This window comes from Vipera berus, assembly GCF_964194415.1.
Source record: "Vipera berus genome assembly, chromosome: 1".
Taxonomy (NCBI): Eukaryota; Metazoa; Chordata; class Lepidosauria; order Squamata; family Viperidae; genus Vipera; species Vipera berus.
The window spans coordinates 117,577,771-117,721,949 of NC_138202.1; the positions used below are offsets into that span (position 1 = coordinate 117,577,771).

Here is a 144,179-nt window from a genome sequence, read left to right on the forward strand (position 1 = left end):
CTATGGACAACATTCCTGCAGGCCTTCCTGTCCTCTACCATCTTCTGGAGTCCATTTAAGCTCACGCCTACTGCTTCAGTGACTCCATCCAGCCACCTCATTCTCTGTCGTCCCCTTCTTCTATTGCCCTCGATCTTTCCCAGCATTAGGCTCTTCTCCAGTGAGTCCTTCCTTCTCATTAGGTGGCCAAAGTATTTGAGTTTTAGCTTCAGGATCTGGCCTTCTAAAGAGCAGTCAGGATTGATCTCCTCTAGGACTGACCGGTTTGATCGCCTTGCAGTCCAAGGGACTCGCAGGAGTCTTCTCCAGCACCATAGTTCAAAGGCCTCAATTTTTTGGCGCTCGGCCTTTCTTATGGTCCAACTTTCACTGCCATACATTGCAACTGGGAAGACCATAGCCTTGACTATACGCACTTTTGTTGACAGGGTGATGTCTCTGCTTTTTAGTGTGCTGTCTAGATTTGCCATGGCTTTCCTCCCCAGGAGCAAGCGTCTTTTAATTTCTTGGCTACAGTCCCCATCTGCAGTGATCTTGGAGCCCAGGAAAATAAAATCTGTCACTACTTCCATTTCTTCCCCATCTATTTGCCAGGAATTGAGAGGGCCAGATGCCATGATCTTGGTTTTCTTAATGTTAAGTTTCAACCCAAGTTTTGCACTCTCCTTCTTCACCCGCAACAAGAGGCTCTTTAGTTCTTCTTCACTTTCTGCCATTAGAGTGGTATCATCTGCGTATCTTAGGTTGTTGATATTTCTTCCGGCAATCTTAATTCCAACTTTTGATTCATCTAGCCCTGCCTTTCTCATGATGTGCTCTGCATATAAGTTAAATAGGCAGGGCGACAGTATACAGCCTTGCTGGACTCCTTTCCCAATTTTGAACCAATCAGTGGTTCCATGTCCAGTTCGCACTGTTGCTTCTTGACCCGCATATAGGTTTCTCAAGAGACGAATAAGATGGTCTGGTACTCCCATCTCTTTAAGAACTTGCCACAGTTTGTTATGATCCACACAATCAAAGGCTTTAGCATAGTCAATGAAGCAGAAGTAGATGTTTTTCTGGAACTCCCTAGCTTTCTCCATGATCCAGCGTATGTTGGCAATTTGATCTCTAGTTCCTCTGCCTCTTCGAAATCCTCCCTGTACTTCTGGTAGTTCTCGATCCACATACTGCTGAAGTCTAGCTTGTAGGATTTTAAGCATGACTTTACTAGCATGAGAAATGAGTGCAATGGTGCGATAGTTTGAACATTCTTTGGCACTGCCTTTCTTTGGAATTGGAATGTAAACTGATCTTTTCCAATCCTGTGGCCACTGTTGAGTTTTCCAAATTTGCTGGCAAATTGAGTGTAGCACTTTTACTGCACTGTCTTTTAAGATTTTGAATAGCTCAGCTGGAATACTGTCACCTCCACTAGCTTTGTTGTTGCTCAGCTTTTCTAAGGCCCACTTCACTTCACATTCTAGGATGTCTGGCTCGAGGTCAGTGACCACCTCATTGTGATTATCAGGGACGTTAAGCTCATTCTTGTATAGTTCTTCTATGTAATTTTGCCACCTCTTAATCTCTTCTGCCTCTGTTAGGTCCCTGCCATTTTGGTCCTTTATCATGCCCATTTTTGCATTAAACGTTCCCTTCATCTCTCCAATTTTCTTGAAAAGATCTCTGGTCCTCCCTATTCTATTGTTTTCTTCTATTTCTTTGCACTGTTCATTTAAGAAGGCATTCTTATCTCTTCTAGCTATTCTCTGGAATTCTGCATTCAATTGGGCGTATCTATGTTTTTCTCCCTTGCCTTTCGCTTCCCTCCTTTCCTCAGCTATTTGCAAAGCTTCCTCAGACAGCCATTTTGCTTTCTTGCATTTCTTTTTCTTTGGGATGGTTTTGGTTGCTACCTCTTGTACAATGTCACGAACCTCTGTCCATAGTTCTTCAGGCACTCTGTCTATCAGATCTAATTCCTTAAATCTATTTGTCACCTCTACTGTATATTCAACAGGGATATGATTTAATTCATACCTGAGTGGCCTAGTGCTTTTCCCTACTTTCTTCAGTTTAAGCCTAAACTTTGCAAGGAGAAGCTCATGGTCTGAGCCACAGTCAGCTCCTGGTCTTGTTTTTACTGACTGTATAGAGCTTCTCCATCTTTGGCTGCAGAGCATATAGTCAATCTGATTTCTGTGTTGACCGTCTGGTGATGTCCATGTGTAGAGCCGTCTCTTGGGTTGTTGGAAAAGAGTGTTTGCTATGACCATCGTATTCTCTTGACAAAATTCTATCAGCCTGTGCCCTGCTTCATTTTGTACTCCAAGGCCAAACTTGCCTGTTATTCCAGTTATCTTTTGGCTTCCTACTTTAGCATTCCAATCCCCCATGATGATAAGGACATCGTTTTTTGGTGTTAGTTCTATAAGGTGCTGTAGGGCTTCGTAGAACCGGTCAATTTCATCCTCTTCAGCACTGGTGGTTGGGGCATAGACTTGGACTACTGTGATATTGAATGGTTTGCCTTGGATTCGAACTGAGATCATTCTGTCATTTTGAGGATTGTATCCCAGTATTGCTTTTCCTACTCTTTTATTGACTATGAAGGCTACTCCATTTCTTCTGAGGGATTCTTGTCCGCAGTAGTACACCTGATGGTCATCTGAATTAAATTCACCCATTCCTGTCCATTTTAGTTCGCTGATACCTAAGATGTCGATGTTCAGTCTTGTCATCTCTTGTTTGACCACGTCCAGCTTTCCTTGATTCATGGATCTTACATTCCAGGTTCCTATGGAGAAAAAATCTTTACAGCATCGGACTTTCCTTTCACCACCAGACACATCCACAGCTGAGCGTCCTTTCGGCTTTGGCCCAGTCGCTTCATTCTTTCTGGCGCTACTAGTACTAGCCCTCTGCTCTTCCCCAGTAGCATATTGGACGCCTTCCGACCTGAGGGGCTCATCTTCCAGCGTCATATCGTTTTGCCTTTTGGTACTGTCCATAGGGTTTTCATGGCAAAGATACTGGAGTGGGTTGCCATTTCCTTCTCCAGTGGATCACGTTTTGTCAGAACTCTCGGCTATGACCTGTCCGTCTTGGGTGGCCCTGCACGGCATAGCTCATAGCTTCATTGAATTGCGCAAGCCCCTTCGCCACGACAAGGCAGTAATCCATGAAGAGCAAGATGAGTGTGGTTTTAAACTGGAGGAAGAAACATCAATAACCTGCACTCTGCTGGTGAAACAACTTTGATAGTTGAAAATGCAAATGATCTGCTAGCTCTAGTAATAAAAGTCAAGGAATACAGTAAAACAATAGGACTAAGAGTAAATATGTACAGGTAGTCCTCAACCTACAACCACAATTGAGCCCAAAATTTCTGTTGCTAAATTGAGACATTTGTTAAGTAAATTTAGCCCCATTTTACAACATTTCTTGCCAAAGTTGTTAAGTGAATCACTGCAGTTATGTTAGTGACACAGTTGTTAAGTGAATCTGGCTTCCCCATTGGCTTTGCTTGTCAGAAGGTTGCAAAAGTTGATCCCATGATCCTGGGACACTGCAGCAATCATAAAGTTGCTAAGTGTCTGAATTTTGATCACGTGGCCATGGGGATGCTGCAACAGTGTGAAAAACGGTCCTAAGTCACTTTGTTCAATGACGTAACTTTGAACGGTCCCTAAACGAACTGTTGTAAGTTGAGGACTACCTCTAGTAGAGCAAGCTAATGGTAACAAGTGCAAGCAGCCAGAGACTCAGACTTCCTAAGAAATGAGAGATTTTACCTGAGGCGCAAATGACCAGGCTGAAACTATCATGCTATGTCAGGGGTGTCAAACTCAATTTCATTGAGGGCCGCATCAGCATTGCGGTTGCCCTCAGGGGGCCGGGCGGGTGTGGCCAGGGTGGGTGTGGCCTACTGGGTGGGCGTGGCTAGAGTGCGTAAGGCCTACTGGGTGGGCGTGGCCAGCTCTTCATCATTCGCATCAAGGGTGCCTATGGGGTCCTGGGCAGGAGTGGGACAGATCTGAGGGTCTCTGGCGGAAGGAGGGTCTCTGGGCCAGGGCCAAGGCAGTGGGGGCCGTTCCCTCACTGTTTCCAGGATGGCTTCGTGGGCTGCATGAAACCACTTCGCGGGCCGGATCCGGCCCCCAGGCCTTGTGTTTGACATGTCTGTGCTATGTTATGTAAAGGCCTAGTTCAGGGGTAGGCAACCTTGGCTCTTTTTATGACTTGTGGACTTGAATTCTGAAGTCCACGAGTCATAAAAGAGCCAAGGTTGCCTATCCCTGGCCTAGTTCTCTAGAGGAAGGTGAAAAGAAAGAGAAGGGAAAGTTGACTCAGTTAAATGGACTCAATAGCAATAGCAACAGGTTCACTGTTGGAAGAATGGAAGGACCAGGTTGGAAACTGGTCATCCTGGAGAAAATCTATGTGCCAACTTGATGGCACATAATCAGTGGAAGTCAAACTCCCTCTGTGTACCAAAGGAGCAATAATTAGTATCATCCAATTGCTACAAGGGCCCTTTTCAGAGTAGAGTCCATAAGAGCATCTATGTACATATGGACAAAATGGGAAATTCATCACCAATTAAAAGTGTATGTATAAATACATATTTAGAGATTAATATTATTGATATGTAAGTTTGCCACAGTTCTTTGCAAACAAGATTGTGAGATGTGTTGTATATAATTCAACTGGCTAGTCTGAATGCTTGGGCTATTTCAAGATCCCTGAGCACTGCTCCTTCTTTCTTTCCTTTCACTTTCAAATCAAAATTGGACTCTCAGAATCCTTCAGTAAAGCACCAGTTGGCAGCTCCTACCTACATCCCAAATTGCATCTAACCTCAGCCCCCATGCTACTGAGATTTAGGAACAAAATACCCATTTTTAGTAGCATGGTTTTAAGTCTTCTTTTTAAAAAATAGATTTGAAAATACCTATTAAGTCCCATACTTTGAAGCAGCGGTCCTCAAATGTGACCACTTTAAGACTTGTGGACTTCAACTCCCAGATCCTGGGAGTTGAAGTCCACAAGTCTTAAAGTGGCCAAGTTTGAGGATCCCTGCTTTAAAGTTAACTTGTGTTTTTTTAAAAAAACATCTCCCAAAATGGAGCCCAAAGTTCATCTGTTCCCACTCATGAGTTGTTGCCATGTTCAGTGGCCATCCTTGCTGTGACTTATGGAAACAGAAAAAAAGAGACTCTACCTACCCAAAAATTGTCCATTCCTGTACAAAGGATGACTTTAAACACAAGGCTCTTAAGAGAACTTACGAAGTTGGTTCCATGACTGCTCCAATTTCCCTGGTTCGAGAGATCATGCAGCTCTGCACATTGCACATTGATCAGCCCACAATGTTTTGATAGAGGCTTTGACTGCAGAACAGCAGCCTCACACCCTGCAGGCATATATCATTAATCCAAAACATCATTTAGGGGTGATTTTCCTGTTGTGTATTTTATATGAAGGCTATGGCCATATATTTTGAAGTGTCTGGGCTTAAAATGCTTATCCTTGATTCATTACCACTACCAAACATGGGTTCTCATCATCAGATATTCCTCCAAGCCACATGTAAAAAAACTAGGACATAAAAATAGGGCTGCAGGCTGGGGAGTTTGACTTCATTAAACAACTACGTTTATGTATCCAGATGATAAAAATCTCAGACGCACAATTCAGTGAGTCTCTTGCATCACTCATCTAGCATTAGATGCATTTGGAGTACAAATGATACTGTTGGAGGATCTGTTTTGCCTGTGCCCTCACTGCTCTTCGTTTTTTTTTCCTGGAAATACTTAACCTAATTGGAAAGGGTTGGTCAGCATTATTTTCTGTTCTGTTTTGCTTAAAGCATGGAAGGAATATTGTTTTTTGATTGTAATATGCAGTTTTTATAAAGAGCAGGTTTGGGGAGAAATCTCCATCCTGGGATTTTATTGTCACAATGGGGAAGACATTCAGAAGCCTTCCTGGGGGTCTCTCAGGAGCTAGCTTAGTTGAAAATGTACTTTTCAAAATCAGTACATTGCCCCTGGGTGGATAAATGTACCCAGTGAAGCATGACTTACTATTGTTTTTTTTTATTGAAAAGTTTTAGAGTACATTTTATCTTTAACAATCCCCCCTCCCCCCACCCCTACCTAACCCTCCCTATCCCTCCCCCCCATTCCCCCTCCCCTCCCACTTCCCAGAGCTAAGTACAAGGTATAAAAACAAAAAACAATCATAAACATCCATATGCTAAAAACAATAAACTATTAATTCTATCGCCCTCTAGCTCATATAAAATGACTACAAGCAATACTAACGTTACATAAAAAAAAGGAAAAAAGAAAAGAAAACTTATTCAAATGCTAAGTGAAACTTTTTAGTCCCATATTTGTTCTGAATATAATCAATCCACTTTTTCCACTCCATAATATAACGTTCTTGCGAATGATCTTTCAAGTAAGCCGAGATCTTTGCCATTTCCGCCAGGTCAGAAACCATGACTTACTATTGTTAAATGTATGGATGCTTTTGTGATATAATATGCTATTGTATCTTGATTTATTATATGAGTTAGAATAGGGATTGAGAATCTTTAGTCTCAGGGTCACATACATCCTTCACCTCCCTTTCTATAGCCCCCAGATTCTTACTGAAAATTGGGAGCATTATTTTTACTTTTAATTTTAATTTCTGGGTTTTTTTACTCTACCTTATTATTTTTATAAATAACTCAAGGTGAGTTACACTTAATACTTTTTAATACAGATAGTCCTTGATTTACAGCTCCTCATTAAAATTACAACAGCACTGAAAAAGAATGACTTCCAATCATTCCTTGAATTAATGACCGTTGCAGCACTTTCACAGTCAAGTGATGAAAATTCAGTCATTTTGCAAATGGCATGTACTTGGGACAATTGCAGCATCCTGGGACAACCACCATTTGCATTCCCTCCCAACCAGCTTCCAGTAAGCAATGTCAATGGGCGAAGCCAGATTTGCTTAATGACAATTTAATAATCATGGCCAAAAATGCTGTAAAACTGAGCACGACTCATTTAGCAACCACCTTGCTTAGCAACAGAAAATCTAGTCCCAATTGTGGTTGTAATCTGTGGACCACATGACCCCTTCCTCCCCCTATTTTCTCCACTAACCTCAGCCTGTGAGGTGAGTTGGCCTGAGAGAATGACTGGCCCAAAGTCATCCATCTGGCTTTCATGACTAAGGCCAAACTAGAACTCACAGTCCACATGGTTTTGTGCAGACCTCGGTGTGCACGTGTATCACTTCTCCTGCAGGAGCTGCATTGGTTGCTGATTTGCTTCCAGGTGCAATTCAAGGTGCTGGTTGTCATCTTTAAAGCCCTTCATGGCTTGGGACCATGTGATATCAGGGACCTTCTCTTGCCAGTCATATCCATCTGACCCACTAGAGCGGGAAGGCAAGGAATGTTGCTATCTATAACATACATTATCTATAACATACACAATATAATCACACAGTTGACATCAATGGCAATGACTCCCAGGTTTCCAAGAAATGAGAGTGAAGCCTCCCAGCCCCTAGAAACGTACCCCCTTCCTTGGCCTGGGCTAATCTTCCTCCACTTGGAATTATGAAAGTTATAGTTCTAGCACATCTGGAAGCACCACTTTGGACGAGATAGGCCTACAGCAGGGGTCTTCAAACTTGGCCCTTTTATGACTCATGGACTTCAACTCCCAGAATTCCTCAGCCAGCATGCCTGGCTAAGGAATTCTGGAAGTTGAAGTCCATTAGTCATAAAAGAGCCAAATTTGAGGACCCCTGCCATATTAGATGTGAAGCAGTGAGCCCAGTGGGTTTGCTGGAATAGAAAGTTTTGCTGAGCATGTTTACTTCCGTTTATGTGATTCTTGTCAACTTTTTTTTCAGATGATAAGAAACATTGGTTTGGAGATAGACTGTGCGCACCAGGCTCTAAACAGTAATGTAATGTGTTAGACTAGAGGAAGTGCACTCTAAAAAGAAAAAAAAATCTAAGAAGGAGGAGGATTAAGCACTTCTGTGCTTCTGGAAAAATATAATCTATGCAAGCCCTGAAATACAGTTTACTGTATAGAGTTTAATGGCTGGGCATGAGGTAGAATCAGAAGCCTTTTGGGGCTATAAAACCAATGTTACTAAAGATGCGGTACTTACTGATGTTTGCTTATCTCAACACAAGACGATGGCATTTTGTCTCCCCTCCCCCTAAACTGCGGGCCAGATGCCTCATAGTGAAACTGTGCCCACCCCATTGCCAGCAATGGCAAAAAAGTTATGATACGTCACAACACGTCATATGACATTGCGAGTTTGACACCCCTGCCCTAAACACAAAATGAGAATTCAAGCACAGGGGTTCCCAATTTTGGCAGTTTTAAGACATGTGGATTTCAACTTCCAAAATTCCCCAGCCAGCATGGGTGGGGGAGTTGAAGTCCACACATTTTAAAGTTGCCAAGATTGGGAACCCCTGTTCTCGCATCAGCGACGTGGTTTTCTAATTCAGCTTCCAGTCAACAGAGAAATCAAGGGACGTAGAAGCATGGATAAGGGTGAAGGGAGCAGGGTTCTTTGTTCCCCGAGGCAAAGTTTTCAAAAACCCCCATTCCCCCCCAGGGTAAAAAAAATGGTTAGCACCAACCTTTCTCAGGCTGCAACAGTTGGGGGTGTCACAAATCCTCTTCTTCCCTTCCACCATTAGCTAGGGAAGGGCTTCTCCCCCCATTTAGATAGAATATAGCCACATGGGCATGTTTGGATTTACATACCCCTCAGAAGACCCCCAGCCACAGTGGCTGCCTGAAAGTTTTATCTTTTCAGACCTATTAGATCTGGACTGCAAAAACCATGAGATGGCAGCAAGAAGGGACAAAAGAGCAGGCCAAGAGATTGAGTGGCCTGATCTAGCAGATTTATTCTCTCTCAAGGCAAAGAAAGAAAAGAGGAAGGAAGCAGCCAGCAGCCAACAATCAACAGAGAAGCCACCAGGGACCACTTCAGGACCTGCTGGGGGCCTCTCCTTTCATCTGTGCTTCTCTTTCACCGTGGTTCCTGTTCTCAAACACGACAGCAGAGATACAGAAACTGGTTGTTGTTGTCTAGAGGTCACCAAGATTTTTCCAGTCCAGACCATGTAGCCCAAGCCATTGTGTTTGCTCAAGGCCTGGGCAACAAAGGGGAACTTGGTTGAGGCCCCCAGTGGTTGCAGATCTTAAGGCAAATGCCTCCCCAGCCTTTACAGTAACTAATACTTCCCCGTTTATTAGCAATGTATTACAGATCTCATTTTCAGGTGAGACTGCGAGCTATTGCAATCTACTTCCCAGCCATTTTGAAGCTGAAGCTGCTTTAGGTAAGGTAAAGGTTCACCCGCATATGCATGCTAGTCGTTTCCAACTCTAGGGGCCGGTGCTCATCTCCGTTTCAAAGCCGAAGAGCCAGCGCTTGTCTGAGGACGTCTCCGTGGTCATGTGGCCGGCATGACTAGAAGCCAAAGGTGCACGGAACACTGTTACCTTCCCACCGTAGTGGTCCCTATTTTTCTACTTGCATTTTTACATGCTTTCGAACTGCTAGGTTGGCACAAGCTGGGACGAGTAACACGCTCACTCTGTTATGCGGCGTTCGGGATTCGACCCGCCAAACTGCCGACCTTCTGATTGACAAGCTCAGCGTCCTAACCCACTGAGCCACCGCATCCTTGAAGCTGCTTTACAGGTAGTCATTCTGATAAATGGTTTAGCGAGGAGGAATGCTCCTGCATCAATTCCCCAGCTCTCTCAGTACCATTTGTGATGAAATTCTGCTTCTTGCCAGATTGGGTGGAGGGAGGCTTATTGGGATGATTCACTGGTTCCTGGCTGGCAGATCCCACAAAGGGATCTGCAGCAACTTTCCTCATTTTTAAGGCATGCATTCCATGGGGTTCTGCAGATTTACTTTGTGTTTTCATTGCTACTAAAAGTGCTGTGGTTAAGAGCTAATTAGTTTGTTAGCTAATCAACTTATTCTTTTCAGGCTAACTTGAGGTATTTATTCACCCATGAACGATATTCAGATAGAAATCTATTTCCATCCTTTATACACCTCTTAAAACATTGAAGATTTTATTTTTTTTCTTTTCACAACAAAAATATTAATATTAGTGTGACAGTATAAACATATTCAGAAGTTCTCCATCTGTGCAAATCAACAGATCCATTTCCAATGGGCATTTTGTGGGTCCAAGAGGGCTTGATGCAACTTCAGCTGAAGATTCTAGTTTAGGATGAAAGTGATTCATCTTGATTTTTATCAAGAATGAAGTGATTTAAGAATGAAGACTCATATTGAAAGAACCATCTGCAGACTTTAACAGATACACTTCTCAGTGGCAATAATTTGGAAAAAATCACAGGAAAGTGAGGTTTTTTTTTTACCTTTTGGCTTTCTATGGTAATAGGATTACCCAGTGCTTTTTTTGTAAAAAAAAAGTGCCAGAACTCACACGTGTCATACAACCCGCCTTGCCTACCCTACAAGGTTCCATCCAAAAAAGGTGCCGGAACTCCGTTCTGGGTGTTCTATGACCAAAAAAAAGCCCTGGGATTACCACATACCAGGCACAATCACCAGTTTGACTTTCTTGAACTCTAGACCTTTATGGAACCCCCCCTGTAGATTTGGATGAAGATAACAGGGATGGTAGACCTTTTAAGGCAGAGGTCCCCAACCCCCTGCCCACTACTGGCCTGCTCTACAGGGGTGTGAATGCTTTGTTGCTCCTTGCCTATTGCTTATTAATGATTATGTAGCTATGTTTTCCAAAAGTGTACAAAAACTATGCTAATTTGGATATTGGAGCCTTTTGATTTGGAATGTAGTTCCAAGAGCCCACCTGTTTGCACTGTACACTTGGCCACTTCGCACCAGGGGAAAAATATGTCCGGCATTTGATTGGGGTGGTTCACAGTTTGGCCATCAAGCAGGAGTGCTTTCTTGCACCTGCCTGCACTGCTATTTGCCTGTGGAGCCTTCAGGGCAAAGAGATGCTTCCTCTCACCTGCAGCTTCTTGGATACTAGTGATACAGGAGGATCATTTCCCACTTGCTGCAAGTGATCCTGTTGGTGCTGCCACTTCACTCGGTTAAGGGTATAATCCTGCCTCCTTCCCCATATCCTTTGTGCCCCTGCAAAATACAGGCTATTTTGAAGGGAAAATCTGCTGCCTGCAGGCGGAGGAGAGCTCAGTCAGGAAGGGTCCGACCTCCCCGGGGTTTTTTGGTCAAAAGTCCTCTCCAGCAGTTCTTCGGCCTCCTCCTCCGACCGAAAGCTCTCCCACCTCCCTCGGGGCTACGGCACAGGCAGCACCTATTAACGCAGCTGGGTCTGCTCTGCTGCTGCCCTGGGTCCCTCCTGGGACTTGCTGAGGGAGACGGCAGGTGTCTCCCCATTTTCTCTCTGCCTTCACCTCGGTTAGAGGTCATTAAAATACGAACTCTCCCAAATCCAGTTCAACACACATCTTTGAAGGGTGCGCACGCGATCACTCCCGGATATCAAGAACCCTCGGATTAAAAAAAAAATTAAAAAGGCGTGGATTTTATGCCGAATCATCTAACCAACAAAAGAGCTCCAAATCCAGTTGCTCAGGCTGGAGAAGGAGAGAAACGGCAGGCTTTCCCTGCTCTCCCGGGGGTTGGGGTAATGAAAAGGGAGTCAACAAGGGCGAGGCAGGCAGGATCAGGCGAGAGGATGAAGTCAGAATTGTAATTATATGCAGCTTTGTGGGCTTGGGAAAGGTAGGATCGCGCACCAAAGCGAGCAAAAGCAAGAAATTAGAATTAGCGCGGTAGAGGAAACGCAACGAATGCAGCTTCACCTAGAGCAGGGGTAGGCAACCTTGGCTCTTTTATGACTCATGGACTTCAAATCCCAGAATTCCTGAGCCAGCCAAGCTGGCTCAGGAATTCTGGGAGTTGAAGTCCATGAGTCATAAAAGAGCCGAGGTTGCCTACCCCTGACCTAGAGAGAGCCGAAAAAACAGCGCAACAAAAAAAAAAAAGCCGACCAGGGCCAGCCCCACAGAATTTTGATAGGTCGATTTTATTAAGATGGTAAAGCCGATTGGCCAGCCGCTAGCATCACTTTTAGGGAGCCTATCACGCTGCTCAGTTACCACGCTCCCCCCTCCGAACCTGAAGTTGTAACATGGTCTGATAGAATCAGAGGGGTGCGTTTACATCAGAGACGTAACATTCTGGACATCTCTGGACCGCTGCCGGGAGTTGGTTTTCTCTTTCTTTCCTTGCACCTGATGTTCTTCCTCGGTAGTGCAACTCACAACTCTGTGGTGTTTTGTTTTTTTGCAATGTTCTTATGTTTTTTTTATGAAATTTGCAAGATTGGGATGTCTTCATCCATCAAAATATCTCTGAACAATTATTTTTAGCATTTTATTTAAATGTCCTTAAAGGGTGAAGAAAGGTTTTCAGCTGGGAACAAGAATCCTCTGAATTTTTTTCCAACACATACAAAATACAGAGGGAAGGAGAAAACTCTTCACTAATTAGACGGCTATACATACATTCATCAAGGATATTCTTCCAACTCTAGCTGTCCATATAAAGTGGCTTATGCAAGGCTACTGTGCAGTATCTGAGGAAAAATTGAGAACACTACAGTAGGTGTCAATAGATCTAGAAGATTGACCTCCCGTTATGTCTCGCTCCAAACACCCACAGCCATTCAGTTTGGGCAAGACTGAGTTGGAAATAAAATCTGGAGTTTGACTTGGCAGGCCTTTGATCAAAAGATGAATTTGGCATCATCAGCATAGTATTGTTACTGAACCCAGTTGGCAGATGACCTCACCCAGTGGAGTTTCATATAGATCAGAGGTGTTGAAACTTGGCCCTTTTATGACCTGTGGACTTCAACTCCCAGAATTCCTCAGCCAGGCATTTAAGTCCTTAAGTCATAAAAGGGTCAAGTTTGAAGACCCCCTGATATAGATGTTAAAAAAGCAGGAGAGATAGTAGGGCAACATAGCAACACTCCCAGAGAGGAGAGGCCTGGAGGCAGATCTCTCCCCAAAACCAACACCAACAGGAACCAGCCTGGAGAAGAGAACTAACATAAAACCATGCCCCCAATCCCCAACTGCCTGGAAGTGGTATCAAAAGCTGCTGAGACGCAAGGAGCACAAGGATGAAGGACCACCTCCGACTCAATTCCGCCACTCCATCAACAGACAATTGATAATCTATGACAATGTCCTCCTGAGGGTGGGAGCTTTGCCAGGAATTCACATGTACCTATCAAGGACAGGACATTCTTGAGACAGATTTAGTCATTTGGGAATTTTCACTTCAAGCACCAATTCTTGAAAGCTTTTTGCATCATCAATTCAAGTTTTATATTACTTGCTGTTTTAATTTTATATACAAATAATTTTATCTAATAGTATTAATTTGTCTTGTCTCTGATTTTTCTAAACCCATGTTTGCCCAAACTATACTTTGATAGATCTTGTTGCCACCAGCTGGTTTTTGCAGCAAATTAAAATTTATACAATATTTTCTCTTTGGTTTCCTAGTTTAAAGTTTGTTATGAATATTAAGTTGCAAGAAACAAATGCGAACAATGTAATAGCTCAAAGAATTCAATTTATTCACTCCATGTCATGATAGAATAAGGCAATAAGTCATAAATATTAAGTATAAGACCAAAGTTAGGAAATTACCATTAGATAAGTAGCATGGGCCTAAGCTATTTGGAAACTATTAAGAAAACCCAAGGGTCACCAACATCCCCCCTCCCCCCAGATCCCTCTGGATGCTTCTGACTGAAGATCTCACTAATCAAAGTGATGCCAGCACTGCTGGGAACTGCAATTCAACATCTAGACCAATGTGCTCCCTGAAGCACTATTGTATTTAAACTATACGAGAGTAAAGTTGTGACTTAAGTCATCTAAATCCCTCTTCATTTAGCCTTCTGGCTAATCAAATTTATCAGTCACTATGAAATAAGGAAGCAAATACTTCGGTGTATAGAATAAGCAGTTTGTCAACTAAGGGTGGCATATGGTTCCATGTTTGAGATATCTGTAGTCACTCAAGATTGGGCTGATGAAATTTTGAAGCAAAACTCCACTTCCTTGGGAGCAAAGTGAAAAACAATGATAAGCCCAATAAATTAAAACACCAATGCCTCCTATTTTTAAAAACCCATCAAACCCTATCCTGCAATAAAACTCTTGTTGCCCTTATAGGTGAAATTTATCCAAATTGAAAAGTTGCCAATCACTGGTGTAGACTGGTATTTAGATAATGCTTTGACCAGAATAACCTGTAAAAGTCCTTCTACAATCCCCATGTCAGGAACACAATTTACACTGACTTATTTTCCAGATTCCAGACTGTCAGAGCTTGTTTCTGGTTTTTCCTGTGGATGCATTTCAGAGTGAGGCATCCTTACTGGTAACTTTGGGTCTTCAGAACAAAACAGCAGAGTTGGGAAGGACCTTTGAGGTCATCTAGTCCAATCCCCTGCTCGGGCAGGAAATCCTACACCATTTCAGACAAATGGCTGTCCAATCTTTTGAATGTTCCACCAAATTTTAATCCAAAAAGCTTTTATATTTCTACAAGTCCACCAGATATGAAAATAAGTAGCATCCAAACTGCCACATTTCCAACATTTGGGCTGTAAATTAGGATACATACAAGACAACTTTTTAGGATCCAAATGCCATCTATAAAACATTTTATAAAAAATTTCTCTTAAATTTTGGGCCTGGGTAAATTTTACATTTCTAACCCAAATTACCTCCCGTATATCCAATGGGATCGGTTCTTGAATATTTTGAGCCCACTTTACCATACAATCTTTAACTAATTCCATTTCCAAATCCCAATTCTATTAAAGCGTTGTAAATTCTCTTTATATGCGCTCGATTTTGATCTTTGATCTGCTTTGGAGAATATCTTGACTCCCTCTTTGTGGCAGCCCCTGAGATATTCATGCACCTAATTATGGCATCAACATGTCCTGGCATTTTCTTTTTTTTCTTGGTCCATAGCCTTCATCTTAGCCCCAGCCCACAAGTAGGACAGGTTGAAGTTGCCATTAGCTGTATTTCCTCACTTAAATAAGTGCCATCAAAGTGGAGCTTCAACATTGTGAATCTAAGACTGTTACCTTGAAGAGAAGGCAAGCAACTGACTGTGATGCAAGAGCGGCAAGAGATGGCAATTCTATTTTCTGCCAATTCAAGGATAGATGGATAATGCCCTGATTCAGCAGTGAGGAAAATACCTTTCTAATATCTTCTATAACCACCAAACCATTGTTATGTCAAAATAACAGTAAAAAAGGACAGCCCTTATATCACCACAGTAATGACTGGATGATACTAGAAAATATACTGGAAAAGTCTGTAACTGGGATCTCGTTTTAGTTCCACTCTTCTTCTCTCCCAAATAAAATAAATCAACGCTTGCATAAAAGAAGAAGAAGTAGAAATAGCTAGGAAATAAGAGACACAACTACAAAAGAATTTATGCTATTGGGAGCTCTCAAATGCAATGGACAATGCTAAACCTTGAGGCATTTCTTGGAGAATTTAATGTAGAGTGGCAGCTATGTTCAGCCTGCATATTTGAAAATAAATGTATCTGTCACAAACTCTTATAAATCCAAAGAAAGCCGAACCCTGGCAGATAATTTTCCCGCAAGCAATTTCATTTTTTTTTGAGAAGTGGATTGAACTTTAACAGCATAATATTAATTAGTATCCATTTCCTCCTCTAGCTCATTCTGAAATGCATCCACACGTGAACTATCCTGACTTGTATGAGGAGGAAATGTAGAATCAAACCAAGGTTTAAATTTGGACTGCATTTTAAAAATGATTGAGCAAATTAAATAGCCCCATTCAATTATGCTACACTCTTTGTTGCCCATTTTATAAGCAAATCCAGAAGCGTGCATAGCAACAAGTCGCCCATTTTTGTCAAACACCGGTGAACCTGATGAGCCATCCAAAAAACAAGTATTGTAAGTGACAAGATTCGGATTGTTTTTTTCTTTCTCAAAATCTTTTGGATTATACGCATGGATGCATCTTTTATCCGAGTTGTAACCACACACGTAGTTACTGCATTGAATTTTCTGCCCTTTCTGCCATTGTTCGCTATATTGATTGCCACGCTCAAATACGCTGACAACAAGACAAACATCCATAGACTTGATTCCTCCCTTTGGGTGACCCGTGATAAAAATGGGACCGTTTGGTGGTGGTGGGTAATGAAATTGCAACAGTCCTGGTGGAGGATGATTTTCACTTTCACTTTCTTCCAATTTCAGGACAGCAAAATCAAGATCCTCATCCGATATTTGAAACCAGTTTTCCAATGAGAACCACTTTTCTGTAGGATAGTCTTCTTTATAAGAGAAAGTTACACGGGCTAACTGCTTAATTCTATCTCCCCAGTCCTTTGCTTCAGTTCCTTCTCCAACTATCTTCTTTACTACATGGTGACATGTTAATATATATCTACCGTGGAGAACAAAGCAAGTTGCAGCCCCTTCAAGGCATCCTAAGATATTCTTCCATTCTATATATCCAACTGAATTCATACGGGTAGCAAGTGTCTCCACCAACTTAGCTGAGAGAGAGTCATTTACCTCCTTTCCAAAGCTTTTTTTATAAACTTCAAAGTCCTTGTTTTTATGACTCAAAAATTTGTAAATGTTTTGTCCTTCTTCCTGCAGCTTAGGATACACATGCAGGAGCTGGCATTCAAAGTACTGCTGCTGTAGTAGTTTAGAAGTACCGAGCTGTCCCTGCTCACAGTCTGGCTGTGGCTGTTGTGTTTTAGAAGCACTGAGTTGTCCCTGCTCACAGTCCGGCTGTGGCTGTGGCATTTCAGGGGTACTCAGCTGCCCCCCAGCCAAGTCCAAATCATTCTGTTTCTTGTTTAGATCACTACTGTATCTGGCACCTTTTTTAGGCTGCACGTTAATTTCATAAACTTCATCTGGTTGATTTGATAAGGTTTCAACTAAGTCACAGTTTCCTCTGATTGTTCCTTTTTGTTCCAGTGTCCAATTCTCTTCTTTCAGAAATGGCAGAAAGCGGCCATCATTGCACAGGGCATCTTTTATCGATTCTCCTTTAGGGGCAAAGATACAAAATGTGCAATATTTGTTAATTAGCCTGCCATTTTTTATTATCGTACGGCTTTGTTTTCCACGGTTTCTACAACCTGTTCCACGGACATAGAACAATATACATTCTCTCCTATTGTCATATTGGCGATACCATACTTCATCAGTTTGCTTGTAGGACTTCATTTCAAATTCTGAGTCATCAGATAGGTACTTTAGAGGCATTCCCAGATTGATGAAGGAATCCCAAGTCTTTTTCTTCTCTATTAAGTGGAATTCTTTTTTCTTGTTTCTGTCCATCCAGGTACGAACATGTTGATTAGACCTGAGGGCACTAAGCAGACGGTCGGTAAGCCTGCCTCTCACTATATACTTCCCTCCATCTTCACCGAATGTCACCTTGAATTCTCGTTCTTCTTCACTTGCAGACTTGCGACTTGTTGCAACTTTTTCAGGACAATTATATTCATTGCTACTTAGTGGCTCTTGTTTGATCTAATAAAAGGCAACAAGTAAATATGCATTTGCATTGTTATTTTGTTTTTCGTTAAAACACCAATAACCTATGTAAAGTAGATGTGAAACAATATTTGGTATGGAATATTTTCATAGGTGCTTTTAACCCAATTCAGGCATTTTCTGAACTGAATGTAATTAAGCTACCTAAGAAAGAAAGAAAATAACTAAGGCCGTGAGCACAAATCTTGGCTCAACATGTCAACAGTAGCAGATACTTTTTCCTCTTGAACACAATAACCTGAAGGTCAATTGTCTACATATTCAAACTGAAGGGGCTTATAATCTTCCCTTAACCAGGCACACTGCAGACCTGGGATTCTCAATCATGGATTAATTTAAAACATGTTCTGCTCTCCAGGTGCATGTGATTCCATAATGTACTAAGGAGAGGCATGGAGACTGTGGGGAAATTCCACCATGATATCCCAAAAGGAAAAGAATTAAAGGAAAGTTAGCTTGATTCATCAGTCCCAGTAATAGCAGAGTCAACTAACACTTTCAAAAGCCAAGCACTGAGGATCCAATCAGGAGAATTGGCCTCTCTTATGTGGCATTTAAAAACAGGAAAAGGACAGACTCCATGTTTGTCTTTCAGGGTTTCTGTTTCTTCCTCTGGAGCAGGTGAAAGCCAAGTTAGCAGAGAGCCCTTAGCCATCAGCAGTGCAATTGCACATTCCGTTCTGGATTTGAATTTGGATAGAATGCTAGGATCAGTGGTTTCTTGTGGGATGGACCAAGATTTTCAAACTCTATTTTACAGAGAACTTAAGGGCCAAAATCAATAGAATCAAACTCAACCAATTTTCTATTACTAGAGTATGATTTGACCCAAGGTCTAGAGCAGGGGTAAGCAACCTCGGCTCTGTTGACTCAGGAATTCTGGGAGTTGAAGTCCATGAGTCATAAAAGAGCTGAGGTTGCCTTCCCCTGCTCTAGAGCCTGCTCAGCTAGAGACAAGACTTAAGAGGCTGTGTCTGTTTAGCCCCTCCCCAGGTTGGGGAAGTTTTCACTGTCCGGCTGGGATAGGGTACTACTTCCCTATTTGAGTCTGGGGTACAACTTGGGGAGCCTCCTGGACTGGCAGCGAGTGCTGAAAGAGCAGGTAGCAGCTGCGGCAGGAGTGCCCTTGCACAGCCTCATCTTGCAGACCAATCACGTTCATTCCTTGCTCAACCGGAGGCCTTGCAATGGTTACTCATGCCCTCGTAATTGGACTTTGCAATGTATTCTACCTGGGGCTGCCCTTGAGCACAATGTGGAAGCTACAGCTGATTCCAACTGCAGCAGTGCAAGCAATAATGTATGCTTTTCACTATGCCCGTGTGTCACCACTGCTAGGTGAGCTGCGTTGGCTGCCAGTTGTGCATTTCAAGTGCCGATTGTCCTCAGGGCCTTGTCGCCTAAGGAAATGCCTCTCTCCGTTCTTTTCTGCCCACCCCGTAGTTAAGCAAAATAACTAGGTCCTCTCTCTTAAGTACAGTCATGGCCGAAATTGTTGGCACCCCAGAAATTTTTCCAGAAAATCAAGTATTTGTCACAGAAAAGTATTGCAGGAAAACATGTTTTGCTATACACAGGTTTATTCCCTTTGTGTGTATTGGAACACAACAAAAAAGGGAGGAAAAAAAGCAAATTGGAGATAATGTCAAACAAAACTCCAAAAATGGGCTGGACAAAATTATTGGCACCCTTTCAAAATTGTGGATAAACAAGATTGTTTCAAGCATGTGATGCTCCTTTAAACTCACCTGGGGCAAGTAACAGGTGTGGGCAATATAAAAATCACACCTGAAAGCAGATAAAAAGGAGAGAAGTTCACTTAGTCTTTGCATTGTGTGTCTGTGTGTGCCACACTAAGCATGGACAACAGAAAGAGGAGAAGAGAACTGTCTGAGGACTTGAGAACCAAAATTGTGGACAAATATCAACAATCTCAAGGTTACAAGTCCATCTCCAGAGATCTAGATTTGCCTTTGTCCACAGTGCGCAACATTATCAAGAAGTTTGCAACCCATGGCACTGTAGCTAATCTCCCTGGTCGTGGACGGAAGAGAAAAATTGATGAAAGGTTTGCAACGCAGGATAGTCCGGATGGTGGATAAGCAGCCCCAAACAAGTTCCAAAGGAATGCAAGCTGTCCTGCAGGCTCAGGGAGCATCAGTGTCAGCGCAAACTATCCGTCGACATTTAAATGAAATGAAACGCTATGGCAGGAGACCCAGGAGGACCCCACTGCTGACACAGAGACATAAAAAAGCAAGATTACAGTTTGCAAAAATGTACTTGAGTAAGCCAAAATCCTTCTGGGAAAACGTCTTGTGGATAGATGAGACCAAGACAGAGCTTTTTGGTAAAGCACATCATTCTACTGTTTACCGAAAATGAAATGAGGCCTACAAAGAAAAGAACACAGTACCTACAGTGAAATATGGTGGAGGTTCAATGATGTTTTGGGGTTGTTTTGCTGCCTCTGGCACTGGGTGCCTTGAATGTGTGCAAGGCATCATGAAATCTGAGGATTACCAAAGGATTTTGGGTCGCACTGTAGAGCCCAGTGTCAGAAAGCTGGGTTTGCATCCGAGATCTTGGGTCTTCCAGCAGGACAATGACCCCAAACATATGTCAAAAAGCACCCAGAAATGGATGGCAAGAAAGCGCTGGAGTTCTGAAGTGGCCAGCAATGAGTCCAGATCTGAATCCCATTGAACACCTGTGGAGAGATCTTAAAATTGCTTTTGGGAAAAGGCACCCTTCCAATAAGAGAGACCTGGAGCAGTTTGCAAAGGAAGAGTGGTCCAAAATTCCGGGTGAGAGGTGTAAGAAGCTTATTGATGGTTATAGAAAGCAACTGATTTCAGTTATTTTTTCCAAAGGGTGTGCAACCAAATATTAAGTTAAGGGTGCCAATAATTTTCTCCAGCCCATTTTTGGAGTTTTGTTTGACATTATGTCCAATTATGTCCTACAGCACCTTATAGAACTAACACCAAAAAATGATGTTCTTATCATCATGGGGGATTGGAATGCTAAAGTAGGAAGCCAAAAGATAACCGGAATAACAGGCAAGTTTGGCCTTGGAGTACAAAATGGAGCAGGGCACAGGATGATAGAATTTTGTCAAGAGAATACGATGGTCATAGCAAACACTCTTTTCCAACAACCCAAGAGACGGCTCTACACATGGACATCACCAGACGGTCAACACAGAAATCAGATTGACTATATGCTCTGCAGCCAAAGATGGAGAAGCTCTATACAGTCGGTAAAAACAAGACCAGGAGCTGACTGTGGCTCAGACCATGAGCTTCTCATTGCAAAGTTTAGGCTTAAACTGAAGAAAGTAGGAAAAAGCACTAGGCCACTCAGGTATGAATTAAATCATAACCCTGTTGAATATACAGTAGAGGTGACAAATAGATTTAAGGAATTAGATCTGATAGACAGAGTGCCTGAAGAACTATGGACAGAGGTTCGCAACATTATAGAACAGGTAGCAACCAAAGCCATCCCAAAGAAAAAGAAATGCAAGAAAGCAAAATGGCTGTCTGAGGAAGCTTTGCAAATAGCTGAGGAAAGGAGGGAAGCGAAAGGCAATGGAGAAAAAGAAAGATACGCCCAATTGAATGCAGAATTCCAGAGAATAGCTAGAAGAGATAAGAATGCCTTCTTAAATGAACAGTGCAAAGAAATAGAAGAAAACAATAGAATAGGGAGGATCAGAGATCTTTTCAAGAAATTTGGAGAGATGAAGGGAACATTTAATGCAAAAATGGGCATGACAAAGGACCAAAATGGCAGGGACCTAACAGAGGCAGAAGAGATTAAGAAGAGGTGGCAAAATTACACAGAAGAACTATACAGGAATGAGCTTAATGTCCCTGATAATCACAATGAGGTGGTCACTGACCTCGAGTCAGACATCCTAGAATGTGAAGTGAAGCAGGCCTTAGAAAAGCTGAGCAACAACAAAGCTAGTGGAGGTGACAGTATTCCAGCTGAGCTATTCAAAATCTTAAAAGACAATGCAGTAAAAGTGCTACACTCAATTTGCCAGCAAATTTGGAAAACTCAACAGTGGCCACAGGATTGGAAAAGATCAGTTTACATTCCAATTCCAAAGAAAGGCAGTGCCAAAGAATGTTCAAACTATCGCACCATTGCACTCATTTCTCATGCTAGTAAAGTCATGCTTAAAATCCTACAAGCTAGACTTCAGCAGTATGTGGATCGAGAACTACCAGAAGTACAGGCAGGATTTCGAAGAGGCAGAGGAACTAGAGATCAAATTGCCAACATACGCTGGATCATGGAGAAGCTAGGGAGTTCCAGAAAAACATGTACTTCTGCTTCATTGACTATGCTAAAGCCTTTGATTGTGTGGATCATAACAAACTGTGGCAAGTTCTTAAAGAGATGGGTGTACCAGACCATCTTATTTGTCTCTTGATAAACCTATATGTGGGCCAAGAAGCAACAGTGAGAACTGGACACGGAACCACTGATTGGTTCAAAATTGGGAAAGGAGTCCGGCAAGGCTGTATACTGTCGCCCTGCCTATTTAACTTATATGCAGAGCACATCATGAGAAAGGCAGGGCTAGATGAATCAAAAGTTGGAATTAAGATTGCCGGGAGAAATATCAACAACCTAAGATATGCAGATGATACCACTCTAATGGCAGAAAGTGAAGAAAAGCTAAAGAGCCTCTTGTTGCGGGTGAAGGTGAGTGCAAAACTTGGGTTGAAACTTAACATTAAGAAAACCAAGATCATGGCATCCGGCCCTCTCAATTCCTGGCAAATAGATGGGGAAGAAATGGAGGTAGTGACAGATTTTATTTTCCTGGGCTCCAAGATCACTGCAGATGGGGACTGTAGCCAAGAAATTAAAAGACGCTTGCTCCTCGGGAGGAAAGCCATCGCAAATCTAGACAGCACACTAAAAGCAGAAACATTAGCCTGTCAACAAAAGTGCGTATAGTCAAGGCTATGGTCTTCCCAGTTGCAATGTATGGCAGTGAAAGTTGGACCATAAGAAAGGCTGAGCGCCAAAGAATTGAGGCCTTTGAACTATGGTGCTGGAGAAGACTCCTGCGAGTCCCTTGGACTGCAAGGCGATCAAACCGGTCAGTCCTAGAGGAGATCAACCCTGACTGCTCTTTAGAAGGCCAGATCCTGAAGCTGAAACTCAAATACTTTGGCCACCTAATGAGAAGGAAAGACTCACTGGAGAAGAGCCTAATGCTGGGAAAGATTGAGGGCAATAGAAGAAGGGGACGACAGAGAATGAGGTGGCTGGATGGAGTCACTGAAGCAGTAGGCGTGAGCTTAAATGGACTCCAGAAGATGGTAGAGGACAGGAAGGCCTGGAGGAACGTTGTCCATAGGGTCGTGATGGGTTGGACACGACTTCGCAGCTAACAACAACAAAATGTCCAATTTGCTTTTTTTCCTCCCTTTTTTTGTTGTGTTCCAATACACACAAAGGGAATAAACCTGTGTATAGCAAAACATGTGTTCCTCCAATACTTTTCTGTGAGAAATACTTGATTTTCTGGAAAAATTTCTGGGGTGCCAACAATTTCGGCCATGACTATATTATCATCTTGTAAAACCAAGGAAGTGGGCCTCCTGAAACAGTCCCCACTGTCTGAAATAGCATCCCATCAGCAATAAGGGCAGCATCTACTATGCTGGGATTCAGGAAAGGCCTTAATGTGTCTCTGAGGTCCCTGTTGTGATCTCCTGTTTTAGTCTGGCTGAATCATTTTAAGTTTTTTGCTGTTCTTGGATTGAGTGGCTAATAATAATAGAGGCAGTCCTCAACTTACAACCATTTGTTTACAATAGAACTGAAAAAAGCGGCTTATGAGCATTCTTCAATTACACGAGTTGCACCATCCCCACAGTCACATGATCAAAATTCAGGCACTGGACAACTGGCATGTATTTATGATGGCCGCACTGTCCCAGGATCATGTGATCATGTCCCAGGATCATTTGTACCCATTGACAAGCAAAGATAATTGGGGAAGTCAAATTCACTTAACAGTTACACAATTCACTCCACGACTGTGGCAAAAAAAGATCATAAAATGAGGCGTAACTCACTTTAACTGCCTCACTTAGCAATGGAAATTTTGAGCTCAGTTGTGATTGTGGTTCAAGAACTGCCTGTAATGGCTGCCATACTAAAAATACCTTTGACTGCACTTAAGAGAATTCACACATTGACAAAACCTCTGCCACTTACCAAAGGCAAGGCTGCTTGGATCCACACATTCAGTGTGTGCCCATACTTTACAACATCCTTGGTTCTCTCAGAAATTGATGTGTATGAAGGCCAACCCTAGTTAAAAGAACTGGCGGCTGTGATCTCACAGTTGTCTAAATAATAGGAATGATAAACGTTAACAGGTCCCACAGCCTGAAAATGTTTAAGCCACAGGCTTGGAGGCAAGGAGAGTGTAAGGAAATGCATGTCATGACATGCCCATGGAAAGCATGACTCACCACACACAGACCATGAGAACAGGAACCAACTCAGAACAAGCAAGAACTCTACCTTTGGATTTTCATCACTGCTTACAACAGCGGAACCATCTTTCGGCAATTCCATCCTTACTGCTGGTAAAATGAGGGGGAGAAAAAAAAGAGATGATGACCTAAACAAGAGGATTATACTCAATTTGTCCTGCTATTTTGACTTTTTTTTTACCCACTCCATTATTTATTTTCAGCATTTTTGCTGCTTTAGACACATAAGCTTTTCGTTTATTCTCCCCGTTTATTGAATAAACCAAAATCGGTTCGGTACGCCACACTAAATCATGATCAAGATCACTAGCTTATGGCTGCGTGTGCTGGGTCAACCAGCTATGGTTTCTCCCGCCCGCCGACTGCTGTGAGATTAAATTCGCAGGCGGGACGACAGCTATGAAACTTGTCGGCAGAGAGAGTACTGTAATAAAGGAAATCACGATCGTTCGTCGTTTCGCGTTCACACGTTCATTCAAGAATTCTGTACCTTTAAAAGGACCTATCAGCCGAGGTTTGGAAACAAAAGTCGACAACGGGAGGTCTCTATCACACCTTCCACAACGCCAAAAAGGGGGAAATGACTACGATTTCTTGCGTCAGCTTTTCTAGAAAAAGCGAAGAGGGAGGGAACAAAGCGATTTTTTCCTCTTTTCCGGGGCGGTGGTTTGGGCCCTGGGCAACAACTGACTCATTTCGGCAAAAGTGATTTTCCCGCCCTTTTCCTTTTAGATAGCAGGAAGTGGAAAGCAGCCGCTAGCCGGGAAATGAAAGCGAAACTGGATCGAGTTCTGAAATTCCTGGGCTTACATTATGGCCTCTTGGAGCGCTCTGAGTCAAACAGTTACCGGAAGGTACAGAAGTGGGGGAAGAGTCGCCGAAGCCGGCGGGAGACTGCATCGGGATCGTTCCCCTCCTACTGGAAAGCTGGAAAGGCCTGGCGGGGGCTGGATGATTCAGAGCCTTGCTCGTTTCGGCTTCCGAATTTCAGTCCTGCTTGCATTCCAGCCCTTATCTGAAAAATAGGGAGGGGGGGAGGAAACAAATCAGCGAACACCATTCTAGAGGCAAACAAAGTCATTACTAAAAGCCAACATGGGCTTGTCCAAAACAGATCATGCCAAACAAATCTTATTGCATTCTTTGACCGGGTGACAAAATTAGTGGACCAGAGGAATTCTTTGGATATGATTTACTTGGACTTCAGTAAGATATTTAGTAAAGTAGATCACAACCTTCTCCTTGATAAGATAGAAAAATGTGGGTTAGACAGCATCACGTGGAGTCAGCGTGTGGTCCTCAATGGAACTGCATCTACATGGAGGGAAGTGTGTAGTGGTGAGGCAGGCCATAAGGAAAAATATAAATAATACATATGGATGCTGTATGTCATAAATGTGAGGTAGGACACAACAGTGAGGCATAGAGAATAATGCGTGTATTAGTTAGAAGAAGAACAAGGAAATGGAAAATGTCAAACCACACATTCACCCCTGGGGCACCTTTGGTATAGCTGTCACAGAATTCAGTTATAGCTAACCACATATGTCTCGCTTGTACCCAACCACAGACATAGCACAGGAAACTTAGATGCTAGTAAGGTGCCTGTGACCATTGTTAGAAACAAGTTTGCACGATATTTAGCTAGAATTTCGCACTGCAAAGGGGGGCTAGGGATGAGCTAGAAGGGGGCTTAGAATCCATGTAACCAATCAGAATTAATAATTTACATTTCCGTGTTCTGTGACTTTTGAAGACTATAAATGTACCTGCTTGTTTCCTGGAAAGTTGTTCAGACATTACCTTTGCTTTCTAATCTGAACCTTTTGCGCGCAAAATAAAACAAACTTCTTTTGATTCCGAGGTCTGAGTCTCTTAATTCTGCAACAGTGGGGTGCCCCAGGGCTCTGTTCTGGGCCCAGTGCTCTTCAACATCTTCATCAATGATTTGGACGAGGGGAGAGATGGGGAACTCATCAAATTTGCAGACGACACCAAGCTGGCAGGAATAGCCAACATTCCAGAAGACAGGCTTAAGATACAGGAGGACCTGGACAGACTTGAACACTGGGCGCTATCTAACAAGATGAAATTCAATGGTGAAAAAAGTAAGGTTCTACACTTAGGCAAGAAAAAACAAGTGCACAGGTATAGGTGTGGAGTCCTAGTGGACAATCACTTAAATATGAGCCCGCAGTGTGCTGCAGCTGCCAGAAAAGCCAACAACACAGTGCTGGACTGCATTAACAGAGGGATAGAATCAAGATCACAAGACGTAATACCACTTTACAATGCCTTGGTAAGGCCAAACTTGGAATACTCCATCCAGTTTTGGTCACCACAATGTAAAAAAGATGTTGAGACTAGAAAGAATGCAGAGAAGAGCAACAAAGATGATTAGGGGACTGGAGGCTAAAACATATTAGGAACAGTTGCTGGAATTGGGTATGTCTAGTTTAATGAAGAGAAGGATGAGGGGTAACATGATAGCAGTGTTCCAATATTTCAGGGGTTGCCACAAAGAGGGAGTCAAGCTTTTCTCCAAAGCACCTGAAGGCAGGACAAGAATTCTCCAACACTGGAGGGTTGTTTTTTTTTGGTATGAATTTCATTAGTTTTTGTGGGGTTAGTAATGAGATGGGATCAGGATTGGGGTTGGGATTTGGCTTAGGGTTAGGGTTGGGGTTGGGGTTTTTCCAAATAACATTCTCAATATTTAGCAAACAGCATAATATCTGGGTTCATGTGTTTAACAAGAAATAATAAATAGATAATTATCATAAACAATATGTTAATTAATCACTGTATAGTCTTCTTTCTAATATATATTCAAAGTTACATACCACATTCCTTTCTCTCTAACTCATGTTTCTAGCCATTGATATAAATTATCCCATGTACTAAAATACACTAAATCTTGTTTCTCTTTTATCTTTAAAGTCAATCTCCATTTCTACACACTCTATAGTTTTCTTAATTAATACTTCTTCAGTTGGCAAATTTTCATTTTTCCAATGTTGGGCAAATACAATTCTTGCTGCAGTTAATAAGTGTAGAATTAAATATATACAATCTAATTTGCTCCTATTATTCCTAACAAAAATAATTCTGGCTTAAAATCTATTTGTTTTTAGTCATTTTCTCCAACCATAGATGTATTTTACGCCAAATCTTTTTGCTTTGGGGCATGTCCACCAGATATGATAGTAAGTACCTGGTCTTTATTTGCATTTCCAACACTTGTTTGAAGTATTTTTAAATATTTTTGCTAATCTCACTGGTGTCGTACGCCATCCGTAAAACATTTTCTATAAGTTTTCTTTATATGCCACTGCTTTAGTTAATTTAACATTTCTTTCCCATAACTCTTGCCAGTCTTCTAATTCTATATCATATCCAAAGTTCTTTGTCCAAATTATCATCGTTTCTTTAACTTGTTCTTCTTCCAAGTTTAACAGAAATTTATAGTGTTTCCTGGGAGTTGAAGTCCACGAGTCATAAAAGAGCCAAGGTTGCCTATAGGAAAGGTTGCCTATAGAAACCCCTATAGGGTTTCTTGCCTGAGCAGGGTGTTGGACTAGAAGACCTCCAAGGCCCCTTCCAACTCTGTTATTCTATTCCAAATCCAGATTCAGAGAAGGCTGTGGTCAAGATCTTTGGCTTTAACATATGAATAAAAGAATTACCAAGAAGTACAAGCCAAGTCTCTTAAACAATCTTTTTAACTCAACTTGCAAATGTATAATAAATCATATCATCCCATAGCAAAGTGCTGTAATGCATATTAAATACCTTAGGTATATGAGCTGGACCTGTAATTATCTCCTTTTTAAAATACAGGAACTACAATGGCCATCTTCCACTGAGCTGATATACAGCCGGTAATATTTCTACATGCACAAATAACCCTGCTTGTTCTTTAAACATCATTTAATGAATTTCTTATGCTCTCTTCTAAGAGACAGTATATTAGCTTGCGTCTGTGTATACAGTATACAAAGGTAGATGTCCCTGAGTCCAGATAGCCCCTACCCATTTGAGCTTTCGTAACACCTTATAAACCTGGCTCTTCTGACAAGCTTTGGAAGGCATGTAGCGACTGGCTCTCTGATGCTTTTGGTTAATAATTCCTCCCTGTCACAGATGGATAGACCTTTTGCCCAGGGCAACAAATATTTACACTGAAAGCAATATCAAAAGGAAACTATGCAAAAGAAGGTGGGGCCAGGGAGCTTAAGGGGGAGGAGAAGGAACTTGCTGGAAAAAGTTTCTGTTTTGACTTCAAAACTGCTGCCTGAAAAATCAAATCATTCTCCACAGTTAGGGACACTCCCATCACGTTTCAATGGTCCAATCCTATTGTCTGAGAAAATCGAAGTTCCTCTTTAGTCTTTCTTCATCTTTTACTTTTTTTAAAAAAAGAAATCTGTGAGCAGACTAGCCGAGAGTTCCTTTGGTGGAGAGAAAGAAGCTGTGGATCTGGGGAGCCAAGCAAGGTAAGGAATGCTTTTCAGACGACTTTTCCAAACTTCAGAGACAACCCTATTAGGGCCAAAGTGTTCAGGAGATTTGCAGAGTTTTGATCTCCTTTTTTGGGGAGACCAAGGCCCTGCAGGTTTTCTACTAATCTTAGAAACATAGAATATAGAATCAAAGGGCTGGAGGTTATCTAGTCCAACTACCTGCTCAAGGCAGGGGACCTTATACCATCCAGGTCAAATGGTCGTCCAGTCTGTTCTTGAAAATCTCCAGCAATGGAGCATTTGGGAAGGCGAGCTGTTCCATTGATTAATTGTTCTCACTGTCCAGAAGTTTCTCCTTTGTTCCAGGTTGGATCTCTTTAATGAGCTTCCACCCTTTGCTTCTTATCCTGCTCTCAGGAGCTTTGGAGAATAAACCAAACTCCCCCCCCCCCATCTCAGTGACTCTCTGCAATTGTTTCATACTATCTCTGTCTGTTATCATTTCACACTGCCCCTCAAGTACTGGAAGTCAGCTGTTATGATTAAAGCTGCTTCCTCTTTGCTGCTGTTCCATCCCCATCCTATGCCCTGTAAAGCACTGTTAGGGGCAAATAGGAGAAGGAGGATAATTCTCGGCACAAAGCCAGAATGAGGTCCTAACTTGGGTTTATCATATTTTTCCCAATTCAAAGAAGCAACCTGGTTAATATGTATTATAAAAACACAAGTGATGTTCTATTGTGTATGTATTGCAGCTATTGTGTGTGTGTGTTTGTGTGTGTGTGTTTGTGTGTGTGTATAGCAAAATGATATTTAAAAGAGTTGGATTATATATCAACTTCTGCAGCAACACTAAACTATTTTTCCATTATCTTCTATTTCTACCATGGGTGGATCCATCCCACCAGGCTCAAGGTTGACTCAGCCTTCCATCCTTCCGAGGTAGGTAAAATGAGGACCCAGATTGTTGGGGGCAATTAAGCTGACTTTGTAATAATGCCGCTTGGGGTGTGTGTGAAAGCCCTAATAAGCAGGCATATACATAGAATGAAGGCTACTGCTAAGCTTGTAAGCCGCCCTGAGTCTTCGGAGAAGGGCGGGATATAAATGGAATTAAAATAAAAAAAATAAAAATAAAAATTTGCATACATTTCTACTTCAACACAATTGCCAGAAATTGTAATTGTAACATTTGATTGCTACCTTATCTAGCTTTCTCCTTCTCTAGCAGCTTTGCCTTTGATGATGCTGGCTATGATTTCTGATATTTGGAGGGCATCAGCTTAGAGAAGGTTTGATCGAGTAATAACAAATAGTCTTTTCAATAATGAAACTTTTCCCTGTTTTCAGGACTGTGCAAGTAAAGTGGTCTTTTCCCTTCCCTGACCATGGCATTTTGGCTTTGGCCTCTCTTGGTTTTGCTGAGCACAGAGATTGCAATAGCTGAAGATCCGGGATTCAAAGCTTGTAGACTGCAAGGTCTCAGTGAAAAGGTACTCGAAGTACTACCTGGAGGTGGCTGGGACAACTTGCGCAATGTGGAGATGGGCAAGGTCATGACCCTCAACTACTCCCAATGCCGGACCACTGAAGATGGTGAGTACCTCATTCCCAACGATGTCTTTGTGGTGCCCCTCAAGAAGAGCACAGTGGAGATCCACTCTGAAATTATTGAAGACTGGCTGTCCTACACGGATGCATTTTCCAAATCCATCAATGCTGAGGCTTCCTACCTCACCGTGCTCAATGGCAGGTTCTCCACTGGTAGCCAAGAAACGAAGACCCACAATGTCTATGATGAGACAATCACCACAAGAGTGCAGGTACAGCATCACATCTACTCTGTGAAAGCTCAACCGTCCTTCACTTTCCACAAGGACTTCCGTCATCAGCTTGTGAGCATAGGCAACCAGCTGGAGAACAACCAGAGTCGGATTGCCGAGTATATGGCAGAAATGCTGGTATTAAGCTATGGCACACATGTCCTCACAAGTGTGGAGGCTGGAGCATCCCTCATACAAGAAGATCAGGTGAAAAAGAAGTTTTTGCTGGACAATGAGGCTATGAAAGCAAGCATCACTGCCTCTGCCTCTGTTACTTTTTTCCACAAAGTCAATGTGGGAATTGGGACCTCCGTGGAAGGTTTGAGTAATATGACTAAGGACTATCTGGTAAATACTGTAAATTCCAAATTGGAGAGCTGGGGCAGTGTGCCCTTCTATCCTGGCATCACCCTCCAGAAGTGGCAGGAGGGCATCCCCAACAGTTTAGTGGCAATAGACAAATCAGGGCTTCCTCTGCCATTTTTCATCACCCCTGATGCTTTACCCGAATTGCCAGAGCCTACAGTCTATCGAGTGGCCACTACAGTGGAAAATGCTATCCGCCTCTACTATGCAATCAACACCCACCCGGGCTGCGTTGAGCCCAGCTCAAAGAACTTCAACTTCCAGGCCAATGTGGATGATGGCTCGTGCCAGAACCCCAGCACAAATTATACCTTTGGTGGAATCTTTCAGGAGTGCCATGGGGTTTCAGGCCAGGACCCAGAAGAGCTTTGCCAGGCTTACCGTATCCAGAACCCTTTGACTGGCAGCTACTCTTGCCCAAAGAACTATTCGGCTGTCCTGCTGCACCAAGAGCAACGTACAGCCAACCAGCCCAAGATGGAGTGTCACCAGCAGTGCCATTCCTGCTGGCTTGTATTTAAATGCTGTAACAAAGTGTGCGGCATCCACTACTACCCCAGCACAGTGAAGTTCTTTGTTTATTGGTGTGCCGCCGCAGGCCCAATAACTCAGAACACAGGATTTCTCTTTGGAGGACTCTACAGTACTGGGAATGAGAACCCAGTGACCAGCACCTACACCTGTCCAGCCTACTTCTTCCCCTTGGTCCTCTTTGACAATCTGAAGGTGTGCGTCAGCAATGACTATGAGATGGGCTCCCGCTTTGCGGTGCCCTTCGGTGGCTTCTTCAGCTGCCAGTCTGGCAATCCTCTGGCAGGCTTACGGGAGGGGCAAAGCCCTGGAATCCTCCAGGATTTTTTCTACCAAGATTCCCCTACTAAGTACCCCATGAAATGTCCAGCTGGACATAGTCAGCATAAGGCATATTTAAGTGATGGCTGTGAAATTCTCTATTGCTTGCAGGCAGGGACACTTTTTGCTCAGCAGTTGGCTCCCATCAAACTCCCCCCTTTTCTGCGCACACCGTCCCCAAATGGCAGCCTTTCTGAAACAATCCTGGTGAGCACCGAAGGTAGCCAAGCCTGGGTCAAAATACAGCAGAGTGGGAGCTGGAGGTTGGCCAATGGCACAGATGCGAAGGAAATAGCTTTTCTTTTCCAGGGAAATGACAATATGGGACTATCAAACGGGGCCATTGCTGGGATTTGCATGGCAGGGATTGCGGTCTTGGTTATCTTGGTTTTTATCGTGTTCAGACTTCGGCGCTACAAGATGAGAGGCTACCAAAAGGTGACAAATGAGCATCTAGTCGATGATGATGGAAACTATGGAACCACAGAAACACCTCCAGAATTTAGTGCTGCCTGAAACATGTTTTCACCTATACTTTGAAGCTTACTTCCAATTGTGGGAAGTGGGAGAGGTGGAATAATAATGGAGAGTTGTGTAGGGATGGCGGAAGGAAGCATTAACTATGGGTGTAGGTAAAAATGTTTGATCAAAATGATGATAACCAGCTTCCAAGCAAAATAGTTTGCTTTGAATTGAGTGAATACAGGTAATTGATAATTCATTTACCTGAATACAGGTAAAATAAGCAACCAGGGGGAAATAAATTGAAAGATCTTGGTTTTATCACAAATGTCAAATTATATGAATGAAAGGAAAATAATTCAGCTGTAACAATATAGCTTTTTGTTTGAGCAACTGTAGTTCTGTAGCTGAAAGAGAATAGATTACACTGACAAGACAAGATAGGAAAGAACTTATAGGTAATTTTAATAGACAGACATGATTTAGAGCAAGAACAGCTCTTGCTGTAGTGTACTGAGAATTCATTTATATGTAGGAGGATTTATTTTACTTTTATTGCATCTGGACAGCCATCACTTGATACATTTTTAAAAAAGCGGATGAGCCACAATACCGAGTATAAGCAAGCTTCCTTCAGCAATCAGTCAATAAATCCTTTGTCAGTCTAATAAATTCTGTGTTGTTGTTTAGAAAAAGGTCTTTGACCCCTTAGGTGATTATTTTTTCACCACTGCCTTATTAAATTAGTCCTAATTGGTAAGATTGAGATAATTGCTTTAATTCCTGGAAATGTATGGGTCTATCAACATACTGTCTTACGAAACTCCACTTGTGCTGGAAAATAGAAATCAGCCAAATGCAAGTCAAATGTATGTGATAATATTCTGAAATGCTTTCTTGCTGAATACTTTGTTTATTCCCTTTGTTTATCACAATAAATTGATACATTTGGAAGTTTATCTCTAGTTGCTCTTCTATAAGTGGCATTGTGGCCTAGCGGTGAAGACGCTTGCTTCCCACCCGGAAGGTTAGGAGTTCAATCCTAGGTAGTGGCAGATGTTTCTTAGGACACAAAGAAAAAATACCTGCTGCGAACTCTGCATGGCATTAGGAAGGGCATCTGGACAATAAATGCTCAACTCCATCCAGTCACCTGCAACTCTGCCCCGAGTTAAGGGATTTCAGGATTGTAAAAAGAGAGGGTTTTTTAAAAAAATGGTTCGTTCTTCTCTCTCTTCTGTCAGGAAACCCAGCTTCCCTCCTTTAGACACTAGCCTTGTTTCTTCTCTGGGCCATGGCTGAAGTCCTTTCATCTCCTTTTTTCCACCCTGCAAAAAGACAACGGTTCCAAAACACCAACCAGTTCCATTCTGGGCCTCTGCTGTAGAAACATTCTTAGATAAACAGCTCAGACATTATATTATGCTAAGAATTATTGTGTTCTGGTATTTGGACTGAATGAAGTATTTCAATATACCTACAGAATGAGGGGGACACTACACACTGGCCCTCACTCCAGCCCCACGCGTTGCCCACGGAGCGGGCAGATTTCAAGAGCAGGAATGAAATTTGGCCTGTAAGAAATAATGTTCTCCTCAGTTTGAGTGCATTGAGATGTTGGGGTGGATGTGCCTGGAGAGCCATATGAGTCTTAACACTTAATTGTGCCCAATTCCCACAAAATGAGTGAGCAGGTCAGATCCGGAAACAATGAATTGTTCAGGGCTACACGCTAGGTTTCACAGTTTAGAAAACTCTCATCAAATATTTTTTGTAAAACTCCCTCATTTCAGTTCTTCTGATATTTTTCTTAACAAATTAGAATAGAATTTAATGCTTAGTTGTTGTTTCTTAATTGACATAAAAGAAATTCTTTATAGCAAACCCTATAATTGGTTCATTAAATTTAGTGCAGGTAGTCCTCGACTTATGGCCACAATTGAGCCTAGAATTTCCACTGCTGAGTTTTGCCTCATTTTACGGTCTTTCTTGCCACTGTTCTCAAGTGAATCACTGCCGTTGTAATGTTAGTAACAAGGTTGTTAAATGAATATGGCCTCACAATTGACTTTGCTTGTTAGAAGGTTGCAAAAGGTGATCACACGGCCCTGGGGACACTGCAACCATCACAAATATGAGCCAGTTGCCAAGTGTCTGAATTTTGATCATGTGACTATGGGGGATGCTGCAAAGGGAGTAAGTGTGACAAATTATCATAAATCACTTTTTTCAGTGCCTATTGTAACTTTGAACGGTCATTATATAAACGGTTGTAAGTGGAGGACTATCTGTATTATACGTACCCATTTTCCTCTCAGATGTGTTGAGCTACAAGTCCCATCATCCCCAGCCAGCATGTATTTCTTCTATTTTGTGGACCTATTAGGACAGACATGTCAAACACAAGGCCCGGGGGCCGGATCCGGCCCGCGAAGTGGTTTCATCCGGCCCGCGAAGCCATCCTGGAAACAGTGAGGGAACGGCCCCCACTGCCTTGGCCCAGAGACCCTCCTTCCGCCAGAGACCCTCAGATCTGTCCCACTCCTGCCCAGGCCCCCATAGGCACCCTTGATGTCAACGATGTAGAGCTGGCCACGCCCACCCAGTAGGCCATACGCACTTTAGCCATGCCCACCCAGTAGGCCATGCCCACCCAGGCCACACCCACCCGGCCCCCTGAGGGCAACCGCCATGCTGATGCGGCCCTCAATGAAATTGAGTTTGACACCCCTGTATTAGGAGGTATGCTACGCTGTTTAAAGCTGGGATTTAAGGCCTTACAAGCCTTTTCCTTGTGCAAAAATTGACTTTGAAAGAATCTCTCATGCTCTATTCTACTTCACCTATCTGAGGCAATTCTTGATTGGCCTCTTCAGATCAGAAAATAAAGGTGTTGCAGTTGTTCCTTTATTTTATCAGTTAGACCAGGGGTGTCAAACTGCCGGCCGGTGGGCCAGATGCGTCATGCTGAAACCGCACCCACCCCATTGCCGGCAATGGAGAAGAAGTTGCGATATGTCGCGACACGTCACGTGACATTGTGATTTTGACACCCCTGGGTTAGACAATGGGAGGAGGTCAACTGTCAGAGCAGAGAGTATTTAGATTCATGACCTTTTTTAGTAAGGTAGTTGACTCATTGTTTGATGCAGTTGCGCTCGCTCAAGGCAAAACAGATACACACATACTTCACTAAAAGCCAAAATCACAAGTCAGCTTGTCTTGATATTGGAACTGTCCTGAATTGTATTCAGAACTCATTTATTTGCAACTTGAGTCCTGGCAAGAATTGGGTCAGAAATAAGATAGCAATTCTCTCTCTTTCTAGCTGCCCCATATACCATTGCATTTATAAGTCTTTGGGGATAGAAATCCATCTTTAGCCAAGGTGCCTAAAACACCCCCAGTGTTGTTTCAAAAATACTTTATATTATTATTTTTATGCTAAAAAAGACCCTCTGTTTTGGTTTTTATGGGAACTGAGGAAGCTCAGGAATACTTGCATATTCAAATAGCTTTCAGCAAAAAGAGGTGATAGGCAAACATCTGTTTGAAGGATTACCTGGAAATAACAATCCAGACAGCTAATGGTCCTAGAGACCCCTCCCATAGGGATAGTATTCCAGGAGAGAGATAACTCATCTCTCAATTGCTGGACAGAAAGGCAGCTTCCTCATAGCAGTGGCTGAATGATCTGTCGCTCTTTATTTCTTTGTCATTGGTACTCCAATATTAAAAAGATTGAACACAAATCAGTAGGGTCTTTAGGTTCAGAAGGCAGAGGGAAAACATCTGTCCAATGAACAGGGTATTCTCTAGTTTGGTAATGGAACATCTGCAAGCAAACAACCAAGCTCAGAGAACACCAAAAACCGCACAGTTCAGTCCTGAGTTACAAATATTCTCTTGTGTTGGTAAATTCAACACTTAGTTTACACTCTTTGAGCAATCCCTACAAAAGTAGTATAAAATAGATAGCTGGTATGTCAGTTTAATTTGGAAGATCCTTGGTTTTCCTCAGCTTCTCCTGAGTATAAAGTAAAATGATACCTGTATAGCTTCTGAAGCATAGGGCTTTCTTTTAAAGAATAGTATGAATTTTTTTTAATTTTATTTTAATCCCATTTATATCCCGCCCTTCTCCGAAGACTCAGGGCGGCTTACAATTTAAGCACAAATCAATGTGCTTAGCAATAGCCTTCATTCTATGTATATGCCTGCTTATTAGGGCTTTCGCCCCCCCCAGCGGCATTTTTACAAAGTCAGCTTAATTGCCCCCAACAATCTGGGTCCTCATTTTACCTACCTCGGAAGGATGGAAGGCTGAGTCAACCTTGAGCCTGGTGGGATGCGAACCTGCACTAATTGCAGGCAGCTGGTGTTACTTAAGGAGGCATTAGCCCACTGCTCCACCAAGGCTCATATTGAATTTCAGTTACAGTATGCTGAGAATATTACATAATCCCAGATTCAAAGAACAAACTTCTAATCCCTTGACATGTATAGTTTTTCCTCAAGTATTTAAAAACGCAAATACTTAAGATGGACAGAAACTGGTGAGGTGGGAACCAGCAATTTTTGGGCCAGTAACATTCATTACCTAACCACAGCTCAACCATGGCCATCAAGGGTCCAAACAAGTATCTATTAATTCAGAATGGCAGGAGGAAAAGAAGTCAGGAGTACCCACACCTCAAGCATCATCATCATCATCATCATCATCATCATCATCATCATCATCATCATCTACCGTAGTTGGAAGGGACCTTGGAGGTCATCTAGTCCAACCCCCTGCTAAGGCAGGAAACCCTATACCATTTCAGACAAATGGTTGTCCAATCTCTTCTTAAAAACCTCCAGTGCTGGAGCACCCATAACATTTGGAGGCAAGCAGTTCCACTGATTAATTGTGCTAATTGTCAGGAAATTTCTCCTTAGTGCTAGGTTGCTTCTCTCCTTGATTAGTTTCCATCCATTGCTTCTTGTCCTGCTTTCAGGTGCTTTGGAGAATATAGAAGTCTCCGACTTCTTTGGACTGATGTGAGTGAATACTGTATTTTGAGTCTTCATTCTTATCTGTAGCATACATTGTGATCTAACCAAGTCTGGCAGTCTTCTGTCATTTCTAACCAAGAGCTCAATTATGAGGTTAGATGAGGTCTGCTATTTACTGCCAAGCCTGGGTGGGAAAATTGATTTATCCCATTTACAGAGATTCAATTAAACACTTCAGCCTACATCCATGAGTGTCTGAGCCTGTTCAATATAAAAATAAATACATATGACGTTTTATGACCCTAAGGAGAAAGAAAACATACTCACTACACAGAGAACATATAACGCAATTATTTTTATTAGGTGTATATTGAAGAGAGGTTCTTCTAGCAACTTATAAATGGTACTGTCAGAAGAATTTCCCGGTTCGTTTCCAGCTGGGGAAAGCCAAGGATGAAGAAATTTGAGGACAGCAGCTACCGCAAAGCAGGTCTTTATTTCGGGAAGGCAAAAAAGTGACAGAGAAGTGACTTCAGTGTTCCTGCCTTGCAAGGTGATCTCCCAGTCCTGAGTTGTGATTTTAATATGCTTTTTCTGCCCTAGGGCTGTGGGTTTGCTGGTTCCTTCTTTTGTGTTTTAATGGTTGTCCAATGTTCCCTTTCTTGTCTTAAGTGATATTTCTTTTGTCCAGTTTATATTTTGGGAGTTAATCCCATCAGGGGCAGGGCAAGGAGTTCTTGGCGGCTTTGCTATCTGATTTTCCCAATTGCTGGCTTGCCTCAGGCAAGTGGGGGGTTTGCAGCATTTTATAAGGTGTCACAGAAGTTCAGCAAAAGGCTTTTACAGAAAAAAAGTGTGTCTGCATGTTTTTCTAATGGGGAGGAGAATATGGGAGTTTTGTCAGGGTAAATCTTCCAACAGTACCAAGCCCACCTTTTACCCAGAAACTGTTGTCTTGTGCCAGAAATCAGTTTACACTACCCAGAAGATCAAAACCCAAAGATGCCCGTCGTAAAGCTGATGATAGCATTACACTGTTGGAAGGCAGAGCAATGTGTGCCAAATCACCTGCTGTGAAGAATCCCTTTGCAGTGCAGGATGTCGGCTTCTCAGCAATGATGAAGATTTGGGTGGCAAGTGGCTATTTTCTATTGCATGAGAAGTGGTTCTTCATCTCCCAGCCCCTTCCAATTTTCTTCCTTCTGTATCTCATACGAGTGCATTTTTCCCCCCACTATTGTTTTTTTGTCCATGGAAGTCAGTGGTCTAATAAATTTAAGTCTACAAAATACTGAAATAATTCTTGAAATTTTATTTTAACGAATGCAGTTTATCATCTTGAATTAAACATCTATGATTGTATTTTGAATATTGAAACATACTTTAGAACAGGGGTATTCAAACTTGGCCCTTTTATGACTTGTGGACTTCAACTCCCAGAATTCCTCATCCAGGCATGCTGGATGAGGAATTCTGGGAGTTGAAGTCCACAAGTCATAAAAGGGCCAAGTTTGAAGACTCCTGCTTTAGAATATGGTCCTTCCGTGTATGAGGCTTGGAGCAATCGGATCCATTGAATCCCTCACAAATTAAAATTAAAAAAAAGAGCCAATTTGGTCTAGTAGTTAAGGTGTTGGTGTAGCAATCAATACTAATTCTTCAGCTCATTTCTTTTCCTCAGAACTCTGAAACCTGGCTGATATATCCTAAGCTTTAAGTAATTTTGGGGGGTTTATTTTGCTTTACCCCTCCAGTGTGTGAAGACTGTTGCATTTCAGTGTGGAAAATTGAGACACAAATGGAAATACAAGTAGAGAGGAGTTACAATTCATTTTCCACTCTAGTAGCTGAGGTATGGATAGGCATGAACTCATATGAAAAGAGGAACTTGAGTTAATTTAAATGTGACAAGCAATCAGGCATTTATCCTTAGTTACAGGCTGGCTGAAACAGTCACCTCTGATCAGAATATGAAAACATTCTGCTCAGCACCAGACTAAATATGGCAATTCCTCTTTCCCTAACATTCAGCTGTATGTTTAACACATACAGCTTGCCAGAATGCTTTAATTACCTAGCCTCGGTTATAATAAAGTTAGCTGGGCTTGCAAATAAGAAACATTATCTGCTAAATAGGAGATAGCAGCACATGGCCACAACGAGCTAAGTGCAGCTCTTTTCAAAATAAGCTAAGCAGGGTCCGGCTAGGTTAGCTTTTGGAGGGGAGCCATCAGAAAATCTCAGAGTTGTAATTTGCATAAGGTAGTTGAAAAAGAGTCCTAAAGAGGACAATGGCAAACTGCTTCCATGGCTGCCAAGAAAACAAAAGTCTAAGCTGAACACAAAGGAATCTTGATGTTTACTCCTTTTCTAGTGCTTAGCTTGCCACTGCAACAGCATTTTCTGTCCAAAAATAAATGACAAAGTAAAATTAAAATATAACAAAATCTTCTCCTGTTGTAATAAATCTAGGGATATAATGCAACAAACCAAGCCTAAAACTGATGCAATCTTTGGACAAAGATGTGAAGATTTTATTTAGCTAGCTAAATTTATATGGCTGCCCATTTCACACAAGCTGACTGGCCAGCACCACAAGACTTCTCATACCAAACAAATTAATAAAAAAGCAACTGCAGGGAAAATGTTAAAATAACAGTGATTTTTTTTTAAAAAAAAAATATTTATTTATTTATTTATTTTAAAAATAGTAGGTTACTGTACTACTCCTGTACTCTTTTCTAGAATGGTGTTTCTGAAAAGACAGAAGGAAGAAGTGCTCTTCAAGAGAGAGAGGAACAATTCTGGCTTGGATAGTTACGTCGATATTAGTTTAGCTTATTTATATCTTAGAAAATTAGTACTAGACTAGTTGGAAATTAGTCCAGCGACACGGTGGCTCAGTGGGTTAGGACACTGAACTTGTCGATCGGAAGGTCGGCAGTTTGGCGGGTCAAATCCCGAGTGCCGCGTAGCAGAGTGAGCGCCTGTTACTCGTCCCAGCTTCTGCCCACCTAGCAGTTCGAAAGCATGTAAAAATGCAAGTAGAAAAATAGGGACCACTACGGTGGGAAGGTAACAGCGTTCCGTGCGCCTTTGGCGTCTAGTCATGCCGGCCACATGACCACGGAGACGTCCTCGGACAAGCGCTGGCTCTTCGGCTATGAAACGGAGATGAGCACCGGCCCCTAGAGTCGGAAACGACTAGCACGCATGTGTGGGGGAACCTTTACCTTTACCGTTACCTTTTTAGTTGGAAATTGTAAGTACCTGTAGAGACATGACAAAAATAAGGCTTGTAAAATGGCTCAGGTCTGGCTTAGGCAAAAATAAGTTTCAGGGTCTTGTGAATCATTACTCCTGCTACATGCAGACGGGATAATCCGTTGGAACACGGGATAATCCGTTGGAACACGTAGGCAAGTAGGCAAGAACAATGAGCTTCCATATAGGGCAATAACTAAAATGTAACCATTTAACTGCTTGTTGTTTGTATTGTAAACTTTGTGATTGCTTTTCTATATTGACTTGCTGACTTTGTAACCTATGTATCCAATTTGCTGACTTTGTAACCCAGACATGTCAAACACAAGGCCCGGGGGCCGGATCCGGCCTGTGAAGTGGTTTCATGCGGCCCGCGAAACCATCCTGGAAACAGTGAGGGAATGGCCCCCACTGCCTTGGCCCTGGCCCAGAGACCCTCCTTCTGCCAGAGAGCCTCAGATCTGTCCCACTCCTGCCCAGGCCCCCATAGGCACCCTTGATGCGAAGGATGTCGAGCTGGCCACGCCCACCCAGTAGGCCATACGCACTCTAGCCATGCCCACCCAGTAGGCCACGCCCACCCTGGCCATACCCACCCGGCCCCTTGAGGGCAACTGCAATGCTGATGCGGCCCTCAATGTAATTGAGTTTGACACCCCTGTTGTAACCTATGTTAACTTGCTGACTTTGTAACCTATGTTTCCAATAAAGGGAGAGCTTAGGACTTCGGTCTGTGCCCTCATCCCGAGAACACTCAGAGAGACGTGTCCTCATTTATTGGCAAGTCATGAGCCGCCTGCCGGGTGCGAAAAACCCGCAAGTACCCAAACAGAAACACGTTTGTGATGGGTTAGAGACACCAGCTGTGTTTAAGATAAGCACAGATAATACTGTTTTGAAAGAAACTCAACAATAAATAAAGCAGTGACAGGAAAACCGAGGTCTCAGAACTTCGTATAGCCCTGCCTAAGCCCTCTCTGGAGAACCCAGACAGATTTCCATAAATGAAGGATATGCTGCTGGGAATTAATCCTGTCCTTTTAAATGTGTATTGTACAACCTAAGGAAAGAACACACATCAACCTGGGACAAGAAATGGAAAATTCCAGCTCTGACAGTTTGCAACCACTCCTAGTCTGTATCACGAACCCATCATTATGGCTCTGAAGCCCATCACCAAAATGAATTGTGGCCACAAACGTTTCCCTTGATTCTGCTGTACAGTCACAAGGGAGCAAGAATAAAGCACAAAGTTGAATGGGAAATGACATATTTAATTGAATCAGATTCCTTTCCATGGGAACCTTTTGCAGGGTAAATCAGATTTAGGTCAATGCTATGTTATTTCCCAAATTGTCTACTTCACAAGCAGATCATTCATTGTTTTATCAGGTTTCTCGGCAAAGTTCACCGTGTACTTGGCTCTGACTCAATGCTTATTTCAACTCATTTTTAATCAGTCAAGACTATCTTGTGCTCCAGTTGCTAAAGAGAGATGGATGGGAACTGAATACACATACAAGTGAGCAGTGGATAAAGCACAAGAAAGCTCAGTTTCGCTGTGTGTTTTCTTCTCTGTCTTCAGCATGTTGTTTCAGACATTAATTTCTTCTATAAAAGTCTATTAACGTGTGTAAGAAATTGTATGCCAAGTGCCTATCACTATGCTATTGGAATTCATTTTTTGTTTTGTGAATGATCAGATCTGCTGTAGACCATTTTAAGCAATTCCTATTCAGGGGACTTAAGCTAATTAAGAAGTGAGTTTTCAACGAAGCCTTTTCAGAAGCCATAAGGATGGAAGTTGACTGACGTAGAAAAGTTTTTAAAAGTATGAGCCAATTGGTCTTTCCTTTTATTTGCAATGAACTCCCAGCCTTGAAGAACACTGTTACAATAGAACTTTGATATTTATTTTCCTCTGCCCTGTCCTACACACAGAGAGAGAGACAGAGAGACACTCAAACAATGCTTGTGGGAATTTTATGAGTGTTATAAAATTTTCTCCAATGAAATTTTTAAATTACAAAATATAATTATTTCTTAATTTTAAAAATATTGAAAGGAAACCACTTTTAATGCTATCTTCCAGAAAAGAGAGAGAGAGAGGGAGAGGGAGAGGGAGAGGGAGAGGGAGAGGGAGAGGGAGAGAGAGAGAGAGAGAGAGAGAGAGAGAGAGAGAGAGAGAGAGAGAGAGAGAGAGAGAGAGAGAGAGAGAGAGAGAGAGAGAGAGAGAGAGAGAAATAATAGACAGGGCAGAGAAAAACAGCCAGTAATACTGGGGCAGAAAAATCCAGTTAAAATTGCTAATGCCCTTTACTGAAAAGGACTTTTGTCTGAAACAACATCATGAACAAGATCTTGGCTGTGATGTAGGGATAATACAGAATGGCAGTAACTCAAAAACACTGAGGATCCAAACATAGAAACAAACCAACATTGGAATTTCCCATATTTAATAATCTCCCTAACATAATTTATGACCTTTCTGTTCTCCCTGTTCTTTTGCCTGATTTGCATTTATTTTGTTGCAGCCTTCCCCAGCTGAGTATTTTCTAGAACGGTGTTCGTCAACCTGGGCAACTTTAAGAAGTATGGACTTCAATTGCCAGAATTCCCCAGCCAGCGTGTGAAGTCCACACATTTTAAAAGATTAAGAAATGCTGTTCTAATCTAGATAACTGAAGATGAAACTCAGCCTCTTTGCTACCATCTGCCGGTCAGCTGAATTTTTGTAGCTCAGTAATAGAATATAGAAAACACAGGATAATTTGACCACAGTAGGAGAGGATTCAACTTCTTTTGTAGTTGTTATATATTCTTAGGCAAATTAATTGCAGTTATAGAAATGCCTCTTCTAAGCAATGTTTTGCAAATACAGGTATTTCCACATAGGCACCAGTCTCATCCCGTTTTTACTTTCTTTCACACGTTCAAAATCTAGCGTCTTCAGAGACAGAGTGAGCTGTTTTGTGGTGTACCTGTCAGAGGCTCACAGGCAACTGAAATGGGTTGGCTGAGCTCTTATATTTGAACCTGATAAGTTGACCCCTGATTTCTCATCTCACTTATCCATTTTGAAACTATTTGGTCCATTTTGAACCAATCAGGAACCAGCTTTTTTGGATTCCTATGGCATGGACCAACCATGGATCTGCTTGCCAGTTCAACCAATCAGTTCTCCACTCTGCCTCTGAAGATGCCAGCCACAACTGCTGATGAAAAGTCAACATATCACTGTCATTTGGCCCAAAAGCTCACCAGTGCCTCAGTGTCACTTTTTGTGCATTTCAGTAACTACAGGTGTAAATAAAATTCATCAAAAACATTTTTTAAAAGCAGAACATCAAATGGAGTTAAAATCCCGAATAACAAGATTCCTTGAATAACTTTTGAATTGGAATAAAAAGTACAGGAAATATTATCCAGCATTATAGCCGTTCAGAAAGGATGATTCTAAAAGTAAAAAAAGGTTTAACTTGAAAGTTTTTGTTATCACTGCTCTCTGCTGGTAGCAGCATTATCTGCATTCCTGTTTTCTTCTCCCATTGCTTATAATTTATTAGCCTGACATATTTCAAGTTTTGAAATTATTTTACCATTGGAATAATTAATACAAAAAATTGAAAAAAACATACTTTGTTTTAAAATAACACGCTTTATTTTTTAAATCTCTGAACAATTTTCAGTATTTTGATAAATAGCTCTCAAATAAAACCTTTTTGATAACATGAGTTAATCATGAAGTAAATTTCCATGTCTATAAAACTATCACTCTGAGACAAAACAAAACATTAATTGGTAGTCATTAACTGACACACAAATGTGCCATAGCTAGCATAGTCTGAGAAGAGGCATTCCTTCCAGTGCATATAAAAGGAGAATGCCTCTTCTGAGGTGACATTTGCTTGCCACAATTTTTAGAATACCCGAATGAAAGGTAATGCATTCAGCAGTATCCAAACATTAATTAACTTCCTTTTCGGCAAAGGAAATCCTCCATCTTCCCTCTTCTCTTGAATCACCAGAGATTTCGATAGAGCAATAAGAGCTGAAGAGACAGAAGGAATTTGTTCTACAGGTAAAGCTGTTTATAATAAAATTAATTAAAAATAATCTACTTGATTAAATGACACCCACTTTAATATTTTAATAAAATATTAATTTTAACCAATCAAACTAGTTATACCTTTATGTTACAAGTGAAATCTGTCAGTATTATTTTCATTAATCAAAAATACCACACTTAACATTTATTAGATATTTTCTTCCATCAGAAAAGTAGCTCACAGTACAAAAATAAGGAATCACTCATAATGATTACATTTCACATACTTTGCATATTTCAGTAGCTCAACAAACATGCTAAATGAAGCACTTCACATTGTTTTAAAAGAGGATAAATAAGCATTCAAGTTAGAAATAGTACAGAGAGAAGGCAGACACCATTATGGAAAAAAAAATATTATTTCTCGTGTTTCTTCAATGGACAGGTTCAATCTAGATCTTTCCAGTTTCACAATTCTGAAACTGGGTATTCTTACTGGCAGAGTTGCACTTGTCCTGGGTTCTTTATCCACCTCTGTCTCTAGGTTCTATAGCTGGAAATCTTTTCTGAAGGTTGTGGGATCATTTCAAAATCACATGAGAGGCAGTTCTGAAGATGGCAAAAGTGGAACTAAAAATAATATTTTCTCTCTATTTTTTAAAGAGGGAGCTTCAGCAGAATCTGAGCCAAAGAGCCTTTCATTAACAGAAGAGCAAATCTGGATTCAACCCAATGAAAGAACATTAAATATAAATTGTAAGTAGGAAACAGTGCTCTCCACCCCCAAGAGTCCATAGCTTAGATGACCAGAGCTTTTTACAGAAAAATAAATAGAATTATTTGCTCCTCCTCCCCTGTCCCACATGCCCAGCAATATGGGAGCAAGGAGTCTTACCACTGTGCACCAAGCTTTGTACAAAATCTATTCCATTGTACTGATTTTGGATGTTCATCTTCCTGACAACAAAGGGAATATAAATTTAAATCAGTATTTGCAATAAGGACAACTATTCAGAGGGTGGTCTTTCATGCTACTTGGCTTTCTTCATAATCATTATTCCCAGTAGCAAGCAACCCAAAAAATTTAAGGGAATTACACTCCCCAGAAAACTAAATGTTCTTCCAAATTTGGTGGTGGTGGTGGGGAGGCAGACACCATCACCATAACAGATAAAAGAGTTACTCCTTCCTCCAGCAGTCATTCCGTATTGTCCCTGAGCCTTACTACAGTTCTGTATTCTGAAATCTTCTGCTGTAATCTGGCAGGTCTTGTCAAAGAAGGAGCTCCCATTTCCAATATTGCTGAACATTATGGTATAGGGTATTCCAAGCAGTGAGGAGATGCCCTACTTCCCAATGTGTAGTCTCCCAATATGGTGACGCACATCAGAAATAAGTAAAATGGCTAAAGATGACAGCCTAAAAAGCTTTCCACTGTCATGAGATTAAATACATTTTTTTTAAAAAAAAAGAATACATATTCCAGAGAAAGATTTTTTTTCCTCCCAAAACAAAATTGAACGCACAGACAATGCACTTCTTGCTGGCCAGCAAATTAAGCCCGATTAGCTGAGTCATCTTGATGCTCATTCTGTTGCCAGGAAGGACACCTTTCTGTTTGCCCATCAATTGGGTGCCAGCGCTGCAGACTTGCCATGACATAAGCCTGCCCATTGTGTCCTAAAATAACCAGTACATTCCTGTACAGTCAGTAAAGGCCAATCCCTATTTAATCTGTAAATCAGAAGACTTGGGCAATGAAATAGATGGCAAGCTGGAAGTACAATACAAATGCAAAACTGCCATAGCCTTCATAACAGTTCACCCATTCACATTCTTTCTATTCTTCTCTTTTTCTGTCTTTATTTTTGTCACCAAAATGCTTATTTAAGGTTGATTATGTTCATAGAACTGAAGAATTTTGCTTAAAGATTTCTTTTGGCTTATTTTATAAATAAAAAACATACCCACAAAACTATTATAGTTCCCTCTATTAAAAAAAATGTTTTAACTTTGACCATACAAAACAATGTCCATCAGTTTTTGCTCTGCATCAGTGTTGTTACTTATTTAAATTTTTCCTCTTACTCTGGAAAACAATCCTTGGATTACTCTGGCAACAAAATCCTGAGAGATTATCACAAATCCTTCCTACCTTCCACTAGATGCATACATTCAATTCCATAATCTTCCTTTTGGGGAGAGAGAGAGAAAGAGATGGAGTCCCTTCTGCATTTATTTTATGCACTAAATACTCTGGGCCTATATTTATCCAAGGTCACCGAATAGAGATTTCTTCCCCAAACAGAAAGACAGCCCTCAACCCTACACAACATGCTTCCATTGGTTTTTCAGATTTAAGCATGTAGAGGTATAAATACTATAGAATCCTATTTATTTTGTGAGAGTTGTCTCAAACTGATCTGCATATAAACTTACAGAAATGATTTCTTGGGCAAATTCCTTCATACTAAATACCAGAACTTGAAATGATTTAACATCCTTAAAAATACTCTTTTGTGCCCCACCTGAGCATCATGGCCTATTGCTGATGAGAATGGAAAGGAGAGGCCTAAAGAAACATTCCTGAATGTCAGCCTTAGTGGTATTGAGGTATACATTTAGGATAGCTAAATGAAAAGAAAGAAAGAAATGTAACTATGTACTTTGATCATGTTGGCTTCAATAATAGTTTTAATCTGTGCTCTTCCGCCTTACAAAGGACTTTACTTTTTGTTCTTTACCCGCCCTTGAAGTTTCAAAAAACAGAAATTATGTAATGAAAGTAAAAGATGGTTAATCTGAATCCAATTCCTTCCTATTTAATCACAGTTTGTTTAATCATGCTTTATTGACTAATCCACAATTGGTGGGTTCACATGGCTGGCTCAGGAATTCTGGGAGTTGAAGTCCACGAGTCATAAAAGAGCCACGGTGGCCTACCACTGAGTTAGACAAAGCTTATGGCTTTCTCCTTAAGAACACGGAACACCTTACCTTTTTTGGCAAATAAATTTATGGTTATAATTCTATTTCCCATCCCATCTCCTGCATTTTTTTTTTTAAATTCCATTTATATCCCGCCCTTCTCCGAAGACTCAGGGCGGTTTACAAGCTTAGCAGTAGCCTTCATTCTATGTATATGCCTGCTTATTAGGGCTTTCACACACACCCCAAGCGGCATTATTACAAAGTCAGCTTATTGCCCCCAACAATCTGGGTCCTCATTTTTACTGTCAAGGCCTCCTAAATTCAGATTTATACAAAAAAATATAATCCAAAATCAAGTATTTCTTTATTACTCGGGGCAGCAGATGAGTAGAGAGCTGAAACCCCCAAGTGGATTGTCAGGGCATGTAAAACAAAAGAAACAAACAAAAAAAACCCTGACATTTTCCACCCGTCCACACATTGATTAGTCAACTGACCACCAATTATTGAAGAATAGACAGAAGCATGGCTGAAACAGTATTATGGAAAGGGTGGGAAAACAACCCCCTCCCCCTCCCACTGCCCCAGTGTAGGCACAAGGGGAATGTTGCCAAAGATGAGAAGGAGGCAAGCTGCAGCTGTGATGTGGGTTACTATGCCAACAAGCTAATCTGCTGAATAACAATTGGCAGGTGGCAGTGCAGAAGTGATGGGGATAAAAGGTGTGCCTAAAAGTCAGATTTGTCTTCAGTAAGTACTCCTTGCAGTTGCAATTGGCGTGCCAACATTGCCTTGCCAACATTTTCAGAAGGGGTTTGCCATTGCTTTCTCCCCAAGGCTACAAGCGAGTGAGCGGCCCAGCTGGTTTCATGCTTACGTGTAACAGGAGCCTACACCAAAGCGGTTCTTGGTGACAGAGGAGAGAGGTGATAAAAGTGCTCTGCTTTGGGCTCCAGACATGCTAGGTACACCACTGGGCTGAAGTGACATGGGGAGGTTTACAACAGACTACCACATTGATCTCCGTCGCCATACTCGGAAAATCACTGCCCCGAGGCAGTGGTCCTTCAAAGCCACTGTATTTTAATTTTTTTTAATAGGGACTGCTGCTAGTCGTGGTAAAGATCTTATCAAAGAAAAAGGCCACCAGAAGCACATTGATAATAATTTTGCAATGGAAGATGAGGAGTCTTTCCTCCTTGAAGAATCATGGGGAGGAGATTAGTGAATGGTATGTATGAAGCAGAGAACTAGTCTAGGCTGAAACTAGAGAGAGGCAGACAGTTCCTGGCAGAACTCCCAGGAAAAAGGCATCCATTGGAGTGTTAATATAATGAATACTCAACTGGTGCTCAGCCTGCATATAGTTGCAAATAGACCTTATATCTCAACAACACTAGAAGCCTAGAGTCACCATGTAGCACTGGTACTCTTGAAATTCTTTATCACTCGGGAATGGGATGCATATAGACTAATATGGATGGGAGCATTCTCTGCACGCTCAGGCTGGCTGGACTGCTTCAATCTAAATACCACAAATAAGGGAGAGACCTTGTTTTAAAGAAGCTTAAGAATACAACAGAAGCCTTATTTTTCCTGGGCCTGAGTCGGGCTGTCACTCTCAAGTGCGGCGGATGATGCCTGAACTGATGGAGAGATTTTGTGAAGGTCTCGGACTGACCTGACGGTCCATTGGGCAAGCTCCTGTAGCACCTTCATGCCCCTTATTTTCCTTTCAAACAAGCTTTTTCCATCAGGGTTTGTTGTACTTTTTACCTCTTTGGCTGGCATATTGTGCTTCAGCTTTACCATCAGTTCCTCCAGTTGGTTAGCTAAAGCAGAAACTTGCAGCAAAACCGATTGGATAGATTCATGCAAAGCTACATCCTCTGGGGCTAAATCAGTTCTCTGCTCTTCTAAGATTTGATCCAACAGAATCTGAAATGCCCAATAAGCTTGCAAGTTGCTTCCCAGACGTTCATCTTCTGAAATCTCATTCCATTCTTCAACGTCAGCTATAGGTACTCCATCGATCAAATCAACATCGATCAAATCAAGGTTGTAGGGTTGGGCCAGCTCTTGCTTCTCAACCTGAAACAATGGGGAGCAGCAAGAGTGAGGTAGGAGGAGAAGATGATTTTAAATAGTAATTTTATTAAAAATTACAATTGCAACAATAAAAAATAATATTTATTTTATTTATTTTATTTATTTTAATTCCATTTATATCCCGCCCTTCTCCGAAGACTCAGGGCGGCTTTACAAACTTAGCAGTAGCCTTCATTCTATGTATATGCCTGCTTATTAGGGCTTTCACACACACCCCCAAGCGGCATTATTACAAAGTCAGCTTAATTGCCCCCAACAATCTGGGTCCTCATTTTACCTACCTCGGAAGGATGGAAGGCTGAGTCAACCTTGAGCCTGGTGGGACTCGAACCTGCACTAATTGCAGGCAGCTGGTGTTACTTAAGGAGGCATTAGCCCACTGCTCCACCAAGGCTCTTATAATCCTTTTTACAAACTAAAAAATAAATAAACAGAACAAACAAAGGACAGGACATCCAGGGAAGAAATGGTGCACTAGTGGAACTGACAGCTATAGTGGAATGAAGAGCCAGCAAGTATACAGACTCTTCAATAATTCCTCTCTGGACAAGGAGAGGACTTGAGATCAGCCACGTGTGTTCCAGACAGTTGATCCTCATGAGGAGACCCCAAGACAGTAGTCTCTGGTGGGTTTTTAGCACTAGGAGATAAGAGAATAACCATCTAGCTGAAATCACAGCTGGATCTTTGAAAGGACACTGGGTTCCCACAATTCCTTTATAAAACACTTTTGGAAATTACTTGTTAACTTCTTTTCAGCTATTAGGAACTTTTGGATCAACAGGTTTTACAACACAGGTTGAATTTCCATCAGTCCTCAGCAAAATAAGTTTTAAATACAAATATTAAGATTTAAAAAATAATGGTTGAAAAAATAAACCATTTGAAGAGTATCCAAACATCCTAAGATTGCAGTATTAAAATTTGGTGGCAAAATTGCTTATTTATTTATTTATTTATTTATTTATTTATTTATTTATTTATTTATTTATTTATTTATTTATTTATTTATTTATTTATTTACTCATTCATTCATTCATTCGTTCGTTCATTCATTCATTGAATTTCTATATGGCCCATCTCACCTAAATGACTCTGGGTTATTTTTTTTTTTAATTCCATTTATATCCCGTCCTTCTCCGAAGACTCAGGGCGGCTTACAAGCTTAGCAGTAGCCTTCATTCTATGTATATGCCTGCTTGTTAGGGCTTTCACACACACACCCCAAGCGGCATTATTACAAAGTCAGCTTATTGCCCCCAACAATCTGGGTCCTCATTTTACCTACCTCGGAAGGATGGAAGGCTGAGTCAACCTTGAGCCTGGTGGGACTCGAACCTGCACTAATTGCAGGCAGCTGGTGTTACTTAAGGAGGCATTACCCCACTGCTCCACCAAATATATGTAATTGCAGGTCATGTGATTCATGGATGAAAAATAGTAAAATACGAATGGGAATGAAGGCCTCATTCTCACTATTAATTCCCAAAGCCCAAAGAAAATGAACCCCATATTTTCAACTTAACTAGTGAAAGATATACCTGGCCTCCAAGTTAAAAATGGCTTCATGATCCTCTAAGAGCCATAAAGTTTGGGGCAGTTGGTCTGAAATGTTGCATAAACCAAGCCATTATGTTTTACTGTACAGCCAGTAGCTTTATCATTCTGAGATGGTTAACCATCCAAGGATTAATTAGAGCTCAATCAATTTAGCTTCCAAAATTAGCTGAGTCAGCTAAGCACTGCCTCCTGTTGAGGCTATATTCTGAAGGAAAACATTGTTTTTTATTATTTATTAATAATATTTTTAATCTGATCCAATCCTGGAAAAACCTAAACAGCATAACCATAAAACTCCAAACTCCACCACTGCCAGTCCTAAATCTTTGTGAGAACAGAGGAAAGTTAGGCATTGGCCTAGCAAACTAAAATGCATTTTTTTTCTGTTACTGAAACAACAGATGCAATTAAATGAGATCTGATCACAAGAGAGCAATTATTGCCCAACATGCCAAACAACTCAGATGGAACTAAGTCTAAGTCTAATTAATAAAATAGCAATATTAAATACAGAAGTTCCACTGCCTCATTATGAACCACTAGGGGCAAAACACTCATTGAAGTTTCCATGAACTGGAGTGCTTCCCCACATGGCCACTGACTGGAACTGCCCACTCAAATAAGAGCAGAACCATTGTAAAATGGTGCCTCTTACTCCCAAACCTTAGGTGTTCCAAAAGATAAAGTTGGTGGTATTGAAAGCCATGGAAATTTTTAAAAGGACCAAGAAAGGTGTACTAGCCCCATCTAAGTCCCGACATAGGCATTTACTAGGGCAAGGGTCTTCAAACTTGGCCCTTTTATGACTTGTGGACTTCAAGTCCCAGAATTCTTCAGCCAGCATGCCTGGCTGAGGAATTCTGGGAGTTGAAGTCCACAAGTCATAAAAGGGCCAAGTTTGAAGACCCCGCACTAGAGGAACCAATGTTCTTTCTAACACCTGAATCCTGACTAAAGAGGTTCCAAATCATCAATGTCCTGAGCAATCTTCTATAGCACCAAATTCTTTGTGAAAATTGCAGGTTGAAGACTGAACTTTATCAAACATACGTCGGTCCAGGGATAATTTCTACAATAAAGAGGCTCCTACTGTTTCCTTCAAATGAGGCAGCTTTATTCCTTCCCTTGAAGAAGCATCAATTATTTTCCAGAACCAGTTGCTCACATCCTGTCTAGCATCTGGAGAATCTAATACCGTGACATACAATGACAAATTTTTCTTAAAGAAGGGGTCAAGTGGAGGCATCATTACTAGGTACATTTAGTAATATCAATTTTAATTTTCTGCAATCCCAATATCAAAATCAGGCAAACAGAAAAATCACTCTTGTTCCTTTAAGAAACAAGTATTTGTAATAATTAATTCTTTGATGCAGATGGGATTTCATATTTGTAATAATTCTTTGATACAAATGGGATTATTTCACGCTATCTTATCATTTATTTTTGAGATGAGCCTTTGAGGATGGGCAGATGATCCTCATCTTCAGTGAGGAAAGGACTCAACCCCATCCTGTGTGTCTTCAAGAGTGCAATTTGGCATATTTATTGACAAGAGTTCAACCTTGCTAAATTCATCACCTGATCATTGTAGCAAACCTAACTAAAACCAACCCATCCATCCTCTAGGAGTTACAATGGAGATCTCTTTTCATTACCATGCCACCTATTATTTTTGGGATGATGGTTATCTCCCCCAACTTACCATGTGAAATAGGTTTGGTCAAGATGGTCATCAGGGTGTCTGTTAAACTCCCTAAAATAAATATTATGTGGTCATGGTTTAAAAAAAAATCAAGTTATACACATAGTCTCCCACAAGGTGGCCTTCTGGCACATAATTTTATCTCTCCCCCCCCTCCCCATTTCTTTCCTGACAAAGCCAGACCTACCTTCAAATAAATAAAATTAAGCCCTTATTTCATTTCTGCCTTGATCTCCAACAGAAAATAGGTTCTCCATCCCTAAGGCAACAAACTGCAAAACATTCCTTTTGGGAGAAGCACTTTAAGATTTTTGCGCACATGGGTAAATACACACACACACACACACACACACAGAGAGAGAGAGAGAGAGAGAGAGAGAGAGAGAGAGAGGGAGGGAGGGAGGGAGGGAGAGAGAGAGAGAGGGAGGGAGGGAGCTTGATAAGCATGAATTCTTAGACATTTGGAATTTCTTTAATTTATTAGTTATTCTTTAGTAATACACCATTTTACTCTGTGATTTGAATGATTTGTTTTCTGCAGTTCAGCATCCAGTTGGGGGTGGATGACTCTGCCCGTGGGCAGGAAGAGCCAGTATGCACAGCGTTTGTCCATTCCAGTTATATGATTCAGTATACCAATAATTCATCCCCTAATATTAGATAGCTTTTTAAGGGGAGTTGGTGTAAAGAAGAGCTGACGGCAGTCTTCAAATCAAAGGCAAAAAAATACCCAACACAGCAGCACCAGCTTGGTTTGGGAGCTGCACTTAACCACTGGCACCCATTCCCTTCGGGCGTGATGAAAGCTCTTGCTTAGGTATCATCACGCTTGTGTATAAATCATACAATTTCTTGTGTAGGTATTATACAATTTTCTAACGAGTGTGCGCTGTTCATCGATTGATAGCCTTAACAAAATTATTAGGATTTTTTTTTTTACAAAAAAAAAAATTGTGATGGAAGCAACAGCACAACGCTCTCTTCTCTCCAACGACACCCTATTTCTCACCAATTTTGAACCCCCGGCCCTAAAAGACGAATCTTTCTTGCGCGCACACAGAGGAACGCACTCAGCAGAGGAACTCACGTAGCATTCCAAGAGGCTGCTGACATCTGAGCGCATCTTCCTCAGGAGGCGAACGGTGCGATGCCACGACTCCTGGTGTGGAGGGGTCCCGGGCTGCCGCTCCGAGGAAGCCATCGCCCGCAGGGGACAGCAGGAGCTGAGGCGCCGCTCGCACCAGTGAAGCGATCTGGAGCTCCGGAAAAACCTCGCTCAGCTCCTACATTCCAGCCCGAGCGAGAGAATTCCTCACGGGCGCGCCGCACGCGCTCGTTCGCTCGCTCGCCTTCCTTCCCCCGCGGTTTGAGGAGAAACTGCACATTCCAGGCGCGGAGCTTAACCCTCGGAGAGCAACGCGGGCGTTTCGGTCACCTCCTGGCCCTTGTTTGGCCCCCGGCGATTGGCTCGTGCTTTTCTCGGGCTTTGATTGGCTTATAGCCCCGCTAATCCTTGTAATCCGGTCAGTCCTAGAGGAGATCAACCCTGACTGCTCTTTAGAAGGCCAGATCCTGAAGCTAAAACTCAAATACTTTGGCCACCTAATGAGAAGGAAAGACTCACTGGAGAAGAGCCTAATGCTGGGAAAGGTTGAGGGCAATAGAAGAAGGGGACGACAGAGAATGAGGTGGCTGGATGGAGTCACTGAAGCAGTAGGCGTGAGCTTAGATGGACTCCAGAAGATGGTAGAGGACAGGAAGGCCTGGAGGAACATTGTCCATAGGGTCGCGATGGGTCGGACACGACTTCGCAACTAACAACAACAACAACAAATCCTTGTAAATTCAACCCAGGGAAATCTAACCATTACACGACCGGGAGATAAAAAGATTTCAGACGCGTCTCTTCTAAAGCAGGGTTTATTTTCCAGTTGTGAAAAGAAACCACTTCTTTTGGTGTCAATAAACCACTCACCACCTTGGTGTTTTTTTTTTTGGAAAAGATAACATGAGAATCTCTGCTGTTTTAGGTGCAGCCTAATTGATGCTGTTGCAATACAGTATTGGCTTACGTTTCCTCTCCAGTTTCCTGTTTCTTGGCTCAAGACAATTCGGTCGGAATGAAAACAGGGGAGCTGGCGCTTTCTCTCCTTTCAACCAACTCGAAACAATGGTGCTCAGGTGTGGAGTTGAAAAATAAATAGTTTGTTCCATTTTAGACGCTTCTACTTTGCCCATTCAATTTAAAAACCAACGTAAAACATAATTGCTAAAGAACTCCCACCATAACCAACCCAACCTAAAAAAAACAATAGCCAAACCCAGCCCATTGGGCTGTGGGATGTCAGCCTCCTGAGAAATCAAGTTTGGCCACTGGGTCACACACGTTTGGACACGAGGGCTGCCTTGGAAACTAACTGGCCCAAATGTAGCACCTAATACAGTACAGTTATAGAATAACCAGGACACCTGATCCCTTTATTATAGCACACTAGCTGTGTCAAGCCCTGGTTTATAGATCACAATGGCTATTCTAAACAGAACAGATTACGCTGTAGAATATTCTATGAGGTTTGTTTTATGGTGAACCACACTGCCATTTGTTTTAGCTTAACATATTGCTGGAAGGAACACAGCCATTGTCCTTTGTTATAGGTGAGCATATTGTGCAACCCCAGCCCTTCGCTGGTTATTGAGCCATTTCAAGAACAATTCAATGCCATTGATAACTTACAGTGCCATACATTTCCCAGGCTATTTGAAATATGACATTTATCAATCTGAGTTCTAGCAGCTTCTAGATGTAGAGTGAGTGATGTGCTTGTGCAGTCCCTAAAGTCTGAGCTTGAATGCTGAAAATCGGTGACATCTTTTCCCTGCTATTTTCAGATACAAAATTACAATGGCATTTAAGGAAAAGAACTAAACCCCAACTCTCATTAAAGACGTAGAAAACCACAGCTGCGTCCACCCATAGATTAAAAATATTTCCCACTTTGCATCAACATCTCTCCAGTTTCAGAAATTGGGCCACCAAAAAACATTAGGGGAGGTTTTTGTTCACTCTCTTTCCAGAAAGACCACTGCTGGAGGCATGTTTGGTGGAATAGAAGATACAGGATTTGGGTGGTTGTTTTCCAGATATGACTAAATGGCCCAAAGTCTACATTTTTTATGGAAGAATAAGCGTCATCTAGTATTAGTTTTTTTAATCAACTACTTATATATTCTGGAACATTTGCATGGCTAGTGAAGATACAGGTAAAACTCAAAAAATTAGAATATCGTGCAAAAGTTCATTTATTTCAGTAATGCAACTTAAAAGGGGAAACTAATATATGAGATAGACTCATTACAGACAAGCATGGAAGATACGTATTGATAGATTTGTTGCTAGAAGGCAAAAAGACGCTTTTAGTTGGATTGTATGCCCCTAATCAACAACAACAACAGGCTGATTTTTTTAGTTTACTTCATACAAAACTTACCCAGTTGGATTATAAATCTTTTATTTTTATGGGGGACTGGAATGGTGTTTTGGATGTACAGATGGATAAGGCTGGAGCTTTTAAGCGCATTCCAAGTCATGCTAGACTGCCTAAATCTTTTTTTGAAATGAAGGATGACTTGGAATTGCGAGATATTTGGCGTGAGAGACACTTGCGGGAAAAGGATTATACTTTTTATTCTGATAGACATCAATCTTTTTCGAGGATTGATTTTATTTTGGTGACTAATGACTTTTTTTTGAGGACTAAAAAGGTGAAGATTTGTGCAAGAACTATCTCTGATCATAGTCCAGTTTGGTTAGAGATTGATAAGGAGAAAAGAGATAGGCGCTCGTGGCGCGTAAATGAGAATTTGTTTAGAAATCAGAGAAATGTGGAAGAATGCAAACAGCGGATGAAGGATTTTTTTGTAACTAATATGAACAAAGGTACCTCTATGGATATGGTGTGGGATGCTAGCAAGGCATACATGAGAGGGGTGTTGATATATATGAATAACAGACATAGACGTGTTGTGGAAGCTAGGAGGAAAGAACTGGAGAACGAAATAAAGGAAAAAGAAAAGGCTTTGATTTTGAACTCAGAGGATGTGAAGACTAAGGAGGCTATTAAATTGTTAAGAGGACAATTTGATAAATTAATGGCTGACCAAGTGGCAACCAATCTGCGGTTTGCCAGGCATAATACTTTTTGCAACGCTAATAAACCAGGTAGATGGTTAGCTTATAGATTGAGGAAAAAACAAAGGGCTTCTAATATAGACAAGATTGAGCATAAAGGAAGGGTTGTGTTTCAACAGGACCTTATCAAGGACGCTTTTGTGGATTTTTATTCTAAATTATATGCTAAGGAGAAAATTAATGAAAAAGACATTGATATATATCTGGAAAATGCTAGCATCCCGGTTCTTACGCAAGTACAAAAAGAAGGGATTAATCAACTGATCACAGAAGAAGAAATTTTTACAGCAATTAAGGAATTGAAGGTGGATAAAGCACCAGGTACGAATGGCTTGACTGCGGCCTATTACAAAAATTTACAATTAGAAATGATAAAACCGTTAAAGGAACTGTTCCAGACAATTCAGAGGGGGGGAAAGGTGCCACCGTCTTGGAGAACTGCTTTTATTTCTTTGATTCCGAAGGAAGACCAAGATGCTACTCAAGTTAAAAATTATAGACCGATATCGCTTTTAAACACAGATTACAAGATATTTGCTAAGGTTTTGGCTAATAGACTGATGAGGGTTCTGCAACAGGTGATTCATGGGGATCAAACAGGGTTTATTAGTGGTAGGCAAATGAAAAATAATGTGAGGCATATAGTTGATGTGTTAGAGTTTTTGGAAAGGAACAACCAGATTGCTGCGGTGCTAATTTTTTTAGATGCTGAAAAAGCTTTTGATCAATTGAATTGGAAATTTTTGTTGAAAGTTTTAGAAAAAATGGATTTTGGGGAAAAATTTTTACAACCGATTAGGGCATTATATCAAAAACAAACTGCCCGAATTATAGTTAATAATAGCTTGACAGAAGCATGTAATATTGAGAAGGGCACAAGGCAAGGGTGTCCGTTATCGCCCTTGTTATTTGTGTTGACATTAGAGATATTATTGGTTAAAATTCGGAATTCGGAAAAAATTAAGGGGATTCAAATTGGAGATCAGGACTACAGATTGAGAGCATTCGCAGACGATCTGGTTGTTACAGTGACCCAGCCAGAGAACTCTGTTGTGGACCTGATGGAGATAATAACACAATATGGGAAGGTTTCTGGATTTAAGGTTAATGTACAAAAAACAAAAATTTTGGCCAAAAATATGACATCACCGCAAAAGGCCCTCTTAGAAGGATTAACTGGATTTGAGATTGTTAAAAGGGTTAAATATCTGGGGGTGATTTTGTCGCCCTCTAATACAAAGCTATATAAAAATAATTATGAAAAGCTATGGGGGAAAATTCAAAAAGAATTGGAGAGTTGGGAAAAATTGCAATTGTCTTTGTTGGGACGGATTGCAGCAGTAAAAATGAATGTCCTGCCTAAATTTTTATTTCTGTTTCAAATGATACCGATTCTTAAGAAAGATTCTAATCTGGAGGAATGGCAGCGAGGTATCAATAAATTTGTGTGGGCAGGGAAAAAACCACGAGTTAAACTTAAGATTATGCAGGATACTCGTGAGAGAGGTGGCCTTAAATTGCCTAATTTTAAATTATATTATGAAGCTGCTGCATTAGTAGGAATAAGTGACTGGATTAATTTGACGCAAGGGAGGTTATTAAATCTTGAGGGCCATGATTTGTTGTTTGGCTGGCATGCATATTTGTTGTATGATAAGAAGGTAGACAACGTGTTTAGGGTGCATATTTTAAGGCAGGCATTGCTGAGAGTTTGGAAGAAGTATAGACATAAGTTAAGTTGCAAGATACCATTGTGGGCAATTCCAAAACACGCAATAGAAAATATACATGCTGGCTTTAAACATGATGTGACTACGTATAAGGAGATCCTCAGTTTGGAAAGAAATGTTTGGTGTTTGAAATCATATAGCCTCTTGCGAGAAGAGAAGGTTGTTCAAAATTGGTTTCAATACACTCAGTTATGGGCCAGGTGGAAAGAAGACCAGAAAAATGGATTTACAATGACTGATGAAAATTTGATAAAGCAAATTAGAAATCAGGGACCAGCACATATTAAACGGATATATCTTGCATTGATAGAGATTGACTCAGAAACAGAGCTTGTTAAGGATTGTATGATAAAATGGGCCCAAAACATCCAGGAAGTTATCACAATGGACACGTGGGAAAAGATTTGGGTGAGGAACGTGAAATTTACTCAAGCTCAAAATCTAAGAGAGAACTTTTACAAAATGTTTTATAGATGGCATTTAGATCCTAAAAAGCTTGCAAGTATGTATCCGAATTATCAGCCTAAATGTTGGAGGTGTGGTGATGAAGATGCAACATATTTTCACATATGGTGGACATGTAAGAAGGTTAAGGCTTTTTGGATAAAAGTCTGGTGGAATATGCAGAAGATTTTTAAACAGAGGATAAAGTTTTGTCCGCAACTTTTTTTGTTGGGAATAATTGCAGATGCTACAGTTGTGGACACCAAGTTGATGTTGAACTTAATCACGGCGGCAAGACTTTTGATAGGCCAATATTGGAAGAAAGAGGAACTGCCGACCATAGAAGAGTGGACTTTAAAGGTTTCAGACCTGGCAGAGATGGCGAAGATTTCGGCCTATTTGAAAGATCATTCGCAAGAACGCTATATTATGGAATGGACAAAATGGATTGAGTTTATCCAGAACAAGTATAGGGTTAAGAAGTTTTATGTAGCATTTGAATAAGTCTTCTTTCGTTTTTTTTTCTTTTCTTATCTTAGTTTCTTTTTATACATATTCAATATTATTAAGGCTTGTTTTATCCTTTATAAGCTAGAGAGTGATGGATTTTAGAGTTTATAGTTGTTAGTATATGATTGTTTATGATTGCTTTTTACATATATACCTTGTATTTAGCTCTGGGAAGTCGGGGGGGGAGGGGGGGAGGTAGGGGGGGAGGAGGGAGGGGGAAGGGGGGATTTTTAAAGGAAAATTGTATTTTAAAACTTTTCAATAAAAAAAAAAGAGATAGACTCATTACATGCAAAGCAAGATAGTTCAAGCCGTGATTTGTCATAATTGTGATGATTATGGCTTACAGCTCATGAAAACCCCAAATCCACAATCTCAGAAAATTAGAATATTACATGCAAGCAATAAAACAAGGAGTGTACATACAGTAGAACAATATCGGACCTCTGAAAAGTATAAGCATGCATATGTACTCAGTACTTGGTTTGGGCCCCTTTTGCAGCAATTACTGCCTCAATGCGGCGTGGCATGGAAGCTATCAGCCTGTGGCACTGCTGAGGTGTTATGGAAGACAAGGATGCTTCAATAGCGGCCTTCAGCTCTTCTGCATTGTTCGGTCTCATGCCTCTCATCTTTCTCTTGGCAATGCCCCATAGATTCTCTATGGGGTTCAGGTCAGGCGAGTTTGCTGGCCAATCAAGCACAGTAATCCCACGGTCATTGAACCAGGTTTTGCTGCTTTTGGCAGTGTGGGCAGGTGCCAAGTCCTGCTGGAAAATGAAGTCAGCATCCCCATAAAGCTCGTCTGCGGAAGGAAGCATGAAGTGCTCCAAAATCTCCTGGTAGACGGCTGCGTTGACCCTGGACTTAATGAAGCACAGTGGACCAACACCAGCAGATGACATGGCTCCCCAAATCAACACAGACTGTGGAACCTTCACACCGAACTTCAAGCATCTTGCAGTGTGTGCCTCTCCATTCTTCCTCCAGACTCTGGGTCCTTGGTTTCCAAATGAGATGCAAAAGTTGCTCTCATCAGAAAAGAGGACTTTGGACCACTGAGCAACAGACCAGCTCTGTTTTTCTTTAGCCCAGGTAAGATGCTTCTGACGTTGTTTGTTGTTCAGGAGCGGCTTGACAAGAGGCATACGACATTTGAAGCCCATGTCCAGGATCCGTCTGTGTGTGGTGGCTCTTGATGCACTGACTCCAGCCTCAGTCCACTCCTTGTGAAAGTCCCCAACACTTTTGAATGGCCTTTTCCTGACAATCCTTTCCAGGCTGCGGTCATCCCTGCTGCTTGTGCACCTTTTTCTTCCACACTTTCCCCTTCCACATAACTTTCTATTAATGTGCTTTGATACAGCACTTTGGGAACATCCAACTTCTTTTGCAATTACCTTTTGAGGCTTTCCCTCCTTATGGAGGGTGTCAGTGATGGTTTTCTGCACAACTGTCAGGTCAGCAGTCTTCCCCATGATTGTGATTCCTACTGAACCAGACTGAGAGACCATTTAAAGGTTCAGGAACCCTTTGCAGGTGTTATGGCTTAATTAGCTTATTAGAATGTGACACTTTGAGCCTAGAATATTGCACCTTTTCACAATATTCTAATTTTCTGAGATTGTGGATTTGGGGTTTTCATGAGCTGTAAGCCATAATCATCACAATTGTGACAAATCACGGCTTGAACTATCTTGCTTTGCATGTAATGAGTCTATCTCATATATTAGTTTCCCCTTTTAAGTTGCATTACTGAAATAAATGAACTTTTGCACGATATTCTAATTTTTCGAGTTTCACCTGTAGTTTGGTACAATGCACCCTATGATTTAACCACAATTTTTAAAAAATGTGTGCAAATTGAGGCAGCATGAAACATGAATTAGTCATTATGAGTATATTTCATTCTACATAGGTTTCTTTGACTGCAGAATTTGAGATTTCATTAATAAATTTCAAACTCTTATTTAAATTAAGCTGATCTGAGGAAAGTTCCATACAGCAATAAGAATTGCCCAACAGTTGTGGCTGACTTCCTATAACAACTTTTAGATTGGTTAGTACTATGGACAGTGCTAATCCCGAATTGTACAATTCAGATAACTTCCCCTATTAAGATTTTTTTTAAAAATGCTGTAATATGTATTTGATGTTATTTTTGCTGCTTTCATAATTGTTATAAAAGATTAGCTCCCAGACAAGAATATAAGGTAAGCTACTAAACAATTTAAATAAAATTAACATTGTAGGAAAATGAGATATAAAAGATGAAGCTTAAAAATATTAACTGCAAAATGCCCTCACATCAAAATAGTTTTGTAGCAGAAAATTGTTATGCATGATTGTATTATGTCATTGTTTTTCAGTCAGCTTGGTAAAGAATTCTCTGGCCCTTGTTTTCATAGCTGAACAAGTAACTGGATATTTTACTGGAATCCAAAGTAGAAGATAATCAAGGCCCAATGGCCGTAAGTTTTCTTGTTTTAGTAATCTGAAACAAATCAAACAAGCTGATACTGAAATTTAAACCTTGTAATGATCTATCAAGACTGTTTATATTCTGCACATACAATTCAAGCCTTAATACCCAAAGGAATTACAACTCCCCAGCCAGCACCTATGAAATAATGAACTTTTCAAGAGAAACTATCAGAGCTCCCATTACACCGTACTAGATTTGTGAAAACGATTTTTAACCTGCCTTATTTTATAAGTAACTCAAAGTAGTAAACAAACAAAATATTCCTTCCTCTTCCTGTTCCCTCCCCAATCACCTTGAGTTGGGTTGGGCTGAGAGAATATGACTGGTCAGTCACCCAGCTGTCTTTCAGGCTCATAATTGCTTCATAATTAATTTCAAATTAGCAAAACAAGCTATATTATTCTGCTGTTTTCTAAAATGCTAATCTGTTTTAAGATGGCATTGAAGTTTCCCTATTCTAGGTTGGGTTCTGTGTCGTGTTCTTGTCAGTTGTTGCAAGTACTAAGTGTATAACAACTCCATCAGTATGAAAAAAATCCTATCCACCAAAGTTATTGTCTAATATAGAAAGACTTCCAAGAATCTGGCTTGAACTCACCTGGTTTTCACCAAACATTTCTTTTTAGACTGCTCCTCTCTAATTTGTCCCATTCTACAGTTGTTTTTCTAAAAAACACACCAATCCCCCTACCATGTTTGACATCCTTTGAAATAAGCCATTATGTGCTAGCAGTCTTTGTCATTTAGTATGCTACTGCATCTTAACAGAAACATAATGAAGCAGATTGCTCCAATTTCTTTTAACATTCTACTATACTGAAATGTATTTAATCAATTTGATAATTACTCATCTCAACAAGAGACTCAGGGTGGCAGAATCCTATACAATCCTCCAAAATACATTCAAAAAATTTAAGTTGGGAAGATGTTTGGTTTCTTTTTCTAACAGATATTAGAAATGGTATGTTGCCTTTGTAACGAACCTTATGTTCTACGTAGCTCCTTGAAGGACATTGCTGAATTAGATTGATTTACTACACATTTGGACAGTCCAAATTCAAATGTTACAGAATGTCACTGACAAGTCAATGCATGATCAAATACGTTCCACTCCTTAGAAATGTCATCTCTGGAGTTTATGTACATAATCTCTCACACTAGGTAAAAAGGTGAGGAAATTTATTATCCAGAATATTCAGAAACCTCAGAAAAAAAATGGCACTTTCTTCTGAACTCAATTTACAGGGCATGCATAAATTTTGTCTGTCCGGTAGGAAACATCCCATTTTTTCTTAACAGCTCCGTAAGAATTATTCAGCCATGATTCTCTCTCTTCAAGCTTGATCTTTAAAATAGCATACTGAATCATAAATATTAATTCTGTAATTCAATTTGTCTATAACTCCGTACTGGAAGCAAAACATTATTTCCAAAGATTTTGAAGATCAATATAGAAATATTAAATTTATCATGATGGGAGAGAATAGAATATATTTTTTGTTAGAAGAATGAAGTAGCGTTTTTAACCCTACAAACACAGCCACTTTTCAGGATACTTCCAAAATTAATGCATGCTGTTTGGGATAGTTTCATATTAACAGGCGTTTTCATAGGCCTTAAGCAAATTAACTAACCATTTAAATAGGGTCAGCCACATTTTTAAAAAATGCATTCCTTTCTGGCAGTGGTGGGTTGATTCAGGTGTTCCATTTAGTCACATCTTACTGTTGCTTCTTTCATAGGCAATCTTCCGCAGCAGGGCATTGCAGAAAGACCTGCACTATGGCAGCGTGCGGGAAGCTACATTTCTGAACATTTCCCGTGTAGCCAGCATGTAACATGACACAGACTGCTTTTTCCCTTTAAGTATTTATTTTGGTTATGGCTTCCTGAATTTAAAGACATGACATGAAAAAACAAAAGCATCCCTTTTAATTGTTTTATTTACTGCTGTACACACAAACCTTTATGAACATGGATCACTGCCCCTCCATCCTGGCACCCCATCTAAACTTCCGCTATCACTTTCTGAAAATGTTGTATGGAACAAGGCTTTTAAGGAATCACAAGACTTGTTAACTCAACCATCTGTTATTTAACTCTAAAAAATAGGGTGTGACACAATGCAACACAGGTCTGTTGCCACTCAGTGGCTACTACTTCAGGTAGTTCTGCTACAAATTGCAAATCCTGTCCTTTCTCTGGTAGGATTCACAATGCTAGTGCAGTTCTCCCTGGTCTTCACTACCATTATTAACAGAGATCTGACAATCCTTTCCAGCTGCAAAGACTTCAGCATTGTGCCACTTTTCAGAAACTATTTGAAGTAGATGGAGTACTTTTCACACAATAGAAGACTAGTCCTTGAAGAACATCTAAGCCTCGTGTTCTCACCAGTTATATTGGTTGTAGTGAAATAAAGGGCCACAAAGAGAGTTCTTATTCATATGACAAAAAAAGCTCCTTTTTGTCAACCTCTGACAAAAAGTGATATGAACTATCCTTTAATATTAACAGGAAGGGGTCCAACTCTTAGAGAACCAGAGTGAGCTAATAGATATTACTAGACTATGGAACTGTATATGGAGTGGAACAATGTTAAATGAGTTACTGTAAACTATCCATCTGGTAGAGGGAAAATTATACAAGTTCAATTCCCAGCACCATGCTTCTTCCTGCGAAGGGAAAAAAGAAGGGGGGGGGGGAGATTTACTAGAAGAAAATACAAATAATTTGCTGCAGCTGTATTTGAAACTGCATGCTTATGATGGGAACAACATTAAAGGAATTATTATTGGTTGATAAACAGTCATCACAAATCTAAATTAGAAGTTTTCACCTAGAGTGCAGATGGCTATCCTGGCTAAATATATTATTTTAATAAAAACCACACTTGCATCCAATGGGGGAGGGGGACTAGAAACAAACAAGAGATTGATAGCCAAACAGAATAAATACTTCAAGTAATTTGCAAAACAGGGTTCATATGGTAGTTTGTTCATTACGCTAGCAAAATACTGCATACTGTAATCAAGACAGAAGTCAGTTTCCTCAGTAGTATGTACACGTTTTCAGCTCCCGATACTTTTCTCGCATCAATTTTAATCACACAATTTGTAGCAGTAGCAGTCTTGTGGAACATGCAGTCCTGAGCTGCATGCAATGACACCTACACGTTATATACTGTATCTGAATGGCTGCCAAGCATCCAGGCAGGAGTCACAGAAAGTATGTAATGGACTGCAGTAACTGCTTCACTTTAGATCCAGTTAATTCTTGGCTTCAATGTAACAAACTATAAGTCTTCCTTCTAGATAATTAGCTTTGTAAAAAGATCTACTGGGAATAACTGTAGTTAATGCCAGCTAGCACTATATAGCAAGGTTTAGAACTATACTGGATACAGCTCCAGAATAAAGTCTGAATTGCAAATTCATTTACTTCTTGATCATATGAACATGTCAGATCATTAAGAGAGAAGTACTACCAGGATATTGTACCATCATAAGCTCTCAGGTAAGAGAGGAGTTTATGTAAATCATGTGCTAAATATATCTTAAAGGTATTTTTTTAAACACTATTCCCCTCCAAATCTAGACCTATCTGGTGATAGTCAAATTCCACAGAAGCAATTGCATATATTTGGGAATAGTGGATATAATGCAGAGTAAAGCTGGTGCTCTTACCACTCTAAATCAAATAATGTCTCTAAATGAAGTTTGAAGAATTATATCAAAGTCTCACGAGGCAGAGCATGTTAGCAGCCAAGGCTCTTTAGAACAGTTAATATAACTTCTTCAAGACAAAGCTTCCTGTTAATGGCATGAGCCCATCAACGTCAGAGAGAAAGGAAAAGCACCACAGTGTAAGTGAGCAAATAGCAGGGAAGTTAGTGAGGGAATATATGACACCATTTTCTTGAAGAGGCATTACATCCTTAAACAATAAATGCTGAAGCAAACAGTTCACTAGAGGGGGTGCTAAAGACCTACCCTGCTCCACAAGTATTTCCTTCACTCAGACTGAATAAGAATTCCTAAACATGGTTTGCTGAAGAAGCCCATTGTGTTTTATATCCCTTACATAGGATGTTCAGTTTTGAAACAAAAACATTCTCTAGACAGCAACTAAAATAGACCCCTTTTAAGAAGGCAAATAAATAAGGAATTCATCACAACTTTAAAAAAAAAGACATGTACAAAGTGCAAGTTTTCTTTTATAAGCCTAGCACCCATTCTGATTCTCCCATAGGTATTTTGCACCAGAGCAATTTTATATAGAGAGATGGCACTCCTCTTTCAGAAAGCAAGCACCAACATTTCAAGATCCCTTCTCTTTTCTTATGGATGGGAAGATACAAAACATGGGGAAAATATGCTGTTTTACAGCTCATCCTAAGGAGGGGGTTCTAAAGTGCCAAGCTATATCCCAAGCCCTAAAATGAAGAGTAAGAGCTTGCAGGGGTCAGAATTTAGTAATGCATAGAACAGGTTGATACAACTGGAGGAACAGAGTACGGTTTCAAGAATGAAATATTGGTCCAGAGTGTAAGCATTTTCAATCTTGCAATATGGTCAAGAAGCAGGAAGCTTGCTTACTTTGGAAGGGCTGGGAGAGGGTTAGGCTCTAGCTGCTTCCCTCCCATGCATTGCAAGAATTCTTTTGCTTTATCAATCTCTGTGTAAAGACAACATTCCTCTCCAAGAAGGAAACAGTGAAAAAAAAATGTAGTGTAGTGATCCACTCTGCGAGAAAGGGATGAGCTGGGGCAGAAGGGGAGGGGGGGCAGGTCCTTTAGTTATCTTGACTAGTAATTTACTTATGTTTAGTTTCTCTATGTTGAATAAGTTGCTTCTCCCCACTTTTTTTCTTTTAAATACAAGTTCAAGTTGTCCCAATACACATGTGCTCCTCCTCCCACTAAGGTCCTGTAGAATCAGAATCCTCAATTAGAACTTCAGTGGTAGCTCCAAGAATCTCTGTATTGATGACCAGCCCTTCTGTATTCTCACCACTAGCACTGCCAACAAATATTTTTCCATCAGCCATCAGGTTGACCCGGTTACCCCCACTGCAGTATGCCTTAGGCATCCCATCAGAGTTCAGCAAGAGGCACTCTCCAGGAGTGGTGTTTCCAAGGGGATCTGGAAGAAGGGGAAGGCCCTGGCCATCAGTGGGTTGGACAATAGACTCTGGATCAGAACCCAAGATGTCAGTGCTGGTAATGAGAGCCCCTGCGTTGGCTGCCAGTGCTTCAGCAATAAGCACTTCTGGGTGACTCTTGGCCTTATGTGCTACAACGCTGTCTTTTTTCTCAAACTTCTTTCCACATATATTGCATGAAAACTGGTAAAAGGTATCTGCATCATGTTTTTTCATGTGCCAGTTTAATGAGGCCTTCTGCCGGCAGGTGAATCCACAGATCTCACATCTACAGAAAAATGAGAGGAAGCAGAGGACAATTCATTCATCAGAGTAATATTTGAAAAATGTAAAGGGAAAGAAATTATTGATAAGAGCTGGTTTAATCCATGATAAAAATAGACAAGATCAAGGACACTACTCACTGTAATGGCTTCTCCCCTGTGTGGATCATTCGGTGAACTGCCAGATTGTGGGAACTTTTGAAAGCACGGGCACAGTATTCACAAATGTAATCCCTTTGATCTATAAAGCAGCACATAGTATTTTACGTAAAAACCCGAATCGAATCCAAATCCATATCCATTCAACAGAAATCTGGTATGTTCCTAATCACAGTATTAATGTTAATAGTTTAAAACATTAAACGGATAAATATGATTTTCTAATAGTGATGAGGAGGTTTTTCTCAAATACAAATAGAATCTTATGGAAAAAATCCCATTCTTATTCTGAGATTTATATATTCTAGTTTTTTCTTCATTCTCCAAAGAAGGAAGGGGAAATAAAATCTTTTTCATTATATTTGAAAGATCTACATATATTATTCATTCTGTGTGTTAGGCACAGGGAACCAGAACTCTTTGAATAGGCCAACACAGCTGCTTTATTGTAGTGAGGCATCCCTGGTACTTCTCTGAGCTTGGTTATTTTCTTGCAAACATTTCATTCCCAAACCAGATAACATCATCAATGCACTGAGGATGTTACCCAGTTCCAGTAATGAAATGTCTGCAAGAAAACAACCAAGCTCAGAGAGTACCAAGGACCCCTCAATTCAACCCTGAGCTACAAATACTCTCCTTTATTGGTCTTTATTGTAGATCATCTATATTACAAGAGTCTTGCCAGACTGGCTGAATTCCCTTGGGAACCAGAAGATAAGCCTTCACTAGTCTGGTCTATAACACTTCCTGTCATGGGGCAACTCCACACTGTCATACCTCTTTGCTCCCCCCTCTCCTTTAGCTGGGGATTCCACCACACTGTGCCAATAAAAGCATATATTCATCCAGAGTACATGAAGGTACAGAGGATCATAATGTTCAATGACAGTGGGACCACTGCTTTTCATATACCAATGGAATTATGGAAATTGAAGCTTACACCAAGAGATCACCAGTTTAATAAAAGCAGCTATACATATCTTAATGGAAATATGTTCCTTTTTGCTTATATTCCTTCAAACTATTCGTATATTACCTAAGGAAGTTCAGATTTTGAAACAGGAAGATTAAAAAACAAGGTAGACAGGACTGCCCAAACTTGTCCAAAATGACATGTGTCAAATAAGCAGTCTATTCCAATTACCTGATTTCCTATGCTGTATTCTCCTTATTTATATCAATTGCAAATAATTCATTGCGTAATCTCTTATATTATGAAGAACAGAATCAGTGTAACTTATTCTTATCTCTATCAGAGCTAAAAGAAGCGAGGAAAGGAAATATTAAAAGACGGGAAGCAGTAACATCCTAACTTCAGTATGATTCATACTCAATTTAAATATAGCCACAGAACAACATCTGTGTATCTGTCATCAAGCAATCTGCATCAACCTTTTATTTTATATCTAAAGACTTGTCTATTCAAGAAGAAATTTACTTTCCTCCTTAAAGAGACAGTGTGGGGATTTTCTTTGCAATCCGTATTACCTGTGTGATGTTTGGCATGCCGCAACAGTTGTTTCTGGAGCCGGAAAAGTCTCCCACAAGAGGGATGAGGACATACATATTTCTTTTTCAGCAGATGTTGATATTTGATATGATGCTGAAAACAAAGAAAACTCTGTATTTTTATTACCTGCGATCTTAATACAAAAATGTGGTAAACACATCTAATATTCTAATAGCCACCTTATATTTCAATAAAAAATATACAGATTAAAACATGAAGAACTTAAAGAACATATGCTAAAAATGTTATGTGTACAGATTGTGTAGAATAGGAACATTTTCTCCCTCTTTTGGTCTCTTTGAGTTAATGTTGATTCCTGGAAACTTTCTGGCCAAATTTTCTGGGGAAGACTTCAAAAGGATGTGAGAGTGTGACTAGTTCAAAGTCATTCACTTATCTTCACGCCTAAAGCGGAACTAAAATTAAGTCTCAAGGTTGCTACCCTGATGCCTTAATCACAACACCAAACTGGCTCTTTTAATAGGAACATATCAGACAATTTAGAAAGTATAGAGAATTGAAGCTTTAAAGTTCAGAGATCATCTCTATCTAGTATCCAAATTTGGAATTATTTCACTTTTAGGCCCATGACTATAAAAAGATCATTTTCTTTTTCATGCCTACAATAACCATTTTGTGAAGGGGTACATCCCAATTCCACGAATTTTGTAGCACCCACATGATTTCCCAAAATTCCAGTGTTTAACATCCCAAATACCTGGAAATACTACAAAAAGGTATAGGATGAGGTAAATGATGTGGAGGCTTCTGGGAAAATTTGAGAGCAGTAATTTGTTCCCTAAAAGTAAGTCTGGAACTCAAGGCTACACAGAGACAACAATAGCAATAGTTTTATTTTCCATGTATATATAACTAGGGACAATACAAAATTATAACATCAATACTTTATTTCCATAAACCCACTATAGTACAATGTATCCATTATCATTTTCTTAATAAAGAATCATTTGCCATTTTCCCCTTGTTGGGGAGGGGAAGGGACAGTTTTCCCTTAAGATAAATTTTATAGGTACTAAAAGAGAAAAAGTATAAGATTGCAGTAGTCTTTAAAGATTAGGACAAGAAGTTAATGCAGGATGTGAGAGGATGAGTAGCAATACAGGGATGTAAGAATTGAAGTTATTCAGAATGATGAGAATTTCATTATGTTTGGTCACACAGTCAGCCAGATGTTTAAACTGGATTTGGTGTTTTTATCCAGCTACTGAGTTTTCCCAAGGACTTGACAGGCAGATGTTATTAAAGAATATTAAATGTATCGTTATAAGTAAAGCTACCTTTTGCAATTGATTGATAGTGATTTTTGTCAATGCCAATGGTATTCAAATGGTGCTCTGAGTATTTTGGGATCACACCCAAGACACCTATTACTATTGGTACTAGATGTCTTTTGCTATAGATATTTTACTTCTATTTGCAGGTCTTTGTACTTGTGATTATCCCATTGTTAAAAATATAGATATTTGTTCAACTCTAGGCCAGCCCCTTCACCATTAAACCAAACTGACTCAATGCTGGGTGGGATGTGTGTCTGTGAATGAAGGTGTGATAAAAGGCCAGAAAGGTTGTAATAGTCAAGGTAAAAGATTACTGTGACACATAAAAGAATTTTGCTGAAAGAAAAGAATGGAAGGCTGGTTTTTTTGGAATGCTGTGCAGGGAGAAGCAACAAGAGTTGGGGATGGGGGGGAGGGAGAGAGGAGTCAATAAATCCAAGGCTCTGTTTAGTCAGATTAGTGACAAAATTTTCAATGGACACAGAAAATGAGTAAAGCGACTAAGGAAACAAAGTATACAGAAAGAGAATTAAAAATTCAACTCCTTAAATATAAATGAAGGGAACTCAATAAAGTAAAATCACAGAAAAGTAGGACATAAAGGAAATCAATTTGGAAAGAGCATTCAACTGCATTAAAAATAGCAAAATAAAGTTTGAATTGTTTTTTTAAAAAAAATCTAACAATGAAGGTCAATAGCAGTGAGATAAAAGATGTTTGACTTTCTCATCTTTGTGAAATTTTTTGAATCTAGACTCCGCAATAAGATTTAGATGTGAGAATATTGAAACTATGAGAATAAAAGGTACTTTCCAATAGTCTAGAACTCAGAGGAAGATACATTAATAATTGCATATTCAGATGCCCAAAAAAACAAACAACCCAGATAAAGAAAAACGAATAGTTCGTGTGATGAATAGGGTGGATAATGGAGGGTTTGGGTACGACTAATGTCAAACCAGGACAAGATCAAGGAATCCTGGTTAGTGTAATGTGGGATTTGATAATAAAATGAATGAAATGTAATAGCAGAGCGGGAAAAAGAAGTGGTGAAAGGTTATGAAAAAAGTAGCAATAGCACTTAAGACTTATATGCAGTTTCAGTGTTTTTACAGCCCTTGTTGACGGTTTAAAGAGTTGGCATCTTGCCCCAACAATCTGGGCCCTCATTTTTACCAACCTCAGAAGGATGGAAGGCTGAATCAACCCTGAACAGTAGCTAGAATAAATAAGTTACAATTTAGCATTTTAGGAGAAAGAATCATGAACAGGGTTGAAAAGTACCGGTAAGTCATGCCGTGTTATGAAACAAGGATTTGGGATTTGAAGCGTTTAGAATTTGGAGCATCAGAGAATTGTTGCAATGTTTTTTAGGCTAGTCCACAAAATAGAAAAAGAAATTTATACAGAACAAAGAAGGGCATCTCTTTTAACTCCCTTTGCTTGTAAATATTATTCTTACCTGTAGGTAGCGAGGGTGTGCAAGAACTGTGCCACATCCTTCCATTTCACAACGTACATATTGTATTGGAGGCTTCTTCCTAAAATGCACACAGATGAGCAATAAAGAGAAAACAGCACAACTTTGACAAATATTATATACAGGTAGTTCCCAATTTGCGGCTATAAGTGAGCCAGTTGCCATATGCCTAAAATGTAGTCGTGTGACCATGGGGGGAATGTGCAGCCGTCACAACTGCAGAACTGAATCATAAGTAGCTTTTGGAGGGTCTATTATAACTTTAAACTGTCACTAAGCAACTGGTCATTATGCAAGAACTACCTGTAACACAGTATCCTTTCTAATGTACATAGCAGATAATAATATTGTGTATTGCGAGAGCTCAGCAGTGTTAAAAACCACATTAAATGGTTTAATTTCTTCACTGATATATAAGTGTTAAATACAAATAATTTAAAATAAATGCAGTCTTTAAAATCCACTGTAAGAAAGAATATTGTATTCTGCGTATGCTTTGTTCCACACAATTTCTCAGCCCTTTCTTTAGAAGATTAAATCGTCAAACAGAGCTTAATATAGTTCTTGGGAACATGAAGTTGTGAAAATCATCCCTTTAAATTGTTGGCTTGCTCTCAACTTTATGGCATTTGCTGTTTTTGTGACTTATTCAACACAGTTTTGATGCTATGAATTCAGTTATAGGTGTAATGAATTGTATAGGTTCTACTTTTTTTTCCTAGATGATCATGTCTAACAAATACATAGGAAGACTGAATTTAATAATTCCTGAAAATATACTATATTCATAACATTGAAAGATCTGTAGATGTAGGCTTGCAGTGCAGTTTAGGAAGGTATCACCCAAGGCAGACATGTCCAACACAAGGCCCGGGGGCCGGATCTGGCCCGCGAAGTGGTTTCATGTGGCCCCCGAAGCCATCCTGGAAACAGGGAGGGAACGGCCCCCACTGCCTTGGCCCTGGCCCAGAGACCCTCAGATCTGTCCCACTCCTGCCCAGGCCCCCATAGGCACCCTTGATGCGAATGATGTAGAGCTGGCCATGCCCACCCAGTAGGCCTTAGGCATTCTAGCCACGCCCACCCAGTAGGCCATATGCACTTTAGCCACGCCCACTCAGGCCACACCCACCCAGCCCCCTGAGGGCAACCGCAATGCTGATGCGGCCCTCAATGAAATTGAGTTTGACACCCCTGACAAGGTATGGCTTTTTTTCCAAATAGCTGATGAACTAGGCATCTAACATCTATTTGCTATCGCATTACTTCCACACAAAACTAAGAAAAAGCAAGAGAAGGCCCTTTAAAGATGAATATACTATTAAATAATTATTAGATAACTGGACTTGTACTAGATTATCTTTTTAAGCAATACAAAAACAACTTACCTTCTTTTAGGAAGCCGTGGACTTTTGTCATCTTTTCTCCGCCTTCCTCTCCTGAAACATCATGACAAAGTGAAATGTGAAAATGAAAGCAGATGTGTAACTGAATTCTTAAGTTATGCAATACACAAATATACAAAAATCCACCACTAAAGAAAATGCAAGGATACAAAACTAGTTTCTACACAAATCACCTTATTTCTGTAAATATCTACCATTTATTTAATGTGTTTTAATGTATCCAATTCTCAAGCAACCAGGTATATCACTCCCTACGTGCTGGAGATTCATTGTAGCAGCACAATATCTCTACAATGCAGAACAGCTTGGCTCCCTAGCCAATCTCATATATTATTACATAAATTTCTCCCATCTTGTCATAAAACAACAGAACTGAAGGGTATTTTGCCCAGCAAGAACCATCCCCAGAACAATGTAGGAATAGAGCATTCCTGATAAATGGTTGCCCTGCACAGTCTCTCAATCTGAATAGATATATAGTAAAAGAGAACTCGACACATCCAGAACTAGTATGCTCCATTGCTGAACTGCTCTTACTGTGACAAAGATCTGAAAAAAAAATACTAAGATTCAACCTGTCTCTCCATATCTTGTTCATTATTCTGGATCCTATATGATGGGATGGAATGAGAGGGGACCCAAACTTATTGCTAGCCTCACACTGCATAAACCAGGACATATTTTCAGTTTTGCAATTACTCAGGTTGTTGGATGAGCAGGCACAAAAACAGCCTGGGAAGCGATTTGAAGCCTGGAAAATGTGCCCCTCTTCAATGAAGAGGAGTGTTGATTTACCCCCAGCTTATCAAGTACTTAGGAGGCAAGGGCTTGGCAGCACAAGGAAACAACAGCCAAAGACTTAATAGCCAGCCATCGACATCCCAATCTACATCTATAAAGATACACACACCAGGCACCATCCAAATACCACACACAGAACAGCCCAAAGCACGGAGAGAAATTCCCTGAGGATGGTCTTCAGCACGAGTCCAAAAGCTTGAAAGACAAAACCTTTGCTCCCGGTGACCGACCCAGATTGGATCCTAAAACCCCAAATGGATGCTCTCCACAAGTAATAGGATCACAGTTTTCAGGGAATCAATCTCTCTCTGAAAATCTACAAAACTGCTTAATTACAAACTTTGTATAAAGTTAAAGACATAAGAATTATTTTTGAATTCCAGTTATAATTAAAGCATTGGCAGGCCTTTGGTTTTTTTCCTACGTCTTGGTATTACTGAGGATTACAGGACGGGCTATACCAGGGGTAGGCAACCTCGGCTCTTTTATGACTCATGGACTTCAACTCCCAGAATTCCTGAGCCAGCCAAGCTGGCTCAGGAATTCTGGGAGTTGAAGTCCATGAGTCATAAAAGAGCCGAGGTTGCCTACCCCTGGGCTATACTAATTCACAGCCTCTAATACTAGATACTCACTTCCTGGGCGGATCCTCATCTTCTCGAAATTCACTTTTTTCTTTAACTTCCATCTCCACTTTAATCTCTTTCTGTTTCTCTTTTTCTTCTTTTCCCTTCCCCGTTTTTTTCTTTTGCTTTGGAGCATCTCTGCAGATAACCATTATAGATTACATATTCAAGAACATAAATACTTTCTTTTATTTAAAAAGTTTTACAATACATTTTGACTTTAATCCCCCCCTCCCCCACCCCTATCCAACCCTCCCTATCCCTCTCCCCCACTCCCTCCCCCCCCCCGACTTCCCAGAGCTAAATACAGGGCATAAAATCGAAAAACAAACATGAACACCCCTATGTTATCAACAATAAACTATAAATTCTATCTCCCTCTAGCTCATATAAAATGAGTACAAACAATATTAATATTACAAATAAAGTAAAAAAGAAAAAGAGGAAAACAGAAAAAGAACTTTACTCAAAATAAATTTTCTTAATCCCAGTCCTTATTCATATTAATTTCAAAAAAAAAGAAAAGAAAAAAAAACCTTTCACCTGCTATTTGCATTCTCCCACCTTTCTCTAATTTCCAAACAAATTCTCAGTTACGTGCCAAAAGCGCCTATCTCTGTTAATCTTAATAATCTCCGACCAAACTAAACTATGATCAAAAATAGTTCTTGCATGTATCACGCCAAATGTCTCGCAGTTCCAAATCATCCTTAAGTTCAAATAAAAAGAGTATAAAAAAAAGATTTAGGCAATCTCTAAGACAACTTGTTAATTAGGAGCTTACATACCCATTCTTAGTTCAACACATACTTTAAGTCCATAACCCTAATATACTTTTCTAGCAAGCAAATAACATCAATCTTAAATTGTGTAAAATATTTAAAAAAAACTTTCTTTCTCCTCTATAATAATTTTACTCCATTGACATTCTAATCTAAAAATTTAATCAGCAATCTTAACGCCCCAAAACTTTTGGAGCACCTCTGTCATGACCCCCAAAACTTCTTTAGACCGCTCTCCTCCCATATCTTCACTGTAAGCACACTTTGAAGATTCCATAACTTTCTGCTGGTCTTGCTCTTGCTCTCGTCTCGCTCTTCTTAGGGCGGCACGCGTCATCTTCTGGCCTCCTGCAGCAACCGATGAGACTGTGACTTGATCCCCTCCAACACCATTGTCCTCTGTCTGTCTATCTGCAACATCTTGAAGCTTTCCCACACCGTATCCTTTTGCAGCTTCCAAAAATGATAGGGGGGTTGCTTTTAACACATTACTATAAAAATCACGTGCCTGAGCCACAGTAACCAAACGATGTCTTTTACCTTCGTGCGTCGCCACCAATCCAACTGGAATCTCCCATCTAAACTTAATATCACGTTTCTTAAGTTCCTGTACTAGAAATGCAAAATCTTTCCTTCTCCTTAGGATCTTCGGAGGGATCTCTTTTAAAACCAAAACTTCTTGCTCAGCCACTACCAAATTAGTATCATAAGCAGCTTGAATGACTTCATCTCTAATTACTCTCTTTGTAAAATAGACCACCACATCTCTGGGTAACTTCCTCTGTCTTGCAATCCATGAATTTACACGAAAAACTTTGTCCATATTTCCCTCAATTTCAGATGCTGACTGGCCCAGTACCCCTTCCAGAGCCTCAGAAATCAGCTGCTTTAAATCTTCTTTACCATTCTCCTTTAAACCCCTAATTCTAATAGCATACTGCATCTGATTATACTGAACAAGGCTCAATTCTTCGTCCATTTTATCCCTTATATTTTCATTTTCTAATACCTTTGCTTCTAATATAAAGTTCTTTTGACTGAGGTCCTCCACTTTTATATCCAGCTGTAGCACACATTCAGCTACGGATTCAACCATAGACAAGATGTCCACCCTCATTGCTCTCAGCTTCTCTTCCATCTTCTTCTCCAATTTCTCCATTTTCTCCTCCATTTTCTCCTCCAGCTTTTTCAACTTTTCATCCATCATATCAGACATCAATTGTGCATGCTTTCCAAGAGCGTCTTGTAAATCCTTAAGCGTCAATACCGGGGGAGATGCAGGAGGAAGCAAAGCTTGCAATGAGGTCTCTTGCACCAGGGAAGACCCCGCATTCCGAAGAGCTTTAGAAGTTTTAGCCGCCATCTTCCCCCACTTTCACTTATTACGCACTTTCACTTTAAAGCTATAAAATCCATTGAGATAGAGAGTAAAAATAAAGAGTCCACTTCACCTTGACCTCCTGTACCGCTCTGCCTGCATCTTGATAATCAAAAGTATTTCCTTTTGGCAGGGGTGGTTGCTAACGCCTGGCTCTGCTCCAAAAATCCCAGAGCAGAGGCACTGCGCAGCTCGGAGCAACCCAGGCTTCGGGGGGGGGGGGCTCATCCTTCAGCCGCCCAAGCTCTCAGCTCAGGCGGCCCGGAGAGCTCAACCCCTACCTGGGGCCTCACCCCCTCCTCTTCTCCCGAGGAGGGGGCTTCAAATCCATCTAAACAGCTGATCGACGCTGTTTACAATGGAAAAACACAGCTGCGGAGCGGGCAGCCCAAAAACGGCTGTCTTTCAGCGTCGCGTCGCCACCGGAAGTCCAAGAACATAAATACTTTCTAGTTAAAAGTCATGCCGAAGTTTTCAGACAGTCCAACATGGATTTCTTTTTGGTATTTGTCACATCTGCAATTTTAAATATGCCTAGTCCTGGTCTTAATTATTTAAAAATAGTCCATTGGCCCACAATAGCAGAAACATAAGGTAATACTAAGAGTTCTACCAGTTAGATAAGTTTATTATTTTTCGACAGGCTAAACTGACAATAATTAATTAAATTTACTTGCTACCCATCTTGTTTTGAAGTGACTATACAAATGCTTTCTGCACTGAAAATAAAATAGAGCACCTGTCTAAATGGGGTTTGTAAGTTTCATCTCTGGGATCGTCTTTGAAGGGAACCTCTTCTTCACTGATGAGCATTTCTTCTTCATCACTTGACAAGGAGAAAGAAAAGGGAAAACACTGAATACAATTCTTCCATGAATGTAAGAGACATCCAGCCCTCTATTAATACAAAACAATCTCTTCCAGGACATGTGCTAAAAAGGAACTATTCGTCCAATAAGGTATCATATTAGCAACAGTTCAATTAATTTAACAACATGATTTACTAAATATAAGCAGAACACTTGCTTTCTAACAATTTTTTTAGCCTGTAAGGACATATTTTTTGTGTACCTAAAATATTGGGCAATAACTTAGGCACAGAAGAAAAAACACAACTGAGCTTGTCATCAGCTTAGAGCATTTATATACCTACAGACAGACATCAGCTCGCCACGGTCAGTTATATGCAAGTGTCACTAGAACACCGACCTGAATCTTTCTGGACATTTTTTTCCCAACAGGTATAAAGAAATAAGATCCTGGTATAATGGAATAAGATTTCAATACAAGAGAATATATTCAACTCAGGGTTGAACTGTAGAGTCCTCTCTGCTGCAAACCCCACTCCTTCCTAGCACCGAAGACCTTATCCAGACGGACAATGAAAGATCTGCGTGAAAACAACCAAGCTCAGAGAGCACTAAAGACTCCAGAGAATAAGCTTTCTCAGATACAGCAGACATTTGTTCAACAATTCTGTAATTTCAAGAGTCAAGTTTATGTTAGAGAAAATCTGACACTAGTGTTCCTATGAAAGTGCACTATAATGATTCTACAATAGTCCTGCAGGAAAATTCATTGATTACGTGTTCATTCCATGGGATTTCCTTATTGAGGAAATATGTAGTCACTGAAGTTTACAAAACACACACACACACACACACACACACACACATATCCTGGAGTTAAAAACAACCATTCTTCTAAATCAGGAAGTGAAGTGTTTACCTGGTTATTGAATACAGCCTACAGCACACCTCTTAAGATGACAGAGGCAAGAGGAAAAAATAAAACTACCATTTTAAATCATTTTAACAAGATAAACTCCTGGGCTGTATATGCTGCAATTAGGTTCTTTCCCATAACAATGAATCGATTCACTACTTTAACGGATATTTACTATATAAGTGAAGACTCAATTTAATGGAACTTCATTTAGCATTCCTCAAATACGACTGAGCAAATTATGATCCTGACAGCCTCCAGAAATAACACACAGGTTCTTGAATGCAAAGTTATCTTGGATGAAACATTTTATGAAACTTACATGTGGCAATTTGCATGTCATCAATATATGACAAATATTGCCACATATGATCCCCAAAGTATTTTTTCCAATGCTTTTGGATGAGAAGCAAAACATTTTCAACAAAAAAACTAACAAAGTCTAGTTGTCTTTTGGAAAAACACCTTTGGGACAACCAGGACCTGGATGATTGAAAATTTCCATATAGTCATTTTGCCACAAATGATATAATTTTATATTACCTGCAGCAATGACATACTTTTGTATTTAATAATCATTTAGGGACAGACACACATTCCCCTCAAAAGATTAAAACAAAGTTTCACTGAACTTCTATTCTCCTAGCACCTGGTGCTGAACTTGGACGCTAAGCAGAAATGAGGCCTGGTTACTACTTGGGTAGAGAACTAAATACCATAAAGTATACTCAAAAGTTAAAGAACATCTTAGAAGATGGCAATCCTAAGGCACTTCTGCAATATTGTCCAGAAAACCACATAGTTGTGACCAATCAGTCACAAAGAATTAAGTTCAAATCAAGGACAATTCTATAGTTTAAAAACTACTGTTTATGAACCAGGAGATTTTGTATCCTAACTAATTTTCCAGCAACTGTATAGTTGCTTACCTGATTCTAGTTGGAGATGAATGCTCTTCAGTAACTTCTAAAAAAGAAACATATTTAGATGTAAAAATCTGATAAGCTTACATATCAGTACTTATACAAACATATTGCTATGCTACTGTGTTAAAGTGATGTGTGTTAAGCCTCTGAAATAGAAAAAAAGGTTGCTCAAGACAAATATAATAGTGCATATTATATATATATAAAATAATGTATATACTACTCAGTGAATAATTTTGCTTTTAAACTCTTGGAGTATATTCTGTTGCATGTGATTAACCAAAATTATCTTTCTATTAAGAATCTTTTTTGGCATAATAGAACATATGTGACTTTATATTTATTTATGATAGGTTTTACACAGACTCATTGAGAATACTATTGTTTTATTTCCCAGTAATAAAAAACCCCATACCAAATTCTAACTGGTCTGGATTTGGTTCTGATTTGCAAAAGGGTTGCAGGGACCCAGTCTTTGATCTGGAGCTCCGGGAATTCTCTGCATCGCATTGCTGAACGGTAGTAGTAGCCCTGTTGCTACGCCAATTCCGGCTGGGTTTAGTTGTAGTGACTGAGGCATCAGCTGCCGCAGTAGTGGAAACTTGCTTCTCGTCTGTTTCTTCTTTCATTTGTTTGTTTGTTTCTGAAGAACAAGCAGGTTTTTAGGAGGCTCCCAACAGGGCAAGAAGGAAAATTCTATCTAAGAAGGCCTCATTCCTTTCTCTTCAGGGCTTTCTCCCACAGAGCAACTAGTAGTTTCAGATCCTATTAGCCTATGTTATCCAGATCATAAATAAGACTTTCAATTTTCCGATCACGCATTGCTTACTAGTATTTACAAATAAGTATTTACAAGTAGTCTTCAACTTATGACTACAAATAGGGGCTGGAAAATTCAGAAGATGGTAGAGGACAGGAAGGCCTGGAGGAACGTTGTCCATGGGGTCGCGATGGGTTGGACACGACTTCGCAACTAACAACAACAAATTTACAAGTAGTCTTCAACTTATGACTACAAATAGGGGCTGGAAAATTCACTATTAAGCAGGGCAGCAATTAAGTGACTGGACCTGATTTTATGACCTTTTTTGCTATGGTTAAGATATAAGAATTCACTTGACTGTGACTCGTGTCTCCTGATTTTGTTCATTGATTTTGCTTGTTGGAAACTGGCTGGGAAGGTTGCAAATGGCAATCATATGACTGCAGGACACTGCAACTGTTGTAAGCGCAAGCTGGTTGCCAAGCACCTGATCGCGATCACATGACCACAGTGATACTGTGACAGTAAGTACGAGTGGTAATTGTAAGTTATTTTTATTCAGTGTTGTAACTTTGAACACTCTCTAACAAATGGTCATTAAGCAAGGACTACCTGGATACAAAAGTCTTCCTGAAATCAACTACTGTAGCGGCATTTAATTTCAAATCCTAACTGGCTAGCAGAACCAGCAAGTCCAAGTTTTATTTTAGAATACCTTAATGATTTATTTATACTTTATTTAAATAAATGAATTATAAATATATTAACCAGAAAGGCAATGGAATGGCTACATAAGAAACAGGTAAAAAAATGGGTTAAAAAAAGTGAAAGCTACAATATTATAACTGAAGGTGTTAGAAAGGCTCTGAGATCTGAGTAAGTCTTATACAGGTAATCCCCGAGTTACAAGCGTTCACTTAATGCTCGTTCAAAGTTACGTGATGAGCCCCCTAGTGTTTACGAGGAAGCCCAACGTTATGAATATTGCAGCACCCTTACGAGCGACTGCAGTGGCTCTGCAACATTCACCTCCCTTCCCATCCCGTCCCGTCCCACCCTGGGCACCAGGCCTTCAATACTGTCCCTGCGAAGATCGAAATCCTTCACTTTCCTGGCTGCTCCAGCCTTTGGCGCGTTCTCAGAGAATGGAGGCCTAAAGTAACACAAGATCACGCGAGATCAGTGGGGCAGGTTCTCACATGATGTGATGGTACTTTAGGCCTCTGTTCCACGTGCCTCTGGAGGCTGGATCGGGGCTCCGGAGGCTTTTTCCAGGCCGCTGCCACCCGAATTTGAGCCCGGGGAACACTTCTGCGCCCCGATTTCGATTCTGGAGGCCATTTTCAGGACACTACTGAACAGACCTGAGGCCGGGGGTCACTTCCACAGCCCCCCCCCCCCCCGCTGTCCAATCAGGCCTGGACAAACCCTGAAATAGAGGAAAATGTTGCTCAAGAGACATATAATAGTAAAATAATGTATATACTACTCAGTGAATAATTTTGCTTTTAAAGTCTTGGAGTATATTCTGTTGCATGTGATTAACCAAAATTATCTTTCTATTAACAATCTTTTTTGAAATAATAGAACATGTGTGACTTTATATTTATTTATGATAAGTTTTACACAGACTCATTGGGAAGACTATTGTTTTATTTCCCAGTAATAAAAAAAAACCCATACCAAATTCTAGCTGGTCTGGATTTGGTTCCGATTTGCAAATGAGTTGCTGGGACCCAGTCTTTGATCTGGAACTCCGGGAATTCTCTGCATCGCATTGCTGAACGGTAGTAGTAGCCCTGTTGCTACGCCAACTCCGGCTGGGTTTAGTTGTAGTGACTGAGGCACTAACTTCTTTCTCCTCTGCCCCTTCTTCTTTGGGATCTGTGATATAAACATATACAAAGCACACTTGGATCAAGAAAGGAAATTTCTGAGTTTTTAATATCAAAGAGCTGAAACAGATCAAAGAAGTATTGCTCTCTCTTAAAAAGGCAAAGCCATTCATTTGTTTCTGAAGAACAAGCAGGTTTTTAGGAGGCTCCCAACAGGGCAAGAAGGAAAATTCTATCTATGAAGGCCTCATTCCTTTTTCTTCAGGGCTTTCTCCCACAGACCAACCAGTAGTTTCAGATCCTATTAGCCTATGTTATCCAGATCATAATTAACAAAAAAAGAGAGGCTTCACTGTTAAATATTCTGAGAAAAGTAACTCAGAATAATTGTCACAAATAGGCGGAATACTATAATTAACTATACCTAATCAAAAAGACAGGAGTTATTAATTTGAAAATAAAATGAACAGTTGTTTTATAACACCTTCTTTCTGTTACCTAAATATAACCAAGACTGGACATAACATTCTAATACAACTTTGTCAATTGTACCAAATTGCCTGTACCTATGAATCCGACCTAATAAAAAAGTTCCAAGCTCATAATTACTTCTAAATTTTTACCCTAATGAAGACATGTACCACAACAGTATCACGAAAAACAAATCATAAAAAATTTATTCTGAATACTATTGCAGCATGGTTTAGCTACTGTGGACAATCAAGAAAACCTCTACAAAAAGCTTCTGGTTTGTTATTTTAAAAAGCGTGGTGGCTTTGTGGTGCAGACGCTTGCCTCCCACTTGAAGGGTGAGAGTTGAATAATAGGTAACGGCAGATGTTTCTCTCCTAGGGTGCAAAGAACTCTGCATGGCATCAGGAAGAGCATCCGGCTAATAAACACTCAGCTCCATCCAATCGCCCCAACTCTACCCCGAATTAAGGGATAACAGGGTCATAAAAAGGGAGTTTTGTTTTTAGATAAAACATGTTTAATTTCTATATTGGTTTCCTGAATGTTTGCTTTCCAGAGAAATAAGACTTTCAATTTGCTGAACACCCATTGCTTACTAGTATTTACAAATAAGTATTTACAAGTGCGCAGATGATACCACTCTAATGGCAGAAAGTGAAGAGGAACTAAAGAGCCTCTTGTTGCGAGTGAAGAAGGAGAGTGCAAAACCTGGGTTGAAACTAAACATTAAGAAAACTAAGATCATGGCATCCGGCCCTCTCAATTCCTGGCAAATAGATGGGGAAGAAATGGAGGTAGTGACAGATTTTATTTTCCTGGGCTCCAAGATCACTGCAGATGGGGACTGTAGCCAAGAAATTAAAAGACGCTTGCTCCTTGGGAGGAAAGCCATGGCAAATCTAGACAGCACACTAAAAAGCAGAGACATCACCCTGTCAACAAAAGTGCGTATAGTCAAGTCTATGGTCTTCCCAGTTGCAATGTATGGCAGTGAAAGCTGGACCATAAGAAAGGCTGAGCGCCAAAGAATTGAAGCCTTTGAACTATGGTGCTGGAGAAGACTCCTGCGAGTCCCTTGGACTGCAAGGCGATCAAACCGGTCAGTCCTAGAGGAGATCAACCCTGACTGCTCTTTAGAAGGCCAGATCCTGAAGCTAAAACTCAAATACTTTGGCCACCTAATGAGAAGGAAGGACTCACTGGAGAAGAGCCTAATGCTGGGAAAGATTGAGGGCAATAGAAGAAGGGGACGACAGAGAATGAGGTGGCTGGAGTCACTGAAGCAGTAGGCGTGAGCTTAAATGGACTCCAGAAGATGGTAGAGGACAGGAAGGCCTGGAGGAACGTTGTCCATGGGGTCGCGATGGGTTGGACACGACTTCGCAACTAACAACAACAAATTTACAAGTAGTCTTCAACTTATGACTACAAATAGGGGCTGGAAAATTCACTATTAAGCAGGGCAGCAATTAAGTGACTGGACCTGATTTTATGACCTTTTTTGCTATGGTTAAGATATAAGAATTCACTTGACTGTGACTCGTGTCTCCTGATTTTGTTCATTGATTTTGCTTGTTGGAAACTGGCTGGGAAGGTCGCAAATGGCAATCATATGACTGCAGGACACCGCAACTGTTGTAAGCGCAAGCTGGTTGCCAAGCACCTGATCGCGATCACATGACCACAGTGATACTGTGACAGTAAGTACGAGTGGTAATTGTAAGTTACTTTTATTCAGTGTTGTAACTTTGAACACTCTCTAAACAAATGGTCATTAAGCAAGGACTACCTGGATAGAAAGCTAAAGTCTTCTAAAATTAACTACTGTAGCAGCATTTAATTTCAAATCCTAACTGGCTAGCAGAACCAGCAAGTCCAAGAACATGCTGATCAATCCTTCCACCCCACATCCACAAAGGAATGCAGCATATAACATCTTGAAGGCAATAGAACTTATAAGTTTTATTTTAGAATACCTTAATGATTTATACTTTATTTAAATAAATGAATTATGAATATATTAACCAGAAAGGCAATGGAATGACTACATAAGAAACAGGTAAAAAAATGGGTTAAAAAAAGTGAAAGCTACAATATTATAACTGAAGGTTAGAAAGGCTCTGAGATCTGACTAAGTCTTATACAGGTAATCCCCGAGTTACAAGCGTTCACTTAATGCTCGTTCAAAGTTACGTGATGAGCCCCCTAGTGTTTACGAGGAAGCCCAACGTTATGAATATTGCAGCACCCTTACGAGCGACTGCAGTGGCTCTGCAACATTCACCTCCCTTCCCTTCCCATCCCGTCCCGTCTCTCCCTGGGCACCAGGCCTTCAATACTGTCCCTGCGAAGATCGAAATCCTTCACTTTCCTGGCTGCTCCAGCCTTTGGCGCGTTCTCAGAGAATGGAGGCCTAAAGAAACACAAGATCACGCGAGATCAGTGGGGCAGGTTCTCACGTGATGTCATGGTACTTTAGGCCTCTGTTCTCTGCAACAGAGCACAGAACCAAAGCTGGGGGACACTTCCACGTGCCTCTGGAGGCTGGATCGGGGCTCCGGAGGCTTTTTCCAGGCCACTGCCACCCGAATTTGAGCCCGGGGAACACTTCTGCGCCCCGATTTCGATTCTGGAGGCCATTTTCAGGACACTACTGCCCAGATCTGAGGCCGGGGGATGCTTCCACAGCCCCCCCTCCCCCCGCTGTCCAATCAGGCCTGGACAAACCCTGAAATAGAGGAAAGTGTTGCTCAAGAGACATATAATAGTAAAATAATGTATATACTACTCAGTGAATAATTTTGCTTTTAAAGTCTTGGAGTATATTCTGTTGCATGTGATTAACCAAAATTATCTTTCTATTAACAATCTTTTTTGAAATAATAGAACATGTGTGACTTTATATTTATTTATGATAAGTTTTACACAGACTCATTGGGAAGACTATTGTTTTATTTCCCAGTAATAAAAAAAAACCCATACCAAATTCTAGCTGGTCTGGATTTGGTTCCGATTTGCAAATGAGTTGCTGGGACCCAGTCTTTGATCTGGAACTCCGGGAATTCTCTGCATCGCATTGCTGAACGGTAGTAGTAGCCCTGTTGCTACGCCAACTCCGGCTGGGTTTAGTTGTAGTGACTGAGGCACCAACTTCTTTCTCCTCTGCCCCTTCTTCTTTGGGATCTGTGATATAAACATATACAAAGCACACTTGGATCAAGAAAGGAAATTTCTGAGTTTTTAATATCAAAGAGCTGAAACAGATCAAAGAAGTATTGCTCTCTCTTAGAAAGGCAGATGAGTGGCTAAATGAGTGGCTGAAAAGTGAGGACTGCCCGTATTGTCGATATAATTTTATGGCAACCATTGTTTAGACTGCTGTTAAGAGAATGAGTTTGGCCAGTGGAGTTGGAAAACCAGTCCTGTAGATACCCAAGTGCCAAGCTAAGAAGAGCTTTATGTATCTTTTTTGGTCTGTGTGTGTGTGTTCAAATCAGTTCTTTTTAAATCTCTGAGATCTACCTGGACAAGTCCCTACAGTTTATTTGAGAAGGTTTTCCAGCAGTAGTTTGCCATTGCCTTTCTAGGAGTGAGAGGGACTAGCCCAAGGTCACCCAGCTGCCTAAGGCAGGATTAGAACTTACAACCTCCTGATTTCTGGCCTCATGCCTTAATCACTACACCAAGCTGTCTATAGGTCAATATCAGCACCTTAAATTGTACCTCACTGGTACAATTAACACTGGTTAAAAGTGAGGGACTTGCAAAATTGGTGTTATATTCTCTCAGTTTTGGTAAGGACAGAGTCTATCACAGGGGTCCCCAACCCCTGGTCGCCAGTCAGGAACCGGCCCCCGCAGCTGGAGGCATGCAGTGGTGAGTCTGCGTGGGTCTGGGCAGGAGAGCAGCAGGGCAGAAGCCGGCTTGCTCAGTTCTCCAGCGGCTGCGCTTGCAACTGGCTTGAAACTTCTGAGCTCAGCATCCTTCCTCCTCCTGCTTCTTGTGCTCTCTCTTCTTCTGCCTCCTCCTCCTTTCCCTCCTGCTACTTTCTTCCTCCTTCTCTTCTTTCTCAGTTTCCTCCTCTGCCCCTTCCGGCACCCCAGCTGGGCTTCACACCAAGTTTCCAAGGCAAGTGTGCGCCAGCCCAGCTTGGACCCGTGGGCTTCCCCAAAACCTCACTGGAGGGGGATTTGCATCCTGAGGGTCCTTTCTCAGGATGCAAATAGGGGCAAGGAGAAGCTACCTTTCACTTTAAGCACTGCGTCTTCAAGGGAACTTCTCTCTCGTTTCCACTTTTTCTAAGACCGCTGAGTTTTTGTTTTTTTTTTTGCTTTGTTTTGATGGTGCTCCAGGTGCCTCATGTTTTGGAAATTTCCTGCCTGCTTTTCATGGTTTAATTTGGGGTGTGTGTGTTTTCACACTTTCTTCGTGCAGCTCTCAGGTTTGCAGGCTAAGCATGCTCCTACCCAGCTTGCAATGGGGGAGGGGGGGGAAGCTACATTTCTCCTTAAGCACTGTGTCTCCAAGGGAATCTCTCTCTCATCTGCATCTTTTCCAAGGCTGCTGAGCTTGCACAGTGCCCTCCCTCTCTTTTTGAATGGTTTTCTCAGCACTTCCTCAACATGCTGGGTCTTTGGTTTCTTTTGCTGGAAGGCTGAGTTTAGGATTGCCTCCTTGCCTCTAGTCTATCGCATTCTGGTCCAGTTGCAGGTTTCAAAGAGCAACTATATTAAAGCAATTGCAATGTCATCAGGAAGTCATTTGTAACTGTGTCCTTTAGCACTAGGTGAGAGTGCAACTGGTGCACCATACAAAGCTAGGTAGTTTTCTCTAGCCACTGCCTATACAGCAGTGGCCAAAATTGTGGAAACCTTTTGGGAAAAGTATACAGTAGAAATGCCACCTCTGGTTAAGTTTCCACCAATTTTTCTTCTAATTTCTTTATAACTGTAGCCTTGTTCACTTAATAATACTATTTTACATCGCTTTTTGGGCGACCAGTCAATTCTTTGCACCATTACTTTAATTTTATTACATTTTACAAGCTCACTAAATGAAAGAACACAAAACCCCCCAACCAACTTGATAGCGATCACATAACACACTGAGAAATGTCCTCCTCTCAGCTTCAATACGTGGCATCAATAACTGATCCTACTGTGATCTGATTGGCTCATTGCCAAAACAAGAGGACACCTGATAGGCTCTCTAAAAACTCATGCTCATTGGCTACAATCAGATGAAGGAAAGCTACCTGATATCAACCTAAGCAAGTTGTGCTTCCTTTTTCTGATTATTTGGCTATAACTTTTCATAGAATACAGTACAGATAATTGAACAAACTTTGTTGCATTACATTCTTGATTAAATTATCTTTCCATCGATGTATAATTTTATAGTACTACTCCAGAAAAAAGTGGTATTAGCCATCAAACCTCAAAAATACACTTTTCCCAAAAGGTTTCCACAATTTTGGCCACTACTGTATCTGCTGTTTGAGAAGACATGAATTCAGAAAGAACAGCAAACAGCAAATTAGTCTTTCGAGGCTAATGTCTGTCCATCTAGAGACAACATTAGCATCAACAGAGAATTCAGAGCAGAGAATGCAAAAACAGGAATTCTGTTCTACTAGGATTCAGTTTTAATCTGTTTTTCCTATCCAGATTTTTACTGCCTCTTAGCACTAGACAAGGTGTCAATAGCATTTCAACCTGTAGAAATGGTTCTTAAATGGGATTTGTAAGTAAATATTTTTTTAAAAATATCCATTTTAATTTCTAATAAAGTTAATAAACTACTTAAGCAAAATTTTGGGGGGTCCTCTATCTTTAAAAATGTAAAGGTGTCCCAACACCAAACTGTTTGAGAACCACCGCCTCATAGTAATGGTGCTGATGTCATCAGCATACCCTGAACCATGACCTATCCCAGTAGACTTTGTGTAGATATTATCTATTGTACACCATAAATCAGGGACACCAAACCAATCTTTCACTGCCTCTCCAATTAAAATTACCTATAACAAATGAAGCAGAACCACTACAAAACTGTCTCCAATCACAAAATTCCATAGGTACTCCACTCAAACACTAAAAACTAAAACCTTTGACAATATCAAGTCACCTGGAGATCCAAAAGGATGAAGAAGGATGCACTAATCTCATCTAAATTCCAACATCAAGGATGTGTTTCTTTTCCATGTCCAGGCCTAAAATTAGACTGAAAGGGGTCCAGATAATCTACTTCAGATTATTAGAGGATTCAGATTCACTGGATTATTTCAATCCTCTCTCAAAAGGGAAGGTTGGAGACAGAATGGTTGTTTTCTAAACCCATAGTTCCAAGGACAGTTTCTCACTGCTAAGCTTGTAAGCCGCCCTGAGTCTTCGGAGAAGGGCGGGATATAAATGGAATTAAAATAAAATAAAATAAAATAAAAATACCACATCCTTCCTTAACACTGACAGAAACTGTCCTTCTCAAACAGCATTGACAATTTTATGGATTCAGGTTGTTCCATGCCTCGCAACAGCCAGGATGGGGAAGGGGCAAGAAGTAGTTAGAAATGAAAAGCTAGACTTCCTTGGATGTCATAGACCAAAGAGTCCCAAAACTTCATAACACGGTGCTATAGTCACTGTTAAAGAATTCCAATTCAATTTATCAGCAAAGTGCTACGCAAATTAATCACAGCAGCCAGATGTGAGATGTTCATCTTGTCTCTTCCCAGAAAGGAATTACTTTAAATAAGGCTTCTGAATGGCAGACCATTGATGAAATAAAAGAGAGAAATAAGCATGTTTTGCCTTCCTTCCTGAAACAGTGTAGGCTTGAACATGGGCACATACCCAGGCTCAGTCAGATTAGCATCTTGTTTTCCTCCACTGGCATTTCCTTCAGATGTCATTTTACTTCCCAAAGAGCTGCAGAAAACTTAGCCGCCAGTTGAAATTGATTGCCAGAGAGATGGTGTCAACCAAGCTCAGAGCAACACGTCTAAGCTTGGAGCAATTCCTATTGTCAGTTATGTATCAAGCAGTGGATAGATCTGCTTTCCAGAGTGTCAGGAAACTCCCCAGCCTCTGCTAGAAACCAATCAGTTGCCCGAGACAGACCATTCAAATAGATTCCACTGTCCAGAAAGGCCAGGAGTAGTGTTGAATTGTAATGAGATGAAGGAATTATTTGACCATGGGAATGGATGATGGAAATCTCCTTCTCCAGATCATCTCAAGCTCAGAGACGGATTCAGTCAGAAGCATAGCAAATTAGTACATTAGCAGGATCACAAGCTTACACCCCAATATAAAAGCGCTCACATCCAATTATCTTATGTTCAGTGCTCCTGACCCTTGATGGTATATCTTAACAATCACCATCCATCCTTCTGCTAGATAATTTAAATCTTACCTTTCACTGTTGCTTTATCCAAGCACCTGAAATAGAAATTAAACAATCCGAATTAGCACAATGCCCAATACTAAGATGTAGATGCTTATAAAAGTTTCTAACTGTGTATTTTTCTAGTCATCTACCTTGCACACATAGAAGCCAGGCCTACACAAATCAAAGATGGTTACCTCTATCGTAATACAAAAAAATTTAAAATATGGTAATACGTATGTAAATCTGTTTTTTTTCTAATATTCTCCCCATCCACAATGGATGAACGGCTGCAAAAGTTGATGTTTAACCCAAGATGGCTAAACTGACTTGCTTTGACTAAAGAAAAAACACAATTACTTTTGTTTCTACTTGGAAACAGCTTTGTGCTTGAGGTGGAAAACAATGAAACTTTGAATTTGGGTTTTACCTATTAGATAGGTTGTTATAGAAATGGCTAGTTTATACTATTACGCAAAAGTAAAAGTTGAAATTTGGTGTTATTATTCTACTGCACCAAAGGGAGTTGGAAGTTGGAAGCACCTTGAGATTCAAGGTGCTGGTGATGACCTATAAAGCCCTAAATGGCGAGGGTCCGGGATATCTGAGGGAACACCTGCTGCCGGCATCAAGTTCCCTTCGTCCAGTGCGCTCCCACAGGGAGGGTCTTCTCAGGGTGCCACCGGTAAGAGATTGCCGGCGGACAACACCCAGGGATAGGGCCTTCTCAGTGGGGGCGCCTGCCCTTTGGAACCAGCTGCCAGTGGAGCTGAGGACTGCCCCCGACCTCCATTCATTCCACCGGGGCCTGAAGACCTGGCTCTTCGAGCTCTCTGGCCCAGGCTGAGGATTAATCTTATTTTAACTGGGGTTTTATTTATGCAGGGACAAATATAATTTTTTTAAAATTTGTTTTTAACTTTTGTATCTTGGTTTTTTAATCACCCTGTAAACCGCCCTGAGTCCTTCGGGAAAGGGCAGTATATAAATGTAATAAAATAAAATAAAATAAAATAAAATAAAATAAAATAAAATAAATAAATAAATAAATAAATAAATAAGTCAACGCCTTTTCCTTTACTTTTCCCTTCCCTTTTCCTTCCTCCATCTTTCCTATTTCCTTTATAATTTATATAAAGGATATAATTTATGTAAATTAATAAATTAATAAAAATAATAATCTAATCCAAAGCTTAGATTATTTCTAATCTAATCTAAAATCTAAATTTAGGACTATTCACTCTGAGGTTTACCAGATACATGGAACTTATTTCAAATCAAGATGCATACAGCTATACTGAAAATTGGTTACAGGCACCAACACTTTTCTATAACTTACTACACTAGTGGATAAAAGGTAAAATATTGACGTTACATGGAATGAAAAATACACGTCTATGGGGGGAAAAAAGTAACACAGAAGGAGAAATCTAGTACAACTTTAGTTAGGGTGCAAGAATTGGGTGAAAGGTATCCGCCCATCGATACCCTTCTAAACAAGCCAACCTGCAACAAACGTGGAAGGCAACTTGCCTCTCTAGCGTATAACCAGAGAAAAGTTCATATCAAATCCTACTTTTTGATATTACCGGCAAGGCGGCAAGTTTCTGCAGTGGAAACTTAAAGAGACTGCGACCGGGCCACTCAAGCCAAAAACTTTTCTACCGTTACCTCCCGAAAGCACCGAACGGCTTCGATACTTACGAGCTGCGTGGCGTGCCTTTTCTACCAGCGCTCCCAGAAGGCGCAGCGGCTGACGGAGGCGCTCCAGCTTCTTCAACCCCGGGTGCAGGCGGCAACTCCTCCGGCTCTTGGTTCTGCCGAGCGCCGGGACTGTTCCGGCGCCGACGCGGATATTCGGCCTTTCTTCGGCGGGAGGCGGCCGCTGCCGCGGCTGCAGCTCGTCCGCGCTCCCGACCTCCCCGCAGCACCCGACTGCCGCTAGACTCCGCCCCCTGCTCGGTGGAGACTACGGGAGGGGGCAGGGGACGCCGGCGACCGCTAGGAGGCGGAGTCCGTTCCTCTTCTCTCTCTTGGTCTTCCTCCTGGGTCTCCGCCTGCTCGGGCGCCCCCGGCATTAGAGCAGCTAGCGGAGGAAGCCCCCGACAGCGGCTCCCCCCCCCGGTTCTGACAGCAGCAGCCGCCGTTCACTCCGCCTCTCCACGAAGCTCCCGCCCCTCGCGTGACTTTGTCCAACCAAGAGCAAGTTCGGAGTTCAAACGGGAGGCGAGGTCTCTCCGTATCGCCCAATCGGGAGACAAATGCAAAGACACACCTCACCCACTTCTCTCCCAAGGTAGCCAATAACAGCAGCAAGCCGGGCTGGTTCTCTCGCGGCCAATCAGCGGGCAAGGTTCACCGGGGACGCGCGCGCAGCTGTGCTTGTCGGAATCCTGGCCGTGGCGCGCGCTTCGCAGAACGGAGTCGTTTTAGCAGTTATCTCCCGCGCGCCAAATTAAATGCCCTCCTGCAGAAAAGGCGTCCGTATAAACGTCCCACGCGCTTTATCTTCAACTCCAGAATAGTTATTGCCCTGCAGTGACCGCAAATAAAACTAGAAGTATCGCTCGTCCTACTGCCGTCGCCCCCCTCCCCCCCTTTTCTCCTCTTCCTCCTCACAACACGCCCCGCAGTCTGGCCGGTCTGCTATCCCCCAGCTTTTATTTTCCAAAGCGAAACGGATAGAGAGGAGGTACCTTCCGGAAACTTTGTTTCCTCGTTTTCACATCGACTGCAGTTTTCGGTGTCTCATACTTGCAGGGGATTTTAAAAAAAAAACATTGTCGCTTCTCCTTTAAGAAAAAAAAGCACCGTCGTGTGGCGGGTGAAAGTCGGCGACAAAATGGCGTCCGATAGGGAGAGGCGGGACTTACGGAGTACGCACGCATTTCCGTTCTCGTCTTGCGCGCGTCAGCGCATGTCTAACAAAGCATTATGGGAGTTATAGTTTTTTTAAAAACTACGCCACTGGAAGCTTCAAGGTGCAGGTTTTTTTAAAAAAATTCCATTTATATCCCGCCCTTCTCCGAAGACTCAGGGCGGCTTACAAGCTTAGCAGTAGCCTTCATTCTATGTATATGCCTGCTTATTAGGGCTTTCACAAACACACCCAAGCGGCATTATTACAAAGTCAGCTTAATTGCCCCCAACAATCTGGGTCCTGTTTCTGTTGATAGCGTTAAAATAAAGCGTTTGACACTGTTTCTCACTATATTGCTTTGAAAATGCGTGATGAACCAAACATCTATGTTGGTTCCGTACAGTCTGCTTTTAAAGGTAAAGAAAATTCTTTACAATAGCTACATACAGTAAACAGGAATGGAAAGCAGGAGCAAATTCCTTTACTGTTTAATAACAGATACACTTTTTAAAAAAATCCTCATTTAATAAGACTCCAGAATTTTCACCACTCTAGAAGTAACTCTGCACCTGTGTGATCTCAAGCCTCTATTTCACCAGCTGAGCTGGTTTGTTTCTGATTCAGCTGCAGAGTATTTACAATTGCAGGAAAGATGATGATATTTGCAGTGTTAAAGCTTAACTATCTTACCAGTCGGTCGTTATCCCATTTGTTAACACGTGTTTCAACTTGTCTCATCCCAGCCTCTTTTCTATCTCCACAGAAATTTTGCTGCCATTTGAAACAGAGTTTTGTGGTTTTTCAACTCCTCCCTCATAGTAATTAATGGTTCATTTATGGACAAATATGCACAATATGAGCTAAAATATGGATACTTACTGAATGCTGGTTTTGCCCTCTCGGACATTTGGAAGAAAGAATTCATGCTCTTTTCAACAATCTAAAACTGGTGTTAAAAATTAGTGTTTGAACTGCTTAGAAAGGATTGGGGAGTAGAAATTATGTTGTAGAAGTGCCAGCCATAGATTGTTCAAAATGTAATATAATTAGAAAATAAATTTCAAATATGTAAACTAGGTATAGATGGAGGCATAAGTCAGGCAGGATATATGCAAAGATTGTGCATTTATTACTCTTATAGTGCAGTTCTGACACCCAGTGGCCCATTTAAATAATACAGATTGTTTTATATTACTGAAGGTCAATAACAAGTTCACTGAATGAAAATTATAAAATGTTGCATTAACAGGGCTTTTCTCTTTAAAATTTAGTAGTAAATCACTAGATCAGGGGTGTCAAAACTGCCGGCCCATGGGCCAGTTTCATCATACTGAAGCTGCGCCCACCCCATTGCCAGCAATGCAAAAAGAGCCGCAATATGTCACGACACATCACGTGTGCATTTGACACCCGTGCACTAGATTTTAATATGGCCAAGGATCGATAGACTTCAGAGAAGGAAGGAATGTAAAAGTACTAGTTTCTAAGAATTTTGATTAAGCATTTCTAGCTCTTTAATAATTCTTGCATTATTTATTTATTTAGTTATATTTATATACCGCCCTTTCCCTGAGGACTCAGGGCGGTTTACAGGGAATTAAAAAATCCAACATACAAAAGTTAAAACCGAATTAAAAAATATTAAATTGACCCTGTACACAATTAAAACCCCAATTAAAATTTCTCCTCAGCCTTGGCCCGAGAGCTCAAAGAGCCAGGTCTTCAGGCCCCGGCGGAATGATCGGAGGTCGGGGGCAGTTCTCAGCTCCACCGGCAGCTGGTTCCAGAGGGCAGGCGCTCCCACTGAGAAGGCCCTATCCCTGGGTGTCACCCGCCGGCAATCTCTCACCGGCGGAACCCTGAGCAGACCCTCCCTGTGGGAGCGCACTGGACGAAGGGCATTTGATGCCGGCAGCAGGTGTTCCCTCAAATAACCCGGACCCAGGCCATGTAGGGCTTTATAGGTAATAACCAGCACCTTGAATTTCACCCGGAGGGCAACCGGAAGCCAATGCAGCTCGCGGAGTAGAGGTGTTACATGGGAGTATCGGGAGACTCCCATTACAACTCGCGCGGCCGCATTCTGCACCAGTTGAAGCCTCCGTGTGGTCTTCAAGGGCAGCCCCATGTAGAGAGCGTTACAGTAGTCCAAGCGGGAGGTCACAAGCGCATGAGTAACTGTGCGTAGGGCGTCTCGGTCCAGATAGGGACGCAACTGGCGCACCAGGCGAACCTGTGCAAAAGCCCCCCTGGTCACGGCTCCTATATGGTCTTCAAAATTGAGCCGTAAATCCAGGAGAACGCCCAGGTTGCGAGCCCTATCAACGGGGGGTAACACCTCACCCCCCATCATTAAGGATGGAATAACTTGGTTAACCCGAGATGCCGATATGCACAGCCACTCAGTCTTGGCAGGATTGAGACGAAGCCTGTTTCTCCCCATCCAGACCTGAACCGCATCCAGGCACCGGGACATCACGGAGAGGGCATCACTGGGTTGGTCCGGGGTGGAAAGAAAAAGTTGGGTATCATCAGCGTACTGGTGATACCCCACCCCAAGACCACGAATGATCTCGCCCAGCGGCTTCATATAGATGTTGAACAGGAGGGGCGAGAGAACCGACCCCTGAGGAACTCCACAAATGAGAGACCTCGGGGCGGATCTCTGCCCTCCTGTCAACACCGACTGCGAGCGGCCCTGGAGGTAGGAGGAGAACCACCGTAAAACGGTGCCTCCCACTCCCAGCCCCCTGAGACGCCGCAGCAAGATACCATGGTCGATGGTATCGAACGCCGCTGAGAGATCTAATAGGACCAGGACAGAGGAGCAACCCCTGTCCCTGGCCCTCCAGAGATCATTCACCAACGCGACCAATGCCGTCTCCGTGCTGTATCCGGGCCTGAAGCCCGATTGGTACGGGTCCAGATAATCAGTTTCCTCCAGGAACAGAGGGAGCTGATGCGCCACCACACTCTCAACAACCTTCGCCAGAAAGCGAAGGTTGGAGACTGGACGATAGTTGTTTAAAACAGCCGGGTCCAAAGCAGGCTTCTTGAGAAGGGGTCTCACCACCGCCTCCTTCAAGGCGGCAGGAAAGACACCCTCCTTCAAAGAAGCAGTTATTACTGCATGGAACCAGCCTCGTGTTCCCTCTCGAGCCGCATAAGCTAGCCAGGAGGGGCACGGATCCAACAAACAGGTGGTGGTGCTCAGTCTCCCCATGATCCTGTCCACATCATCAGGGGAAACAGGGTCGAACTCAGTCCAGATAACGTGCTCAAGACCGCCTGATTCCTCCACCTCAGACTCTGCCCAGTCAGAGTCCAAGCCGGTCCGGATCCGAGCGATTAACATATTTTAAAATTTTAATCCACATCTTTTATATATTAAATCATTGTTAATACATTTTTCTATTAGAATGTATCAATTATTTTACATTATTCCTATTTTTTGTTTAAAAATCTATGAAATATTGTTGCTAGTTGAAAAAAATGATGATCAATGCAAGATGCTGCCAATTTTCACCATAGAATTAAAGCATGATCTGTCAATTTGGCATGGTGTAGTGTATGCCTTTAAAGCATACACGGAAATGTCAGCACAGCAGGGGGCTGGACAGCTCCAGGCTATAACCGCTTTTGGCGGGAAAGCCTGAATAGAGCGAGTCGTTGACAGCCCCAGGGCATGGTCAGCTCTGGCGGGAAGCCAGGGTTTAAATCCATTGGCCACCTGCACTGGCGGGGAGCCCAGGTTTAAATCTATTGGTCACCATTCACCTGGGCAGGTATAAAGAGACGCCAGGTAACCCCTTTGCTCCAGCTTCATTTCTGACTCAATAAAGAAATACTACCCAGCTCAAGTGTCCGCCTCTCCATTCAACCATGCGACATTGCACTGGCGATGAAGGTGGGATCCTGCACCGGACAACGCTAGCCGCGGACGGAATCCAATCGGCAGCCCCGGATCAAGACGCAGGACAACCGAGACGGCGGAATGGCACAACTGGGTCAGTATCCCCTTCTCAATAGCAACCGCCCAGAGGAGTGGGAAGCCTTCGTAGGGCAGCTAGAGTGCTACCTACGGGCAAACGGGGTGAAAGATGACCAGCAGAGAGTGGCAACACTACTCTGCAGCTGCGGCACGGAATCGTACCAGCTGGCGGTCGGTCTCTGCGCACCCGACGACATTCACTCCGTTGGGTACAACGAGTTGCTGGCAAAACTGACTGAGCATTTCAAGCCCGAGACGTCCGAGATCGCCTGGCGGTATCGTTTTGAGAAGCGGGACCAGTGGCCGGGTGAGTCTGCAAAGCAATACATGGCCGCCCTGAGGCAGGCAGCTCGCCTCTGTAATTTCGAGAATTTAGAGATCCGGCTGCGAGATCGGATCGTCTGCGGGTTGAGGGACAGGAAGCTGCGCCTGAAAATTTTTGCAAAACAGAAGCTGACCCTGAGGGATGTCCAAGAGGAATTTCTAGCCTGGGACGCGGCCGAGGAGTCCGACGCGAGGGAAGGCAAGTCCATCTACCAGTTGAGCAGTTGCGGCGACGCGGACAGGGCCGAATTGGAAGTGGACGCCATCCACCGACAACAGCGACCCGTCACCTCCAACCGAGACAACGTGAGGGAGCCAAGACCAGCCGCGGCGGACGCAAGATGCCAGGAGTGCAGGTGCGGAGTGAACGGCCCCCGGTCTACCCAACTCCACGGCTACAGCGCGAATCGGCCCCGGTCTACCCAGCATTGTGGTTGCGGCCCCCGGTCTACCCAGCACAGCAGCTGCGGACAACCCCGATCTACCCAGTGTTCCGGCTGCGGCACGAACAGCTCCCGGTCTACCCATTGCGCCAGCTGTGGAGGACAGCATCCCCAGTCTACCTGCCGTTTCAAGTCGGCCAAGTGTCGGGCGTGCGGGAAAACCGGGCACATCACGGCGGTCTGCAGGAGCAAACAGCAGGATAGCCTGCACGAGGTGGAGGCGGAGTTCCCATTCGCTACAGGTACCGGGGAGCAGTTGCCGGGACAGACGGTCAGCCACACGGTGGGACGGCCGGACATTTATCTAACAGGGGCCCCTGCGGCGCTAACCCCGAAAATAAAATTGAGGGTGAAGCTGCAAGGGGTCCCCTGCACGATGGAGCTGGACTCAGGGTCAGCCGTGTCCATCATCTCCGCCAGAACATTTAAGGAGATTTGCAACCAACGGGTTCCCTTGAGGCCATCCAGACTGACCCTCTCTGACTTTCAAAATTCACCCATTAACGTCCGGGGGGAGGCGTTGGTGAGGGTTCAGTACAAAGGGTTCGAGGGCAAATTGAGAGTACTGGTCATTGAAGGCCAGCGGACCAGCCTCGTGGTGTTAGGGTGGTTCAACGCACTGGGCATCGGAATCACGGGGATTCACCAGACGCGGAGCTGCCTTTCCCTTGAAGCTGTCTGCAAGGATTTTGCGGATGTGTTCGACGGGCAGCTAGGAAGGTACACTGGTCCCCCAATCTCATTTAAGTTAGACCCCCAGGTGCAACCCATAAGAATGAAGGCTAGGAGGGTTCCGTTCGTGCTAAAACACAAGATAGAGCGGGAATTGGATAAGCTGGTAGACCAGGGGTGCTAACGCCAGTCGATAGAGCGGAATGGGAAACCCCCATCGTAACGCCGCTCAAGGCAAATGGCGAAATTAGAATTTGCACCGACTATAAGGGGACAATCAACCGGGCTCTGAGCGCTCATTCTTACCCGGTTCCTGCGGTAAACTGCATTCTGGCTTCCCTGCAAGGCGGGTCGGTGTTCGCTAAACTGGATCTCGCCCAAGCTTATCAGCAGCTGCCGGTAGACCCAGGGGCTGCTAAAGCACAAACAATTATCACACACAAAGGGGCGTTCCGGGTAGACCAGTTGCAGTTCGGGGTCAGTGTGGCTCCTGGAATATTCCAGGAGGTGATGGAAAGGACCCTCAAGGGAATGCCAGGGGTTTGCCCCTATTTCGATGACGTCCTGATCGCAGCCAGCTCCGAGGACGTCCTGGCAGCCCGTTTGAAGGCAGTACTTGAGAGGTTCAGGGGTGCAGGGTTGAAGCTTAAAAGGGAGAAATGCAAGATTGGGGTAACTGAGACAGAGTTCTTGGGGTTCAGGATTGATGCTCAAGGCATCCACCCATCTGCATCCAAAGTCAGGGCAATCAAAGAAGCCCCTACTCCCAAGAACAAGTCTGAGTTGCAGGCATTCCTGGGCCTCCTCAACTTTTACCACGCATTCCTGCCACACAAGGCTACAATTGCAGAACCCCTACACAGGTTGCTTGACAAGCAAGCATCCTGGGACTGGACTGACAAACACGCGAACGCATTCAAAACACTGAAGAACCTGTTAGCAGGCAATGCCACAGTCACCCACTTCAGGGAGGACCAGCCAATCTACCTTGCTTGCGATGCATCCCCTTATGGGATTGGGGGAGTTCTCAGCCATTTAAGGGAGGATGGAACTCAGGCCCCCATCGCCTACTACTCCAGGACCCTGTCAGCTGCAGAGCGGAACTATGCCCAGATAGACAAGGAGGCACTGGCAGTGGTTGCTGGGGTAAAGAAATTTCATGACTACCTTTATGGTAGGGAATTTCTAATTTATACAGACCATAAGCCATTATTAGGGTTATTTACAACAGAGAAGCAGACACCACAGATCCTGTCACCCCGGATGTTACGCTGGTCCATATTCCTATCCGCTTACTCATGCAAATTGGTACACAGGCCGGGCAAAGAGATGGGGCACGCCGATGGCCTCAGCAGACTTCCCCTAAGGGACACTGAGCCAGACCCAGCACCGGCCGGCCAAATACTGGCAATACAGGAACTGCCAGAATGCCCCCTCAACGCAAGGGACATAGCCACAGAGACCCCCAAGGACAAGGTTCTGAGCAGGGTACAATCATGGGTGAGCAGTGGGTGGCAGGACAAATCACCAGGGCAAGAGTTCATTGCTTACTTCTCCAGAAGGCATGAACTGTCCACACACAAGGGATGTCTTGTGGGGAAGTAGAGTCATCATCCCCACAAGGCTCAGAGAAAGAGTCCTCCAGTCATTACACGAGGGCCACCCAGGAATAGTAAGGATGAAGGCCCTGGCAAGGAGCTACCTGTGGTGGCCAGGGTTGGACAAGGAGATAGAAGAACTAGTAGCGGGATGTTCACATGCCAGAGGACACGGCCAGAACAACCACATGCACCAGTTCACAAGTGGGAGGAAACACACTCACCATGGTCAAGGGTGCACATAGACTATGCAGGCCCATTCCAAGGACACACATTTCTGGTACCAGTAGACAGCCATTCTAAATGGCTGGAGGTGGTGCCTGTGGGCAACATGACCTCAGCAGGAACCATTCAAGCATTGAGGGGGATGTTTGCTACACATGGTCTGCCTGATGTAATCGTGTCAGATAATGGAACACAATTTACCTCCTCGGATTTCCAGATGTTCCTGAGGACCTTGGGGATTAGGCACGCCACCTCGGGTCCCTTCCACCCTGCCAGTAACGGATTGGCAGAACGATTCGTGCGGACAACGAAGGATGCCCCCAAGCACATAGTACAGGGAAATTGGAAGCAAAGACTAGCCACATTCCTCCTACACCAACATGCAACACCCTGCACTGCCACAGGCAAAAGTCCAGCGGAACTCAGATGGGGCAGACGCTTCATAACAACATTGGACAGGCTTCACCCAGACAGGGTAACAGCAGACGCCGGGACCCCCAACATCAAAACAAGCTTCAACACAGGAGACCCCATCTGGGCTAGGAACTATAGCACAGGTCATCCATGGGTGCCAGGGGAGGTATTAGAACAAACAGGACCCCTTTCCTACAGAGTAAGGGTGGAGGGGGGACTCCTTTGGAAAAGGCACCTGGATCAGCTGAGGAAAAGGGCTCCTGAAAGGGTTATAGAGGACACACTGGGGGCGGAGGAGGAAGAGCCAACACAAACACAAACGCAAACACCCAGGAGGGTTACCAGAGGGGCACAGTGGCAACCCCACCCCAGGCAGGAGATTAACAGAGAAACCAGGCAGTCACCAGAACCCAGCAGAACACAAAACCTGGGCACCGCAACACACACACACACACACACACACACACCACAATCCACCACAACATTCACAACAGGGAAGAGAGCCTAGGCATGGCACCACACCACCAGGGGAACCAGTCCCAAGAAGATCAAGCAGGCCACATAAGGCTCCAAGCTACCTTGCGGACTATGTGCGTTCTTAGGGGAGTGGAAAAGCAACCAAGGAATAACAACTGTGAACTCTTGTATATGTAAATTTTGTGTATAGTGTAAATAAGTGTATATAGTTATGCAGACAGAATGACGGGGTAATTCCTCACTATGGGGGAAGGGGTGTAGTGTATGCCTTTAAAGCATACACGGAAATGTCAGCACAGCAGGGGGCTGGACAGCTCCAGGCTATAACCGCTTTTGGCGGGAAAGCCTGAATAGAGCGAGTCGTTGACAGCCCCAGGGCATGGTCAGCTCTGGCGGGAAGCCAGGGTTTAAATCCATTGGCCACCTGCACTGGCGGGAAGCCCAGGTTTAAATCTATTGGTCACCATTCACCTGGGCAGGTATAAAGAGACGCCAGGTAACCCCTTTGCTCCAGCTTCATTTCTGACTCAATAAAGAAATACTACCCAGCTCAAGTGTCCGCCTCTCCGTTCAACCACGCGACATTGCACATGCCAACCAGGAGTATTTTATGAGAGCAACCATGAAACCTTTCAAATAGGCATTTATTTTTAGCCCTCTGCTTTCTGGAAATTTCCATCTGGAAACTTTATGCTACAGGCACAAAAAGCTTCCAGTGCACTAACCAGATATGGAGCTCTACAGGGAATACCTCTATGCCTACAGCAATTAAACTATTGAATGCTAAAATACTAAATCCTTTGCTATATGTGAAAAACAGGACGTATATAGGATAAAAATATCACTGCACTAGAAGGAGCCTAATCTAAATTTCTGAGGTCTGTGCTCCAAGCCCCTTGCTCTGTTGCAAATATGCATTTCTCATTAGAACTTGGCTATATCTCTGTTGAGGCCTATTTGAGGTTATTCCAATTAAAATACTCGCTTAAACCAATATATGGTGGTGAGTCTCTAGTCCAGCATGTATTGATAGACAATTATAGTTTCCTCTGGAGGAATCAAATTATATCTGACCTGGTTTACTGATATAATTTACTGTGGACTTATCCCCCAGTCTTCTATGCTGGGTTTAGGTAAAGCGTAGACTGAGGGATGCGGTGGCTCAGTGGGTTAGGACGCTGAGCTTGTCGATCTGAAGGTCAGCAGTTTGGCAGGTCAAATCCCGAGTGCCGCGTAACAGAGCGAGCGTCTGTTATTTGTCCCAGCTTCTGCCAACCTAGCAGTTTGAAAGCACGTAAAAATGCAAGTAGAAAAATAGGAACCACTACGGTGGGAAGGTAACAGCGTTCCGTGCGCCTTTGGCATCTAGTCATGCCAGCCACATGACCACTGAGACGTCCTCGGACAAGCGCTGGCTCTTCAGCTTTGAAATGGAGATGAGCACCGGCCCCTAGAGTCGGAAACGACTAGCACGCATGTGCGGGGGAACCTTTACCTTTTACTAGACTGAGGTCAAGCAGGAAAAAAATATCTTGATATACAAAGGGATAGAGTTAACATTTCACGTCAGTATTATAATGAGCTCACACATCAGTTTTTAAGATCCTCAAATATTTTTAGTGTATCATTGTGCCGTAACAGAACAATGCTTACATTAGTGTGCTTGGATGCCCTCAGTGATGTTGATGAGAGAATTTAATGCAGCTTGCTATTAAGGGTCCTTTTGCATATTTTCAGACCCTGAAATTGAGACAGTTGTGTATGTACTCCTAAAATGAGCTATTTATCATTTGTGAAGGACCAAATTAATCATGAATTATTTGGACTTGTTCCAACAGGCAGTTGTACATTTCCCGCTAAATGACCAGTACTATGAAGCTTCCCCAAAAGAGCAAATTTTGTGCTACAGCAATAGCTTTAGAAGTTGCTGGACATAGCCTACATATGCTTCATTTCTGATATAAACGTTTTTTAAGTGATATGGTTTGTATTTTATCTGTATTTCAGTGTCTGTGAAGAGAAATAAATAATTACCCAATGAAGATTACCCAATGAGCATATCAGACACACATCTCTTTCTCTTGTACCATCTGAGTATAAGTTTTGAAAAATCTGCTTAAGATGTAACCCACAGTAGGGGAAAGAAACATTAACCTCTAAACAGAGGAAGTGCAGTTAGAGTGAGGAACTGAAAAAGTCTGTGCAAAGCACTGCCCTACGCCTTCACCATCTTGCTCATTTCCCCTTCTATTACTCAACAAACCTGCTTCTCTACTAGAGATTCGGTCAAGAAGACCCAGTGGCAACAGGTCATGGATGATTTAGGTAAGTGATTCTTTTTTTTAGTATAGCAAAAGAATAAAGACTGCAGAGATGGGTTTGTAATTGTATGACAAAGGGGTTCATCTTATGCAGAATGGGACAAACAGAGAACTGAAGACGGCAAGGAGATCTTGAACCCAAGGCAGAGACTTTGTTCCTCTAGCTGCTGCTTGATGGGTATACAGTTCTCTCCTCAAACCATAATGGTTGGATTGCTGTAAACCACGGCAACCTATTTGGTTTCTGGTATACGTAAAAGTGAATTCACACTGAAATAATGTTGGAGGAACCAAGAACCTAATTTAAGAGTAGAAACGGATGAAGTTTATTTTTTTAATCAGGATTTTTCTTCTATGAGATTATATTTAAAATGTGATAACATAGTGCAATAAGTAGAAAATTATTTAGGCAGGGAAAAACACATGTAAATTGTTAAAAGAACAAACATTTCATCATCAAAGTAGAACTAGGAAAATATAGAATTATGTTTTTAAATTTGATCCTGCTGTGCTAGTCCTCATACATATCAAAGAGGTTGGAGTCCCTCTAGGTATTTCTCTTGAAGACTACAACATTTTAGTACACATTTTTTATGTTTTCAACATCATAATTTCTATCATTTTTTTATGTTATATCCAACGTGCCCTTACGTCTTGCATGCTGGTAGTCCTATATACTCGTACAACTTTTTATACTTTTTAAAAGATGAAAAGTGAACAAATCTGTGACCAACAATCCCATTCCTGATTTAAAAATAGTTACTATCATCCTTGTAATGCAATAATACCACTAACTGTGACTTACCAGTATTTTAAAATGCAATTATTATATTAAAGAGACTTAGGAAGGAAGTGCCACTTCTGTTCCACCAAAATCATTTTGGAATTAGCAATCAGCTACACGATGTTATTGGTGGGCAAGGAGCATATGATATGAAGATGAAACAAGCAGCCTTCGTTAATCCAATTTTGTCAGGAGGATTTTTTTTTAAACTTTCAGTTTGATGAGTGCAATACCGTAGCAGCAGGTTTTTGTTGTACCAAGGAATTCAGATCTGTTACAATTATTAACACCGTTGCTCATAATGTGGGATAAAGAAGTGGCATGACACACTTCCTATAGTCTCTTTGCACTCTTTTTTGAAGCTTGATCAAGAACTAAAATGTTCCATGCTAATTGAGATGAATACAATGGTCACAGTAGTAAAAACTAAAGAGAGGTTGAGGAGGATAAACAAAAATCAAAGAAACCAGCTTAGAACTGATTTTTTATTATACTGATTTATATAACCACCCACTTTCCAAATTGTAAGTCTGGGCAGTGACCAGAGTTGGCACTCTCTGAGTTCCTTCAATTAAACAATGTCATTTACTGGGCTTTGGAAGTGCACCATCTCTGTAGTGGTTCCTCCCAAGTTTTGGATGGCCCCCATTCTGCTGTTGTTTACAAAAGTCTTGAGTACCTGGCTCTTCACCCAATCCTTTCGGTGAGGGAGAGTGACTCCCCTTGCTTCATTGCACTTGCCATCTTTTATCTCTATCTTTTATTGATTTTTTTTGGTAATTTCTTTGTTTAATTGTGAGACATCCAGAATTGTTGAGTTGGATAGTGTACAAATTTAATACAAGCATTATTTTAAAATATTTTGATTCTATAATATATGTGGATTTATAGGATTAATCATTACTTATACAACATGATGTAGTTGCTACTTAGCCAGCTGGGCCCAGAGGGAGGGGTCCCTCTGACTGATTTACCCCCTCCAGGTTTCCATGTGCTACATCAACCTCGAGCTCAGGGTAGGGGAGGTGGCGTGGCGGTCGTTATCAGAGAGACCCTCCATCCGCGGGAGGCCACTGCCCCTCAGATAGACGGATGTGAATCCCTCCTCTTAAGATGGGGTCCTGGTGGTCAGTTGGGCCTACTTCTGGTATACCTCTCTCCAAGCTGCACAGCAACGGTTCTACCCAAGCTACCTGACGCCATCTCAGGATTGGCGGTCGAATTTCCAAAACTTATGGTACTGGGAGACTTTAATCTACCTTCCCTGGGCAGTGCATCAGAAGTGGCCCGAGAGTTCATGGCCTCCATGACGGCCATGGACCTGACTCAAATTACTCAGGACCCAACTCACGAGGGAGGAAACATGCCTGATCTTATTTTTGTCTCTGGGCAGTGGCTAAATGAACTGGGTGGGGTTACTCCAACATCACAACCCCTTTCATGGACAGACCACTACCTCCTGCGGTTGGGCCTCCGTCACGTCACCCCCCGCTGTCAGGAAGCAGAACCGACCAGGTGGTTCCGCCCCAGGCGCCTGATGGACCCAGATAAATTCCAGATGGCGCTTGGACCGATTCCCACCTCCCTCTCCCACAACCCGGTCGAGTCCTTAGTTAATGCCTGGCAACAGGCTGCTTCGGAGGCGCTCGACCGCGTTGTCCCTTTGCGGCCTCTGACCCGGCGCAAGTCCCGACTCGCTCCTTGGTTCTCCAAGGACCTGCGGGAGATGAAGCGCCAGAGAAGGGGCCTAGAGAGCATTTGGAGAACCAGTCGGTCTGAGTCTGACCGAACACAGTTAAGATCCTTTTCTAGATCCTATCTTGTGGCAATGAGGGTGGCAAAGCGCGCCTACTTCACCACCCTCATTGTGTCCGCAGATAATCGCCCGGCCGCCCTATTTAGAGTGGTCCGCTCCCTTTTAAGTCAAGAGACGGGAGAGGACCCCCTACATAGACGGGCTGAGGAATTTAGTAAATATCTGGTGGACAAAATTGCTCAGATTCGGGCTGGTCTGGACTCTGACTGGGCAGTATCTAACAAGAGGAAAACGATGAAGTTGGCCTAGTACATTTGGGAAGAGTTCGATCCTGTGACTCCGGATGAAGTGGACAAGATCATGGGGAAACTAAGTGCCGCCACATGTTTGTTGGACCCGTGTCCCTCCTGGCTAGTCTATGCATCTCGGGAGGTTACACGAGGCTGGCTCCTAGCAGTAATCAATGCCTCACTGAGTGAAGGGTACTTCCCTACTGCCTTGAAAGAGGCGGTGGTAAGGCCCCTCGTCAAGAAACCGGCACTGGACCCAGCTGTTTTAAACAACTTCCGTCCTGTCTCCAACCTTCGCTTCCTTGCGAAGGTCGTTGAGAGCGTGGTGGCACGACAGCTCCCTTTGAACCTGGAGGAAGCTGAATATCTAGATCCGTACCAATCGGGTTTCAGACCAGGGCACAGCACGGAGACGGCATTGGTTGCGCTGGTGAATGATCTCTGGCGGGCCCGAGATAGAGGTTATTCCTCTGTCCTGGTCCTATTAGATCTATCAGCGGCTTTTGATACCATCGACCATGGTATCTTACTGCGTCGTCTTGGGGGGCTGGGAGTGGGAGGCACCGTTCTGCGGTGGTTCTCCTCCTACCTCTCGGACCGTTCGCAGACGGTGTTGGCAGGAGGGCAGAGGTCAAGCCCTAGGCCTCTTAATTGTGGAGTGCCTCAGGGTTCGGTGCTCTCGCCCCTCCTGTTCAACATCTATATGAAGCCGCTGGGAGAGATCATCCATAGCTTCGGGGTGAAATATCATCAATATGCTGATGATACCCAGCTATTCATCTCCACCCCGAACCAACCCAGTGATGCCCTCGATGTGATGTCCCGTTGTCTGGAAGCGGTACAGATTTGGATGGGAGAAAACAGGCTTCGACTCAACCCGGCCAAGACTGAGTGGCTGTACATACCGTCATCTCGTTTAGTCCAAGAGGTTCCATCTCTGACTATAGGAGGAGAGATGTTACCTCCCATTGATAGAGCACGCAATCTGGGCGTCCTCCTAGATTCACGACTCAGTTTTGAAGATCACATTGGAGCCGTGGCTAGGGGGGCATTTGCACAGATTCGTCTTATATACCAATTGCGCCCCTTCTTGGACCGAGATGCCCTACGTACAGTCACCCACGCACTCGTTACCTCCCGTATTGATTACTGTAATGCTCTCTACATGGGGCTGCCCTTGAAGACCACCCGGAGGCTTCAGCTGGTGCAGAATGCAGCTGCACGGGTTGTGATGGGAGCTCCCCGATACTCCCATATTACACCCCTCCTGCGTGAGCTGCATTGGCTACCAGTTGCCCTCCGGGTGAGATTTAAGGTGCTGGTACTTACCTTTAAAGCCCTACATGGCTTAGGTCCGGGATACTTGCAGGACCATCTGCTGCCGGGAACAAATTCCCATCGTCCAGTACGCTAACACAGAGAAGGCCTCCTCAGGGTACCGTCAGCTAGGCAATGTCGGCTGGCGACCCCCAGGGGGAGGGCCTTCTCTGTGGGAGCGCCAACCCTATGGAATCAGCTCCCCCCTGAGCTTCGGATGGCCCAAAATCTCCAATCCTTTCGCCGCGGCCTCAAAACACACCTGTTCCACCAGGCTGACCTAGACTGACAGGCATTTTAATTAATTTATATTTAGTATTTTTAATTCATTTTTTAAATTTTCTAATTTTAATTTATTGCACTGATGTTCTCAATTTCATTTTTATCTTGATTTCTGTACTTATTATATGTTTTGTTGTTAGCCGCCCTGAGTCCTTCGGGAGATAGGGCGGGATATAAATCCCATCAATAAATAAATAAATAAATAAATTTACAAGCCAGATCAAAATTTTACAGTCTTCAGAAGTGAGGATATATTATCAGAAGATTTCTTCAGTCTAAAAAATAGCTGCAAGTCCTTAAAGTAATCAGAAACAACTGGCAAGAAGAACCTTTAAAGTAATGGGATTTATTGAGATATGAAAGTGGTTTGATAACAACCACATGTCAGCCTCAATCAATATATCAACACTCAAGCTACCAGTATATATGGTGTTTACAAGGGTCTTGCAGTCTAAAACAGACAAATAGGTTAAATTTGCAAGTACATAGTTTTTATGTTTTTCCTGTTCCTAGCTTTTCATTGTGTCTTCACACACAGAAGGATGTCTGTGTGAATGCTAAATTTTATTGCCTCTCTTTCTTGTGTTTTTCTACTGCATCATAGTAATTTAGTATAATCTCTTGGTTATACTTAGCTTTTCGATCCAACTTTTTCTGTGAATACATTCATTCTGGGAAGGATAGAATAATCCTTAAATTGATGAGCAATTCTTTTTTTGCCTCTCTGTTACAAGATATAGTTTGTTTTTTTTCTATAGTGGCAGCAGTCTGGAATAGCAAGAGGTCTTTTCCTACACTTCTGTTTGCCCCATCGTAGACCATCTTAGATCAAGGAGATGTTTAATAGCAATATTGTAGTTTTACAGATTCGGTAGGGTTATTTTGCTGCCAAAGAATTCACAGTGAGATGGGATGCACGTACCAAATGGCTGGTAGAAAACCAAGATAAAAAGACAGAAACATTTAAACCATAATGGTTTTGTTTAGATGCTTTATTGGCAGAACTGGAACAAACCACGCAGAGCCTGTGTGTGAATGACTCAGACCCAAATGTTTGCTTTCTTCTGGAGCGTGACAACAAACCAAAATCAGTGGCAGCAACAACAGAAAGCCATCCTACCCATCACCCAAAATTAACACCTCAAGAAGCCAAAAAGGTATTTTCTTTAAGATATATAAGTCTCAGGAAGTTAAAAGTTATGAAAGGAAGTGGTCACAAATTTGACCCTACTAGAAAATTCATTCCAGCCCTTGGCTCAGCCCTGTTCTGATGTATAACAGATTCTTTACTGAGAAGTCCATTTGCTTGCCTTTCTCTCCAATTTATATCTGGAACACAGTTGACCATTACAACATGTAGAAGAACTGGTTCCAGAATGGGAGATGATAGTTTAGACTAGAGGCTGCTTTAGAAGAATAAGGCAGTGCAACATTTTCTGAATGGCTGAAGTTAGCACGATAAAAATCAGAAACCAAGCATTTTCTTTAGGCAGTATTCTTACACATAACTGCTGTGTATATTTTTCCAGGTAGAACCAGCACATGATGTTCAAACCCATAAAGAAGATGCAGCTAATATTTACAGGTAACTATTATTACAGGAAAAAAAGATAAACAGACCTCAAATTATTCTACTGTTTTGCATTTCATGTCTTCTAAAGCTGTGTCACTGTCCTCATTTCTCTATGCTTGCTAAAGAAATTAGAAAGATCGATTTCATTACAAAAAGCTCATTTCCAGACTGTAACATGACATTTTAATCACTTTCCCAGGGATTAAATAAAGGTTTCTTAGCACATTCATCAATGTAAGAATGTCTGTTTTTTATACCCAATAGAGTCTATCTATAGGTTGGAGTTACCAAGGCACATTTTGCATTTTCATAGAATGTTGTGGCACCTTATTGAAATGGGATGGAGTTTGCCCAATAAAAAATGTGTGCTAGAGTGTGTTTGGCCAGTTATATACACAAAAGGTTATCAATTCTCCCTAGCCATTAATTCTAGGTTACTCACAATCAGCTTCTAGTAGGATGCTACAATTGAGCCACTTTATTTCAGTTTCTGAGTGTTAACATTACCAAACCAATGATTATAACATTAATTAAAAATTAATTAATTAAATAAAATAGAATTGTTGGTATTTTAAATACCATTTAATATTTATCTGTACAATACTCACAAGGCTGAATGTAAATATATTCTGAGTCAGAAATATAAAGCACTGGAAATTAGTCATCCTTATTTCCAAGAACCCTGGATGATTTAGTATATAATGTAATTTTTGGCTTTCAGTGTGAGTGAAAATTATACTGGATTTTTTTATTATTATCATCCATAATATACACTTATGCCATCTAACCAGAAAATTTTAGGGTGACTTAAAATTAATAAATTAAACATTAGCATAAAAATTGAGTGTTGCAACTCAATTTTTTTTCTTCATAATGAAAGTTTCAACTGCTTTATAAAAAGAATATTTTCATTTGCCAGTTCATTGCTTAAGGATGATGAGCAAAAGACAGATAAATTGTTGTTGTTGTTGTTAGCTGCGAAGTCGTGTCCAACCCATCGCGACCCTATGGACAACGTTCCTCCAGGCCTTCCTGTCCTCTACCGTCTTCTGGAGTCCATTTAAGCTCACACCTACTGCTTCAGAGACTCCATCCAGCCACCTCATTCTCTGTCGTCCCCTTCTTCTATTGCCCTCAATCTTTCCCAGCATTAGGCTCTTCTCCAGTGAGTCCTTCCTTCTCATTAGGTGGCCAAAGTATTTGAATTCCTTCTTCAGGATCTGACCTTCTAAAGAGCAGTCAGGATTGATCTCCTCGAGGACTGTCTGGTTTGATCGCCTTGCAGTCCAAGGGACTCGCAGGAGTCTTCTCCAGCACCATAGTTCAAAGGCCTCAATTCTTTGGCGCTCAGCCTTTTTTATGGTCCAACTTTCACTGCCATACATTGCAACTGGACAGATAAATTAAATGACATGAAAATGTGTCATCTCCACATGTTGCATTACATTTCTGCAGCATTTCACAAATTGGGCTGTCTTACACATGCATGCAATCTGTCTGTACTGTATAGAAAATGGGAAATCAGTAAGAGGTCAGGCAGAATTATTGCTTGCCTAATGCAAATACAATAGAGCAGCAAATAAATCACAGGTTTTGCCATTTATACATTTGAGCCATATTCTGAGGTGAACTTTTGAGATCAATAAGTAAATAACTGAAATAGTGGGTTGCTTTTTGAGCAGGTATTATATATATAATGACAGGATGATAGTATATGCAAGAGTTTAAAGGTTTACTTTTTATTCCTTTCACTTGGTCGATCATAAATATTTCTCTTTTTTGTAGCAAAATTTTATCTTCACAGCCAACAGTGTCCTCCTCATCTTCTACCTCAATTGCTCAGGAACTGGATGATATTTTGGCTTGCTTAGGAACAATCCAATCCAAGGTGAATAATGGGATTTTAACCTAAATAAATTTTGAAATGAAAACTGATTGTTTATACAAGCAGTAATACATTCCCAATTCTAGGAGTCGAAGTCCATATATATTGAATTTGTCCAAGGTTGAAAAACACTGACAAATAAATTAAGGAAAGATGGAGCTTGCCTACATTCAAGTCAGCTTGCATACTTGAAATACACATTGACAGGAAAAAAATCATAAAGCGTTTAAAAATACTTAAGAAGTGAAAATGGAGGCTATCATGAGTACTATTATTCTGAATGTCTTTAAATTACTTCTCAAGATGGTTGAGTAGATCCTATGCTTCTGTATATATCTAGTTTATTTTATGACTGCATGTTGTTCTTGGCTTTTTTTTCTTGGTCCTACGTCTTTGATCACTGCAACCTCCCTGACTGCCTTTGCTTCAGATCTGGAAAAGAACTGTAGGACGGGATTTTCGTAACATCATCTTGGTAGTTTGAACACAGGAAGTTAGGGGAGTGAAAAGCCTTGTACAGATGAGTGTACAAAATAAAACAGAACATAAACCATGTCCTTACTGTATTATATAATTAAGACTTCTTAGATTTGCTATTCAAATGGGAAAGCATGGTTCTGTTTGTTCCAAATATTTTTTTCAGTAAAGAAAAGATGGGATATATATGTGAGAGTTATCAAGAATCAAGATCACATGAAGTATTAATACCACTTTACAATGCCTTGGTAAGGCCACATCTGGAATACTGCATCCAGTTTTGGTCACCACGATGTAAAAAAGATGTTGAGACTCTAGAAAGGGTACAAAGAAGAGCAACAAAGATGATTGAGGGACTGGAGGCTAAATCATATAGGGAACGGTTGCTGGAATTGGGTATGTGTAGTTTAATGAAGAGAAGGGTGAGGAGTGACATGATAGCAGTGTTCCAATATCTCTGGGGCTGCCACAAAGAAGAGGGAGTCAAGCTATTCTCCAAAGCTCCCGAAGGCAGGACAAGAAGCAATGGATGGAAACTAGTCAAGGAGAGAAGCAACCTAGAACCAAGGAGAAACTTCCTGATAGAACAATTAACCAGTGGAACAACCTGCCTCTAGAAGTGGTGAATGATGGAAGTTTTTAAGAAGAGACTGGACAGCCATTTGCCTGAAATGGTATAGGGTTTCCTGCCTGAGCAGGGGGTTGGACTAGATGACCTCCAAGGTCCCTTTCTTCTTCTTCTTCTTCTTCTTCTTCTTCTTCTTCTTCTTCTTCTTCTTCTTCTTCTTCTTCTTCTTCTTCTTCTTCTTCTTCTTCTTCTTCTTCTTCTTCTTCTTCTTCTTTATTATTATTATTATTATTATTATTATTATTATTATTATTATTATTATTATTATTATTATTAATCTAAAATGTTTTATAAAAGTGTGTGGATGTTGCAGGTTAATAAATCAATTAAAACCTGTTCTGGAAGCAGAGGAAGCTGCACAAAAAGGTAGAGAACTGCAAATTATTTGTTCTCCTGCAGGTCTCAGATGGCCTGCCCACCTCTGGCCAGTCAACATCAGCAGAAGAGAATACCACTGACAACCTAGACAGCATGTTGAAGAGTTTGACTCATGATATGCAGGACCTTGGTGTTGCTACTGTGCCTAAGGGCAACTGTGCCTTTTGCCACAAACCTATTGCTGGAAAGGTAAGCATGGGGATGGGAATTGTGGATCTAGCTATGTGCTCTTTTTACCATTCTCAGTCTCACCGAGGTTGCTACAATCAATTGCTTATTTGTCTCACTTTTAAACTGCATGGCGTATATAGCTAAGAAGGCAAATTAGAGGTCTTCTTTTGCAATGTTATTACTGGGAATCTTTATGTCTTAGCCTAAAGAGATTCTCCTGCTCGCTAAGCCAATGCGGGGAGATTGATGTGAAACAGAGCATCTTTAAGAATATGTAGCTTCTGTGTAGAGAAAGAAGTATCTATATCCAATATACTCAACTAAAGTTTTAATGAATTCTAGGTGGTTACAGCTCTGGGAAAGATATGGCATCCTGAACACTTCACATGTACTCACTGTGGAACAGAAATGGGTTCCCGGCCATTCTTTGAGCGGGACAACAAAGCTTACTGCCAAGAAGATTACCATCAGCTCTTCTCTCCTCGCTGTGCTTACTGTACTGCACCTATCAAAGAGGTATGGATCACTGTTTCTGCCTTCTGATGATCAACTGCCTTCATTGTAAGGACCCACTTCAAAACCTCATCCCAAGAACGCAGGACTCTTGGAACAACTCCATTCCAAAAGGAAATTTTATTAGGAGAAGCTGACAGCAGGCAAAGAAGGCAGGATCTGAGGGTTTCCCACCCAGATCAATAGGTTAAAAGAGCATCAAGCAAACCCCACCCCAATAGTTCATCCAGTCAGTTCAAATGAGCCAATCCTAGATGTTAAGTCTGCTGTGGGAACGAAGCTGATAATGGCGTCTGTTCCCATGCTTGTGAAGATGTTGTTGGGTCTTCGCACCTTCTCTTCCATAGCGAGAGATAAGCCAGATGGCCAGAGGCACATTCCTTTCTCACCCCAGGTTGACAAGGGGGAACAGTTCAAAGAGCAAACAGATAGGAAAGGCAGAGAGGATACATTCTAGCTAAACAAAAGGAGAAATGATGCATTCCCTAGAGCAGACATGTCAAACACAAGGCCCGGGGGCCGGATCCGGCCCGCGAAGTGGTTTCATGCGGCCCACGAAGCCATCCTGGAAACAGTGAGGGAACGGCCCCCACTGCCTTGGCCCTGGCCCAGAGACCCTCCTTCTGCCAGAGACCCTCAGATCTGTCCCACTCCTGCCCAGGCCCCCATAGGCACCCTTGATGCGAATGATGTAGAGCTGGCCACGCCCACCCAGTAGGCCATATGCACTCTAGCCACGCCCACCCAGTAGGCCACGCCCACCCAGGCCATACCCACCCGGCCCCCTGAGGGCAACCGCAATGCTGATGCGGCCCTCAATGAAATTGAGTTTGACACCCCTGCCCTAGAGCCTCCCCCCTCCCACCAGGAGAATGACAGAACCCACAGGAAGAAACCGAAAGAGAACTGAACTAATTCCACCCCCCACCCCCCCAAACAAAGAAATGGGTTCTGACATTCATAACTGGTCCTAAATATTAGCTATGTGTGGCTAAAGATAAAATGATGCCACCCTCCCTGTTCCATGTACCAAAGATGCCCACGCATCAGTGGAATTGCACTTTCAGCACTAAGGATGCTTTTGTCAAATCTGGTCATCTAGCTGAAGGTCTGCAAGATAGGCTGCAATTCAGCACCTCATGGCTGTCCTCTATGATCTGCCCATTAATGTAGATCAGACATGTCAAACTCGCAACGTCACATGATGTCGCACGACATATCGGGACTGTTTTGCCGTTGCTGGCAATGGGGTGGGCACGGGTTCCGTGTGACGGATCCGGCCTGCAGGCCAGCAGTTTGACACCCCTGATGTAGATGTTTCTGTTTGTCTACTGGAAGCTTTGTACTTGAATTTTCCCTGTTTCAGAGTAGGGCAAGCTGGGGATATACCTTTCGTGCCATCTTTTCTTTCTCATATATACTGGTAACACTATTCCAGTAAAGCTTTCTTGTTTTCTTTGCAGAAACTCCTAACAGCTATGGATCAGACTTGGCACCCTGAGCATTTTTTTTGTACACATTGTGGGACTGTGTTTGGTGATGGTGGTGAGTCATTATTTCTCAGAGTTCCTGACCTAGCTTTTGCAAGCTTGTTTAATGTCTATATCTATTGGTATAAATATAATCTAGGTCAGGGGTCGGCAACCAGAAAAAGGAAAAGAGCCACTCAGAACCGGTTCCATCACACAAACAAAAAAGTGGGAGCCACAAAAAGTGCGCGCGCGTGCGTCCACTCACGTGCATGCGCAAAAAACATTTTGCGCATGCGCAAAATGAGAGGCACCTGCGCGGCGACAGGTCTCCCCTTTGGAGAGGTGTGCCGCCGTCCCGTTCGGAGACCTGCCACATTCGTCAAACATGGACGAACGCGGCAGCTGTGCAAATGGGACGGCGGCGGTTTGGAGAGGTGCGCGCACCTCCCGTTTGCACAGCTGCCGCGTTCGTCCATGTTTGACGAACGCAGCAGGTCTCTGGACAGCGGCAGCCTGGGAGAGGTGCGCGCGCACTCTCCAAACCACCACCATCCCGTTTGCACAGCTGCTGCGTTCGTCCATGTTTGACGACCGCAGCAGGTCTCCGAACGGGATGGCAGCGGCTTGGAGAGGTGCGCGCGCACTCTCCAAACCGCCGCTGTCCCGTTTGCACAGCTGCCACGTTCGTCCATGTTTGATGAACGTGGCAGGTCTCCGGATGGGATGGCGGCGGCTTGGAGAGGTGCGCACGCACCTCCGCCCTTCGGAAAGGTGCGCGCGCACCTCTCGGAACGGGCGGTGCCACTCTTCATTTGGAGAGGTGCGCGCACACCACTGCCCGTTCGAAGAGGTGCGTGCGCACTGGGCGACTGGGAGCCGCAGGAGACGGCTCAAAGAGCCGCATGCGGCTCCAGAGTCATGGGTTGCCGACCTGTGATCTAGGTAGATGACTGTGAAACATTTCTAAGTAGAAGTATTCTTTCCCACAAATGTCTCATTCCTACTCTGCGGGAAGTGATTCAATATTATACACAAGCAAAGAAAAAATTGAGGATGCCTTGTGTGTGAACTTCCAAATGAGAAAAGGGATGGAGCATTTTTAAAGATGGAAAATGCCACTAGAAATTTGCCAGGAGGATGGAGTAAGGAATCTTGTTGAAAGATGCAAAAGTGGCTGCGAATAAATGTATGCTTCTGTCCACATTTGTTATATAGAAGTCAGAATTTTTATATTTCAGAAAAAATATACAAATGCAGAGGAAGTGGGGTGTTTACATGTACAATAAAACAGGAAAAGATAGAATCAAGAATGAATGAAAGAACAAATGAATGAATGAATACGTGAGTGAATGGGTGCTGAATGAATGTGGACTGGATTAAAAAATGAGAGTACTAAAGAAGTACCCGGTATCATAGTTTTCTTTGAATGCATTTTATCTCTCCCGAGTGTAAGCAATATACAGAGCATCAGAGGGGAGCACTGATTAAAGTGTTTCAATTTCATTTTTCCTGCATAGCATGTTGCAAATAATTATTTTTTTCTGCTTGACAAACAACAATCAGAAAAGCATCAGCACACTCACAGTGGGATTTGATGACAGACTAGCACTAATAGGACACCAGGAATTGAGGTCCAGTAATTAGCTCCTGGGGGGAACTCTGAGCCCATATCGGTAAATGCGGGTCCCCAAGCTCCTAATTAGAACTAAAATGCAAAAAGTTTTACAGGTCAATTTAGAGATGAGCTGGATTCTATCTAAATTAAGTCTTTGAAACAACCCAAGGGCACTATTCGTTCTTTCTTGGCCATGCGGGAGGATTTCCCCTGAGAGTTATTGCTTCATGCTTTCGGAAGCAACTTTCAGGACTTTATTGCATTGGCAGCGATTTCTTCATCTTTGGTGTGGTAACTCACTCCAATGCAATAACTGCTTTGTGCAATTATGGACTGTTTCTCTTGCAGAATTGCAGAAGTTTAGCAAAATATTTATCTGACCCCATGGTGAACCCAATTATATTTTTACCAGTATGAATGTAGCAAGGTGGTTAGTGGCATGAGCAGGCGTGATTTGTACAACCATCATTCTCTTCTTGACTGTGGAAGCTCACATTGACTAGGTTGTTAATTCTGATTCGGCAGCAGAAACTTTTTATTTATTTAATCAAGTTTACTTATTTTATCTTAACATGTTTTATAAAGAGAAATACAGGTAGTCCTCAACTTATGACCACAATTGAGCCCAAAATTTTTGTTGCTAAGTGAGAGAGTTGTCAAGTGAGTTTTGCCCCATTTTGTGACCTTTCTTGCCACAGTTGTTAAGTGAATCACTGCAGTTGTTAAGTTAGTCGCATGGTTGTTAAATGAATCTGGCTGGCCCATTGACTTTGCTTGACACTATTTATGGATTGCAACCATCGTATATATGTCAATCAGTTGCCAAGCGTCTGAATTTTGATGACATGACTATGATGATCCTGCAATGGTTGTAAGTGTGGAAAATGGCCATAAATCACTTTTTCCAGTGCCATTTTAACTTCAAACAGTCACTAAATGAACTGTTGTAAGTTGAGGACTACCTGTACAGAAAAATGGGGAAAAGAAACTATAAAAAAGAAAAACACTTTATTCCCAAAAAATTATATTTGAAGTCAAGAAAAGTCCTTAAAATAGTCATTGTAATAATTGGTTTAATTTAACTGTTTTCCAGATTCTGCTCAAATCTGTCCAATAGGTTTTTGGTCCCAATTTTTGAAATAGAATTATTCCATAAATAACTATTTATCTAAATATTAATGAGCCTTAACATAAAAAATCCAGCCTACAAACCAACAGAGCTCAAACATATCTAGCAGCTCACAGTCTCAGAAACAAAATACCCTTTCGACTGTGTTATCAGTCCCAGCAATTAATGTAAATGAGCAAAACCTTTCCAATGAAGCCACCAAAAGCTGATTCACTGCTGAATTTTCATTCCACATAGATATATACTGTAATGTAATCAAAAAATATAAGCTCAATTATATTTTTGAAAAGTTGCTAAATTAAAAGTACCTTCTTCAAGAGATTTTTTTAATTAAGCCAATAAATTCTAGATGTTCTATTTTCTTATATAACTTTCCTCAACAATTTATCAATTTCAAGAAACTATTTATTTGGAATTAACATTGAAATTGTCAGGCATGAGAAACCAGGTGCACACATGAGCATTCAATTTAGCTGATTTATTGCTAAAAACCTATGCACAGAAATGTTCTCAACTAACAGTCTGCACCTAGTTAGAGCTAAGTAAGTTTCAGTGGGGTCTGGATGCAGTTCATTTGAGGTTACATAAAGACTAAACCGGGGGTGTCAAACTCGCAATGTCACATGATGTATCATGACGTATTGCGACTTTTTCCCCATTGCCGGAGCTGGGGTGGCCGCGGTTTTGGCATGATGCATATGGCCTGCGGGCCAGCAATTTGACACCCCTGCTCTAAACTGATCCCTCTTTTTACCCCTTCCCCAGGTAATCCTGACAACTATCATCCTGTAACTCAAGTGCATCTAAAATCAGTTGGTTTGTGATAACTCTTGCACAGGGTTGCCAATAATAAATTTCCATCCACTTAATAATAGGAATCAGGAACTAATATCTACACATTAGCCGCATAAGATAATTAATCCAGGCCATAACAAGAGCTTTTACAGAATCTAAAAACACAGTACAGCAGAGTCTGTTGTACCTTGAGTTGAATCCAAAATATCATTAATAAAGATAAATGACCTGATGTCTATTTTTGTCATGACGCTTCATAAGTAATTATGCTCTTAAATTTAGAAGACCAATTTATTAGCCTTAGAACTTGTGTTAATCTTCTCTTGAGCAGGTTTTATATCACTATGTACAGTGATATACTGTACTTGCGTACAGTCACTCATGCGCTCGTGACCTCTCGTCTAGACTACTGTAATGCTCTCTACATGGGGCTGCCCTTGAAGTCCACTCGGAGGCTCCAACTGGTGCAGAATGCAGCCGCGCGAGTTGTACTGGGAGTTTCCCGATACTCCCATGTTACACCTTTGCTCCGCGAGCTGCATTGGCTGGCAGTTGTCCTCCGGGTGAGATTCAAGGTGTTGGTAATGACTTACAAAGCCCTACATGGCATGGGTCCGGATTACCTACGGCAACACCTGCGGCCGGCGTCAACTTCCCTCCGTCCAGTGCGCTCCCACAGAGAGGGCCTCCTCAGGGTGCCTCCGATCAAAGAATGTTGATTGGTGGCCCCCAGGGGGCGGGCGTTCTCTGTGGGCATGCCAGATCTGTGGAACCGCTTGCCGGTTGAGCTCCGGATGGCCCCCGACCTTCGCTCCTTCCGGCGCGATCTAAAAACGTATCTATTTGAGCAATCGGACCTGGTTTGATGGGTTAGGGTTGGGGTTTTAATATCTTTTTTAATTATTGTTTTAAATTTGGGCATTATATTTAATCGTTTTTTAACTTTTGTATTCTGTTTTTATATTTATTGCCCTGTACACCACCCTCAGTCCTTCGGGAGAAGTGCGGTATAAAAATATAATAAATAAATAAATAAATACTATCATAGCTATTTACTCAGCAATTCCTTTGTCACTGTTTTTCTTGGAATCTACATCATTGGGATCACTGTAGAAGTAGAAGTATCTAAGCTTAATAGAAGCTGTCTTTGGGAAATTCTGGTTGAGGTAACACCTTTTGCAGATATTACCCATTCCTAATCAAACGTTCTTATCTTTAGTATGAATGGTTTCAAAGGAAGAATTCAACAAACTTTAAAGAATAATATATTCTAGATTCCTATGCGTAGCTTGAAGTTATGCCTTTTTTTGGCATAACAAGTACATTTTACATCCAATTGCTTCTTTCATGAACATCTCATTCATAACTTCTAATGTAATTGAGTAAATGCTGAAATAAGGATGTTCAGATCTGGTTAGTACTTCAGTTAAAAAAGACCAGCTGGAAAACTGAGGTCTATAGATCAGACAGAGCAATAATCAACCAATAAATCAATCCTGGAAAAAGACAATGACAATCCATTCCCATTGTACTGCCAAGAAAACTGAATACCCATATTCCTAAAGTCATCTGAAATCAGGCTTGATTTTTTTTTTGCACTGCACACAGTCTTAGTAACCGAGGGGAAAACTTGTTCACTCTAACCTTATAAGAATATTCTATAATCTTCCTGAGGCCTTAATAGCAAATTAAATCAATTTATCAAGGATGAGATCAATATAGGAAGACTTAAGGAAATTCACTGGAAACAGTGTATACAGGGAGTGCAGAATTATTAGGCAAATGAGTATTTTGACCACATCATCCTCTTTATGCATGTTGTCTTACTCCAAGCTGTATAGGCTCGAAAGCCTACTACCAATTAAGCATATTAGGTGATGTGCATCTCTGTAATGAGAAGGGGTGTGGTCTAATGACATCAACACCCTGTATCAGGTGTGCATAATTATTAGGCAACTTCCTTTCCTTTGGCAAAATGGGTCAAAAGAAGGACTTGACAGGCTCAGAAAAGTCAAAAATAGTGAGATATCTTGCAGAGGGATGCAGCACTCTTAAAATTGCAAAGCTTCTGAAGCGTGATCATCGAACAATCAAGCGTTTCATTCAAAATAGTCAACAGGGTCGCAAGAAGCGTGTGGAGAAACCAAGGCGCAAAATAACTGCCCATGAACTGAGAAAAGTCAAGCGTGCAGCTGCCAAGATGCCACTTGCCACCAGTTTGGCCATATTTCAGAGCTGCAACATCACTGGAGTGCCCAAAAGCACAAGGTGTGCAATACTCAGAGACATGGCCAAGGTAAGAAAGGCTGAAAGACGACCACCACTGAACAAGACACACAAGCTGAAACGTCAAGACTGGGCCAAGAAATATCTCAAGACTGATTTTTCTAAGGTTTTATGGACTGATGAAATGAGAGTGAGTCTTGATGGGCCAGATGGATGGGCCCGTGGCTGGATTGGTAAAGGGCAGAGAGCTCCAGTCCGACTCAGACGCCAGCAAGGTGGAGGTGGAGTACTGGTTTGGGCTGGTATCATCAAAGATGAGCTTGTGGGGCCTTTTCGGGTTGAGGATGGAGTCAAGCTCAACTCCCAGTCCTACTGCCAGTTTCTGGAAGACACCTTCTTCAAGCAGTGGTACAGGAAGAAGTCTGCATCCTTCAAGAAAAACATGATTTTCATGCAGGACAATGCTCCATCACACGCGTCCAAGTACTCCACAGCGTGGCTGGCAAGAAAGGGTATAAAAGAAGGAAATCTAATGACATGGCCTCCTTGTTCACCTGATCTGAACCCCATTGAGAACCTGTGGTCCATCATCAAATGTGAGATTTACAAGGAGGGAAAACAGTACACCTCTCTGAACAGTGTCTGGGAGGCTGTGGTTGCTGCTGCACGCAATGTTGATGGTGAACAGATCAAAACACTGACAGAATCCATGGATGGCAGGCTTTTGAGTGTCCTTGCAAAGAAAGGTGGCTATATTGGTCACTGATTTGTTTTTGTTATGTTTTTGAATGTCAGAAATGTATATTTGTGAATGTTGAGATGTTATATTGGTTTCACTGGTAAAAATAAATAATTGAAATGGGTATATATTTGTTTTTTGTTAAGTTGCCTAATAATTATGCACAGTAATAGTCACCTGCACACACAGATATCCCCCTAAAATAGCTATAACTAAAAACAAACTAAAAACTACTTCCAAAAATGTTCAGCTTTGATATTAATGAGTTTTTTGGGTTCATTGAGAACATGGTTGTTGTTCAATAATAAAATTAATCCTCAAAAATACAACTTGCCTAATAATTCTGCACTCCCTTGTAAATGCCTTTTTAGAGATTTATTTGTATTTATTTATATTTAAATTTATATACCGCCCTATTCCCGTAGGACTCAGGGCGGTTTACAGGGAAAATTAAAAGTTAAAATACATCATATACAATTAAAAACAATTAAAACTAAGATTAAATTAATCCCTGAACTTAACTAAAACCCCATTAATTAAATAATTAAAACCCCTCAGTCTGGGCCAGACAACTCAAAAAACCAAGTTTTCAAGTCCCTACGAAATGAGCGAAGGTCGGGGGCGGTCCTAAGCTCCGTGGGAAGCTGGTTCCAAAGGGCCGGCGCGCCCACAGAGAACGCCCTTCCACTGGGGATAACCCACCGGCATTCCCTAACCGGTGGTACCCTAAGAAGGCCCTCCCTGTGGGAGCGCACAGGACGATGGGAAGTTGATGCCGGCAGCAGGTGTTCCCTGTGGAGTCCAAAAAAAAAAAAAAGCTTTATAAACAATTATCTACCTAAAAACCCTCACACTATAGTTTCTCTAAACAAATTGTGCTATAAAATATCCCAAGCATTTAAGTACATAAGATTGGTAATAAACAAAACAATTTCCTTTTGTTAGCAGCAACCTGTAACTTTCACTTTCAAATTCTATATAAGGAAGTTTACGGTAGATCAATATGCCCTTGAGTTGAGCTACATGAAAACAGCCATGCATTTTTCTTGACTACAGTACCAAAAGACAGTTGTCACTGCCTCTTAGAATATTCTTCATCTTCTCAGTTTCATCTAAAAAGTAAATACTTAGCAAATTGAGCTGAATTCCTGATGACTGCATTCTTGCCGTTTTAAGTCCTGGGGTATCTGGGTAGTATCTCACTCAAATATTAAACATACTAATATTAACTTAGACGAGGTATTGCATCAGACATAGTATGAGAGATAGTAAGGTTTAGAGGAAATCAAATTGCAGATGTCCCTAATATCAAACTCTTATCTTTAATAACTTCTAATTTAAAACTCATCCTTGTTTTCTGCCTCAAAATCTTTTTTTTTTAAAAATCCTCCACTTTTCTGCATCACAGCAATTTGCCTTTAACTGTAGTGCCTGTCATGATTTTTTCTTTAAGCTAGGTAAGGAGTTTTAGGCTTTCTTGAAACAGAGCAAATCTAAAAATCTAATTTAAATGTTCATGTTTATCTATTTTGTATGAAAGATAAGGGGGCAGAACTTAATGTACCAGAATTCTGTCTAGAATGGTTCATCTGCACTGATAATATATCTGTTCTTGGCTTAACTTCCTGGAATCCTCTTGTGGTCATAACAGCAAATCTTTTAGCCTTTACTTATTGATTCAGTAACTCTTAAACTTTCTGATGTAGCCAGCTCATGCAAAGAACCTACTCTGATTATAGAGCCTCCTGTTGAAAATATTTGTCACATAACGTCTTGTGAATGCACTTTCTTTATTATAGGTTTTGTAAATTAACATATGCATTAACAGATTAACAGCATGCTTGTATTTTTTGTTCAAACAAAGTATTTCATTTTATTTTATTTATTTTATTTTATTTTATTATATTTATATACCGCCCTTTCCCGAAGGACTCAGGGCGGTTTACAGGGTGATTAAAACAAAAAATACAAAAGTTAAAAACAGTTAAAAAATTATATCCGTCCCTGAACAAATAAAACCCCAGTTAAAATTAAAATTAAAATTAAAATTCTCAGCCTGGGCCAGAGAGCTCGAAGAGCCAGGTCTTCAGGTCCCGGCGGAATGAATGGAGGTCGGGGGCAGTCCTAAGCTCCACTGGCAGCTGGTTCCAAAGGGCAGGCGCACCCACTGAGAAAGTCCTATCCCTGGGTGTTGTCCGCCGGCAATCTCTTACCGGTAGTACCCTGAGAAGACCCTCCCTGTGGGAGCGCACTGGACGAAGGGAGCTTGATGCCGGCAGCAGGTGTTCCCTCAGATATCCTGGACCCAAGCCATTTAGGGCTTTATAGGTCATCACCAGCACCTTGAATCTCACCCGGAGGGCAACTGGGAGCTAATGCAGCTCGCGGAGTAGAGGTGTTACATGGGAGTATCGGGAAACCCCCATCACAACTCGCGCGGCCGCATTCTGCACCAGCTGAAGCCTCCGAGTGGTCCTCAAGGGCAGCCCCATGTAGAGAGCATTGCAGTAGTCTAAACGGGAGGTCACGAGCACGTGAGTGACTGTGCGTAGGGCATCTCAGTCCAGAGAGGGTCACAACTGGCGCACCAGGCGAACCTGGGCAAAAGCCCCCCTGGTCACGGCTCCTATATGGTCTTCAAAATTGAGTCATGAATCCAGGAGGATGCCCAAGTTACGAGCCCTATCAATGGGGGGTAACACCTCACCCCCCCCCCCCATCGTTAGAGATGAAATAGTCTGGTTAGCCTGAGATGCCGATATGCACAGCCACTCAGTCTTGGCGGGATTGAGACGAAGCCTGTTTCTCCCCATCCAGACCTGGACCACCTCCAGGCAACGGGACATCACGGTGAGGGCATCGCTGGGTTGGTTCGGGGTGGAAAGAAAAAATTGGATATCATCAGCGTACTGATGATACCCCACCCCGAAACCACGAATGATCTCACCCAGTGGCTTCATATAGATGTTGAACAGGAGGGGCGAGAGAACCGACCCCTGAGGAACTCCACAAACGAGAGGCCTCGGGGCGGATCTCTGCCCTCCCGTCAACACTGACTGCGAACGGCCCAGCAGATAGGAGGAGAACCACCGTAAAACGGTGCCTCCCACTCCCAACCCCCTGAGACGCCGCAGTAGGATACCATGGTATATTTTAGTACAACATAAAACCTTTACCTGGAGCAGAACTGGCTTGTAAAAAGTGGCCAGTTTTTTCCCCCCCTAGAAAATATAAAGCTCCATTATACTCACAAGGTTGCAGGAAAGCATATCGGTATCATTTTCTTTGTCCAGCTTGTTCGCCAATTCATAGAATGTATAGAAATCCCTCCATACTGAGTTTATGCATACTACACAGACTCTCTACATACATTGGCCAAAATGAGATCTCAGAACATCCTGAGTCATGCTGCTCCACAGAGATCTGAGATGTCATTTTTGCCAGTTTATTGTGCCTTTTCTGTTTCATCTTAAAAGGCTACTCCGGTGAATCGGATTACAATAACATTTCTTTTATTAAGCTATGCAATGAAATAATACATAATAAATAATTATTAACAAATCATTAATTATTATTAATCAACAATAAATAATAAAGTTAAGACTTGGACTAGAAGACCTCCAAGGTCACTTCCAGTTCTCTTACTCTGTGTTCTGTAAGACAGTGTCATAATTCAGTCTTTAAACCTTGGCAACCAGCAGAAATATTTAGTCACTGTCTGTCTATCTAGCTATTTATATGGTATACAGAAGGTAACTATCCAAGGTACATTCTAGCTGGAGGTTCCTGGCTGCCTTTGGCTGAGAAACTCAGTCCTTATCAGTCTGGTTCCACGAGTACACCTCTTCTGGCTGTGAGTGGAGGCTCATTTGGAAATCGAGAACGAAGGGTGTGGCAAGAACATAGGGGCAGCTTCATTGCCTACCATACAGACACTGAAGTGCAGCCTTATGTGGCCATTTTGGACACTTTCTTCCCAGGAAGCAATCAAGCTACCATTATTCAAAACCCCCAGCAAATAAATAGACTTAGGGCAGATGTGGTCACGGTCACAATATTACACCCAACCTATAACCAAATTCTTTGCCCGCTTATTTCAATTCATCATCGCTTAGCCATAGCTATTTCATTACAGGTGTTATTTTCAGAACTAGGCTTTTTAATTTGTAAGTCATTTGTGCATGCATTAAAAATGTATTGCTTCTTTTATTGTATATTGTAGAATATCACAATCTATTTTAAATTTTTAAATGTTTAATATTCTGTAAAAATTACAGTGCCAAACTGTCAACCTTTAATCATAGATTACTTATAACATTCAATTTATCAATAGAAGAGTTATTATTAGTAGCACAACATACCGTATTTAATTTTTCCAGAACCAATAAAAATGTGATTCATCACTTAGAGAAGTCAGCATTCAAACTTTATTAGTCACTTTTTCCATAAGAACAATTAACCATACTTTTGCATGCCAATTATTCAATGATAGGTTATCTAGAAATTTCAGTTTTGAGCGAGTTTCAATTCTGCAGCCAGAAGTAAGAATACAATAAGCTCCTTTTTATTTAGAATTATCTCCCTCAATAATATGTAATAATCACAATGTGATTATTCAATTCCACAGTGGGAATTGAACACATTCTACTTTTTGTTTAGTTATTATTCTTTTGTTTGTTGTTATTCTAACTTCTTTAAATAGTATCTTCCAGTAATTCACTACCTTTTCATAAGTCTACCACAACTGAAAAAAATGTTCCTTTCTGATTCCAAGTCCTATAACAATTTGATGAATGACTATGGATCATTCATGCTAGTTAGAGCTAAATGCCAGTAATGTAATATCTTCCACTGCATTTCTTGTATGGAAGCTAAGAGAAAGCCATTAATCACAGATTCCTTTCCACCAGTCTCTTAACTCTCCATCTCGCTTCTCTTCTTGTCTCTACCCTGTTTCTTCCTGCCTCTATGGCAAAAGATGCAACTGTAAGAACTCATAAAAACAACTGTATGTCAAAATAGTTCTTGCTTTGTAGCAAGATCTTTAACAGATCATTGTTGAACTAGTCTGAAGATCAGGGACCACTCCTTTCCTACTGCTTTTCCAATCAAAGAGATAGCATGCCTTTGTGTCTGTGTGAGAGGAATTCACTGTTTTTAATTATTATCTTCCCAAACCTTCTCCTGTAGGTTTCCATGTGAAAGATGGAAAGCCATACTGCCAGAAAGATTTCGAAAGCATTTTTTCTCCCAAATGCAGAGGCTGTGATCGTCCTGTGATGAATCAATACTTGTCAGCTCTGAATGCTGTGTGGCACCCCGAATGTTTTGTGTGCAGAGTAAGTATGTAGAAGTATGGTAGCTATGCGATGGCATTTGGGTTAGTGGTACAGCCAATATTTAAGGGGCTCTAGATAGACTTTGGTCACAATCTTGAATATAATTAGACTTCTTAAATCTCAGCTAACTAATTTGTTATTTGTATTTTGATATAGGAAAGTCTCTCAAGCTAAAAATATTAAAATCTGATATTAATATTGTACTATAAAGCATGTATTTTTGTGCGTGTACACACATACCTACATGTATACACATACACATATATACCCTCTATACAAATATTGGTGGCAGCACTTAATTTTGTTAAAAGTGGAAGATGCTCTGCAACACAGTTTGAACTGTCATATTAGCAAAAAGTGGCTCCATTCTTGAGTGTCTAACATGTGGACCTGGATACCCGCACTGAAAAACCTTGGACAGGTTTAGCTATTTTTGTAAGCTTCTATCCTGGATGGGTTTATGTTTCAAACATAATTCCAAGAAGAAAATAATGAATTAGGGGGAAAAAACAGCCAAACCTATTTATTTTAAATAGTAGTGGACTAGCAACCAATGTGCCCTTGCCCAATGCAGCATTGGGAAGAATCTAACCATATGCCAATCTCAGAAATATTTTTTATACCCTGACGCAGGCTCCTTTTGTGTATTTTCAGGATTGTTTCTGCAGTTTTACTGGCGGTTCTTTCTTCGAAATAAAAGGTCAGCCCTACTGTGAGCTTCACTATCATCATCATCAGGGAACAGTGTGCCATGGTTGTGAAAAACCTATTGTTGGGCGGTGCGTCAGTGCCATGGGGCACAAGTTTCACCCAGAGCACTTTGTTTGTGCCTTTTGCCTTACTCAGTTGCACAATGGTATTTTTCAGGAGCAGAATGGTAAAACCTACTGTCACTCTTGCTTTGAAAAACTCTTTGTTTAACTTAAAAGTATGTGAAACATTACTCTTCCCAAGAATGTTATTGCAAAACAAATACAAAAGCTGTAAGCCTCAGAACCATTCCTTGGTGTATAGAGCTTCCTGAGTTTTTCTCTTGAGTAAACCCGCCCCCCCCACCAAATTAGGCAACATTAAATATTATAACACACTATGTTTTCAAATTAATCAGCTGTTAGGCATGTATTCTTTGTGTTGAATTTAAATAACTTTACTAGAATTCATTATCTGGGTATTTGTGTTTTTTAGAAATATTAAGAGCAGCTTTTCTCTCTCTGTCCACACACACACACACACACACACTAACACACACACACTAAAATGAAACAAAATAGTAGCTCTTCTTCTCTGAAAAGTTTTTGAGGTTTTTTTTCCAGCTGATAAGAACAAGTTGGTTTTTTAACCAATACATATTTATCTGCAGAAATATCTTTCATTATTTCTATATTTTTTTGTAACTAATAGCAGAAACCTATGTTGTCTTGAAGTAGATATGCTGCAAATTACAGAAAATCTTTCAAAAGTCAGGCTTACTTCCTGATCAGGGTGGATAAAACTGTTCTGAGTAGGATAATCTCATTTAAACTGCTATTTAGATGACAAGGGGAAGATATACCGATGCATCTTGAAGTCAATGGCTTTTTAATGCTAGACTTGTGCAAAATTGCATTACAGATGCACATATAGTCTGTGGAGTAAACAATATGGAAAGGGTGTACTTCTCCCTGTGCTACTCAGGCAGCAGAGTTCCATTAAGGTATCTTTTATAAAAATAGCTCATCTCTCAGGGTTAGTATCATAATGCCCTAGCAAAATCAGTCATCTATCTTTTTAATCTGCTAAATCTTATCTACAGTATGTGTGCAAGCAGCCTCTGTCCAGATTATTTGAATATTCATCCTCCCCTTAATTTTCTTAACTTGTCATACACAGCAATGAAGAATGTCTTTGTTATCTTCGCTTCTAAACAATTAAATGATACACAAATGATACACAAATAAATTTTATTTTCTTGTTGGTCATGTGTGTTTGATTTTTAGAACTACAGTATTTTGCATGCAAATCTGATTGATGCTAATCAGCATAAAAATAAGAAGTAGCCTTTCTACTATGTTACTATTAGGGTTGGCTCTAACAGCACAAATTTATCTAAAAAATAAAACTAGGAATGAAAGATCCAAAAGAGATGCAATAATTCAACAAGAATAATGTTAACAAGAAAACAAATGTAAAAATTAAATATAAAAGTAGAATCAATCACTGCATATCCTAATAAAAACAGAGTAGTCACAAAGTACATAACGGCATTCTTCAAGAAGTTCTTGAAATATTAAATACACATCATTTGTATTTATTTCATATAAATAATAAAATAATATCTGAGTCAATTCACCCAGCTTGCTTAATATGACATAAAGATGCCCTGGGCTTTTTTGTCATAGAACACTCAGAACGGCGTTCCGGCACCTTTTTTTTTTTTTGCAAAAAAAAAAGCTCCCTCTATTTGCTTTAGGAGTAGGCAATCTTGGCTCTTTTTTATAACTCATGGACTTCAATTCCCAGAAATCCTGAGCCAGCCACGCTGAGGGGAAAGAGAGAGGTTTCCAAGCTGAGCCATGCTGGCTCAGGAATTCTGGGTTGAAGTCCTTGAGTCATAAAAGAGCCAATTTTGCCTACCCTGCACTAGGGAGGACATTAAAATTATTTACAAGGATACTTCTTCAGGAACTAAACTTTTAGAATCTAAAACAGCTAATTCAAAAAACTCAACAGGAAAGAACCTCACATTTTTCATCTGCTTCTGTCTTTTGGAAGGTAAAATTAGATAACAAAACAATCTATTTCCTATGTTAACATCTCTGCAATGAAATCAATAAAGGTAACAGGAAAGAAATGAGAAACATTTTTCTCAATGTAATATGTCTAATTTAGCTGATGCTAGAAAAAAATAGTATCTTTTGTAAATACTCTTGAAAACTATTTTGAATCTATAACCATCTATTACAACTAAACCACTTTAAATTAAACAATTCTTAATAATGAAATATTCTTAATTTGGACTTTACTTTTACTGTTTGGACTGTTGTGTGTTTTGGAAAATAGATTATTTAGAATCTAGTTATGTTGCAGTTCAGTCTTTAAATAATTAACCTAGTATATACATAACAATATATGATGTTTTCCATGGTGAGCTTAACATCAATAACAACATTTATTAAAAAGGCTAAAATAATTTCTGGTGGTATTATCTGTACATTAAAATTTTGTTTAGTCACAATCTTTCAAAAGATGTTATATATGTGCATAAGTGTAGTCTGTAGCATATGCCTTTTTAAAAATATCAAACATGCAAAGAAACAAAAATAAGTCCAAAATATCTGTATTACAGCCAGAAATGCCAACTTTGCAACCAATATTTCTCATCCATACGGCACCCTAAGGATATCTGCATACATGCAAATGCTTCTCTGGGATCAGTAACGCAGCAGAGGTTGCTTTTTCCTTCCAGTAACAGATTGCTGGGAAATACCAAACATGGCCTTGAGAATTCCAATGTTTGTTACGAATTTTTCTGGATGTGTTTGGAAAGAGGCTGTTTGGCACCGGAGACCACTGCCACGAGAAACACAGCTCTGGGTCGGGGTTCGGAGCAGCTCCGGGTGGGGGCTCAGCATGGGCTGCGGCGTGGCAACTGTGGGGAGGGGAATCCCTGCGGCGGCTGTGGGGAGGGGAAACCCCATGGCCTGTGGCTCCGAGCCGCAGGGGTGGGGGTGCAAAGGACGGGTGGCGATGCCGTAGCAAGACACCGGTATCACTCCCAGTGACAGCACCTCTGAGTTCTGGCACCTTTTTTTAAAATAGAAATAAAGCACTGAAGATGCCCCATTTCCTGTTTTGCATAGGCATATTCTCATAGTGGAGCCTCAATCTCATAGGTAGCCCATGGCTGAAGTGGGCTGAAGCCACTTGCATGTTCTAACTTGTAAGTTGATAGTTTCTTCTTCATGAAGCTTTGCAAAGCTAATTCTGAACATGTTGCACTATCTTCTAGAGAATTCAAGGCCTTTGGCAATTGATTCTTTGAAAGGGCAGATAGATAGGCTTTCAACTTCCAAAATTACTGCTCTCAAAATATTGAGAACATGATGGACAAGAAAGAAATGATGTTAATTTACAGTAAGTTGATTGTTATTCAAATATTTAAATTTTAACAATAAAATTTAAGTCTCTAGTCTAACAGTATTGAATTGCACAGCTGTACCATTTCTTTCTGCATTGCATGATGAATTTCCTAGATAATGGATTGCACTTACCTTACATAATTTTTACTAGGGTTGATTTTAACAACAAAACGTTTAACCAAACAAGAAAACTAGGAATAAAAGATCAAAAAAGAGATGCAATCGACCTGTGTAACAACAGAACAAATGTGAAAATAAAGATAAAAGTAGAATCAATCACCATATATCCTAATGAAAACAGAGTGGACACAAAATTCATAATGGAATTGTTCAAGAAGTTGTTGAACTATTGAATACACATAATTAGCATTTTTCCATATAAAATAAAAATAAAGTCCAAGTCAGTTCAGTGAACATGAACATAAACGTGTATATGGATGGGCTTCATTTCAATAATCTTATTCATCATTAAACTGGGAGTAAGAAAGACTTCATAGTTGAGGTCCTCTCTGGAATTGCCTCCCAATAGCTGCCCTTTAGTCCCCCAGAAATTTATAGAGGTCATCCACACGGCTTGCTTATCATGACATAAAGATGCTCCATTTCCTGTTTGCCCTTGGCATCTTCTCATAGTGGAGCCTCAATCTCATAAGTAGCCCACTGCTGAGGCAGGTTGAAGCTGCTTACAATGTTCCACCTTGTAAGTAATATTGTTTGTGCTCTTTTGGGAGAAGACTCCCATGCAAATAACCTAGTGGACATGGAGGAGCGATTGAAATAGGCAGTGATATTCTGGGCAACATCTGTTCTGCTGTAGGACTCTTATGTGGCTGGAGGCTTTTGGCCTCCAGGGCAAGTTTTCTTGTTGCTGCATGAGGAATCTGAAATGTCAATGGCACAGACTTTGTGTCTTTGGATGTATGTTGCTTGCTCATGGGAGTATAGTCTCTTGGAAGATCAGTTAGATCTAATGGAAGATCAATTAAAGGAAATGAGCCATTGTGGAGCAGTCTACCACTGGAAGTAAGAACTGCTCTGCCCTTTTGACCTTCTAGAAGGCAATTAAAACTTGGCTTTGACAGTTGGCTTGGGGCTCTGAAGGAGCGCTCATTGCTAGAGTGGTTGACATGGAATAAGAAGACCAATTATTATGACAGATCCACAAAAGCAAAAGTTTCACAAATGCTTCTTTTCTCCTGGAGGTTAGGTAACAGCTGATTTTTTTAATGAAAACTTTTGCATTGTTGTAGGAATTTCTGCATGATCTTCAGCTCCTGGGTCACTTTGAAGAATCTGCCACATTGGATACCAATTTGGTGGTGGGGGCCTTCAGTGCAGTTGTTAGCAGCAAAAAAAAAAAGCTTCAAGCCTAAACTGCTGGGGTGGTCTATATTTCCCAGCTTTTGTTCCCATAAACCACCATGTAGGTCATGTAGACCAGGAGTAAACTCCTCTAGACAGAAGATGAGGTTAGGTTATATATACATTCTCACAATTTTAGAACCTGCTGCTTAGATATCATTGCTTCCTCTCTTGCTCTGATCTATTGGCCACACACTTTTCTGATGAATATTGTTCAGTCACTATAATTCCCCTCACCTAGAATAGTTTCTTCACTAGAGCCTATTCTTTACAGTTCCACATTTCTTCCTTCCTCAACTGGAGAAAGATATAAAAAGAAAAACCTACATATAGGTCCCTACTGTGATAGAACTGAACTGAGCTGGCCACTGAATGTAAGAGTAATTAATTCAGTACTGACATTCAGCACTATAATCTTCTCCCTGTCCATCAGGATTTGGTGCATGCCATTCGAAAGCATTTCCATGAATTATGAATATTTTGGTGGCCACATCCCAATGCCTTGCGTTCTTTTGAACATGACTGCAGTGTTTTCATGTATGATAGTAGTAACTACTATCTACTTAGATGTCAATGGCAGTGCACTTCAATGGTTCAAATCTTTTTTGTTTTCTCATTCTTTATAATACAATATAACAATATACAATACAATATAACGTGGTGGATTTCAGCCCTGAAAATTTCCCCAATACAGAATGTATCTCTCATAAATCCTGAATTCTGTTATGTTTATAAGCTTCAAAATTATTTTAGTATCATTGTTACAATGCTATTTATTGATCTTTGGTGATCTTTGATCATGATGCATAGACAAAAGAGATGTAATCTTCATCTTATCCAGTTGCTTATCCTATCACCTTAATGTGGATAAATCAGAGACTGCCATGTTTAGCATGAATATCCTTTCCAGCTTCTAGTGTGTCATCCCTTATTAGCCACCTCAGTTTCTTCCCCTAAGCTCCACAGAATCACAACTGATGAACACCTGACTTTGTCCCCTTTTATTGATTCTTGAAACCTACTCACATCTTGGCAGTTCTTAAGTTAACAACTGTTTTAATTTTAATCAATATACAAATGCTGTCATATTGCAGGATATAACAATGGCTATGGTACACATGATTGTATACCTATAAAAGAATTCATTTCTGATTTTGTGCTTTTTGATAAATTATAATAGGATTTATACATTTCTTTTTGTTAGAATATGTTGTTGAAAAAATGGTTTGTTTAACAGAGTATTATTAATACACAGTGGAAGTTGTACTGGGACTTTTAGGCAAACAGTAATGCTCTAACACGAGTTTTATAACTTATTTTTACTCAGACAACAAAAAGAAACACAGTAAGAAATAGTCCAAGTATCAATCCAGTATCATGCACATAAAAGTCAGTCCATAAAAAACATAGTATCAAAATACAAAAGCTGCTTACCAATATCAAAAACAATATACACTGTAGCAAGCAGTTGATTCTTGAGAGAATAAATATCAAGTTAGCAAACAAGAAAACAAGAGGTATCCAAACACTAACATCAAACACATATACAAGAACAACAACGTGTAACATCTAACTCTCTTTTATGTGGAATAATTACAGCCACACCCTTAGACCGTTTAACTCCTTAAAGGTGCTTTTACTCCATTATATAATATTGTCACCCAAATCAAGTTTAATCTCTAACAATCTCCCCTTTTGGATGGCATATTATACATATATTTTTACAATCTCAAATTACACATATCACAAACAGATTTATGCTTTATAGCACCCTGAGCTTTAGTAAACTGGTCAGCAATATTATCTTCAGTTGCACAATATTCCAGTTTAATCAAATTATCTTTAACACATTGTCTGACATTTAGATACCGTAGATCCGTATGTTTTGATCTAGTTTTCACTGCAGCATTAGTTGCTAATTTTATAGCTGCTTGATTGTCTTCATACACTTTTATTGGTTCATTACAATTTAAACCCATATCAAACAATAATTGTTTCCATACCAATAGCTCAGTACATAATAAAGATAAACAAGAAAATTCGGATTCAGTTGTTGATAAGCTTATATGCTTCTGTCTGTTAGACCTCCATCCTACTAAAGCGTTTCCCAATAATACAACCAATCCTGAAGTGGATTTCCTGGTTACAGTATCAGATGCAAAACTAGCATCTGCAAATGCTTTTAGTTCCAATTCCTTTGTTGGCTCTAGATATAGAGAATAATGTATGGTGTGCTTCAAATATCTTAAAACTCTTTTCGCACCTTGCCAACATCTGGTTGTAGGATTCTCACAATATCTAGCTAAATGATTAACTGTAAATGCTATGTCAGGTCTTGACCAGTTACATAAATACATCAAGCTGCCTATTAATGATTGATATATCTTTTTATCAAAGACATTGCTGTTATCTGCTGAACTCTCAAAACCTTGAACCATAGGTGTTTTTACTGGTTTACAGTTTTCCATATTATAACGTTTCAGCAAACCATTAATTTTCTTAGCTTGAGACAGTTTAAATCCTTTACTAGTCCTGACAATATCCAGCCCTAGATAATGACTAATAGCTCCTAGATCTTTTACTCTAAATTTTCTTTTTAACCCTGAAATTATTCTTTCAGTTTCTGTTTCATCTTTTGCTATAATAGCAATATCATCAGTGAATAATAATAACAATGATAATTCACTATTTTGCTGTTTTATAAATAAACAAGGATCTGCAATACTAGCTTTAAATCCCAAACTATTTAACTCTTTTACTAAACATCTATTCCACTCATAACCTGACTGTTTTAAACCATACAAACTCTTATTCAGTTTCCAACAGTACCCTACCTTACTTTCTATTCCTGATGGAACTTTCATATATATATCATGGTTTAATGTTGCATGCAAATAAGCAGTTTCAATATCTACATGTTTTATACTATAATTCTTATTTGCTGCCCAAACTAAAGCAGCCCTAAGAGTGGAAGCTCTTAACGTTGGGGAAAATACTTCATCATAATCACTATTATTCTGTGCAAATCCTTGAGCAACTAATCTTGCTTTATGTATTACCTCTCCTGTAACACTTTCTTTCAGTTTAAAAACCCATTTACATCCAATTAACTTTTCTGTTTTAGGTATTTTAACCTCTTGATAAACATTAAGATCTTGCAAAGACTTTATTTCTTTATCCATAGCTACTTTCCAATTCTTTCTTTCATTCTCAGGATACATTTTTATTTCTTCAACATTAGAAGGTTCAATGTCTATTTGACAAATTAAACCTGCCTCGAAACGATCAGGCTGTCGTCTTTCCCTGTTAGACCTTCTGAGAATTATTGGACTTATAGGTACATTTACATTATTATCTTCTTCCTCTCCTGTCTCCACTATCAGTGGTTCTTGTTTGATCTCTCTAGCAGGTTCCTCCTCTTCTTTATCACTTTCATTTGAGGAGTTAGTTAAATCTTGTTGAGGAATATATACAATATCTTCTACCCTTTCCCAGCCTGACTGTTCTTGAAAAACAGCGCTAGAACTACAATAAATGTTTTTAGTACCTTTCTCCCAGAACCGATAAGACTTATGGTTTAACTCATAGCCAACAAAAAATAATTGTTTAGCTCTATGTTCTCCTTTATTTCTTATTGAACTTGGAATATGTACCCAAGCAGGTGTCCCAAATGTGTGAATATAACTAAGATTTGGTTTTCTCTTATACCATAAGGTATAAGGAATTTTACCTGTAGCTGAACTAACCACATTGTTTAAAATATGATTAGCACATTTTGCTGCTTCTCCCCATAAGCTATCAGGTAAACCAGAATCTTCAATCATAGATCTAATCATAGCTTGCAATGTTTGGCCCCTCCGTTCAACAAATGCATTATGCTGAGGTCTATAAGGAGCTGTACGTCTATGCTCTATTCCCTCTGAAACTAACAGCTCATTGAACTGTTTATTAACAAACTCAGTTCCATTGTCTGTTATTATGGTTTTTACATTTAACTGAGTTTTCCTTTGTACAAACTTGAGCCAATTAGATATTGTTTGTATAGTTTCAGTTTTTGACGTTAGGAGATAACAGAACCCATATCTGCTATAATGGTCTAGAATATTTAATATGTAGCAAGCACCCCCTAAACTGGGTTTCATAGGACCTATCAAATCCATAAATACCAGTTCTAATGGAGTTGTGGTTTTAAATCCATCTAACCTATTAGCTGGTGCTGCCCTGCTCTTTTCTCTACCACATACGTTACACTGCAGATATTTCTTACAAGCCTTTAACTTAAACCCATTAGACAAAGCTACAGTTCTTTTTAGTGTATTAAAATTCACATGACCCAATCTTCTATGTAATAAATGAATACATTCATCATGTGGTTTTTGATTTGTACAAGTAGTAGCCATTATAATAGGATCATTGCTAATTACAAACAAACCGTCTTTCATATTAGCTATTAAATTCACTTCATTCTTTTGAATAAGACATTCCTCCCCTTGGAAAGTAACTTTAAAACCTGCTTCCAATAATGCCTTAACTGATAATAGATTATAATCACATCTGGGAACATATAGCATTTCCAAATTTTGTTTTAAAAATGAACAGTAAACCTTACCCTCTCCAGAGACCTTGACTCTCCAGCCATTAGCCATAGAAATATATTTTTTACTAGACCTTATATTCTCAAAATCCCTTTTTATTTTTGAAATACAGTGTGTAGCTCCACTATCTACCACCCACCACTTGTGGTTATTAGTAGTTCTATTAGCTACAGCTACATTAATCAGCTTTTTATTCTTTCTATGGCTTTCCTTTCTCTGACAATTACTATTCTGACAAAACTTAGCAATATGTCCCTTTAACCCACAATTAAAGCATTTCCTTAAAATATAAGCAGATTCAGTCTTCTTTATTTCTTGTTGCAATGGCTCTCTCAACTGTTTTCTCTCCATACGACATCTTGATTCTTCCAACAACCTTCCAGTTATTGAAGAAACAGGTCTTCTTTGGACAAAACCTCCAAGGACGATACAAAGGCATCGTAGCTCTCATCCAATGATGACAAAATGATGTAAACCTGGTGAAGCTCTGAGAAAATAAGTTCTTTTTCTTGCAGTTCCAACAAAGTTGCTTTTATAAAGTTAAGGTGAGCTAACATATCGCCATTCTTTTCCAGTCTAGCTCTAAATAGCTTTCTGGTAAGATTTATATGAGCACCAACACTGTCCCGAACAAAAATCTTTTTCAACTTAGCCCAACATTTAGCAGCAGATTCTTCTCCACGCACATGGACTAGCTGTTGGTCTCCTAATGTTAGCCCAATGATTGATAAAGCCTTATCATTGTCTTTATTGAAGTCTACAATCTTCTTGTTATCTTCTTCATTAGTTGGATCCCAGGCAGTTACATCAGGAGGATTATGGACTATTTTCCAAAGACCTTGATTTTGTAATAGCAAACTACATTGTGTAGACCAGGATACGTAGTTTGACCCATTAAGCCGGGTAATGCAGAATGGATTGAATAGTCCTTGTGCCATTGTCTGAATTTGAAAACTCAGTTAGGAAATATAAATACAATACTGTGCCTGTCCTCAGCACCACACTGGATCTGGGCCCATAACCACTGTTAGAATATGTTGTTGAAAAAATGGTTTGTTTAACAGAGTATTATTAATACACAGTGGAAGTTGTACTGGGACTTTTAGGCAAACAGTAATGCTCTAACACGAGTTTTATAACTTATTTTTACTCAGACAACAAAAAGAAACACAGTAAGAAATAGTCCAAGTATCAATCCAGTATCATGCACATAAAAGTCAGTCCATAAAAAACATAGTATCAAAATACAAAAGCTGCTTACCAATATCAAAAACAATATACACTGTAGCAAGCAGTTGATTCTTGAGAGAATAAATATCAAGTTAGCAAACAAGAAAACAAGAGGTATCCAAACACTAACATCAAACACATATACAAGAACAACAACGTGTAACATCTAACTCTCTTTTATGTGGAATAATTACAGCCACACCCTTAGACCGTTTAACTCCTTAAAGGTGCTTTTACTCCATTATATAATATTGTCACCCAAATCAAGTTTAATCTCTAACACTTTTAAAAAGCTATATTTATTTATAGGGTTTCAGCTTTCTTTGTAAATAGGTACTTGAAGCTATTTATATACATACTAAATATCCATATGCATTTCCAATCCATCTGAAATGTGACAATAGTAAGAACAGGTCCTGATTATTATGCCATATAATCATAAATGGGGACAAGAGAAAAGAGTATCCCCAGCACAAAAAGATCGTTCAGAAATATTGTTTAAGTTGATAGTTTCTTCTTCATAATGCTTTTCAAAGCTAATTCTGAACATGATGCACTAGTTTTTAGAATATTAAAGACTTTTGAAATAGTTATGTAGACCCTGGCTATTGACTCTTTGAGACAGAGAAAGGGCAGATAGAATAGACTTTTAGACTATCAAAATTACTACTCTCAAAACATTGAGAATAGGGTGGACAACAAAGAAATGATGTGAAGCAGTTATATTAACCACATCTTATTGTTCTATCTACATCTTGACCACAGTTGGTCCAAAACTTTCTACACAGAATACTAAAATGAATTTCTTGCAGGCCTTTGGCTTCTGAAGTTTTTATTGCTTCTTGAAAAACTTTGTCGCACTGGGATGCCACAGGAGAACTGTTTTTTGTTTTGTTTTTTAATGACAAATACTTGGCATCTCTACTGGGGATAATATCTAGCAAGAAGACAAAGACTACCCTGATTGGCTGGAGAAAAGATAATGGCTATGAAGAGATGGCTACCTTTGCCTGCCTTCCATTTCTGATTCGGTGAATTGGGAGGAACCTGATTACTATACTCAATCTAGCAAGTAGCCTGGACTCATCCTAGGAAAGGAAAGGACTCACAGATAACCCACCTAGAAAGCTGGGCTAAAAACCCCCACCTATCTGTTGATAGATATTTGATGAAATTTCATTCCCCTTTCACCTTTTGAGCCAGAAAACATCGCCAAGAAGAAGAGAGCTCTTTTGTAGTCCTAGATCAGAGGCATCTTATAAGGTAAGAAGAGTACATTATTTAGCTTCGCTAGATCCTTGGTCTGTTTCTGGGAGACTTGAGTGGACTTTGAAAGTCAAGGACTTCACAGGATTTGAGCCAGAAATATTCCAACTCCATGAAGAGATGCAGGGATTTTACTTTTAACCAGGGCTTTTTTTGTCATAGAACGCTCAGAACGGAGTTCCGGCACCTTTTTTGGATGGAACCTTGTAGGGTAGGCAAGGCGGGTTGTATGACATGTGTGAGTTCCGGCACCTTTTTCTTTTACAAAAAAAAAGCACTGCTTTTAGCTCATTTTAAATAGCTTTTTATTCCTTCTCCAGCATCTAAAGATGCAGGGGGGAGGGGTTCTTTTACCTCATTTTCCATTTCTTTTTATTGCATCTCCTGCATAGGGTCTGCAGTAGGCAGTGAGCAAAAATAGGAAAATTTTTAAGATATGGTGGTTGTTTAAATGCTTTTCTTCCCAAATTCAGGACTGATTTTGCTGACATTCAGAACGCTTTTCATAATTATGCTCTTGGATTACATTCATAATGACAATGAAAATGTACCAGTTCAAGACCATAGTTGTGTATAATGAAGATATTCTGAGCACTGCTAAAATCAGTTGTGACAGTGAGAAAGGCAGAAGAGGAATGGATGCTATAATCAGTTTAGCTATTGGTTTATGATCTAGCAATCAATATCGGAAATGTACAGACTGTATTTATTTAGAAGCAATACTATTTTTATATAAATAATTTACCTTTAAAATGAGAAAATTGCAAAGATTAACTGAGAATTTGACAATCAATGCTCTTTAATCTTTCAGAGTGTTGAGGTGCTTTATTTCAGGATATTTTCAGTGAATGTAATGCTGTTCTATTCCTTGTAAATATTTTTCAGCTTCACATTTCTATTCATCCAATCACTTTTCTTCCACCAGATTTTTTATTTTTCAGGGAAAAATAAACAGTAGAAAACTATATTAAAGCTATCATCTTTTTAAAAAGTAGTTAAAATTGTAGATTTCTCACAGCTCTTAAAATTACTTTTACTCAGTACACAAAAGCTGGTAGCACAGAAGTTGAGTAATATCTATAAAGTCCTGAACACTGAATTGTACACACAAGGTAGGTCTATATTCTATAATTGTGCTTTTTGCTTTTGGCATGTATGACCCTATCTGCTGTGGGAAACGAAGCAAGGCTGAGCATGATTAATACTTGAATGGAATTCCATTAAGCAGAATCAAGTCTCAACTAGGAAATTATAAACATCTAAAAGACAGTGGCAAACTATTTTTACTCCCTTGCTGGGAAAATGACCTGGATGTGTCCATTAAAGGTCCATTGAGTAGACCTGAGCTCTGCTCAAAGGAGTAGACCTGAACTCTACTCAAAGGAGTTGACCTGAGCTCTACTTAAAAGAGTAGATCTGAGCTCTTCTCAAAGGAGTAGATCTGAGCTCTACTCAAAGTAGGCCTGAGCTCTACTCAAAGGAGACTATTTTTGTGCTAAATTTGAATTCAGCCCTTAAAACATATTCAACAAATAACAGGTAAAATAAATCATGGTTTATGGCAATGTATTAATTTAATGACAGATTGACATAGTGTACTTTTGCCATACTCATTCTTATTTTAACCCTAGGTTCTCCCTGACCTCACCTAGTATAAACCTGCTCTCTTTACCCAAATTTTTGCAGCAAACCCTTTGCAGGTTTCTACTGTTGCATTAGTGATATATCCTAGGAATACAATCTGGACAGCTGGCATGCCAAAGAAGGGAAGCCAATAGCTGCCCTCTCACCTTCCTCACCTTGCTTCCTTGTCACAGGCTCAAAGGGGGCAGCACTACAACGGGCCAAAGCTGGAAGTGAGAAAGGAGGTTCCTTGGGAAGACAAGCAGATATTATACTAAAACTATTAGTAGGGACTGAGGTGACCTGGTTCTCTGATGGGGGTAAACTGGACCATGGGAATTAAAAAAAATACTGTGAAATAAATACTGGTTCTCTTATGGAGGTATGTTTGATGAGAGCTGAATCATTGGAACTGTAAAGTGCTGTGAAATGAAATGCACAGGGATGCCAGCTGTTTTATTAAATAATCTCAATCAAATTTGTGGTATTTTCAGCCTATCCTTCAACTCTTCCACCCTTTGTTCTCTTGGGTCTGGAACCTTTGTACATCGGAGCAGATGAAAATACACTCATGAAAAGGCTGCCCACTCCTGATAATAGTAGGAGCTTGTTTTCAACATTTGCACAATTGATATTGTATTCATCTAAAATAATATCCTGGAAGAGCTGGAATTTGCTTGGGTACAGCCTAATTTAGGAGATGAAGAGAAGTGAACAGTCTAGGATTAACCACTGAAATTTCACATATCAGATCTGAGTATCATACAGTCCACAGGACGTGGCTTTTTAAACATTTGAAAAGACATGTTACTGTTTAACTGGTTTTCTTTCTTTTTTTCTTTAATGATAGAGAAGATGTATCTGACAATTTCAAACTGGGATAATCAGTCCATGGCCCATGAGTTCATCTTCCAGGCATTCTCTACTGTTCCTGAGATACAACATCTTATTTTCATTTTCTTTCTTTTGTTATATCTCACAATCATTTTTGGTAACTGTTCAGTCCTTTGGGTTATCTGCACAGTCCATTTTCTGCACACCCCCATGTATTTCTTCCTGGCCAGCCTCTCTTTTCTGGAGATTTGTTATACCACTGTGGTAGTACCTCAAATGCTTGCTAGCATTTCTGATTGCCACAGAACAATCCCACTGGTAAACTGTGGCATCCAGATGTTCTTCTTTACAACACTAGGGGGCACTGATTGTTTTATGTTGGCTGTCATGGCTTATGATCGCTATGTAGCCATCTGCCACCCACTTCGCTACACCCTCATCATGACCTGGAGGGTTTGTTTTTGGCTGGTGATTGGCTCCCTGATCCTTTCCTTAGCGCTGTGTCTGCAGCTAACTGCTTTGATTTTTAGCTTGCCTTTTTGTGGTTACCAGCCCAAGATCAATCATTTCCTATGTGATGTACCGCCAGTTCTACAGGTGGCATGTGCCGATACCCATCTCCACCAAACTGCCGTATATGGTGTTGGCATCATGGTTTTAACAATTCCCTTTTTTCTGATATGCATCTCCTATGTCTATATTGTGGCTGCCATTCTCCGGATTAAGTCCACATCTGGGCAGCACCAGGCCTTCTCCACCTGCTCCTCCCACCTGACAGTTGTGATCCTACAGTATGGAGTCTGCAGCCTTGTGTATCTGCGTCCCAAGTCCAGCGCTTCAGAGGATGAGGATAGAAAACTGGCTCTTATATATACTTTTGTCACTCCCCTTCTGAACCCTTTGATCTATACCCTGAGGAACAAAGATATCAAGCAGGCTTTCAGGAAGGTCATGAAGAAAATGATTGCATCTCAGACCTGAGTCTCAATTCATCTATAACATTATTATACCCTCAAAACCAGTTGTGGATTAGCATTATCACAGAAAGAAGGAATCTTGAATCCTTCGGGTATTTGTTGAACATTTACCAGCATATCTTAGCACTGCTCGTGTTATCTGGGGTTCTGGGTTGTATTTTGTCACAGGTTGTCTACTTCTATAATTGACCTCAGTCAGCCTGAGATCTTTTAATTATGGACGTCAGGTTGTCGGATGATCTTTCAGAAAACACCAAAACAAAAGCCTTATTCCAGCATACTCTAATTCTGCACCTGGCAGCAATGAATTTCCATATCTGTATCCTACGGTGGTATGTTTATATAGGCAAATTGGGCAATCACCTTGAGTTCCTAGTTAAGTGGGCTATCAAATTTCAAGGAAAAAAACCTGCTTAGATATCCATTGCTTGTGGTTGATCTGTGTAGTTCTGGTACTCTGTGAGCTTGGTTGTTAGCTTGCAGGTATTAACTTACCCAAGAAGGTAGCATCATCAGTGCGAATGAGTGTGAGGTTTGCTCCTTGTTTTTATGTACTACTTTCTCCTGCCAGGTTTGGTAAGAATGTATGTTCCTCTTTGGTGGTTCCCTGATTAGATTTCATACCATTCAAAAGACGCAATAAAAAGCTAAAAAGACTAGTGTAAGAGTCCACATTCAGATAAGCAGGGATCAACACCAAACAGAATAACAGAGTTGGTAGGGAACCTTGGCTGTCTTCTAGTCCAACCCCTGTTCAGGTAGAAAACCCTATAACATTTCAGGCAAATGGTTGTCCAATCTCTTCTCAAAAACCTATAACTTCTAGAGACAAGTTGTTCCACTGATTAATTGTTCTAACTGTCAGGAAATTTCTCCTTAGTTCTAGTTGGTTCTCTGCTTGATTAATTTCCATCCTTTGCAAACAATCAGGCTGAAAACAATACTCTAATCATAGAACCACCATGGAGAAAATTACACTCCACCAAATCTGGCAGAGCAAGCTACTGCATATAAAGAAGAAGCCAATACCACACTCGCTTGCACTGATCATATTATTTAGCTGGGTAAGGTAATGTATACAGCAAACCACTAAGTTCAGACAGCATCAAGAATTCCACTAAAAGCAATCTACAATTTTAAAATATAAAGTATATTTTCTTTGGGATTTGGGTACGGAGAATTGATTTATGTTTTGCCTATGGCACCAAATGCTGGCAAATACTCTGCTTCTTTCAGTTCAGTTGAAGACTACAGTATATAAGACATACATGATTGAAACTGCATTAATTTTCTCTTCCATATTTTTTACTATGGTGTCTAATTAAAAAATGG

The 144,179-nt window shown here is 41.1% G+C and overlaps 6 protein-coding genes across 16 annotated transcripts; 3 read left to right on the forward strand and 3 right to left on the reverse strand.

Moving 5' to 3' along the window:
* Window positions 1–13,666: 13,666 nt before the first annotated feature.
* LOC308660563 (serine protease FAM111A-like) lies at window positions 13,667–24,798 on the reverse strand. Of its 2 annotated transcripts, none has more exons than XM_081314978.1 (3): window positions 24,725–24,798; window positions 24,263–24,321; window positions 13,667–17,674 (listed from the first exon to the last, which is right to left on the reverse strand). In XM_081314978.1, exons 2-3 carry the CDS (start codon window positions 24,314–24,316, stop codon window positions 15,794–15,796), a joined length of 1,935 nt encoding a protein of 644 aa, XP_081171104.1. In that variant the 5' UTR covers window positions 24,317–24,321; window positions 24,725–24,798; the 3' UTR covers window positions 13,667–15,793. The 2 variants fall into 2 exon arrangements, with proteins under 2 accessions (XP_081171104.1, XP_081171103.1); XM_081314977.1 differs by having other exon boundaries at window positions 24,263–24,324; window positions 24,725–24,788.
* Window positions 24,799–28,679: 3,881 nt separating this feature from the next.
* LOC308660478 (macrophage-expressed gene 1 protein-like) lies at window positions 28,680–33,114 on the forward strand. Of its 2 annotated transcripts, none has more exons than XM_081314873.1 (2): window positions 28,680–28,730; window positions 30,014–33,114. In XM_081314873.1, the coding sequence occupies exon 2, from the start codon at window positions 30,086–30,088 to the stop codon at window positions 32,252–32,254; it is 2,169 nt and encodes a 722-aa protein (XP_081170999.1). In that variant the 5' UTR covers window positions 28,680–28,730; window positions 30,014–30,085; the 3' UTR covers window positions 32,255–33,114. The 2 variants fall into 2 exon arrangements, with proteins under 2 accessions (XP_081170999.1, XP_081170998.1); XM_081314872.1 differs by having other exon boundaries at window positions 28,686–28,730; window positions 30,048–33,114.
* Window positions 33,115–48,927: 15,813 nt separating this feature from the next.
* LOC308660700 (ciliary neurotrophic factor-like) lies at window positions 48,928–54,013 on the reverse strand (the record flags this gene model as incomplete). Its single annotated transcript, XM_081315208.1, has 2 exons — window positions 48,928–49,529; window positions 53,900–54,013. 2 exons carry the CDS (start codon window positions 54,011–54,013, stop codon window positions 49,026–49,028), a joined length of 618 nt encoding a protein of 205 aa, XP_081171334.1. The 3' UTR covers window positions 48,928–49,025.
* Window positions 54,014–61,590: 7,577 nt separating this feature from the next.
* ZFP91 (ZFP91 zinc finger protein, atypical E3 ubiquitin ligase) lies at window positions 61,591–92,990 on the reverse strand. 8 transcript variants are annotated; one of them, XR_014024795.1, is made up of 16 exons: window positions 91,853–92,990; window positions 90,176–90,201; window positions 85,745–85,945; window positions 82,137–82,337; window positions 80,106–80,333; window positions 79,694–79,730; window positions 77,779–77,865; window positions 74,889–75,017; window positions 73,435–73,485; window positions 72,029–72,107; window positions 69,247–69,361; window positions 67,738–67,837; window positions 67,183–67,601; window positions 63,805–64,059; window positions 63,154–63,327; window positions 61,591–62,179 (listed from the first exon to the last, which is right to left on the reverse strand). XR_014024795.1 is itself a non-coding variant. In XM_081315206.1 (13 exons), the coding sequence occupies exons 1-13, from the start codon at window positions 92,224–92,226 to the stop codon at window positions 67,091–67,093; spliced, it is 2,139 nt and encodes a 712-aa protein (XP_081171332.1). In that variant the 5' UTR covers window positions 92,227–92,989; the 3' UTR covers window positions 63,350–67,090. The 8 variants fall into 8 exon arrangements, 1 of the variants encoding a protein (XP_081171332.1); XR_014024796.1 differs by having other exon boundaries at window positions 63,805–64,845; window positions 91,853–92,989; XR_014024797.1 differs by having other exon boundaries at window positions 63,805–64,845; window positions 66,990–67,601; window positions 91,853–92,989.
* A 10,443-nt stretch (window positions 92,991–103,433) lies between these two features.
* Window positions 103,434–128,795, forward strand: LPXN (leupaxin). Of its 2 annotated transcripts, XM_081313839.1 has the most exons (9): window positions 103,434–103,477; window positions 108,890–109,059; window positions 109,432–109,487; window positions 111,261–111,363; window positions 112,865–113,032; window positions 113,357–113,530; window positions 114,991–115,072; window positions 126,694–126,842; window positions 127,497–128,795. In XM_081313839.1, exons 1-9 carry the CDS (start codon window positions 103,465–103,467, stop codon window positions 127,761–127,763), a joined length of 1,182 nt encoding a protein of 393 aa, XP_081169965.1. In that variant the 5' UTR covers window positions 103,434–103,464; the 3' UTR covers window positions 127,764–128,795. The 2 variants fall into 2 exon arrangements, with proteins under 2 accessions (XP_081169965.1, XP_081169966.1); XM_081313840.1 differs by lacking the exon at window positions 109,432–109,487 and having other exon boundaries at window positions 111,280–111,363.
* Window positions 128,796–141,830: 13,035 nt separating this feature from the next.
* LOC308659312 (olfactory receptor 10Q1-like) lies at window positions 141,831–142,851 on the forward strand (the record flags this gene model as incomplete). Its single annotated transcript, XM_081312828.1, has 1 exon — window positions 141,831–142,851. Exon 1 carries the CDS (start codon window positions 141,841–141,843, stop codon window positions 142,849–142,851), a length of 1,011 nt encoding a protein of 336 aa, XP_081168954.1. The 5' UTR covers window positions 141,831–141,840.
* Window positions 142,852–144,179: the final 1,328 nt, after the last annotated feature.

Bases quoted from the DNA above. Each gene is read 5' to 3' on its own strand.
- LOC308660563 (XM_081314978.1), bottom strand. From the start codon at position 24,316: ATGGAATTGCCGAAAGATGGTTCCGCTGTTGTAAGCAGTGATGAAAAT. The intron at 17,675-24,262 runs GTAGAGTTCTTG...GCCTTTTATTAG, and splicing joins GCAGTGATGAAAATCCAAAG to ATCAAACAAGAGCCACTAAG.
- LPXN (XM_081313839.1), top strand. The intron at 113,531-114,990 runs GTATGGATCACT...TTTTCTTTGCAG, and splicing joins GTACTGCACCTATCAAAGAG to AAACTCCTAACAGCTATGGA. The intron at 126,843-127,496 runs GTAAGTATGTAG...GTGTATTTTCAG, and splicing joins CCGAATGTTTTGTGTGCAGA to GATTGTTTCTGCAGTTTTAC.
- ZFP91 (XM_081315206.1), bottom strand. From the start codon at position 92,226: ATGCCGGGGGCGCCCGAGCAGGCGGAGACCCAGGAGGAAGACCAAGAG. The intron at 73,486-74,888 runs GTGAGTATCTAG...ATGATGTTTCAG, and splicing joins GATGAGGATCCGCCCAGGAA to GAGAGGAAGGCGGAGAAAAG. The intron at 67,838-69,246 runs GTAATACGGATT...GCTGCTTTATAG, and splicing joins GCATGCCAAACATCACACAG to ATCAAAGGGATTACATTTGT.
- LOC308660478 (XM_081314873.1), top strand. From the start codon at position 30,086: ATGGCATTTTGGCTTTGGCCTCTCTTGGTTTTGCTGAGCACAGAGATT.